Source organism: Chelon labrosus, assembly GCF_963514085.1.
Source record: "Chelon labrosus genome assembly, chromosome: 14".
Lineage (NCBI taxonomy): Eukaryota > Metazoa > Chordata > Actinopteri > Mugiliformes > Mugilidae > Chelon > Chelon labrosus.
In genome coordinates this window covers 28,665,735-28,809,913 of record NC_140347.1, presented here as the reverse complement: position 1 = coordinate 28,809,913, position 144,179 = coordinate 28,665,735, and the positions used below count along the sequence as shown (strand labels likewise).

The following is a 144,179-nucleotide window of genomic DNA, read 5'->3' as shown; positions in this document are numbered from 1 at the left end:
GAGCCAGTGCAGGCCTTGGACAGATTTAAAATCATTTCGCTTGGACGTCACACTTCTAGCTTAGACTACAAGCTCTGATAACTTCAAGTACACCGTGGCAGCAAGAAGATGCAAAATCTAAACACTGCAAAAGGATATGTCACACAAATGATAATTGATAGTGAATATGGGGGTCATAATTCATTTTAATGAACCCAGATGTGTTAAAAAATGTTGCTGTGTTTTAGAAGAATGTGGGATTTTATCTATATGTTTATAGGGAGACGTATGAATGCTGACGGGATGTTGGGCAATAAACCAATTAGGACAAGAAATGTCTAAAACAGATTTACAGTTGTAATGAAGCTAAACGAGTGTTTGAATAAAAAAAAACCCTCAGAATTGACCTAACACACTTCCAAGCGTTGTGCTGAAGACGCTGATGAAAAAGGCTCAGAATAAAAAGAGGTATGTTGATATTCATTTCACTCACATAAATTGTGCTATTTGTGTTTGTGAGTTTAGGTTATTGTACTTTTGATTACGATGAAAAAATCTTCTTGTTAAGGTGATAAAAAGTCAATGGCATGATGCTAAGGTTAGCTAGCTAATATTTTACAATGTTCAGGGAGAAGAATGCAGGAGAAAAGGAGACATCTGACGTTTCCAAAGATATATATAATAAAATAGAAAAAAATATCAAATTACGAAAATGTTTTACAAAAAACATGCAAAATATCTGAACAACATTGTTGCTTACTTGTACTAGCAAACATATGTTAGTAGCAATTAGCAATCTATTTAAAATAAGTCGTGTGAGAAATATGCTTATTTTTGGTGGCAAACCTCATGTTTGTAACTGTTTATTTGTAACTGTGAAGATAGTGTCAGTAGCCAATTACCTTAGCTTAGCTTTGCTTAGCTTAGTTTATTTTAGCTCAGTATATAGTCTTGTTTGTTTGTATGGACATACGTTAATTAGGGAGCTTATAGTTATGGTGGAACAGAACAGCTAGCTTAGCTGTCCTACCTGTTTTCAGAGTTTGTGCTAAGCTAAGCTTGTTTCTTACCTATAGTACAGATATGAAAGTGGTGTTGATCGAAATTAACAACAATTAATTCTTTACAATAAAACTAAAACTGTCAAATCTACTATGTTTAGAAGGGACAAAAAAGGGGAAGGGACTTTTAAAAATGAAAAGCACTGTCCACTCTCTGAACTCTGAATAAAATCCAATTAAGTAAATATTAATATATAGTTAGATCTACTAAAAACTGTGGAAGGACTCAACACACTCAGTTGAAAATGAATCAACAGTTTATTAGGTGGATTTACAATCAATGGTCCAACACAATCCAGGTCAGAGGAACCTGTGGATGACTTTAGGAGCAGAAATCTTGTAATGCTTCTAAAATATGTGTGACTTATTACAAGCTGTAATAGTTTAGATGTCATGAAGAAACTCATCACTCCCTTGGTGGTCTAGGAAAGTCCAGACCGACTCAAAGACCCCCAGTGAGGTTAATGACCTCTACTCACACACACACTTTGGCCACTTTCACAAGCCAGTCAACAAAGACAGAGAGGGGAATGAAAGTGATGGAGACGTGGCCTGAAATACTGTATACCATCCAGTGCCACTACACCTACTGTCAATCTGCCAAGTCAACTGAGGCACTGCAGCCATGACCTTTGATCTGGGAACTGAACAGCAGGGAGAAAAGGTTATCAATGTCAGGGTTTTGGTTCTTAATGCCAACTATCCAGACAGTGCAGGAGCCACACCTCCAGCAAAGCAGCGTAAATGACCGAAACCCGAAGAAAAGATGGGCATGAGCAGAATATTACCCTCTCAAACACACGCCCTATCATTAGACTTTTCTGATCATGTGACCGCGGCAGGGGAGCAAACAGTGCATGGTTGTTTACCCTGCTTATCAGTGGTGTTGTAACAAGTAGAGGAACACACAGGCTGACCTCAACATATGCACACACATGCAAGAAACCTCACCTCGATGCAGAAAATAGCTCTGAAAGCCCTAACAGATAATATGCTCGTTTTCCAAATCACTCCGGATTTCTTTGGACACCCTCACATGACATATTGCAGTTCGTGTATATCCTCTAACATTTAGGGAAACCACAATAATGAGAACAGATCATGAGCTATTAGCTAACATAACTAATAAATCTCCCTGAGCACTCCTTAACTCTTCTCTGATCTCATCTGCCATAAAAAAGAGACTTGTCCTAAACCTTAACGATCACTTTTGGGATGAAAAACTCCTGTCTCTGCTGAACTCATAGGTGAGCCCCAGTAAACACAGGCCAATAAATAACAGCTGTAAATTCTCATATGAATTATGACAGCGTCAGCCCATTTGTGACAAAGAGGTAAGTCAACTTTTCATCCACTGTAAAGCTAAGATTCCTTTGAGAGGTAAAACATATAGGGTAACGCGAGTGTGTGCTCACCACATCTGAGTGCGTGTACGCCTTTTGATGTGTGCACTCGAGTGTGTGTGCGCTCATACGTGCACCTCCCACTCTCACACTCAGACCCTGGTTAGTCCAAGCCAGCGCCACATCAGTCCATCATCACAGATATGGCTTGCGGTCAGATAGCAGGTCTGGCGGTGCACAAGACATTTTGTCCACTCTGTCATGTTTACTTATAATGATAAGCTTTGATGGATTCTCCACAAGCTATAGACGCCACATTGCACACACACACACACACACACACACACACACACATAAACACACCATTTAATTCAAGTAAGAGCCGTATTTGATGAGGCACACTCATCCATGTAAATTCCAAATGGTAGCAAGAAAAAAAAAAGGATTTATCTTTGACAGAGACATACATATGTAGGAAAAGTCAAAACAAACTCCCCATAAGTTAAAAGGTTAAACTTAAAGGTTGCACTGTCTTTTTTTAAAAAACTCTTTTGAACCTGTAAGTGTTTTAAATGATTTAGCACTAAGTATACAGTTAACGTTTTACGGGAATAAGGCCAGCAAGCTGTCAAGTCAAGGGAGTAGAAGTGTTTAGAAGTGGATTCCTTATGTGATTTTTTTTTTTTTTAATGTAACAAATTCTGCAGATGAAGTTTAAAATAAAAAGGCAAGATTTTTCAAATGCAAATGTTTGAAATATAGTGTGGCCAAACTATAGGGACAAAGAAACTATTGATTTAGTCTAAGTCAGATACCTCCTGTGTTAGTCTCTGTGGTGTACTCTGTGATCTGTTGGCCAGCCTTGTGCAGTGCTTCCACTGGGTCGGTTTATTTTAGCCTGGCACGCAGCCAGATTACAGGCCAGCCTACTGCAACTGTGAGGACTAATTAAAAAAGGCTAATGAGGCCTTATCATGTCACCCACAGGGCAGAGAAGGGGGGCACTCACTGAGTGAGGCTGTACGGCAGAGAGAGAGGAGAAAGCACAGGTGGTCATAAGTTGTCATACAGATACAGTAGAATACATACATATCCGCTATCTTGACACTTTTCTTGGGGGAGAAAAAAAAAATGTAGCCTAGGTGGACCTGAATGGGGATGAAAGGAATAAAAGCCGATATAGATAGATAGATTTTTATTTGTCACATGCACAGTTATACATAGTACAATGTACAGTGAAATGTGTCGTTGTACCTGCAGCCTGTAGTAAAAAGAAATAAAAAGAAAGAAATATAGTACTACAGTAAACAGTAGTATGCACACAAGGTAAGCAATATAAGTGTAATGTACACCAATCGAGAATTAAATATAAGAATAAAAAATAAAAATAAAAATACAATAATAATATAGACTGAATAAAAATAAAAATATAGACTGGTAAACTTGGGGGGGGGGGTTGTATATGTACATCAATTTACAGTGTTAGCAGCTTCATGAATAAAGTGCAGTGATATTTAAGTCCAGTTAAGGCTCAGAGTTGAGCAGGCGGATGGCATGGGGATAGAAACTCTTCTTCAGCCTCTCAGTCTTTGTCCTCAGGCATCGGAAACGCCGGCCTGATGGCAGTAGAGAGAAGAGAGAGTGTCCGGGGTGACTGGGCTGTTTCAGGATCTTTGTGGCCCTTAACCTGCAACGCTTGGTGTAAATGTCCTGCAGGTTGGGGAGGGGAGTTCTGATGGTCCGCTCCGCTGAACGGACCACCCTCTTGAGGGCCAGGAAGTCCTGCCTGGTACAGTTTCCCATCCAGGTGGTGATGCTCCCACACAAGATGCTCTCGATTGTGCGGGTGTAAAAGTTTCTGAGCACCTTGAGAGGGAGCTTGAAGTCTCTGAGGCGTCTGAGGAGGTAGAGACGCTGTCTGGCCTTCCTCACGATGGTGTTCAGATGGTGGGTCCATGACAGGTCCTGTGAGATGGTCACTCCCAGGTATCTGAAAGTGTCCACTCTTTCCACCTCAGAGCCACAGATAGTGAGTGGATGGAAGTCCCTCTGCTGTTTCCTGCTGAAGTCCACTATCAGTTCCTTTGTTTTGCTGACGTTCAGCAGGAGGTGGTTCTCCCGGCACCAGTCCTCCAGGTGGGACACCTCCCTCCTGTAGGCTGTCTCGTCGTTGTGGGAGATTAGTCCTACAACAGCGGTGTCGTCAGCAAACTTAATGATGATGTTGGAATCTGAAGTGGCCTCGCAGTCGTGTGTGTACAGCGAGTACAGCAAAGGGCTGAGCACACAGCCCTGGGGGGATCCAGTGTTGAGAGTCAGGGGGGCTGAAGTGTGGTGACCCACTCGGACCACCTGTGGTCTGCCGGTCAGGAAGCTGTAGATCCACCTGCACAGGGAGGAGTCCAGACCCAGGTCATGCAGCTTAGCAGCCAGTCTGGAGGGGACTATGGTATTGAATGCTGAGCTGTAGTCAACAAACAGCACTCTCACATAGTTTCCCTTACCAGTGTCCACGTGGGAGAGGGTCTTGTGGAGGAGGAGGTTTATGGCGTCATCTGTAGATCTGTCCGGCCTGTATGCAAACTGTAGTGGATCCAGGGTGGTGGGCAGTGTGGAGGTGATGAATGTCTTGATCAGTCTCTCAAAACATTTCATCACCACAGATGTGAGGGCTACGGGCCTGAAGTCGTTGGAACTGCTGGGGTGTGGTTTCTTTGGGACAGGGACTATTGTGGACTTCTTAAAGCAGGTTGGGATCACACACTGTCTGAGTGAGAGGTTGAATATCACTGTGAACAGAGGTGCCAGCTGATCAGCGCAGGTTTTGAGGACACGCCCACTAATCCCGTCTGGACCAGCCGCTTTCCTGGTGTTCACACTTTTAAACACCCTCCTCACGTCGCGCTCTGTCACAGTTCTCTGGGGTTTAAATGACTGGGAGATCTATCAGTGAAGAAAATATGTCTGTGTGTGTGTGTATATATATATATATATATATATATATATATACATATATATATATATATACACACACACAGTATATATATAAAAACATGAATGCTAATATCTTCTTAATGCAAATATCTAACAAAGACAAGATCATGAGAAGTTATCCATATTGTTACGTTCCTTTTCAGATCACAATCTTTCATTTCATTTACTTGTTATTTCAGGACATACAGGTGTAAGCAACACTATAGGAAACATGTCTCTCTTTATAGACATAAATCTAAAACAAATGTTGGCACCTCTTTGATGTTTTTTTTTTTATATAAAAACAAAATTCCAAGATAAAATATAAAGATAGAGCTGATCTATTCTCTGATTGACCAGGGTAAGGGTCAATCCGGGTAAGGACTTAAAACACAAGTCTGATAACAGATCAGCAATAGATAGACTAACAGTCAATGGTCCAACACTGTTAGTGTGAGTCATCTGTGTGATTTTTGAAAGAGGAAAATAGATCTTCCCACATATACGTTGGTGCACCTTCTACTGGTGAAGACAGAGCTGATCTGACCATAAGTTCCTGACCGTAAGTAATTGACTGACAATCAGTAATCAAGTTATTTGTTGCAAAAAAAGAAGAGGAATACAGCTTTTAAAAAAATAACTTTCCACTGTCTGAAATTGCAGTGTGCTGCACAGAAAGTAAAAACTGAACAACTCTGAAGTGTTGATGCAGGGAAAGTAACTAGGTGGCAAATATGTGGAGCCATCAGAAAGAAACCTTACCATCTAATGTGGAACAGCATTTGATGAAAAGGAAACTTGCTAAGTGCTTTCTGGGTTTGGTTGTTTGTGGCCTCCAGTGGTGCAGGGAACATTGCAGTGTTAAACAGGAATAAAGAAGAGTTCACTAAGTATCAGTTCTGGATGCAAATGTCAAGCAGTCAGTCAAAAGTTTGACATGTACTATTAGAAAATGATCTAAGGCCATCCTCAAACATGATGTCTGGCCTACATAGTGAGTGGCCGTCATCACAACTTGGACATTGTCACCTGCAAGATTCCTAAAACAACAATAGAAATACTCTCAACTTGCAAACACAAAAAGTTAATGGCCAAAGGGGTTGCTACATGAGGACCCTACATGAGTTTGAAAGAACGTTACTCAGAAAGGAAAATTCATCACTGCAAGTGTTGGTGCAATCTTAAAAAGAAAAAGAAAGTAGCATCAAAGCATTTTACAGTAAGAGTGCACGCCCAGTTCCTGATTCATTCCTTACTGCTGTGTCTCTCAATTATTCTGCAGTGCTCCGAAACAAAAGAGCCACTGGTGAAACTTAGGGAGTGTGTGTGTGAAAGAAAAATGACAGCAAGAGGTGGAGGAGCAGATGCAAGCAACTCAGAAACAACAGTTTCCTTCTTTCGCGGATTCTTATTTTGCATCTCATCCCTCCTCTCACTCTGTCAAGGCCACTCTTTTCTTCCTCCTACTAGCTCGGCCGAGAAGAGGTCAGCGTAAGAAAGAAAGAGAAAGACACACACACACACACACACATCCAGAACTGACCGACCGCAACGTCTTCTCTGCCTTATCGAGGACAACACACTGATAAGTGTGTCTCCACTCCCCATCCGACAGATCCATCTCTGAAAACATCTGTGACACATGTAAAAAAATGTGGAAATATATGGTCCTGCTCACTCCCATGACTGTAAATGAGTCAAACCTGAGTTTAATAGTGTTTGGAAGTCTCAGCGTGTACTACGATGCTGACGTTGAGGGGTGAAAATTAGGTTTAGATGACATGAGATGTGTGTGTGCGTGTTTGTGTGTGTTTGCATGCTTTGGGAGTGCTGCACCTGCAGCTAATGATGTGAAACTTGTTAACTTCATCTGCTGTAGCCATCCATGCTGCACTCACTCCCCACACATTTTGCACCTGTTGACCTGTACCAACACACACTCTTCTCTCTCTCTCCCTTACATACACACACACACACGCGCACACCCCACCCACCCACAGACACACACACACACACACATTTTTACAAATTCTGGCATGACAATAGCCACTAGTCGAGACTACGTGCCTCCTTAACCTAATCTGAGAATGTGAATTCCCTGATTTCTTTTTTTTTCTCTTTTTGATTCATGTCTCATAGACTTTAACCAACCCTGAGATAAAAATCTTTCAGCTGTAATGTCTTTTATGGAGATTAATGGGCTGACAAATGTATCTAAAAGGTATTGCGTCATGTAACTGGTGATATAGAGTTTTTATCAGACAGAACAGTGGATACGAAGGGAGACAACAAATTACAGTTATACTGAAACTTTTAAGGTAAAGTCAGTGTTGGTGTATGTGGAGATGTTGGAAGGAGGAATCCTTCCTACATCCAACGTTCGAGAGTGTCGATAAGAAACTGCTCATAAAAGACAGAATTTATATACAACATCAATGAGCTCCTTTTGTTTATTTTACAGAACGTTTTTTTTTTTTCATAGGTACATGGATGAGTACACGGGACCACCAAGGTCATGAGTCAACACATGGAGTTAAATTTATACTTACACATTTTTAAAATATTTCAACAAAAATCTCTCTATTATAACTGACTTAAATCTTCCTGTTACGAAGTAGAAATGTACAAATTCTTATCTTTAATAGTCACAATTTAATTGTCAAAATTCACCTTATGTTGTTAAAACTTTCCGTAATTCACAAAAGCTTTGTGTGCTTTCATGAACTAGCTGCGTATCCTCACCTCTGTGTGCTTTTGTGGTGGACGTGCAGGGCCACCGGGTTGAGGTGGGCTGGGTCCGCGGTTCCCACAGCCTGTGTGGAGGCAGCCTCTGCTGCGCTATCAGCCTCCGTCTCCGGCCCCCCAGCACCAGCGGGCCCCCTGACGTCAGCCCCGGCCTGATAACGGGGTCCACGGCTTGCAGTGGAGGATTGGGGGGGGGGGGGGGGGATGGAGGGATGAGGTGGAAGGAGAGCGGCCGGGAGGGAAGGAGGGAGGGAAGGGGTTACACTAACAGAGCCAGTGGAGGATAAGACCCTCAGACAGATAAGATGGAACAGAGTGTGGAGCCTCTTTTGTTTTCCAGTGCTCCTCCTGTCTCATGCCTTCTCTCACATTCCCTCTCTCTTTCTCTGTCGACTTTCAACTCCTTTGTTTCAGACATAACCAATTTGTTAAGATTTTCTCCTCCACCGCCCGTCCTCTCAAAATTTTTCCCGCCGTTATCAGACATGTGCGCTATGGCAGCCTATGGATTGAGGCACCTTTTCTCCTCTGGCTTCCTTATTGTGTTGTCTCTCATTATGGTATTTTGAGAGACTGACAGGTTTTCCTTCTCTCTCCGTCACACGCAGCTTATTTTTACGCCATTTTAGCCACGCCGATGACTTTTTAAATGGCCTGAACTCTGAATGAACCCTTCGTCCACACCAGAATCCATTGTTTCAGTGACATCATCCCACCTTTACCTAACCTGAATCTTACCCCCAACTTGCCCCTCACGTACAAACAAACAGTTTTCCCAGCCTGCAACATCACACTGCAGCTAAGCCCCATGTATGAGCATATTAAACACCGACTCTATGTGTGTGTGTGTGTGTGTGTGTGTGTGTGTATTCCCTATTTACTCTTTAGGCCTTCGCTAGCCAGCGGACTTTGGCCACTTCTTATCACAGGGAGAGGTCCTGGGATCCCTTAGTCCTCACGGCTAAAAATACACTCACTTATGCTCTACTCACAGACTCACGGAGCACCCCATTATGACTGGTAATAACTGGCTGCCAGTCAAATATCCTGCCAATACGATTGGCCAGTGATGGACTTTCCACGTGTAAAGGAAGTCGAACACTTGATTAGTCACTCACACAACTCCATTAAGATTTTTCTCAATCTTATAGCTGGCATTTGAGCAAGCGACACCCAGGCGGGGAATTTCAAATATTAGCATTCAAGCATCAAAGAAATATCCAAACATTTGTGTGAATGAGTTGGTTAAGTAGTTTCCCAAACACCGGAGACCATCAGGAACAAAAGAGGTTTTAATAATTGAATCCTTATCACCCGTAATTGAATGTTGTGCGACGTGTTTGCGTTGCTCTTCAAACTGTGTGAATCAAGAGTCCGATTCAGCACTCGAGCCTGTCACATATGAGAACCTGCACCTGAGGAGTTAATAATTTATTCAAAAACACACTCCAAGTTAATGCTGTGTGTGTATGTGTTGGTCTGGGAGAGGGATGATTGGTGTTGCTGAAGCCCAGGTGTCTTGCTGAGAAAAGCCTTGTCTCCCCGGTGTGACTGTCTGACCTCCCCTGGGCAAACACGCTTAATCCACAAGCATAACATACAAACACCTTAGATTAACATGCAAATCCAGACAAGTGTTGCACATTTACATGAACATACAAGCGTGATTCAACAGGAAAACTGCACCAATATACATAACAATTATTTCATTTTAAACCATTTTTTCCCTTTAACTATTAGAAACCCAGACAAAAGCTTAAAGTTAAGTCAATACTATTACTAAAACTTAAACCACCAAAAGTGAAAGTGAAATTTGCTTTTGCACAAGACACTGATCAGCCACAACATTAAAACCACTGACAGGAGAAGTGAATAATATTGACCATCTTGTGACAATTCAATATTCTGCTGAGAAACATTTGGACCTGGCATTTGTGTGGCTGTTACTTAAACACGTACCACCCACCTAGACCAGACCAGGCACCCCTACCCCATAGCAGTGACACTCCTTGAAAAACAGTTTTGGAACAACTCAAAAAACATGAAAAACAGGCCTACAAATTCACTAGATCCCAAACTGATCAAGTTTCTTTGGGAAGATCCACAGAGGCCCCTCCCCTCAACCCACAGGACTCAAACGCTCCCACTAATAACATTCTGTTGCCAGACACCACAGGACACCCTCAGAAAGCCCATTTTCATTCTCTCATGAGTCACAACTGTTTTGGAGGCACAAGGGTCTTGGTCATATTAGGAGGATGGTCATAATGATATGCCTGATCGGTGTATATGTGGTTTTTTGAAGTGAAATTAAGTAAGTGAACAAGAAAATGACGTAAACAAAAAAATCAAAAAAATTAAATTTAAATTTTATTTATATTGGAATGGGAGCGAAAGTAAAAATAGAATTATATTAAAAAAAAGTACAGTTATAAATAAAAATTGAGAAACAAAGATGGGCAGCAATCAAGTAGGTAGAGTGTAAAAATCTGTTTCATTCCTAGCTGATAACAGGCCAGATTATATTCCTTAAACTAAGACTATTTGAATCTTCTCTTTTTTAATGTAACAAATAAGATCACTTTTTACGTGCAGCCCCAGAGGCATGTGCAGATTTATTTACTGGAAGTATTTGAAAAATGAAAGGTCAGGTGATGACTATGAAATAATTGTCACATAGCCAACGTGGATATGTCAAACAGACAAATTTTAAAGTCATCAGATGAAATCTGAGGTCTTCATGAGCCCATTTGAGTTATTATTGATTTGCACTGTTTCACCTTTATCATTATCTCATGAGCTGCACATCAATCTGATGAGATACAAGGAGACAAACAGGTGATGTCAGCAAGAACAGATGCAGAAAAGATGAAAGGCCCCACCAATGAATACTTTCTGCTTACTTTGCAAAGCAAAAAGCCTATGAGGAATACCGAGGACTACAAGTGAGTGACGTGTGTGTGTGTATGTGAGTGTGTGCCGGCCCCATATCATTCCTCCTTCAGGGTTTTCCTGCTGCTCCATTTGAAGTGCTCTTCCTGGAGCCAGGAGTCTCCTGGCTTCTGTGTGTGTGTGTTTGTGTGTCTGTGTGTGTGAGGAAGAAGGGCCAAAGTAAGTCACCGACCCCAAATGATTGAATCTTTGCCCCAGCCAAGACGGGGACAGTTTTCCTGGTGCCTGGTTAACACACACACATACACACACACACCTTCCTCAGCAACCGTCTGCTGTCCAACACATACCAGCATCTCTATCTAGTCCCTCACCCAGCACCTCCTCATTCATACACACTGACAGCAAACACACACTGACGCTCACACACACACACAGGTCGCACAGCATCATTGCTGTAAAGACACACACATACACACAGTTTACATGGGCTCTGGCCTCTGTCACTGTCAGTGCTACAGCCTGGCATGTACAAACATACATACACAAAACCCACACTGCACAATAACAGAAAAACTCTGAACTCTGCTTGTTTTTTGCTTTATTTTTGTAAACTTTTCACCCCAGTCAGATTGCAGCCAACCGTCTCCGTCATTTTCTATACGGTCAAACGAACACAAAGCCCACGTGAACGTCTGTGAATTGACTGGAGCCATAAAAACATTAATCATATCCAACTTTGATGCGATGCTTCGTTCCTGCTCAGGCTAACACACCTTGATATTATTAGCCAGCAATTGGTGGCCACGTTATCAGCCTGAAGTTACACATTGATGACAGTTCCCCTTTTCCACCGAGGCAATATTGTTTGTCTTCACTTCTGCAAGAGTGGGTGGGAGATGAGAATGAAGACCGAAATAAAAATATGTTTATAGAATATCATTGACGTTTCATAGATAGATATAGATAGATTCATCCACATTAATCTGTCTTTGCAGTGACCTTCTTGACCCATCTTTTGCCGTCCATGACTCCAAGCCTTATCTGTTGATATGATTCTTGTAACTGTTTTTACTTTATTGCAGTGTATATGTATTCTGTCCATTTGGCTATGTCAGCTCTAGGATACTGAATAGACCAGAATCAAGGTCAGTGTTACTGGTGATTTTTTTTTTATTATTATTTATTTTTTTAATATATCACCATAAGTATCTATTGTGGCAGAGAACAGCTTTCCCAAACTACAAAATGTCTCAATTTGTAGTAGGCATGAAGAGAAATATTGCTTTGTTTGGTCTAATAAACATCAGTTTAAATTACATTCCACTATATTTAGTGCAAACTGGATACATAAACAAACTATTTTTGTGCATTTTGTCACAAATTTGAGTTGTTTTTTGGTTCATCGCTTGGTAAAATAAATGCATGGTCATAAAATCATTATCTGTGCTCATGCACAATTAAAGCAGTTTCGTTTAATAGAAGTCTACTGTATATTATTAAATGCCGTACCTCTATGTACTCGCGTATACACACACACACACACGCATACACACACACACACTGCTTTAGGCTTCATTGGCCTGCGTGGAGCTACATAATTCAATGCTGTCAGTGGGAAGTGGCGGCACAATGAAGTGGCCTCGTGTGTTTACGTCCACTGGTGTCGATGACAGGTATAAATCTGTCCTCATGAGGACAACAGCCGCCGGACACTTCCGACGAAAGCAGCGCCATTTTTCATTTTGTCAATAACAAAAAACAAAAAAACAAAAAAACAAAAACAGTATGAACGTCAAAAAGCAATGTGACAAAAAAAATTTAACAAACCAATGAACTGTTTAACCCTCCTCAGAGTCACAACCTATATGGAGGCATCATTCTTATAACGTGGCTACATATAACAGCTGTTTATCCAGTGCATTGGCTTTGATTGTGCGCAACAGTAAAAAAAATGTCCGTAATATCTTTTTTAACACTTTTAACACAATATCACTATCTTTGGTTTTCAGTTTTATTTTAACTCAGCTTAAATACCACAAATATTTAGAAAACTCGTTTTGCACAAATTGAGAAGGGTTAAATTTAAAATTTAAAATCCGATGGGGAAAAAAGATCACTACACAAGAACACAACACAATTTAATTGCATATGATCACGTTTTTTTTTTTTTGTTGATGATGTTTTTTTTACGCAGAAAGTGAAACAAACATTTTAGTCCCATTGCTTTTCGTTGACACTGTTTCAGATTAACAAAAACATTTTTTTTAAAAAAAATCAGAAGCGTTGTTTTTAATTAACTGGTGATTTAAAAAGACTCTTACGCGCTTCAACCTTGAGAAAACTACTTCAATGTTCACCGTTCAAAAGCATTTTATACAAATATCCCAAACTGGATAAAGACAGAGAAAATCACATGCTGTTATTTTGTTGGTCTAAACTTAGTTCGTAATTAATAGCCTAAATCTCCTCAAAAAGTTTTAACTTATTGTGTAGGCTATATTTTATGCAGTAGTAATTATTTTCAGATGAAAATAAAAAACTCTGTAAGCATGAAAAGAAAAATATTGTGTATTGCGACTAATAATCATAATAAGTAAGAAAAGAAAGACTTTGGTCAGATTTGCAATAATAAAATCCATGTCTTCAAAAAAATTATATGAAAATATATTATTAACCTTCGTTAAAATGTTCACACTTTTTTTTCCCTGACATTGGGGGAGAGAGAGAGAGGGACAGAGAGAGAGAGAGAGAGAGAGAGCGAGAGAGAGAGCGAGAGAGCGAGAGAGAGAGAGAGAGAGAGAGATGATAACAGCTGGATCTTGATCACACGGAATAGTTTCTCACTCCTCCTCCTCTCTCATGTGTCCTCTCTCTTTGCTTGTTTTTAATTTTCTGAATGTTGTGGTCGCTTTGTTCGACTTAGCAGCAGATTCTTAGGAGAGGGTTTACTGGGTTGTTTTAAACTGCATGTCTCTGCGGTAAACACGCAGTAACCTTGTGCGTAACTGCATCCACGCGTTCATTTACCCCTCCGATCAACGCGGATGTCCAGCGTCAAGGTGAGGATATGTACCAGGGCATAATGACTACCAACCACGGACCCCCTTCCTATGAGGCCGGATTTCTCCACAACGGCTCGGCGGGCACCTCTCCGGTTTACGTGCCCACCACCCGGGTCGTCACCCCCATGATTCCGGCGCTGCCTTACCTGCAGACGCCCGGCGCGTCGCAGCAGAGCAGCCCCGTGTCGAGCCACTCTGCCTGGGTGCAGGCGGGCGCCGATTCGGTGCCCTCATACAACCACTCCCCGGTGTCTCCTCGCTTCACCTTCTCCACCAGCCCGCCTCTGTCTTCCGGGGTGGCCACGGTCCGGGAGACGGCAGTTTCATACACCAGCCCGCTGAACATCTCTGCTAACGGGAGGGACCACTACGGCGCCAGGGGCCTCAGCGGGTCGTATCATAGCCCCTATCCGGCCTACATGAGCCCAAACGTGGGTGGAACGTGGCCGGCGCCCCCCTTCGATAGTCCGGTTCTCCACGGTCTCCAAACAGGAGCTCCTCCGTGCGCAACACGGCACCCAAACATAGGTGAGCACCAGAAAGATAAATTAATATACTTTGAAATGTTCCATTTATAAATGATGTGCTGGACTCACGTTGAAAATATTTTCTCCAAAGAAATTTTTTTTTTTTTTTCTGTCATCCAGACTATCAGCTTCACTGTCACCAAAAAGAGAAAACGCACAAATGACTTTGATAGAGAAAACGTATTTGATTTATTCACAGGCGACTGGGCATTGATACCTATGTACTATGTACCTATGTTATTGCAAATAAATTCTTAAGCATATTTTCTCTGCTGCTGGAGAAATCTTAAATTATAAACCTGAATGACAGGATGATCTTCAACACAACGTTTCTGTCTGTACATAAAAATAAGGTTTTAATAAAAAACAAATCTTAAATATTATCTTATCCTGTTAGTAAATTGAACTCTAGCAAAAGGCCTAAATGTGACAGACAAACTTTTATAATAATAATAATAATAATAATAATAACAATAATAATAATAATCATAATAATAGCATTTAACTGGTGATTCGTAATTCAAACAGTATGAGAAATATTCCTACAAAAACGAACCCATTAGACGCCTCAGATTTTACTTGTGAGTCGTGTTTTAAAGGTTTGTTTAAAATAAAATCCCTGCTGAGTGAGAATTAACGCCAAGCTGAAAACGAAACGAGATGTGTTGGTTTCACGTCTGATTATTATTATTATTTTTTTTAAATCTTTCAAAAATAACACTCCAATTAAAATCAGCCTCATATGTTGCTCAGTGTAGCATAAAATTTAAGATGCACCAGCCTAAACTGTCATAACGACTGGTGAAGACATTTTTTTATGTCTAGCTCAGTGATTTGATAAAACGAATAAGCCAGAAAAGCTGTAGTTTAAATAGCTGCCGTCTAAATGGGACAAAATAGTTAATATTTTACCCATATGATTATGTTTTTGTTAATAAAATCAATCAAAATGAAATAGACTGGATTATTATGTGTATACAAATATTTTAAGTGCGGCTGACAGTCACTGAGATGAGAGATGTTTTATCAAGCCAGACTTGCAACTGTTCGTCATATAATTAACACACAACAATTTGCATATATTATGAAGCCAAGAGATGGTTTCTTGGTGAGGCAGGAATTAATATTTAACAGAAATGATAAGACAGTTTATGGGGGGGATTGTGATTTATGAGCTGTGTTTGACTGTGGCCTCTTGGATCAGATCAGATTTATTTAATCTGAAGGGAATCTCATTCATACAGGCTTAAATGAATGGTCTTGTTGTTATTCAAAGTAAAGAGACGATTTGTTCTTTTCTGATTGATAATACGACACAAATATAACCTGAACAGCCTCCAGCTAAAGCTAAAATCAGACCGATGGGTCCTCTGTGCCTCTGTGCTGGATGTGAATTTGGCCTATAGGTGCCGGGCCACAGTGTACTCTGGACCATAAGGATGATAGAGGTTTCACAACACACTGGTTTTGCTTAGGTTGCCAGATTTTCAATGGGTGCCACATCCACCTTGTGTAGTCTACATTACTAATCAGCCTTGTGCTGGTTTGACCCGTGTTTCTCCTGTTATCTGTAATATCTGCTCTAGGGTGACGAGGGACCGAAAAGTCTTTTCATTCATGTTCTTTATGTGCTTGAGCACATTTTCCATTCAGTGTCACACAGCCCAGAACTTAATCAGCTGGTCTGGGTCACAGTTATTTCAAGTTGATTAACAGCTGATTACTTCCTCATTTTTTAAATATTAGCCACTCATGCTGCCTCCCAGTCAATAAACAGGCGACCCGTGTGGTTTCCATCTACGAGGTCATTCCCCTGAATGGTTTGATGAAGAAAGAACAAAAAAAAAGAAAAAAAAGATCAGCCATACAACAGAAGGAGAGATAACTGCATTGATCCAATCTGGCTTCTTTAGATCATTATAGCTGTTTCAAAAAGCATCTTGATCACTTTTGTTTGCAGTTGTTTTCAGTTACCGGCTGCACGTCATTGTTTTGCAATCACACCAAATTAAATCACATCTCGGTGTTTGATTAAGTGGCAATGAGTCATTCAGTGAAAACCTATTGTTCCTTGCGGAAAAGAGAACTGAATCTGTTCAACTGAAAGGAAAAGAGGAAACAATATTTAAATCATCACATCAAATATGATCAGTGCTAATTTTAGTAAGGAAGCCAAACGAAAATGTGTTTATTAAAAGGTGCTTAACATTTTAGTCTGAGCTTAAAATAACCCTTAAACTAATAAAAAAATGCTTTTACTTTGAAAAAACGAAGAAGTTATTTACAGCTGTTAGCATAATTTGTATATTCATTCAAACCTTAATCTAATCATTGTTTGCTCAGATTTAATTAGATTGTAAGATGATTAAGCAAAAGTACAATTTTCACAGTTTTAATTGTAAATTCTAAATAGATAAAAGCCTTTATTTTAGATTCTATAAACACAATATCTGTGTTATCATTCATATATGTCTCTGTAAAGCAAAATATGTGAGGGCATCTCGTTTCTGCCTGCTTTGCACTGTAGTATGGAATAAAAACTAAAAAAGATAAGACAAAATAATATTTGCAGTTTGCTTGGCAACTGCAAAACATTTGTGTTTTTTTATCTACGTGTAAAGCAATTGCTATTTTTTGTATTCTAATTGTTATTTAAGCATTAAATGTTTATCAATTGTATTCTTGTATTAGCAGCAAAAATTGTATTCCACTTTCAGATGGATCTAGTTCAAGTAATTTATACATTTATTCATCTGCAACATTACATGACATTTATAAAGTCCATGTTGTTTATTTATTTATTTTAAGTTTTTAATGTACAGCATTACCCTCTGGAATGTGGAGAAAAAAACTGAAAGAACTATGGATGCACTCTTGCCGAGTACATGAATTTAAAATTTCCAATTTTATATATTCATGTAAAATTAAAAAACAAACAAAAAAAAAAACATGTCAAGATGATGCACTAAAGTACTAAACCAAAAACTTTAAAATTAACTTTATAGTTTACTAGAGTACAGTTACTCAGTATAAGGCCTTAATTACTTTTGTCCACAAAAATATTCTCGCTATGCATTACAGTTGTAATAAGTAAGATAACGTCATTTCTGCATGTCAGTTTGCATGCATCGCATTCAGACATCTTTATCATTTGAAGTTTCTAAATGTCAAACAACTTGGCTAAATAAACAGAATGAAAGTTAAATATTAGTGTAAATATTACATGTAAAGTACAGTTCTTATTTTATTATTAACTCTTCCCCTGAGATGACTGAAAAACACTGTGTACAGACAGTAGTCCTGACATGTCACATCCGAATGAGCCTTTTATATCTGTTTTCACCTTTGTCCTCCTAAAGTGTTTGTGTTTTCAAACCCTGATAAAGACACACACTGACATTTGCACAGTGGAAAAAAATAAACCTCCATTTAGATAGAGGCCAAAAGGGTTCTCTTTTGTGTATTGTCTTGTGTTGCTGCGTTGTGTTGGCTACAACTGCTGCCGAGCTCAAGGTTAACGTGCCCTGCCATCTCTGTTTGGCTCCCAGCCTTGAGGAGGCCTGCGCACATAGGAGTGCTCGGCATGGCGATGGAGGAACAGATGCAGGCCAGATTTGTACTATCAGGAGAAGAGTAATTAAGTGTGTGATTAAAAACACATTATGATGTCATTTAGGTATTCTCTGTTCAGATAACTGTTGCAAACTGTGCTGGTGGTACGGCTGCTACGCGAAGCCAAGCTGTCTCATCCACTCTGCAGATTGATGCCTCCTGCCTTGAATGGCTAAGTGGTTTTTGGGCCATACTCTGTTATGTGCCAAATGAGAGAGCGAAGATTACATTTATCAGATGCTATCTGAGAGGGAGAAAGAGATGTGATAGACACGGAGTCGTATTTGAAAATGATCTATTCCATCTCTATTTCCAGCCGACTTTTATCTCAAGAATAGCTGTGAGATAAGGAGGGATTCCAGGCTGCTGGTGCGTGGCTGCAGCCTGCGCCTCCTGCTGTTGTCTGAATGCATGATCACTGACTTTGACTGTGCAGCAAACAGTTTAATAACAGAGTATTTTTGAGGCTGATTTCTCTAAGAATTGCAGAACTGTTCCAAAAAGAGCTGACGATAAAGTAAGAAAAATTTTTTGGCTCATCATGCTTCCTGTCTCTCATCTCTTCTTCTCAGATTTGTTTGATGACTTTGCTGAGGGCCGGGAATGTGTGAACTGCGGGGCGATGTCGACCCCCCTGTGGAGGCGGGATGGTACTGGCCACTACCTGTGCAACGCCTGTGGACTGTACCACAAGATGAATGGCATCAACAGACCTCTTATTAAACCCCAAAGGCGGCTGGTGGGTGGCGACTAAACACTTCATTATCTCCTTCTTTTACTCTTATTAAAGAAAAAATATTATTCTTTATCAAATGAAATATGGTTTCCCTTGTCTTGTCCTTTCACTGATTAACTGATGCGTTTTATCTGCTGCAGTCTGCCTCGAGGAGGGTGGGCCTGTCCTGCACCAACTGTCACACCACCACCACCACCTTGTGGCGACGAAATGCAGAGGGAGAGCCGGTCTGCAATGCATGTGGGCTCTACATGAAGCTCCATGGGGTAAGATATGAGTGTTTTGCCAAATCTATCACAGCCCGGAGCAAATGTTTTGCAGCCCTGTGCTGGTCCAGGGAATGATATTTGAGAACCTATGATGTAAGGGAATGTACACTGAGAAAGCATGTCCACATTTAACCTCATACTGGTGATCAAGCGAAAGAAATCTAGATGTTACAAAAACACCAATGGTCGTTTGTTTGTCTTGGTGTCTCAACAGGTCCCTCGGCCTCTGGCTATGAAGAAAGAGGGCATTCAGACCCGCAAACGCAAACCCAAGAACCTCAACAAGTCCCAAACCGGTGAGCCTCAAACACACATGTGATTATCTGCACATCTACAAAAGCATGTCATAACAAGGGGGATAACCCATGGCCCTTTGTTTCTCACAGACATTTGTGAGTCTTTGAGTCATTTTTGTGTCAAGGCCCATCCACATGTGCATACTGCAAAGTTAGTCTAGACCAGGGATGGGCAACCTAAATGATGGAGGGGGCCACAATTTTTCATCGACACTACCAGAGGGCCACATAGGACCACGCACTTAACCAGATATGATAAAACTGCCATTTTAAATATGTTTGCGTGTGTACAATTAGAATATATTTATAATTATATATATATATATATATATGTGTGTTTATTGAAGCAAACAAAAAATAACCACTTACTGTGATTTTATTTTTTTTTTAATTCATTTGTGCATTTCTTCACCAAGAAACAGTTTCCCCTGTATACCCACTCTACCTCACCACTATCAGCAGTGGGCACTGGTAAAAAGCCGCCTTTGTTTGCGTAGCCTACTTTTGATTTAAGGTCAGCTACGATAGCAGCCCTTGCAGCTTCAGTATACTTCTCGTATTTAGCTTTGTGCAACGTGTTGTAGCAGCAACTTTACCAGAAATCTTTCACGGCAGATAACGTCTCTAAGCAGACTAAGCACATAGCTTTGCCTTTACATTCTGTGAACAGATAACCTTCTTTCACCTGAAAGACACGAAGTCTTCTCTTTCCTCCGCTCTTAGCCACGGCGCAACGTCTCTTCTTCACTGGTAGAGAAGACCCGGTGGAAGCGTGTGCGAGGCGGCGTCTGCATTAGAGGCGCCATCTAGTGGCCAACTGTGTCATTACAACTGATTCAGTGCCGCAGAGGATACAGTTTTATAATTTTCAAAAATGAATCTAAGGGCCACGTCGAGTGAGGTCGGCCCGCGGGCCGCCAGTTGCCCATCCCTGGTCTAGATCACTAAATCTACACTATGTGTAGAAAATATTTTTGTTAATTAAAGGAAAAAATACACAATAAGTTTTACACTTTTTTTGTCTCAGATTTACACAACAAGTATGAGGCATTGGCAGAGATGTTGGTGAGACTTGGATGTATACACTGATCAGGCATAACATGACCACTGACAGGAGAGCTAAATAATATTGATCATCTTGACATCGTGACAATTCAATGTTCTGCTGGGAAATGTCTGGACCTGGCATTTGTGTGGATGTTATTTAGACATGTAGCACCCACCTAGACCAGACCCCCATAGCAATGACACTCCTTGATGGCAGCAGCCATCCCCAGCAGGATGCAGCCTGACACAGACACACACACAAAAATGGTTTAGGAACAACTCAAAAAAACATGAAGAACAGCACAAGGTGTTGACCTGGCCTCCAAATTCACTAGATCCCAAACTGATCAAGTATCTGTGGGATGATCCACAGAGGCCCCTCCCCTCAACCCATGGGACCCAAAGGCCCCCACTCACAACATTCTGTTGTCAGACACAACAGGACACCCTCAGAAGGCCCATGTCCATTTTCCGATGAGTCACCACAAGGGAGACCTACACAGTATTAGGAAGGTGGTCATAATGGTATGCCTGATCGTGGAACATTAAGTCAATTATATTCAAAAAGAAACTAAAATACATTAAATACTGTGTTTTAATAATTAAATACAACTACTAAATAATAAAAATGAAGTACAAACAAGTAAACCAACTCTGCAAGACAACCTGAAACTAAACGTATGGTCAAGCAAAAATGAAAAACACAAAACCTTCATAACTCTGGTTTACTGTCTGTACATGTCCAGTAACCTGAGCTGTGCTTTAACACCGCAGGGACTCCAGGCAGTGAGGGGACTCCACTTACACCCAGCAGCACTCCTCGGGCCTCCACCACCACCACAGAGGAGCCTCGCCAGATAAAGACAGAGCCAGAAAATCACAGCTTGTACACACACCACAGCGCGCACACGCAGGTGAGGGACGCTTTGATCGAGGAATTCCAGAGCGTATTCACATTCAGTGATTTATGAGGAGCCCTGGTTGCGTTGACAGAAGAGGTAGATACTCATAAAACAACGCAATCACCTCCCACATATGTCTCAGACCGTAAAAGAGCGACGAGGCTTTTCTTTTATGAGACGAATGTAGGTTCCATAAACTGAAATAAAGATTCCCTTACTCATCACCCTTCTTCTGCATCTCCAGATTTCATCCCTACCAGCTTACATGACAGCTCAGGGAGGTGCCCTTCCCCACAAGATGTCCCCTGGGGGCCACAGCGGGTCCTCTGGCTCCAAAGCTGAGCCCTGGAACAACCTAATCCTGGCTTAGATGACACCACAGCCCAACATCTCAGAAAAACTACCTACCTGCTACTCAAAACTCTCCTGAGAGACCAAGTTTCTATAGCTGACTGCTGCTCAGAGATCTGGGACAGAAATGTGGGAGCCACTACAGATAAAACGAGATCTGGACTGTGAGTACAGTCACAGCCACCAAGGACTGAATGACGATTGTGTTAGGTATCTGAAATTCAGGACAGCGATTAGATTCACACAGTAAGTCCGGAAATAAAGGACGACTCCTGTCATTCTCTTCTACAATGACAGCGCAGAGCCATTAACTGTAACACAGTGACTTCATTGTGATGATTTGCATACAATTGTTGACATTTTGCCAAAGATTTGCCAGATTAAGAATATATATACTTAAAAAAGGAGACTTTATATGAAGGAAAGTGTATTTCAAAGGTCAGTTCACTTAAAAATGAAAGATACATTTTACCGCCAGCGGCATCTACTTTACTCTAAAAAGAAAATAGTTTTTTTTTGTTTGTGGTGCTAAAAGCTTTACAATTGGGTTCTTAAAAACTCCAGTTATATTTCTCCATGAGATATTTCTTTTCCCCAGAGAAGATGCTTCTGGTGTCATTTTCTTTAAAATTATTTCAGCCCCCGGTTGTCAGAGTGGCAGCAGGGGTTGAAGCTGCACCATTTGGGATTTAACAGATTTAAATGTAATCTAAAATTTAGCTGTGAACCTAATTTAATTGCCAGTGTCCACAGCAGCATGGATCCACTAAATCGAACGCAGCCCTTTTAATGTTGTTGTGTTATTAAGGTGAGACACTACAGGTCAATAAGGGAAAATGTGGCCATTAAACTTCCCCTGCCAAATAATTACATCACTGTAACATGATTATTTTAAGACAAATAAGATGCATGTTAATAATAAAAAAATAAAAAGAGGTATTTTATTTTATTCCATGTATTTGAAATTTAATGTTTAAATATCTAAATGAGGTATTATCCTATAGACAAAGTAAAATAAGCACCTACTGCATTTTGGATGTTCTCTTTTCCCTTAGTCCGATAGAAGACATGCTACGGGTGTAGAATGACCCAAAATCTCCAAACTGACCTTGCCTCTGGTGTCTCTCCTTGATTCCACCTGCACTTTTCCTGCCACGACAAACTTTTATATATTTAACAGTGAATCTTATTCTAAAAATGAATCATAAACATTTATATTACAGTAAACCTTCTGTGACAAGACACTCGTCTGATAAATCCTCTTTACAGTACATAAAGGTGACCTTCGGTAAATACAATCTTCTGGCTGCTGCAACTAGAACAGCTACCTGTTGTCTCTTGATCCGTTTATCTGTTTGCATTTAGATTTAATATCATGTATGAAAACATATGTGTCAGTATTGCAATCTCTTACATTGTACAACACGTAATAAACTACCTATGTTGCAGAAGTGTTGCGCTTGATGAATGTGACGTGGATGAAGTTTAGCGCCCTCTGTTGCACACAAGCACAGACATACATCCACTAGACTTATTTTAAAAAACTTAAAAAAAAGAAATCCTTCTAGTATTTATTATTAAATGCCCGATTCCCGACAACGTTATCATGTAATTATCATCTATTGTGTGAGGGCTGTTTGATAAGCTGTATAGTATGGTAGCAGTGTTTTAATTTGCTGGTAGCGAGCATAGAGGCGACCAGTGTAAATGTGGGATACTGCCACGTGTAATTACAAAAACCAATAACTATATGAGCTTATATGTAAAAAGTCCACTCCAGTATAATTGTGTTATATGTCATTTGTGTTGTATTGCAGGTAAAGACTAATAAAGACATTTTGACATATGTAAATAATATACAAAGGTGGTGTCTTTCAGTTTCTTTCAAATGCAGGCCAAATGATGTCTCACACAGACTTTACTAATGTCACAGTGTTTTTTCATCTTTTTCTGGGAAGTGCAGTTTCCCAATTTGCAGATATTCTTCAGAGAACTTCTGAATATCACTGATAAACAGGTGAACGGTGCACTGGTTGAAGTCTTCGTTTAGTTTCTCCCTGATGAACTCCGCATACTTGTCCTGCACCATCTCCCTCCAGCACTGCTGAAATGTGAGTCTGATCTGCTCCTGATCTGCCTCGCATACTTGTGAGCCGAGGGGGTGTGCAAATGCGAGTCCGCTTTGCAAATATTCCTCATAGCTTTCAGTTTTGCCCGAAAGCAGAACCTCTGCGGCTTCGATCACCGCGCTCACTTCCTTTGTCAGGATCTTTTTCTCGTCTTCAGGTCTGCTTTCAAAAGCAGTGTGCATACATTTGAAGTGGCTCTTCCAGTCCTGCCTCTGCACACTGAATGGGATGTCTCCTTTTACAGATCTCAAGAGGCGCTTAGCAACACAAAACACAGCTTCACACAAAGTGCTCTCTTCAGCTGCTTTAACATAGCTCTCATAGTCCAGACTTTGATTTATGCATAGCAACTGTCTGTAGTTGACATCCTTGAAGAGTGTTTCTTTGCTTCCTTTAAAGCCCCAAGGTCTCACATAGCCAATGTGAGTAGTAGCTCCAAACACTCTCCACCACTCATGAGCCTTGTGAACCAGGTTTAACATGCATGGGTGTGTGATCCTCGCCAAACACGGGCTGTTCACGGTGAAAACATACACCTTGCAGACCCCACAGACACCTCCTGTCTCCAGGAGCTCCTGGGTTTGTCTAATGATGACGTCCTCGCTGTGTTCTCCATTGTTGTAGTTAGGATAATAAGGTCCATACATGATGATCTCCTCCTGTGTCTCGATAACTGCCCATGAATGTTGCCTGTCGTCTTCGCCGCATTCGTCACTGATGTCCCGGTGGAAGCCCAAAAACTTCTTGCTCACAGAGTCGTTGAGGAAGAAGTCATCGGGGGCTTGTTTGAGTTTGAGACGCTCTAAAACTTTCTTCACAGAGTGCTGTGTGTCAGCCCAGGATGACGTCTGCTCACAGAGGCTCGTAAAGTCGTTCAGGTGTCTGGTCCCCCCGTTTGGAAATGCTTCATATGTGCAGGAATGACCACAGCTTCTCCTATGAGGCAGAAATATCCCATGTAAACAAAATCCGCCTACTAGTGAGTGCATTTTAGAACTGAAGTAACAACAACTGAAGTACATCTATTTGGGTGAGATCAATAAATTATTGGACTGGTATTGTCACTATGAAGTATATTTTATTACCTTTATGCAGGTATTTCTAAAAACTTTTAGTGTAAATCGAACTAAGAAACCTTCTAAGCATAATGTAAACTTGGTTATGTCACATTATTGTATTCAGTTGTTCTTTGTGTGGCTGCTTTCTGTGTCATTTTGAGGGAGGTATCACTTCCCCATGAGCTTAGTTTTCACTTCACTTCAAGTCCAGGCCTGCTCCTTGTTACTTGTCAGTTGAAGACCTTTGAGTCAGTTGGTTACACTTCACCGTGTTTACTGTACTTTTGTCAGCCTTCGGCTCTTCATCGTGTTCTGAGTCTCTTTGAAGATAAGCTCGTTAAAAATCAGTTTCATTAATTGCAAAAAAATGTGGAGAACAAATTAAAAACATCATGGCTGGCAGTAAATTTAGAGGAAAAATACTTTTGTGAAACATGATGATCCAAAAAGCTCATTACAGTAATACTGTTGCCATATCATTTTTTAAACCTGAAAGTTGCTTCAAATACCCATACTCTGAAACAACCCAGACACATAACTACATTTGTGGTCTTTTTATTTGAGGTACAATTTCATACCACGCAGAATAAATATAATGCTGTGGAAAAACTATTTGACACATTCTCTGTGTTTCTTTCTGTTTCTTTCTAAAAGGCTATTTAACACCTAAATCATAAAACGTCAAAATGAAATCACCCCCTGGAGCAAAGAGCTAGTCTCGCAACCTCTAGCAGCAACAGCGTAAACCAGATGCTACCGTTAACTATCAAGCAATCTCTGGTCCTGTTCCAGTCCATGCAAGCATGTCTCATATCAGAAAGAATTTTCAATCAGATCGAAATTTCAATCAGCTCTCCCTGAACCAATAAAGCATTACCCATGCTTGACCATCAGTATAATGTTCTTTTGCACCAATCTGTGTTTACATTACACCAAATGTTACAGGATCTATCAACCCATCCGCAGAATATTCCCCATCCGGGGTTAGCAGTTGTTTTCACCTTGCCACTCTCCAATGGAAGCCACGCCCACTGTCTTTCTTTCATGAATGCTTTTGATAACTTGTGATTTCTTTGGCAGTATTCAATGCAATGTGAAGCAAAGAGTATTCAAATGAGAAGTGGTCGTTGCCTCATGACTCTCCCATGAATGTCATTGCCTTTCAGGGAGCTATGAACAAAATTAACAATGTGGTTCACTGAATTAAAGAAAGGGAGAGGTGCACTTTCTTGTTTTCTGTGGACCTTTTGTGACTTCCTGGCTCAGCTTTGCTCATGGAGGAATTTTGTCAACGTCACGCTTTGCAAAATGGTATATTTAAATTGGTTTTTGTTTTTGACATAATCTTAACATGCGATTACATTTTGCTTAAAAATAACCAATTATCATTTGAAACTTCTATTTTGTATTCACTTGGGCTGTGTATGTGTTATGATCAATTTAGATTTATGATTTGCCACAGTTGTTCTTCAGTCTGTACTTACTTGAGCCAGGTATGTTGTGTAGCTGTGCTGTGTGGCCAGTCGCTCGGGTGTCTGTCCAGCACAGTTGTGACGCTGGTCAGAAATTTCTTCGTAGGAGGCTGGTGTTCATATGCATCAAACAGATGCCACTTACAGCTAAACCTGGAAAAAAAAAAGACAGGCTGATTTACGCAGAAAACAGCGTGCACAGAGCCTGCTAAGTCATGCTGTCCACCAGAAGACATCTCAGGAAAGGACATGGCTAAAGGGTTGAAAGAATTTATTAGCCTGTGCAAGAAAAACACAGACACAGCTGGATACTTAGAAGTAAAATCGACTTTACTCACATGTGAAAATCCATCCAGTCTCCTCTAAACTACAATATTACTCCTGCTTTGTCGTGGTCTTTGCAATCACAGACAACAACTGAACTCCTGGATTTGCAGTGAGTTTAATGAGATGCTTTCTTGAGAGTGTGAGAATTTCTGCACTTAGCTCCTCCTCTCTGCAATGCCAGAGGCCATGCACATATTATCCAGCCTGTATGTAACTGATGTTTTACCCGAGAGCCAATCCTCAACTTTCTTATATGAAATGAAAGTCTTGCGGTGATTAATGAAGATTCATGGTGGAGGTTGACTGCAGTTCACAGCTGCCACCAGAGAAGAGATTAAACTAAATATTAACTTAGAATGTTTCAGAAAGTGATCCACCCAAACAGATTAAGTTCTGTACAAGTGCAAACATCAGTCGGTCAAGTGATTGTTTTTTTTTTTTTTTGTTCTCTGTCCAAACCTGCCTGAAGAAAACAAACCAATCAAAAAACAATCATCATCCCAGAGACAAATATGACAGCATCTGCCAATATATTGAAACACTTCAGAACCCTCAGAACTCCTAAGGAAGTCTGGAACCTTTGGCTGTTTATTTTCCATTTTCTACTCTCTGCAAACTTGCAGAAACATTGGCATGAGAACACTCATGAGGCAGAGACATGCAGAGCAACATGCTAGACAGGATCTGGGACGTCACTGGGTTTGGTCAGTGTAAAATGAAATGTGACTCCTTGTGACTTTCCTCCTCCTCCTTCTTTTTTTATTTTTTTTTTTTGCATTTTTGCCCTAAAGCGGCAGTCACAGTAGACAGACAGGAATGGTGGGGAAAGAGAGCCGCCCTGACCACTATTGGTTTTCAGTTTTTCAACTTTGCTGGAAGAAATTTCTTTATAAAAATGACCGAAAACAAATGTGTGAGAAGCAGGCGCAAGAAAGCCAGGGAGGGAGAGGGAGAGAGGGACAAAGGCTTCTTTTTGTTTTTCTTGAACTGTACTGATAAGACTGGTACGCACAGAGCTGCCAGGCTGAAGCTTTTTCTGCTTCCTCTAAACTTTAGAGCGGTTTATCTTAATCTAGGTTCTTCATTAAAGCCCAACACATGATATATTTGAAACCTTCATGTACATTCACCTAATTGGTTATTACACATCCTATCCTGTGCAGTACAATTAGAATGTGACATCAATATGAGTATAATAGTCTGTTGTAGAGGTGGTCAGTTTGCTGCTGGAGGGGTATTGGCTGTGTCCGACTGTTAAGTGGTCATCAGAGTGATGGCTTGAAGGAAGACACCGTACCTGTGTCTGGTTGTTTTTCTGTAGTGCCCACCAGAGGGCAGGAGCTAGAACAGGTGTCCAGGGTGTGATGAATCTACAGTGACGTTTCCTGCCCATTTCCTGACTCTGAATGTGTATAAGTCTTGGATGGAGGGCGGGCTGGGACCAAGAATCTTTTCGGCAGTCTCGACAGTCCGCTGCAGTCTGCTCTTGGCCTGTTTGGTGGCTGATCCAAACCAGACGGTGATGGAAACGCAGAGAACAGACTGGATTATTGCCATTATCATTCTCACTGGCCCATACTGCTTTGTGTCATCGCATAGAGTGCTGCTCAAAACGTTTTGTGTCCCTCAAAATTTTCTACATTTCTGCATAAAAATGACTCAAAACTTCAGCAGAAGTTCTGAAATTAGGCAAGGCAAGGCAAGGCATTTTTATTTATATAGCGCATTTCATACCAAGAGGCAACTCAATGTGCTTTACATAAAAACAGAACAAATTAGAACACACAGTTAAAAGCAAGAACAAAGAAAAAGAAAAAAAAGAAAAAGAAAAGTGTATTATATATATACATATATTAAAACGATTAAGAGGACTTACAGTGTAAATCCAAGATTACGATTTAAAATGATTTAAAAGGGCTCAGCCATATGCACATGAAAAAAGAAATGTTTTTAACCTAGATTTAAAAGTGCTTACAGTTGGGGCTGATTTCAGCTCTGCTGGTAGTTTGTTCCATTTGTGTGCAGCGTAACAGCTAAATGCTGCTTCACCGTGTTTGGTTTTAACTCTGTGCTCCACTATCTGACCTGAGTCAGTCGATCTCAGAGCTCGACTGGGTTTATACATTGCTAACATGTCATTCATGTATTCTGGACCTAAACCATTCAGTGATTTGTAAACCAGTAGCAGAACTTTAAAATCTATTCTGTAGCTGACTGGGAGCCAATGTAAAGACTTAAGAACTGGGGTGATATGCTCTGATTTCTTTGTTCTGGTTAAAACTCGAGCTGCAGCGTTTTGGATGAGCTGCAGCTGTTTGATACTTTTTTGGGGGAGTCCAGTCAGAAGACCGTTACAGTAGTCAAGTCTATTGGAAATGAAAGCATGAATCAGCTTCTCCTGATCTGTTTGCGACATGAAGCCCTTAATTCTGGATATGTTCTTAAGTTGATAAAAGGCTGTTTTGGTGATTGATTTGATATGACTGTTGAAGGTCAGATCTGAGTCTATCAGCACGCCAAGGTTTCGGACCTGGTCTTTAGTTTCTAGAGACAGTGACTCAAGGTGTTTACTGACAGTAACCCTCTTCTCTTTATTGCCAAAAACAATGACCTCAGTTCTTTCTTGATTTAACTGCAGGAAGTTTTGGTTCATCCAATTTTTGACTTTCTCTAAACAGTGACACAATGACTCTATTTGACTGCAGTCATCTGGAGACAATGCAAGATATATCTGTGTGTCATCTGCATAACTATGATAGTTGACATTTGAATTCTGGAGAATTTGACCCAAAGGCAACATATATAGGCTGAACAGAAGGGGTCCAAGAACTGACCCCTGAGGAACTCCATATGTCATAGCCACTGGATCGGATTGATAGCTTCCAATGGTCACAAAATAACTCCGCTCCTCCAAGTAGGACCTGAACCAATCTAGTACTGTTCCGCTGAGTCCTGCCCAGGTTTCCAACCTGTTCAGCAGTATACTGTGGTCTACAGTGTCGAAAGCAGCACTGAGATCCAACAGGACCAGAACTGACACCTTGCCTGAGTCAGTGTTCAACCTTATATCATTCAAGACTCTAATGAGAGCTGTTTCTGTACTGTGGTGAGGTCGAAAGCCTGATTGAAATTTATCAAAGAGTCCACTGGAGTTTAAAAAGTTGCTAAGTTGATTAAAAACCACTTTCTCAATGATCTTGGCTATAAAAGGGAGATTTGAGATAGGTCTGTAGTTGGTTAACATGGAAGCATCCAGCGTTCTCTTTTTTAAGAGTGGTTTGATGGCAGCTACTTTTAGGGCTTTAGGAAACGCGCCTGATTGAAGTGAGCAATTTATTATTTGCTGCAGATCTGTTTGGACAGAGCTTACAATAGTTTTAAAAAAGTCAGATGGCATTGTGTCAAGACAGTATGTCGATGGTTTAAGATGCTGAACTGTGTGCTCTATGGTTTTTTGGTCAATTGTATTAAATTCTGACATAGCTGATTTATTCCTAGGTGGTTTTAAGGATGGTGTCATTTTATTATTTCGACGATTTGTGTCGATATTTTGTCTTATAGATGTGATTTTTTCATTGAAAAAGCAAGCAAATTCATTGCATTTTTCTGTGGAAGAAAGTTCTGAAACTATCTCTTTTGGGGGAGTTGTAAGCTTATCAACCAAAGCAAACAGAGTGCGAGTGTTGTTGATATTCTTATTAATCATTTCAGATAAGTGTTGCTGTCTAGCCTTGAGTAACCCGTGGTTAAAATTAAAAATACTTTGTTTGTAGAGGTCATGGTGAATTTGAAGTTTAGTTTTTCTCCATTTACGCTCAGCTTTCCTGCATTCTGTTTTCAAAGCCTTCACCATCATAGTGTTCCTCCATGGTGTTCTCTGTCTGCTCAAGATCATCCTAGTTTTAATAGGTGCAACAGTATCCATGACATTTGAGATTTTCAAGTTGAAATTATCCAAGAGTTCATCAACTGTCTCTTCACTCACGGCTGGTGACATAGCTATAGCCTCCATAAACTTAGCACTGGTATTCTCATTTATGCACCTTTTTCTAACAGACACAGAGGTTAACTGAGTGTTTGGAGTTATCTGTAAGTCAAAGAACACACAGAAATGATCTGAAAGAGCCAAGTCCTTAATATCAACAGAAGAAATGTCAACACCTTTGGAGATAACCAGATCCAGAGTGTGGCCTCGAGTGTGTGTGGGCCCTTTCACATGTTGGGAGAGGCCAAAAGTGTCCAGTAGAGAACAAAGTTCTTTGGCATTTGTGTCCATGTTATTGTCTATGTGAATATTAAAATCCCCCGTTATGATAAAAAAGTTGTAGTCCGTGCAGATAACTGACAGCAGTTCAGCAAACTCATCAAAGAATTTTCCTGGGTATTTTGGTGGTCTATAAATGATTAGAAAAATAACTTTTTCTACAGAAAAATAGGAGCTATGAATGCTCTCTAGGCTTGGACAGTGGAACAATTATGTCCTCTACTGACCTGTTGATGGGTTACTTGGCAATGAGGCAGCTCAGCTAAGCTCAGACACAACAAGATTTACTCCACACGTTGTTCACACCTACTGCAACCTTATTTGACTTACCAGTAAAATGCATATTGAACAAGTGATTTTGTATTCCATCTTTATTGTACTTAAATCGTGATGATTTTCTTAATTTTCTTCTTATGTACATATTATTTTTGCTGATGTATTTCTACCTTTTTTCTTATTGGTATGCAGTAAGTGTGCAAAAGTTCGTTAATTTAGAAACTGACCACTACTGTCATAAACTATTCATATAATTTGGAAAAAATAAAAATAAAAATAACCCTTATTTTACTTCAAAATGCTTTCTATTGACAATATTATGGGTTAATTCTACTTATTTTTCTAACATATTATATAAACTGCTTTAGAAGACGGCAGGTAACAGTCCTAGCTGGGGTTATTATAATTATATTGAGCAAGTATGTCTAACTAACGGACCAATCAGAAGCCGCGCTCAGCTGACAGCCTGTTTGGGCGGGGCATCACACCAGACGCTCTGATCGCTCATTGGACGCTGCGCTCTAAGCCCATGATACGCCAACCAATCAGGGATGTTCAGTCGATCTGACGAGGTTGTGACTGAAAACAGTCTTCTCTTCATGGAGCTGCTGCTTCTCAGCGACGGTATGCATTGATGGAGAGCAGTTCTACACGTTTACACACCTGTTTGTCAGAATAACAGCCCGACACCTGCAGCAACATGGACATCCTGAAGTCGCTGGGACATCCGGAGGAGATATTCAACCTGTTTAAGTTTAAGATGGGGGGATGTAAAGCCGTCATGCCAAAGTTGGATTATGTGAGTAAAGTATATCTCTGAGAATACTGACCATAAACTCAGGCTTTTCAACAAACACAAGAATGCTGCGTGGATGCGTTTTATCTCATCAGATATTCACACATGGTATTCCCCTTTTTCAGAGCATCTGATTTGTTTCAATGTAGCAACGCGGAAAACATACACACACATGCACACAGCACTGCATTGCAATGGACTGACCTGTATGCTGCACTGTTTTGCTGCTTAATGATGCGGTGGAAACATAGCTGATTAGACACTGTCAAATTAGATCTGTGCTGCTCTCAACCTGAGTTGGCTCACGTACATGACCATTGACTCGGGATTTAGGTTACGTAATGAGCTTGGAGGGTTCACCGGTGGAGAGAGATGCTGTGCGCATGTTTGACGGCTAATCCCACTGTTTTAACACCAGTGTGACCCGGAGAGAGAGAGAGAGAGAGAGAGTCTGCACAGGCTGCACCATGGCCTGGTCATGTAGTCTCCTCCAGGGCTTTATTTTGACAGGCAGTAGCATTCAACGGTCGTCTTGATGTAATGTTGCATGGAAAGACATGCTGCTGTCATTCTCTCTGTCTACCACCAGGGGTCAGAAAAATGCACAACTGTCACACACTTCCTTACACAACTTGGTTTACTTCTGCATTTTGACAACTATAATTTGATGTTCTGTATTAATCTACAAGGAGACCATAAATAGCATTGTTCAAGATGCATGCACTCGCAGGTGTTTGAAACACACCCCATGAAGGGGGTTGTGAGAGTGAGCTAATCCCCAAGAGACAACATTAGCGAGTTGCATACGCAGATTCAGTATTTTAGTATTGTGCACTCTACTGTGTAATGACACTTCTGAGGGGCAGTTGTGTATGTATAAGTATGCTTGGCCGTTTAATGGCTAAACTCGAAGGGCCAATGTGGGGCTTTACAGGCAAGAAACACTGGGAAAGTGCAGCTGGCGTTGTTTTGGTTGGAGGTGGGAGGAGTGTTGAGTGTTCGGTAACAGCAGATCTACAAACGCTGTGCACTCGCCCGTCTGACATAAACACCGAGGTTAGGTTGTTTAAAGGTCAGCGGGGCGCCTGTTTTAACTCTCCTCGACGTCCTCCATAAAGATTTTTCACCTCGCGTGTCCTCTACATGGACTTAGCGTTTCAAAATTCTCCACCAGCCGTGGCGTCGACATGGACACAGTCACTTTGTAGCTGCAGGCTCAGGTTATCGCATGGCCGGAGCTTGCTGCAAGTGTCCAGTCCCTCTTTCCGTGTTCAAGCGCTCCCTCTCGGTGGCCGCGCCGCGGGGCTGCGGGTTCGCTCCTCGGTCCTTCCTGCAGGGCTGGAGGCTCGGGGAGCGGGGCCTGCATGAGGCCGCCCGACCCTCCAGCGCCCTCAGACCCGCAGGCTTCCACCGACCGACAGTCTTCTTCTGTCTTTCCTGCCAGGAGTCCATGAGCGTGAGTCTGCGGACCTGCTACCTGTACCTGAACCAGACCAGCCGCAGCTTCGCAGCCGTAATCCAGGCTCTGGACGGAGAGCTGAGGTGAGTAAAGCTGAGATCTGAGCACATCTGGCTCAGGTGAGGAGGGGTGTGTCTGCAGTCTGCAGGCATGTTTTCTCTGCTGAAGAACGGAAATAAGGGGCGTTGGTTTTCATCCAGTGGAATATGGAAAAAGCACATACTCAAAAAAACAATGTCAGCAGCTTGGATTCTGTCCATACTTTTTGAGGCATTTGCGTGTCACATCAGATTCGGCTATAGCTACTCTCAGAAATAATTGCTTCAAGCACTCTAAAATGAGGACACAGTGGCCTTTATTCAAGATAACCTTTTGCACAAATAAACATAGTCAGCAGAAGTTTGTTTATTTGGGACTGAATGATAATGAAAGTCATCTAAATGACACAAATTAAAATGGAAATCAGCAGCTACAGCTTCACTGTGTTAGTTAGCATTATATTAAGCGTTTTAAGATTTATTTTCAGAGCATTGCATCAGTAAATATCAGTATAAACAAGGTGTGCAGTAAAACATATCAGGGCTATAATGAAACATCAACCTTTAATGAGATTTAGAACATTTATAAACAGGCAAATTATGTGCTCCAAAAGGGACATTTCCATGTTACCAGATTTGTCCCCAGGCAGGACTCATTAAAACATAAATTAACAGTGACAAAAACAGAGTAGCACCAGGAAATGTTTTTTGGCTTTATCAGTGACTTGTTGCACGTTGCACACTGATGTTTGTGTTTATCTACTCTTAAATAATTAACTAATGGATGGAATGTTGCCTGCTATTAAGAAGCATGCATGTAGGAGGATGTTGTGTTGTGTCAGTGAGGTGATGATGTGCAGCAGGAATCCAAATTAAACCATTAATGTTACCGTGACAACGGTCTGCTGCTGCTGTCAAATTTCGACGCAATATTCAGGTCAGAACTGTAAGCAAAGACATGGCAGCTCTTTGTAAACATACATCTTTAGATATCATCTGTCAAATGGAACCTGATCTGCTTAATATGTGAATCAGTGACAACTTTTCATTCATCTTTTATACATCTTCTTCAGTCGTCTCATCTCCTTATTGCTGTCTTTGTGATTCAGACATGCAGTTTGTATTTTCTACCTGGTGCTCCGCGCGCTGGACACAGTGGAGGACGACATGAGCATCTCCCTGGACAAGAAGGTGCCCATGCTGAACAATTTCCACACCTACCTTTACCAGGATGACTGGTGCTTCACCGAGAGTCAGGAAAAAGATCGTCAGGTTCTGGAGGATTTCCCCACGGTGAGTAGTGCCACATGGCGATACCTGATGAACCAGTGCGTCGTCGGATTAAGGCCGTGATAAATTAGTTTCTATACTTTGAATCCAGATATCACTGGAATTCAGAAACCTCGCTCAGGAATACAGAGACGTCATCTCGGATATCTGCCACCGGATGGGAGTGGGGATGGCTGAGTTTCTGGAGAAGAAAGTGGGGTCCATGAAGGAGTGGGACAAGGTAAATGTTACCCTCGTGGTTCGGTTATTGTAGGAGCATAACAACAAAATAAAATACATAAATGTTAAACAGCTCTACACAACTGTAACACTCTACTATAGCCCTTGAAGTATAAAACAATCAATTAGACTAAAGAAAGAGATCCTAGAATCTCCTAGCGCTCCCAGCCCCTGCACAACTAACTAACATTTTATCGTGTGTGTCTTTGACTTTGAAGGAAATATGTCATCATTTACATGACAGCACAGTGTAGTGAATTTGAATTCAGAGATATGATTTTTGTTTTTCAAAAAATATGTGCTCATTGACTTTAGAGTCAGCCGTACATTTTAAAATTGGGGCAGGTGCAACAAAAGACTGGCAAAGTTTTGTAATGCTAAATAAATAATAATGTAGCCTAGAAACACACTCAACTAAATTCTTTTCAAGCCATCCTGTAGACTGTAGATGTCTCAGAGAGTACTGAGCAAATGTTTAATCAATGGAAGTCTATTGACAAATCAACAGCCAGCCCCTCAGGATATCACAGGAGCTGTGTGTGTTTGATGGTGAACCAGTATTTTGTCACACACGTAACCGCTGCCTTCCTCTGTGCAGTACTGCCACTTTGTTGCCGGTCTGGTCGGCATCGGCCTGTCTCAGCTCTTCTCTGCGTCCCAGTTGGAGGATCCTGAAGTGGGCCGGGACACTGAGCTGGCAAACTCCATGGGCCTGTTCCTCCAGAAGACCAACATCATCCGAGATTATCTAGAGGACACGCAGGAGGGACGTGCCTTCTGGCCAGAAGAGGTAGAAACTCAATTTTTTTGTGTGTGTGTTTGTGTGCCTGACCTCTGATCAGAGTTTTGCAGTGCTATAGGACTCATTAGGGCCCGAGCACGAAGTGCAAGGACCCTATTGTTTTCGTACTGTTTATTATTAGGGCCCGAGCACGAAGTGCAAGGACCCTATTGTTTTCGTACTGTTTATTATTAGGGCCCGAGCACGAAGTGCAAGGACCCTATTGTTTTCGTACTGTTTATTATTATTATTATTATTATTATTATTCTTTGGATTTTTAAAAAATCGTTTCGGTGTCTAAACATGCACGAAAAGTCCTGACAATTGGCGGAAAGATTCGTTCGCCCGAAAACTTAAATGTATCAGGGCCTCGAGCATGGGCGTGGCAAAATGGCTCTATAGCGCCACCTACGGATTTTCTACGGACCAGCCCCCGAAGCCCGTTGCGTCTAAAAATCTGGAAACATGTCACGTATATGTAACATCCCGGGACGCACAAAAAAGTCTCTTGGAGCCATATTCTAAACCCAACAGGAAGTCTGCTATTTTGATTAAAAGTGTGAAAATTGGAGAAAATTGGAGAAAATTGGAATTAATCATCATTTTTTTTTAAGGCATTAAACCTATCAGATAGACTTCAAAAACTATGGAATTAGGTAGCTGAACCCTTGATGAACATGAGCATATTTTCTTTTTGACTTTTCGTCTATGTGGCGTGGGTCTGCTGGCCCCTCAAAGTTTTTTTGACGCGCCATGAAACAGGAAGTTGCATTAAACGTGCTTAAACGTGCTGTAAACATGCTTCAATTCAGTCCAAAGTGCATGAAACTTTACAGTATTGTTACTGGTCCCTAACTGAACACATCCATATGTCAATATTCATGCAATTGTTGTAGCGCCACCTATTGTGGGCTGATTTAAATAGAGTCTGTTGTATGAGCTGCCATTCCTGTCGGGATGATTTTTATTGTCTTCTGATGTTATCACGACATACTTATGATCTTCATGGTCACTCCCTGCGAAGATTGTGAGTTTTCGTTAAACTTTAGGGCCTTTTATGGTCGTGAAAGTGAAAAGTTGCTCTTTCTCCCTCATTTCATCATCAGTGCACACGTAGTTCGCTACTTTGTCCAGCAGATGGAGCCAAATCATTTCTCTCTGCTGGCTGAATGTCAGAGTGTGTGTGTGTGTTGGTTAAACTTCTAATGATTGGTGAGGCTGTTTTAACATACTTTGATGACACAGAGAGAATAATTATACATCTGTTTGTTGATGCCACAGAGAGAATACATTCAAAAGAGTTTGGTGTTGCCGCCGCTATGGCGATGCTAGTTCCGTTAGCCTGTCTATGGTGTTTCGCATTGTACGTTAGCATTAAGCTAGCGGAGTTTATTCATCGTTGTTATAGATAGAGATAGATAGATAGAGAGAGAGATAGATAGATGTATGTGTAGGTAGATAGATAAATAGATAGATGTATAGGTAGGTAGATAGATAGATAGATAGATAGATAGGTTTTATTTATCACATGCACAGTTATACATAGTACAATGCACAGTGAAATGTATTGTTGTACCTGCAGCCAGTAGTAAAAAATATATAAAATGTATAAGTACTACAGTAAACAGTAGTTTGCACACAATGTAAGCAATACTTATAAGCATACTTATAAGAAGGTCGCCGTTGTTCGATGTTGCCGCCGCTATGGCGATGCTAGTTCCGTTAGCCTGTCTATGGTGTTTCGCATTGTACATTAGCATTAAGCTAGCGAAGTTTATTCTTCGTTGTTATAGATAGATAGATAGGTTTTATTTGTCCCATGCACAGTTATACATAGTGCAATGCACAGTGTAATGTATTGTTGTACCTGCAGCCAGTAGTAAAAAAAATATATAAGTACTACATTAAACAGTAGTTTGCACACAAGGTAAGCAATAGCCTATAAGTGTAACTGGTAGAGAAATAAAATAAAATAAAAATAAAAATATAGACTAGTAAACTTAAAGGGGGAGTGGTTGTATATGTATACATTTACAGTAGGCCTATTTGTCAGTCTTTACTAGATGTAAAGAGAAGTAAGAGATACTTAGAGATACTTAAGATATATTCTTAATTTTATATTTAATCATCTTTTGTTGTATGTATTTTAGTTTTACGGAAAACTTCAATTGGGAGTGACAAAATGAATCCTTGACGCAAGAAGACTTTGCCTGTCATTGGAGAACTGTTAGCTATCGTGCCACGGTGCACTGTTACTCCACTGTTTCCCCTGAGATCTGCGGTGACCCCGTCCTTGCCGGACGCCGACTGGCGTGGATTGCGAGGGCCCGTTCAACGCTGCTTGCAGCTTTAATTATTATTATTATTATTATTCTTTGGATTTTTAAAAAATCGTTTCGGTGTCTAAACATGCACGAAAAGTCCTGACAATTGGCGGAAAGATTCGTTCGCCCGAAAACTTAAATGTATCAGGGCCTCGAGCATGGGCGTGGCAAAATGGCTCTATAGCGCCACCTACGGATTTTCTACGGACCAGCCCCCGAAGCCCGTTGCGTCTAAAAATCTGGAAACATGTCACGTATATGTAACATCCCGGGACGCACAAAAAAGTCTCTTGGAGCCATATTCTAAACCCAACAGGAAGTCTGCTATTTTGATTAAAAGTGTGAAAATTGGAGAAAATTGGAGAAAATTGGAATTAATCATCATTTTTTTTTAAGGCATTAAACCTATCAGATAGACTTCAAAAACTATGGAATTAGGTAGCTGAACCCTTGATGAACATGAGCATATTTTCTTTTTGACTTTTCGTCTATGTGGCGTGGGTCTGCTGGCCCCTCAAAGTTTTTTTGACGCGCCATGAAACAGGAAGTTGCATTAAACGTGCTTAAACGTGCTGTAAACATGCTTCAATTCAGTCCAAAGTGCATGAAACTTTACAGTATTGTTACTGGTCCCTAACTGAACACATCCATATGTCAATATTCATGCAATTGTTGTAGCGCCACCTATTGTGGGCTGATTTAAATAGAGTCTGTTGTATGAGCTGCCATTCCTGTCGGGATGATTTTTATTGTCTTCTGATGTTATCACGACATACTTATGATCTTCATGGTCACTCCCTGCGAAGATTGTGAGTTTTCGTTAAACTTTAGGGCCTTTTATGGTCGTGAAAGTGAAAAGTTGCTCTTTCTCCCTCATTTCATCATCAGTGCACACGTAGTTCGCTACTTTGTCCAGCAGATGGAGCCAAATCATTTCTCTCTGCTGGCTGAATGTCAGAGTGTGTGTGTGTGTTGGTTAAACTTCTAATGATTGGTGAGGCTGTTTTAACATACTTTGATGACACAGAGAGAATAATTATACATCTGTTTGTTGATGCCACAGAGAGAATACATTCAAAAGAGTTTGGTGTTGCCGCCGCTATGGCGATGCTAGTTCCGTTAGCCTGTCTATGGTGTTTCGCATTGTACGTTAGCATTAAGCTAGCGGAGTTTATTCATCGTTGTTATAGATAGAGATAGATAGATAGAGAGAGAGATAGATAGATGTATGTGTAGGTAGATAGATAAATAGATAGATGTATAGGTAGGTAGATAGATAGATAGATAGATAGATAGGTTTTATTTATCACATGCACAGTTATACATAGTACAATGCACAGTGAAATGTATTGTTGTACCTGCAGCCAGTAGTAAAAAATATATAAAATGTATAAGTACTACAGTAAACAGTAGTTTGCACACAATGTAAGCAATACTTATAAGCATACTTATAAGAAGGTCGCCGTTGTTCGATGTTGCCGCCGCTATGGCGATGCTAGTTCCGTTAGCCTGTCTATGGTGTTTCGCATTGTACATTAGCATTAAGCTAGCGAAGTTTATTCTTCGTTGTTATAGATAGATAGATAGGTTTTATTTGTCCCATGCACAGTTATACATAGTGCAATGCACAGTGTAATGTATTGTTGTACCTGCAGCCAGTAGTAAAAAAAATATATAAGTACTACATTAAACAGTAGTTTGCACACAAGGTAAGCAATAGCCTATAAGTGTAACTGGTAGAGAAATAAAATAAAATAAAAATAAAAATATAGACTAGTAAACTTAAAGGGGGAGTGGTTGTATATGTATACATTTACAGTAGGCCTATTTGTCAGTCTTTACTAGATGTAAAGAGAAGTAAGAGATACTTAGAGATACTTAAGATATATTCTTAATTTTATATTTAATCATCTTTTGTTGTATGTATTTTAGTTTTACGGAAAACTTCAATTGGGAGTGACAAAATGAATCCTTGACGCAAGAAGACTTTGCCTGTCATTGGAGAACTGTTAGCTATCGTGCCACGGTGCACTGTTACTCCACTGTTTCCCCTGAGATCTGCGGTGACCCCGTCCTTGCCGGACGCCGACTGGCGTGGATTGCGAGGGCCCGTTCAACGCTGCTTGCAGCTTTAATTAGGGCCCGAGCACGAAGTGCAAGGACCCTATTGTTTTCGTACTGTTTATTATTATTATTATTATTATTATTTGGATTTTTAAAAAATCCTAAAGGTGTCTAAACATGCACAAAAAGTCCTGAAAATTGGCAGAAAGATTCGTTCGCCCCAAAACTTAAATGTATCAGGGCCTCGAGCATGGGCGTGGCAAAATGGCTCTATAGCGCCACCTACGGACCAGCCCCTGAAGCCCGTTGCGTCTAAAAATCTGGAAATATGTCACATATATGTAACATCCCAGGACGCACAAAAAAGTCTCTTGGAGCCATATTCTAAACCCAACAGGAAGTCTGCTATTTTGATTAAAGTGTGAAAATTGGACAAAAACAGCGTTTCTTGGAGTCTGTAAATGAGGTATTAAATCTTATCAGATTGACTTCAAAACTATGGAATTAGGTAGTTGGAATCTCGATGAACAAAAACTAAAATAGGCGCATATACTTTTCGTCGAAGTGGCGTGGGTCTGCTGGCCCCTGACAGTTTTTTTGACGCGCCATGAAACAGGAAGTTGCATTAAACGTGCTTTAATTCAGTCCAAAGTGCATGAAACTTTACAGTATTGTTACTGGTCCCTAACTGAACACATCCATATGTCAATATTCATGCAATTATTGTAGCGCCACCTATTGTGGGCAGGAAATGTCTGATTTAAAATAGAGTCTGTTGTATGAGCTGCCATTCCTGTCGGGATGATTTTTATTGTTTTCAGATGTTATCACGACATACTTATGATCTTCATGGTCACTCCCTGCGAAGATTGTGAGTTTTCGTTAAACTTTAGGGCCTTTTATGGTAGTGAAAGTGAAAAGTTGCTCTTTCTCCCTCATTTCATCATCAGTGCACACGTAGTTCGCTACTTTGTCCAGCAGATGGAGCCAAATCATTTCTCTCTGCTGGCTGAATGTCAGTGTGTGTGTGTGTGTTGGTTTAACTTCTAATGATTGGTGAGGCTGTTTTAACATACTTTGATGACACAGAGAGAATAAGTATACAACTGTTTGTTGATGCCACAGAGAGAATACATTCAAAAGAGTTTGGTGTTGCCGCCGCTATGGCGATGCTAGTTCCGTTAGCCTGTCTATATGGTGTTTCGCATTGTACGTTAGCATTAAGCTAGCGGAGTTTATTCTTCGTTGTTATAGATAGATAGATAGATAGATAGATAGATAGGTTTTATTTGTCCCATGCACAGTTATACATAGTACAATGCACAGTGAAATGTATTGTTGTGCCTGCAGTCAGTACTAAAAAAAATATATATAACTACTACAGTAAACAGTAGTTTGCACACAAGGTAAGCAATATAAGTGTAATGTACACCGATAGAGAAATAAAATGAAATAAAAATAAAAATTTAGACTGGTAAAATTAAAGGGGGGGATAGTTGTATATGTACATAAATTTACAGTATTTGTCAGTCTTTACTAGATGTAAAGGGAAGTAAGAGACACTTAGAGATACTTAAGATGTATTCTTAATTTTATATTTCATCATCTTTTGTTGTATGCATTTCAGTTTTACGGTAAACTTCAATTGGGAGTGACAAAATAAATCCTTGAAGCAAGAAGACTTAGCCTCTCATTGGAGAACTGTTAGCTATCGTGCCACGGTGCACTGTTACTCCTCTGTTTCCCCTGAGACCTGCGGTGACCCCGTCCTTGCCGGACGCCGACTGGCGTGGATTGCGAGGGCCCGTTCAACGCTGCTTGCAGCTTTAATTATTATTATTATTATTATTTGGATTTTTAAAAAATCCTAAAGGTGTCTAAACATGCACAAAAAGTCCTGAAAATTGGCAGAAAGATTTGTTCGCCCCAAAACTTAAATGTATCAGGGCCTCGAGCATGGGCGTGGCAAAATGGCTCTATAGCGCCACCTACGGACCAGCCCCTGAAGCCCGTTGCGTCTAAAAATCTGGAAATATGTCACATATATGTAACATCCCAGGACGCACAAAAAAGTCTCTTGGAGCCATATTCTAAACCCAACAGGAAGTCTGCTATTTTGATTAAAGTGTGAAAATTGGACAAAAACAGCGTTTCTTGGAGTCTGTAAATGAGGTATTAAATCTTATCAGATTGACTTCAAAACTATGGAATTAGGTAGTTGGAATCTCGATGAACAAAAACTAAAATAGGCGCATATACTTTTCGTCGAAGTGGCGTGGGTCTGCTGGCCCCTGACAGTTTTTTTGACGCGCCATGAAACAGGAAGTTGCATTAAACGTGCTTTAATTCAGTCCAAAGTGCATGAAACTTTACAGTATTGTTACTGGTCCCTAACTGAACACATCCATATGTCAATATTCATGCAATTATTGTAGCGCCACCTATTGTGGGCAGGAAATGTCTGATTTTAAATAGAGTCTGTTGTATGAGCTGCCATTCCTGTCGGGCTGATTTTTATTGTCTTCAGATGTTATCACGACATACTTATGATCTTCATGATCACTCCCTGCGAAGATTGTGAGTTTTCGTTAAACTTTAGGGCCTTTTATGGTAGTGAAAGTGAAAAGTTGCTCTTTCTCCCTCATTTCATCATCAGTGCACACGTAGTTCGCTACTTTGTCCAGCAGATGGAGCCAAAGTATTTCTCTCTGCTGGCTGAATGTCAGAGTGTGTGTGTGTGTTGCTTAAACTTCTAATGATTGGTGAGGCTGTTTTAACATACTTTGATGGCACAGAGAGAATAATTATACAACTGTTTGTTGATGCCACGGAGAGAATACAGTCAAAAGAGTTTGGTGTTGCCGCCGATATGGCGATGCTAGTTCCGTTAGCCTGTCTATGGTGTTTCCCATTGTACGTTAGCATTAAGCTAGCGGAGTTTATTCATCGTTGTTATAGATAGATAGATAGATAGATAGATGTGTAGGTAGGTAGGTAGGTAGGTAGATAGATAGATGTATAGGTAGGTAGATAGATAGATGGATGGATGGATAGATAGATAGATAGATAGATAGATAGATAGACAGATAGATGGGTTTTATTTAACACATGCACAGTTATACATAGTACAATGCACAGTGAAATGTATTGTTGTACCTGCAGCCAGTAGTAAAAAATGTATATGAGTACTACAGTAAACAGTAGTTTGCACAAAAGGTAAGCAATATAAGTGTAATGTACACCGTTACAGAAATAAAATGAAATAAAAATAAAAATATAGACTGGTAAACTTAAAAGGGGGTTAGTTGTATATGTACATAAATTTACAGTATTTGTCAGTCTTTACTAGATGTTAAGACAAGAGATACTTAGATATACTTAAGATATATTCTTAATTTTATATTTAATCATCTTTTGTTGTATGTATTTCAGTTTTACGGTAAACTTCAATTGGGAGTGACAAAATAAATCCTTGAAGTCAGAAGACTTTGCCTGTCATTGGAGAACTGTTAGCTATCGTGCCACGGTGCGCTGTTACTCCTCTGTTTCCCCTGAGATCTGCGGTGACCCCGTCCTTGCCGGACGCCGACTGGCGTGGATTGCGAGGGCCCGTCCAACGCTGCTTGCAGCTTTAATTAGGGCCCGAGCACGAAGTGCAAGGACCCTATTGTTTTCGTACTGTTTATTATTAGGGCCCGAGCACGAAGTGCAAGGACCCTATTGTTTTCGTACTGTTTATTATTATTATTATTATTATTATTATTATTATTATTATTATTATTCTTATTTGGATTTTTAAAAAATCCTTTCGGTGTCTAAACATGCACGAAAAGTCCTGAAAATTTGCAGAAAGATTCGTTCGCCCGAAAACTTTAATGTATCAGGGACTCGAGCATGGGCGTGGCAAAATGGCTCTCTAGCGCCACCTACGGATTTTCTACGGACCAGCCCCTGAAGCCCGTTGCGTCTAAAAATCTGGAAATATGTCACGTATATGTAACATCCCAGGACGCACAAAAAAGTCTTTTGGAGCCATATTCTAAACCCAACAGGAAGTCTGCTATTTTGATTAAAAGTGTGAAAATTGGACAAAAACGTGGTGTTTTTAGAGTTTGTAAAAGCAGGTATTAAACCTTATCAGATTGACTTCAAAACTATGGAATTAGGTAGTTGGAGGCTAGATGAACAAAAACTAAAAAGGCGCATATACTTTTCGTCGAAGTGGCGTGGGTCTGCTGGCCCCTCAAAGTTTTCTTGACGCGCCATGAAACAGGAAGTTGCATTAAACGTGCTTTAAACATGCTTTAATTCAGTCCAAAGTGCATGAAACTTTACAGTATTGTTACTGGTCCCTAACTGAACACATGTGTATGTCAATATTCATGCAATTATTGTAGCGCCACCTATTGTGTACAAAAAATGTCTGATTTTTTCAGGTGTCTGTTGTATGAGCTGCTGTTCCTGTCAGGATGTTTGGATTGTGTCATGTCATACTTGTGTCTTTAATGATCACTCCCTGCGAAAACTGGGACTTTTCGTTAAACTTTAGTGCCTTTTATTTTTACTCAAAGTGAAGAGTGTCACCATCTCCCTCATTCCATAATGATTGCACGTAGTTCGCTACTTTGTCCAGCAGATGGAGCCAAAGTATTTCATTCTGGTGGCTGGCTTTCAGTGTGTGTGTGTGTGTGTTGTTTAAACGTGTAATGATGATTTTAGCTGTTTTAACATACTTTGATGACACAGAGAGAATAATTATACAACTGTTTGTTGATGCCACAGAGAGAATACAGTCAAAAGAGCCGAGACTATCTGTGCTGCCGCTTCTGGCATGCATGTCTCCACCTGAGGGTGGCAGTGTGGCGATTGCGATTGTAGTAGTTTCAAGAGAAGAAGTCGTTTTGCAGCTAAACTTCAGCCTTAATGATCGTTCAGGAGTTAAGAGAACATTTGTCTGTGAGTATTATAAATGCGTAGTCATGTGTGTTGCTGTAACCTGCGTATATAAGGTCGCGGTCGGTTGATGTTGCCGCCGCTACGGCGATGCTAGTTCCGTTAGCCTGTCTATGGTGTTTCCCATTGTACATTAGCATTAAGCTAGCGGAGTTTATTCTTCGTTCTTATAGGTAGATAGATAGGTAGATAGATAGATGGATGGATAGGTTTTATTTGTCCCATGCATAGTTATACATAGTACAATGCACAGTGTAATGTATTGTTGTCCCTGCAGCCAGTAGTAAAAAAAAAATATATATAAGTACTACATTAAACAGCAGTTTGCACACAAGGTAAGCAATATAAGTGTAATGTACACCGATAGAGAAATAAAAAAAAATAAAAATAAAAATATAGACTGAATAAAAATACAGACTTAGAGGGAGGGTAGTTGTATATGTACATAAATTAACAGTATTTGTCAGTCTTTACTAGATGTAAAGAGAAGAGATACTTAGATATACTTAAGATATATTCTTAATTTTATATTTAATCATCTTTTGTTGTATGTATTTCAGTTTTACGGTAAACTTCAATTGGGAGTGACAAAATGAATCCTTGACGCAAAAAGACTTAGCCTCTCATTGGAGAACTGTTAGCTATCGTGCCACGGTGCATTGTTACTCCTCTGTTTCCCCTGAGATCTGCGGTGACCCCGTCCTTGCCGGACGCCGACTGGCGTGGATTGCGAGGGCCCGTTCAACGCTGCTTGCAGCTTTAATTATTATTATTATTAGGGCCCGAGCACGAAGTGCAAGGACCCTATTGTTTTCGTACTGTTTATTATTATTATTATTATTATTATTATTCTTTGGATTTTTAAAAAATCGTTTCGGTGTCTAAACATGCACGAAAAGTCCTGACAATTGGCGGAAAGATTCGTTCGCCCGAAAACTTAAATGTATCAGGGCCTCGAGCATGGGCGTGGCAAAATGGCTCTATAGCGCCACCTACGGATTTTCTACGGACCAGCCCCCGAAGCCCGTTGCGTCTAAAAATCTGGAAACATGTCACGTATATGTAACATCCCGGGACGCACAAAAAAGTCTCTTGGAGCCATATTCTAAACCCAACAGGAAGTCTGCTATTTTGATTAAAAGTGTGAAAATTGGAGAAAATTGGAGAAAATTGGAATTAATCATCATTTTTTTTTAAGGCATTAAACCTATCAGATAGACTTCAAAAACTATGGAATTAGGTAGCTGAACCCTTGATGAACATGAGCATATTTTCTTTTTGACTTTTCGTCTATGTGGCGTGGGTCTGCTGGCCCCTCAAAGTTTTTTTGACGCGCCATGAAACAGGAAGTTGCATTAAACGTGCTTAAACGTGCTGTAAACATGCTTCAATTCAGTCCAAAGTGCATGAAACTTTACAGTATTGTTACTGGTCCCTAACTGAACACATCCATATGTCAATATTCATGCAATTGTTGTAGCGCCACCTATTGTGGGCTGATTTAAATAGAGTCTGTTGTATGAGCTGCCATTCCTGTCGGGATGATTTTTATTGTCTTCTGATGTTATCACGACATACTTATGATCTTCATGGTCACTCCCTGCGAAGATTGTGAGTTTTCGTTAAACTTTAGGGCCTTTTATGGTCGTGAAAGTGAAAAGTTGCTCTTTCTCCCTCATTTCATCATCAGTGCACACGTAGTTCGCTACTTTGTCCAGCAGATGGAGCCAAATCATTTCTCTCTGCTGGCTGAATGTCAGAGTGTGTGTGTGTGTTGGTTAAACTTCTAATGATTGGTGAGGCTGTTTTAACATACTTTGATGACACAGAGAGAATAATTATACATCTGTTTGTTGATGCCACAGAGAGAATACATTCAAAAGAGTTTGGTGTTGCCGCCGCTATGGCGATGCTAGTTCCGTTAGCCTGTCTATGGTGTTTCGCATTGTACGTTAGCATTAAGCTAGCGGAGTTTATTCATCGTTGTTATAGATAGAGATAGATAGATAGAGAGAGAGATAGATAGATGTATGTGTAGGTAGATAGATAAATAGATAGATGTATAGGTAGGTAGATAGATAGATAGATAGATAGATAGGTTTTATTTATCACATGCACAGTTATACATAGTACAATGCACAGTGAAATGTATTGTTGTACCTGCAGCCAGTAGTAAAAAATATATAAAATGTATAAGTACTACAGTAAACAGTAGTTTGCACACAATGTAAGCAATACTTATAAGCATACTTATAAGAAGGTCGCCGTTGTTCGATGTTGCCGCCGCTATGGCGATGCTAGTTCCGTTAGCCTGTCTATGGTGTTTCGCATTGTACATTAGCATTAAGCTAGCGAAGTTTATTCTTCGTTGTTATAGATAGATAGATAGGTTTTATTTGTCCCATGCACAGTTATACATAGTGCAATGCACAGTGTAATGTATTGTTGTACCTGCAGCCAGTAGTAAAAAAAATATATAAGTACTACATTAAACAGTAGTTTGCACACAAGGTAAGCAATAGCCTATAAGTGTAACTGGTAGAGAAATAAAATAAAATAAAAATAAAAATATAGACTAGTAAACTTAAAGGGGGAGTGGTTGTATATGTATACATTTACAGTAGGCCTATTTGTCAGTCTTTACTAGATGTAAAGAGAAGTAAGAGATACTTAGAGATACTTAAGATATATTCTTAATTTTATATTTAATCATCTTTTGTTGTATGTATTTTAGTTTTACGGAAAACTTCAATTGGGAGTGACAAAATGAATCCTTGACGCAAGAAGACTTTGCCTGTCATTGGAGAACTGTTAGCTATCGTGCCACGGTGCACTGTTACTCCACTGTTTCCCCTGAGATCTGCGGTGACCCCGTCCTTGCCGGACGCCGACTGGCGTGGATTGCGAGGGCCCGTTCAACGCTGCTTGCAGCTTTAATTATTATTATTATTATTATTATTATTCTTTGGATTTTTAAAAAATCCTTTCGGTGTCTAAACATGCACGAAAAGTCCTGAAAATTTGCAGAAAGATTCGTTCGCCCGAAAACTTTAATGTATCAGGGACTCGAGCATGGGCGTGGCAAAATGGCTCTCTAGCGCCACCTACGGATTTTCTACGGACCAGCCCCTGAAGCCCGTTGCGTCTAAAAATCTGGAAATATGTCACGTATATGTAACATCCCAGGACGCACAAAAAAGTCTTTTGGAGCCATATTCTAAACCCAACAGGAAGTCTGCTATTTTGATTAAAAGTGTGAAAATTGGACAAAAACGTGGTGTTTTTAGAGTTTGTAAAAGCAGGTATTAAACCTTATCAGATTGACTTCAAAACTATGGAATTAGGTAGTTGGAGGCTAGATGAACAAAAACTAAAAAGGCGCATATACTTTTCGTCGAAGTGGCGTGGGTGTAATGGCCCCTCAAAGTTTTCTTGACGCGCCATGAAACAGGAAGTTGCATTAAACGTGCTTTAAACGTGCTTTAATTCAGTCCAAAGTGCATAAAACTTTACAGTATTGTTACTGGTCCCTAACTGAACACATCTGTATGTCAATATTTATGCAATTATTGTAGCGCCACCTATTGTGTACAGAAAATGTCTGATTTTTTCAGGTGTCTGTTGTATGAGCTGCTGTTCCTGTCAGGATGTTTGGATTGTGTCATGTCATACTTGTGTCTTTCGTGATCACTCCCTGCGAAAACTGGGACTTTTCGTTAAACTTTAGGGCCTTTTATTTTACTCAAAGTGAAGGGTGTCACCATCTCCCTCATTCCATAATGATTGCACGTAGTTCGCTACTTTGTCCAGCAGATGGAGCCAAAGTATTTCATTCTGGTGGCTGGCTTTCAGTGTGTGTGTGTGTGTTGTTTAAACGTGTAATAATGATTTTAGCTGTTTTAACATACTTTGATGACACAGAGACAATAATTATACAACTGTTTGTTGATGCCACAGAGAGAATACAGTCAAAAGAGCCGAGACTGTCTGTGCTGCCGCTTCTGGCATGCACGTCTCCACCTGAGGGTGGCAGTGTGGCGATTCCGATTGTAGTAGTTTCAAGAGAAGAAGTCGTTTTGCAGCTAAACTTCAGTCTTACCTCTCGTTCAGGAGTTAAGAGAACATTTGTCTGTGAGTATTATAAATGTGTAGTCATGTGTGTTGCTGTAACCTCTTAGTATAAGGTCGCCGTCGTTCGATGTTACCGCCGCTATGGCGATGCTAGTTCCGTTAGCCTGTCTATGGTGTTTCGCATTGTACGTTAGCATTAAGCTAGCGGAGTTTATTCTTCGTTGTCATAGATAGAGAGATAGATAGATAGATAGATAGATAGATGTATGTGTAGGTAGATAGATAAATAGATAGATGTATAGGGAGATAGATAGATAGATAGATAGATAGATAGGTTTTATTTATCACATGCACAGTTATACATAGTACAATGCACAGTGAAATGTATTGTTGTACCTGCAGCCAGTAGTAAAAAAAAAAATATATAAGTACTACAGTAAACAGTAGTTTGCACACAAGGTAAGCAATATAAGTGTAATGTACACCGATAGAGAAATAAAATGAAATAAAAATAAAAATATAGACTGGTAAACTTAAAGGGGGGATAGTTGTATATGTACATAAATTTATAGTATTTGTCAGTCTTTACTAGATGTAAAGGGAAGTAAGAGATACTTGGAGATACTTAAGATGTATTCTTAATTTTATATTTCATCATCTTTTGTTGTATGTATTTCAGTTTTACGGTAAACTTCAATTGGGAGTGACAAAATAAATCCTTGACGCAAGAAGACTTAGCCTCTCATTGGACAACTGTTAGCTATCGTGCCACGGTGCATTGTTACTCCTCTGTTTCCCCTGAGATCTGCGGTGACCCCGTCCTTGCCGGACGCCGACTGGCGTGGATTGCGAGGGCCCGTCCAACGCTGCTTGCAGCTTTAATTATTATTATTATTATTATTAGGGCCCGAGCACGAAGTGCAAGGACCCTATTGTTTTCGTACTGTTTATTATTATTATTATTATTATTATTATTATTATTATTTGTCAGGAACTTTGGAAAATCGTACGCATGCCTAAACATGCACATAAACTCCTGAAAATTGGCAGAAACATTCGTTTGCCCCAAAATTGCAATGTATCAGGGCCTCGAGCATGGGCGTGGCAAAATGGCTCAGTAGCGCCACCTACGGACCTTGTACGGACCAGCCCCTGAAGCCCGTTGCGTCTAAAAATCTGGAAATATGTCACGTATATGTAACATCCCAGGACGCACAAAAAAGTCTCTTGGAGCGATATTCTAAACCCAACAGGAAGTCTGCTATTTTGATTAAAAGTGTGAAAATTGGAGAAAATTGGAGAAAATTGGAATTAATCATCATTTTTTTTTAAGGCATTAAACCTATCAGATAGACTTCAAAAACTATGGAATTAGGTAGTTGAACCCTTGATGAACATGAGCATATTTTCTTTTTGACTTTTCGTCTATGTGGCGTGGCTCTGCTGGCCCCTCAAAGTTTTTTTGATGCGCCATGAAACAGGAAGTTGCATTAAACGTGCTTAAACGTGCTGTAAACATGCGTCAATTCAGTCCAAAGTGCATGAAACTTTACAGTATTGTTACTGGTCCCTAACTGAACACATCCATATGTCAATATTCATGCAATTATTGTAGCGCCACCTATTGTGGGCAGGAAATGTCTGATTTTAAATAGAGTCTGTTGTATGAGCTGCCATTCCTGTCGGGCTGATTTTTATTGTCTTCAGATGTTATCACGACATACTTATGATCTTCATGAATACTCCCTGCGAAGATTGTGAGTTTTCGTTAAACTTTAGGGCCTTTTATGGTAGTGAAAGTGAAAAGTTGCTCTTTCTCCCTCATTTCATCATCAGTGCACACGTAGTTCGCTACTTTGTCCAGCAGATGGAGCCAAATCATTTCTCTCTGCTGGCTGAATGTCAGTGTGTGTGTGTGTGTGTTGATTAAACTTCTAATGATTGGTGAGGCTGTTTTAACATACTTTGATGACACAGAGAGAATAATTATACAACTGTTTGTTGATTCAACAGAGAGAATACAGTCAAAAGAGTTTGATGTTGCCGCCGATATGGCGATGCTAGTTCCGTTAGCCTGTCTATGGTGTTTCGCATTGTACGTTAGCATTAAGCTAGCGGAGTTTATTCATCGTTGTTATAGATAGATAGATAGATAGATAGATACATAGATAGATGTATAGGTAGGTAGATAGATAGATAGATAGATGTATAGGTAGGGAGGTAGGTAGATAGATAGATAGGTAGGTAGGTAGGTAGGTAGGTAGTTAGATAGATAGATAGATGTGTAGGTAGGTAGATAGATAGATAGATAGATAGATGGATAGATGGGTTTTATTTATATTAAACTTAAATTAGGAGTGACAAAATAAATCCTTGAAGCAAGAAGACTTTGCCTCTCATTGGAGAACTGTTAGCTATCGTGCCACGCTGCATTGTTACTCCTCTGTTTCCCCTGAGATCTGCGGTGACCCCGTCCTTGCCGGACGCCGACTGGCGTGGATTGCGAGGGCCCGTTCAACGCTGCTTGCAGCTTTAATTATTATTATTATTATTATTTGGATTTTTAAAAAATCCTTTCGGTGTCTAAACATGCACAAAAAGTCCTGAAAGTTTGCAGAAAGATTTGTTCGCCCAAAAACTTAAATGTATCAGGACCTCGAGCATGGGCGTGGCAAAATGGCTCTATAGCGCCACCTACGGACCAGCCCCTGAAGCCCGTTGCGTCTAAAAATCTGGAAATATGTCACATATATGTAACATCCCAGGACGCACAAAAAAGTCTCTTGGAGCCATATTCTAAACCCAACAGGAAGTCTGCTATTTTGATTAAAGTGTGAAAATTTGACAAAAATAGCGTTTCTTGGAGTTTGTAAATGAGGTATTAAATCTTATCAGATTGACTTCAAAACTATGGAATTAGGTAGTTGGAATCTCGATGAACAAAAACTAAAATAGGCGCATATACTTTTCGTCGAAGTGGCGTGGGTCTGCTGGCCCCTCACAGTTTTTTTGACGCGCCATGAAACAGGAAGTTGCATTAAACGTGCTTTAATTCAGTCCAAAGTGCATGAAACTTTACAGTATTGTTACTGGTCCCTAACTGAACACATCCATATGTCAATATTCATGCAATTATTGTAGCGCCACCTATTGTGGGCAGGAAATGTCTGATTTTAAATAGAGTCTGTTGTATGAGCTGCCATTCCTGTCGGGCTGATTTTTATTGTTTTCAGATGTTATCACGACATACTTATGATCTTCACGGTCACTCCCTGCGAAGATTGTGAGTTTTCGTTAAATTTTAGGGCCTTTTATGGTAGTGAAAGTGAAAAGTTGCTCTTTCTCCCTCATTTCATCATCAGTGCACACGTAGTTCGCTACTTTGTCCAGCAGATGGAGCCAAATCATTTCTCTCTGCTGGCTGAATGTCAGTGTGTGTGTGTGTTGGTTTAACTTCTAATGATTGGTGAGGCTGTTTTAACATACTTTGATGACACAGAGAGAATAATTATACAACTGTTTGTTGATGCCACAGAGAGAATACAGTCAAAAGAGCCGAGACTATCTGTGCTGCCGCTTCTGGCATGCATGTCTCCACCTGAGGGTGGCAGTGTGGCGATTGCAATAGTAGTAGTTTCAAGAGAAGAAGTCGTTTTGCAGCTAAACTTCAGTCTACCTATCGTTCAGGAGTTAAGAGAACATTTGTCTGTGAGTATTATAAATGCGTAGTCATGTGTGTTGCTGTAACCTGCTTATATAAGGTCGCGGTCGTTTGATGTTGCCGCCGCTATGGCGATGCTAGTTCCGTTAGCCTGTCCATGGTGTTTCGCATTGTACGTTAGCATTAAGCTAGCGGAGATTATTTTTCGTTCTTATCGATAGATAGGTAGATAGACAGGTTGCATTTGTCTCATGCACAGTTATACATAGTACAATGCACAGTGAAATGTATTGTTGTACCTGCAGCCACATACTTTGATGACACAGAGAGAATAATTATACAACTGTTTGTTGATGCCACGGAGACAATACATTCAAAAGAGTTTGGTGTAGCCGCCGCTATGGCGATGCTAGTTCCGTTAGCCTGTCTATGGTGTTTCGCATTGTACGTTAGCATTAAGCTAGCGGAGATTGTCCGTCGTTGTTGTAGATAGATAGATAGATAGATAGGTTTTATTTGTCCCATGCACAGTTATACATAGTACAATGCACAGTGTAATGTATTGTTGTACCTGCAGCCAGTAGTAAAAAAAATATATAGACTAAGTTCTACATTAAACAGTAGTTTGCACACAAGGTAAGCAATAGCCTATAAGTGTAACTGGTAGAGAAATAAAATAAAATAAAAATAAAAATATAGACTAGTAAACTTAAAGGGGGAGTAGTTGTATATGTATACATTTACAGTAGGCCTATTTGTCAGTCGTTACTAGATGTAAAGAGAAGTAAGAGATACTTGGAGATACTTAAGATATATTCTTAATTTTATATTTAATCATCTTTTGTTGTATGTGTTTTAGTTTTACGGAAAACTTCAATTGGGAGTGACAAAATAAATCCTTGACGCAAGAAGACTTTGCCTCTCATTGGAGAACTGTTCGCTATCGTGCCACGGTGCATTGTTACTCCTTTGTTTCCCCTGAGATCTGCGGTGACCCCGTCCTTGCCGGACGCCGACTGGCGTGGATTGCGAGGGCCCGTTCAACGCTGCTTGCAGCTTTAATTATCCTTGTTTCCAGTGTGCGTTGTGCAATTCATGTTTGTACAAATGGTGTGTTTCCTGCAAAATGAACTCACTGAAACTTAAATATTAGTTTATTTGATAAAATATTAACACATCTTATCAGAAGAATGTACTGCTTTTGTAGATTCTATTTATTATATTATGTGCCTCTGTAGAAAGTGAGGAGTTGTCAAAAAAATGTTTTTAAAAATGTAATGCATCCCTTGATGAGCGACACAGCAGATCTACAGTAAAAAGAGAAACCAACATGACTTTGTGCATGTGTTGCCAGAGGTCTGACTAAGAAACACTGTCCTACATGTGATGATGTTTTACTATATAGTGTTTGATATGTCCATGTGCAGGCCTGGAGTAAGTTTGCGGGTCGTCTGGAGGATTTGGCCCAGCCCGAGAAGCTGGAGTGTGCTCTGTCCTGTCTCAACCTGCTGGTCACTGATGCTCTGAGACACGTCCCAGATGTGATCACCTACCTGTCTCGCCTGCGCAACCAGAGTGTCTTCAATTTCTGTGCAATTCCACAGGTGAGAAATGTTCCATTAGTTCTTCCAAAGATACGGTGGTTCGATTTAATTTGTAATGTATGATGTGATATTTGAACAGTGCTGCAAGTACCTCCAGTTAAAACTTAGCCTCATGGTTACAACATGGTTCTGCGTCAGCACTGCAGAGATCTTTGCTGCATGTTGTAGCTGTCTGCTGCCACTTAGTGGTACTGATATAAAATATGTGGAACAGCTGGAAAATGTAGACTGTTCTTGTCTTTATTTGTTCTATTGTAGATTTTACCCCTACGTGGAAAATACTGGACAAAGAAGTTCTTTGTATTAGAGTGAAAGCCAGTTTTAATATGTAGCTATTAGCTGTGCCTCTATGCTCTCATGCTTCTTTTTTCATTTAGTGAGCACTTCTTTCTTCTTGTGGTGTTGTTGTTTCAACAAATTAGCGCTTGACCTCCATGTAGCGTCATCACCCTGGGGTGATGGTTAACGCTGTTGGCTTGATGGAGAACTTTCTCCATAGCCTGAACATTTGGTTAAATTCCTATTATCCTTCACCCTGTGTAGACAGAGACAGATGCCAACTTGGAACCGTAAATCGGCTTCACTAAGTCTTTATTAAATATTATTACATCTAGATCTGCAACTTGCAATTATATTAAATGTAGATTAATGTGTCGAATATGTTCTATTTTAATTATTTGTGTAAAATGGTGAAAAATGCCACGGTGACGTCTCTAAATTTTTCAGCTCTTTCATCAGAAGTCCAAAGATATTCCATGCACAAGTATATGCATACGCCGATCAGGCATAAAATTATGACCACTGACAGGAGAATTAAAATAACATTGATCATCTTGTGACAATTCAATGTTCTGCTGGGAAACTTTTGAACCTGGCATTCATTAGTGTGGATATTAATTAGACATGTAGCACCCACCTAGAACCAGACCAGGCACCCCCACCCCATAGCAATGACACTCCTTGATGGCAGCAGCCATCCCCAGCAGGATGCAGCCTGACACAGACACACACACAAAAACGGTTTAGGAACAACTCAAAAAACATGAAGAACAGCACAAGGTGTTGACCTGGCCTCCAAATTCACTAGATCCCAAACTGATCAAGTATCTGTGGGATGATCCACAATAGAGGGTGACACGGGAATCAGTTGTCGCTCCCATCCCATCCCGAGCTCACAAAAGTACTCCCGTCATATCCCGATCACGTGACTGCCCCCCCAAAAAAAATCCTGTCCCGCAAAATCCCGAGAGAAAGACTTCTAAATCCCGTCCCGCTCCCTATGTTGTTGTCTAAAGTTGGGCGCGCTCACCGCATTGCAGCGTCATTTTTTTATTTAATCTCCGGCTCTGTCCCGTTCCTGCCCGCTCCCGTTGATTATTTGCTCTATCCCGTCCCCATCACGTTACCAACAGTGAAATTGACTCCTATACCGCGGGACTCCCGCGGGAATACCGTGAAAAATTGTCACCCTCTAATCCACAGAGGCCCCTCCCCTCAACCCATAGGACCCAAAGGCCCCCACTAACAACATTCTGTTACCAGACACCACAGGACATCCTCAGAAGGCCCATGTCTATTCTCTGATGAGTCATAATTGTTTGAGGCAAAAGGGAGACCTACACAATACTAGGAAGGTGGTCATAATGTTATGCCTGATTGGTGTAAGATAATATATCAGATGTTTTGCATTTTTTGCTTTAGAAATGATTAAACTGTGAACATTTCTGAGACATTGATATAGTTTCAGCACATCTCTTTTATTCCCTCCTCTTGACAAGATGTCATTCTTCTGTTGACCAGGTGATGGCAATAGCTACACTCTCTGCGTGCTACAACAACCCCATGGTGTTTCAGAGAGTTGTGAAGATCAGAAAGGGGCAGGCTGTCACTCTCATGATGGAAGCCACCAACATGGGAGCTGTGCAGACCATTATCACCCAGTACAGCCAGGAGGTGGGTGTATATTCTGAGAGAAACTTTATCTTGTGATACTATCCTACTGGTGCACTGAGCTATCTGTCTTTCTCTCTCTCTCTGCAGATTTTACAGAAGGTCACCCTCACTGACCCGTCACGGGACAAGACCCTGCACATCCTGACTATAATCCTAGAGAAGTCCGCCCTGTCAAAGTCCAGCCTCCCCACCAGGACGCACCACCTGTCTCCCATGTACCTGTCTGCTGCCATGCTGCTCGCCGCTCTCAGCTGGCAGTACCTCAGCACTACAGCGGCACAGGCACAAGGAACCGGCGAGGGACAGTGAACCCATTTGCCATCACCTTTCCCAGGATATATAGACTAAAGACGCCCCTGTGTACGCTCTGGAGTTCCAGTTCTCCTGTGACTTTGGGAATCTGAAGCATTTTCTCCCCACTTTGCTGTTTCATTGTGGCCGTTTCACAGGACCACAGACACGCTTAGACTATGGTGGGGTTCTGGTAGCACACTGTCATTTAGCTTATTTTGTGGTAGGCCATCCTATGTCCGGGTAAACTGTTTACACACAGTGTTGTGTGGTTATATTCACCAGCGTAAATGGTAAACCGAAGTAATTCAGGTTTTTTTTCTTCTTCTTTTCGTTTGATTAGTTTAAAACTATTTGAGCTATTACTTGGATTGATTTCAGTTACTCACCATATTTAGACATTTTTGTTTCTTTTTGTTTAAGTTGGGTGAAATGTTGAAAGGCATAACACACGACGATGCCCGTTTTTAGGATTTTGGGGAACACAGTAACTGAACTTCTTTAAGCTTTTGTTTGTTTCAGATCTTAGATTTCTTATTTCTTATTTCTATTGCTATGTCTCTAAGGGAGAAATACTTAAAGGGGTAGTCTGGTTTATTTGAAGTGGTGTTGTATGAGGTCCACAGTCAGTGTATTATCTACCACAGATGGTGGTCTGCACACCCCAGGTTTGGAGATGCAGGGAGGAGCCCAGCAGTGAAACATAGTTTATTAAATTAAAACAAGGCCCAGCTCAAAAATTATAATTTTAAGAATAATATATGTTATAGTATGGTATATATCATATTAGAATATTATTAGTGCTTCACTGCCAGACAGACTATTCCAGTGTTTACATCGACGTACATCAGATCCACCAAACTCTGTTGGCAATGACAATAATCTTACCCTGCAGAACACAGATGTTGCTGCTATAGATAGATAGATAGATAGATAGATAGATAGATAGATAGATAGATAGATAGATGGATGGATGGATGGATTTATTGCTCCTGTGGGAGGTTCAGTATCCAGTAGCGTCATTACACAGATGAGATAATCACAAGTCAATAAAAAGGTACAAATAAACATTATAAAGAGGTACAAATGTATAAAAAGTATACATAAATATAAAATGACATGCAGTATGTACATTTATAATATATGAGAATTAATATATATGCAATATATGAGGATATGAAAATATGGGGTATATGAATTTGGTGTTTAAAATTGTTAATTTATGTGCGAATGTAAAGAAGTGGAACTTGGTGGCTTTGAAGAGAGTGGTATAGCTGGTGGACTAATTCATACAACCCCACTGCAAAACAAAACAAAACAAAACCTGCCCGTTTAAAAGTTACATCAGTGCACTGTACGGCATTGATGCTGTATGTCAACACAGACGATGAAAACAGCTTCAACTCACAGTAGAGCTTTGTGTCTGCACTTCTAAGTTTGAATTTCAATCTGATGATGTGCAGTACCAATGTAGATTTATTAGACACAAACTCTTTACACGAATAAGGGGAGAACACAAATATATTGGAAGAACATTCAATATATCTTTGTATTTTCCATTTGGAATCAGCGTTTTTGGGTATTGCTAGCTAAGTGTCCTTATCACAGCTTTGGTGAGTAGAAAGGCTAGCGCAGAGTAACCTTGTACAGAGCCAAAGGAGAGCTACAAACATTGCTATGTAATGTGACATTGATTTGTACATATTTGAACTAATAAAGAGGTGAAAGAATCGAATTGGTGTGAAAGAGTGTGCAGCTCAATGGCGTTTTGGCTCCCAGTATTTTAACAGTGAATGATTTAATAGAGTTTTGCAACACAAGGTCATTGTTCATATATAAGTGCTGTGCTTTGGCTTTTATTTCATGGAAAGTTCAAGCTTACTAAAATGGAGAAGAGCACCTGTCAACCTTGCTCGTCACATGAGACAATACTTTTATTACTCAGACATGTGATTCTATGACCGCAGTCTTGTAAAAAAAGGGCAGTGAGACGTTCAGTGAAAGAAAGAATTGCCCCAAAGAAGAGCATCTACTGAACCAGCAACACAGGTAAAGGTCAACACTTGTTGTTATAATGTATTTAATGTCTGGAATACAATAATGTCTTTATGTCTGAGTTGATGGTCAAAAACAAGAGTTTAATGTCAATGTAAATTTATGATGGTTCCATCTTTTTAAAAGCCAGTGTTGAAAGACTCAGATCATCTGAATTATGACAGTTAGTTGCTAGTAAATAAAGTGCACTCCATCGATGCCACGATCTTGCTTTCTCTAGCTGCTGTGCACTTGATCTGTCGAATTGCAACATTATTGTGCTTATTGTAAGTTATTAAACCAAAGTCAAAAATAATCCCATTGAGCATGTGCTGCTCAGTGGGATTATAGTTAACATACTGAGGAAAATGCTGACTTGAATCACACTTTCATTGGCGTGTGAAATGAAACAAAGTTCTTTTTTTTAGTCAGTGCTCATATTTCATAGCCTATGCTCACTGACTGTTTTGCAGGATGCGTGCGCTGTTCCTCCTCTGTGTAGTGGTGGCGGTCTCTGTCACCTCGGGATACCGTCACTACTCTGTCATCTCCTCAGAGATGGTCAATCTTGTCAACAAGGCTAACACCACCTGGACGGTGAGACCATTTATTGTGCTTTTTGGGCCGTTTCCATATTTGGACAGATAGAAATCCTAATTATAACTCTGCGACCTTTGCTCCAGGCCACGCAGAACTTCCATGATGTTGATTTGAGCTACCTGAAAGGATTGTGTGGGACCATACTGAATGGACCCAAGCTGCCAGAGGTGTAAGTTTGTGTGTGTGTGTGTGTGTGTGCGCGCGTGTGGGTGTGTGCGCGTGTGTGTGTGTTCCGCTCACATGTCCGAACAGGTGACAGTCAGCAGGCTCTTCTTATCTGCAGCATTTCATTGACCGTCCTCTCTGTTTTAGGGCCCATGACGTTGAAGGCATAAATCTTCCAGACAGCTTCGACCCACGTCAGCAATGGCCCAACTGTCCCACAATCCACCAGATCAGAGACCAGGGCTCCTGTGGATCCTGCTGGGTAAAACAAACTAAACAGACAAGACTCTGTCAAGATGAATCAGAAGATTCAAGTGTCCCTTTTGTGATCTGACACAGGCCTTTGGGGCAGCTGAGGCAATATCGGACAGGTTGTGCATCCACACTGGCGGTAAGATCTCCTTGGAGATCTCCGCTGAAGATCTACTCTCCTGCTGCGATGAATGTGGGATGGGGTGAGTTTCATCAAAACATCAAAAGAAGACTTCTTCATCTGGAAAACAGTTTGTAATATCCAAAGCCTGAAAAATGAATTTTAACAAGACAGCATTATTTTGTTTAGAAGTGGATATTAATAAGACAAAAAGGTCACTACTGAAAGGAACTACTTTGTGAAATTGTTGAATGCTGCATTTCAGCTGCTTAAACCATACTTTGGAAAACTTTTGGAAAAGATTTTAAACATTCTTCTTAATCCGTCTCTTGCAAGTCCCCCACATTTTTGCCAATAAAACCTTAAAGGAAGTAGTATTCCTTTAAACACTGTTAAACTGTTTATACATTATGTGTGTCGATGTAGCTGTTTTGGTGGTTATCCCTCTGCTGCCTGGGAATTCTGGGCAAAGAAAGGAGTTGTGACAGGCGGCTTGCATGGCTCTAAAGTTGGTAAGTTCATCACACACTTGAGGAGCATTCAGCTTTGCTCCGATGGCTCAGTGGTGACTGTGTGTTCCAGGCTGCAGGCCCTATACCATCGCCCCCTGTGAGCATCATGTGAATGGAACTCGTCCTCCTTGCCAGGGTGAACAGGACACTCCTAAGTGTGTGGAGCAGTGCATTGATGGATACTCGCTATCATATCCGAAGGACAAACGCTTGGGTACGGACATGCGATACAGCCTTTTTGTTTCTGCTTGCCTTGTTTCTATTGCTGATGTGTCCTGCATCCCCTCCTCCTCAGGCAAACACACCTACAGCGTACCAACCCAGCAGGAGCAGATCATGACCGAGCTGTACAAGAACGGACCTGTGGAGGCTGCTTTCTCTGTCTATGAGGATTTTCTGCTGTATAAGACCGGTGAGACTTTCACTCAAAGCTCTCCTCTACTTATACAAATGTGCAAACACAAACCTGCATTGTGTGTTATTGTTAAAATGTTGTCACAGCACATACTTTGCATTAGTGCTGACCTATTTCCTAGTATTAGTATATGTTCTTAGATTGTTTGCATTGAAGGATTTGGACAAGCCTGATGAAGTAAGTATTCAGTATTTCACAAGAAAACTATTTTATTTTTTAGTTTTCTAACTTCCTCTCAGGGTCTCCATATAAAAGCAATAGTTTCTGGCAGCTGACTGTCAAATACTGGATGCTAGAATTAAATGACACTACACGGCCAATCTAATGGCTCAGTTTATGCTTTAAAATATCTGCTATAAATTAGTTAAATAAGAAAAACGCCGCTATTGTCCGCTAATTTATCGAGCCCTGTCTCAATGCACTAGGGGTGTATCAGCATGTGACAGGGGAGATGCTGGGCGGCCATGCCATCAAGATCCTGGGCTGGGGGGAGGAGAACGGGACGCCATACTGGCTGGCTGCAAACTCCTGGAACACTGACTGGGGAGACAAAGGTACGGCATAACCAGAGGTCAAAAGTCGAGAACATAGAGTTTCTAGGTCACATATGCCGTGTCGAATGCACAGAATAGGCTAGCTTTGCATAGTATTTATGCTAATTTGGTTACTTAATAATTGGAAATGTTGTCCATGAACGACACCTGCCTCTTTTGTCTTCTAATTTCAGGCTTCTTCAAGATCAAGCGTGGAAATAATGAATGTGGTATTGAGTCAGAGGTGGTTGCAGGAATTCCACTCAACTAGATGAAATGAATCCTGGCTGCATACAACTAATCAAGAATTAAAATTTGCAACCTTTATTCCAAATCAATCAACAAAGTAAGCTTTCATGCAGAAAACAAATAGTTGTTTCTTGGTGACTATTCTAAATAAATCTTGCTGATCTCCATGTTTGTTTGTTTGTTTTAAGTCAACTATTCATTATATTGACAGCTTCATTAGTCAGTTACTTTATTTAAGAAAGTAAAATGTTTTCAAAATAAGGCTGTATTTTGTTTTGTATATATACAATATATAACATCAAAATGTTAATATATGATAATAGGGTTTACTGTTGTGTAAATGTTATTTTCCGTAAGGGTTTATTGTGATAAATGAAAATATTTAGTATATAGTGGGCCAAAGTGCTGCACACAGACATCGGAATAAATAAAACGCATTAAAGAATTAAAACACATGAAATAGTTACAATAATTGATAAAGTGGTTCATGCCTGCAGTTTCAAGCAGGAGCCACTAAGCAGATGGCGCTAATGCACACAATAAGCGCGTTTTTAATAAGCATAAAGGAAGGAAAAGACGTGCGCATGCGTATCTGTTAGCCTCCATATTTGTAGTTAACAATAAGCGTCCGTCAACTAGGAAGCAGAGAAGGCTCCTGGAGAAAACACCGGTGAATTAAAGCCGACAAGAGGATACCGGCCTCTGACCACCATCGTTGAAGCCGATGGGCCGTAAGACGTCTTGAACGTTAGGTGTTGGTAATGAAGGCGGGTTGTCGGGTAAACTAATTCACGTCTTTCTATCACTTTGGTGTGTCGGTTAAGTCGTCCGTGTACCGTCGGCTACCAGGTTAGCTCTCGGCTGTAAGATAGATAGGTTTGCGCGATGTTTTTAACGTATGTGGAGCTATGGAGAGCATACTGGGAGTGTGTTTCCAGACCTTACACGGTGTTCATCTGCTCCCTCTCGGCTGCTTTGTACTATCTGTGGGGCCGCAAGTGTCAGGTCAGTCACCGCAGTCAAGGTTATGGGCAATGACTGCACTCTGTCTGCTTTTAACACACTCTTTTAATTTATTCTTCTTCTCATTTTATTTAATCCTTCTGCTCAATAATCCACCTTTAATGCATTTATTTATTTTATTTTCTCATTTTATTTAATTATTTTTCTCAGCGGTAATGGCTGTCTAGTATCCGCCTTTTATATCTTTCATTTATTTTCTCGTTTTATTTAATTCTTCTTCTTCTCAACTCTATTGTAACGCCTTTCAATACATACATTTTTTAAAATTATTTTGTCAGTTCTTCTTATATTTTTCTTCTATTTATTTACTGTGATTTTTAACTTTTTAAAAAATTTAATAATAATTTTTTTGTTATTCTACACTTTTTAAATAGTATTTTGCTTTATTTATTTATGCATTATACTTAAGATTTTATTATTAAATATATTTGTTTTTATTAAATTGTATTATTATTTTCTTAACTTTTTTAAATTTAGTTTAGTGAATACAGACAGTACGTAAACTTAAATAATTTTTTTTATTACTTTTATTTTGCATACAAATAAAAATATGACCTTTAAACATTTATAGAAATAATATTATTTACATTTTGACATCTAATACTTACTTAATCTATGAGACAATTTGGTTAGGATTTCACAAGTATATTAACGATTGGCACAGTACTGCATCAGCTGTACAAACAGGTAAGGAGTGCTTGATAAGGAATAATGGTATGTCTTTGAGTTCTGAATATCTATTACGTTTTATTTGAATATCAAAACTGTTAGCAAGATAGATTTTCTCAGTGAGTACATGTTACCTCGATCCCAAAATTTTCGCCCCTCAAATATTTTCTATGATGTGAGTTTTGTAAAGTACAGCACACACCCACACTTTGTCCACTCTCCCGTCTGCCACAGCTCTGACTCACCCATCTTGTTTTACATTCCTCTGTGTCACAGGTATTCATTTGTGTGTTTCTCTTTTCAGACACCAGCCCTTATTTGTAATGAGGGTTTCAGTGCATTCCTCCACAAGCACTGTCCTGCGGTATCTGAGACATTCAGTCCCACTCCCTGGTGCTGGGGAGGCCGGCTTCAGACCCTGGTCTGTGCCCTCATCAAGTCTAGACCACCTGTCACTTATCGCAAGTAGGAAGAAACTCCTTTCTCCAGCTGGTCATCTTGTGTATACATAAGAATATTTTCTTTTTTTTCTTCTTCTTGTAAATCAGCACTCCCAGGCTTATATTAAATTGCTATAATTCTTAAAATAGTGACTGAGGCCTTAATTTACCTCAGCCACAGAAGGTGACACCTCTATTTAAAGAAGGCTTGTATTAGAGGCAGGGCTTCATTTCTATTTCTATCCATTTGATGAGCATAGTTCGTCATATTTTAGCAGTTGCCCAGTTGAATGTACTACAAACTTTTAACCCTTTCAGATTAAAAGCCCTCTAGTGTTTCAGTGGACATGAAGTAGGGCTGCTCGATTATGGCAAAAATCCTAATCACGATTATTTTGATTGATATTGTAATCACGATTATTAAAGACAATTATTCACTGATTTGAGGACAAGCATTTATTGAACTTTTAACTCTGGTATTTCTTTTAACACGATAAGTTTAAACTGAAAAACAAGAAAATTACAAATAAATAAGAGAAAAATATATTAATACTATCCCAGACTTGAAGAATTATACGCTGAAACAGAATTACTCCTCTTTACCATAAAAAATCCAACTCCAACTATGGTGTAATACACTTGCTACAACAACCTTACCTAGTACTGCAAAAAACCGTAGTAATAATTAGTATATCAGGAGCTTTTCATTTTTGAGGTTTTTTTTGTTCCTTCACTGCTTGGTCATGTATTACTCTGTGTGTGGACTTTAAATGGTTAAATAAATTGGTCCTGTTCCCTTGAGGTGCAGACACGGTCTCGTGACATATCTTGCACAATATCTTAGTTTGTTCCAAGCAGTGTTGGGCACGTTACTTTTAAAAATTAATTAGTTATAGTTACTAGTCACTTCTCCCAAAAAGTAACTGAGTTAGTAACTGAATTACTCCACTGTAGAAGTAACTAGTTACCAGGGAAAGTAACTATTGTGTTACTTTTTTTTGAAGTTTAAATATGTCTAAGAATTGGATTTTTTTTGCAGCTCTTGCTTGTGGCTGGCTGTAGTCTGAAAGGCAAGCCGGATGTCTTCAATAGAGCTTCACGTTACTTTTTTGTTGACACTGCCTTATTATATAAATCTGAGGAGGTAATTAGCCTCCTGTGCTTTGGGAGTGCGCTTTCCTGCCAATATGGCGGTGTTGTGATTGTGCAGGGTGACCTCAGTTACCGGAGCTCTATTAGTTACTTCACTTCGCACTTCGTAACGCACCACATTGTGCTAAGACTATCTTGTTGTTGATTATCTTCTTTTCATGATCGAGGGAAGCTGAAATCGAAATCGAAATTCAATTAATCACCCAGCCCTAACATAAAGCCTTAATTTTTTAACAGCTTTCATTGTGAAACATTTGCGTGCAAACCATATCCAACAATAGCAGTTTAAAGGATGACAAAGAACACAGTTACACCCAGTGTGAATGCAATAATACTTTGGAATAGCTTCGTTATAAATTAGAGCTTTAGAAGTGTACAGTATGCTTTACTGACATGCACAGTATGTGACAAGCACCAAAGGGGTTATCAACCCTTGCCCCCCCCCCCCATTTTGTAATGTATCATTATGTGAGACCTGGCTTTTAATGGACTATTTGAGGAAATAATCTAAACAACTCTTTGATCTAAACCTGCGATAAAAATTATAATTTTTGTTTTACTAACATACAAATTTTTCTGTCCTTTCCATGTATCTCCTAGTGAGCTGATCCGTACAGTTGATGGTGGTCAGATCTCTCTGGACTGGGTGGACAATCAAGCCAGTGTTACCTACCCAGAGTCCTCCACTCGGCCCACAGTACTGATCCTCCCAGGCCTGACGGGGAACAGCCAGCAGTCCTATGTGCTACATGCCATTAGCCAAGCCACGCGCCGCGGGTACAGGTCAGTGGTGCTCCTCCTAAATTTCATTGTTATTTATCCTGAAGTTGAAACGGGGAAGTCTGAATTAAAGTCAGCAGAAAACATGTGTCCAGTTGTCGCTGAAGATGTTTTCATAGATATTTGTTTTCCTAGATGCGTGGTCTTTAACAACAGAGGTCTTGGAGGAGAGGAGCTGTTGGTCAGTACAATAACCATCTAATAAATTCATTTTAAAAATTTCCTTTCCTCCATCATTTCAGTAAACTTTGAACACATTTGTTTCAGCAGATTTGCCATTTTTTCAAAGTGTAAATATGTATGAAGTAGAGGTATTCTCGAAGTTGATCAGGTGGACTTTTAAATGTAATTTTTTTGTGAAAACTTTAAGGACCAGTGTCTAACAATTTAGTGAGATCAAATAACTGAAACAGTTATAGTATTCAAAATTATGTCATTCCTATGTAATCATTTGTATCTGTGTGGGGAGAGAGTCCCTGGAATACACCATGTTGTAATGTCATGTTTCTACAGTAGCGCCGAACAGAGAAGCTGAACACTGACTCCTGACAGAGTCGTTTGGCTTTTTACATTAAAGTGGTGGTTCTCCTGCACACCTGGAGATTGAAGAGCATTCAGTTGCTTGAAATATACAGTCTCACCACTAGATGTCGCTAAATTCTGCACACTAGTCCTTTAAATATCTATTAAAAAGTGTTTATAAATGTGGAAAAAGTAAACATTTATGATCAATGTGGGATAAAACCAACAATTAAATGATCCTATTAACAAGCATTGTCTGTGTAACTTATGTCAAATTTAGCTTATTCATTTGATACGGTGATTCATTGTTGTCCAAAATGTGTCAGAACATATTACTGTACTGGGTACCATGTGTTTTCATCTGCAGCTGAAAATAGTCCCAAACAAATGCATTATTTAGTTCTGTTTGAGTAACTGCCACAACTTTAGAGAAGGGAAAATATGCATTTGGATGTATTTTCTTAAGATTCACCTTGATAGAAGGAACACACTGGGTAAGTTAGAAACGCAATGAGTCCAACAAAGCCTTTGCCAGGTTTGGGTTTTGTTTCTGACAGCATATATCAGTATGGAATTACATCCACTGTAATATAGTAGCACTTTAGCACTGCATGTAATGGTCCTCCTCTGTCCCTCTGCTTACCTGAGACGCCGGTCACCTACTGCGCAGCCAATACCTCAGATCTTGAGCGTGTGGTGCATCATGTCAAAGGACTCTACCCTCATGCTCCTGTGCTTGGTGCTGGTGTATCTATGGGAGGGTGAGTTGGTGTAGAGGGTTTCCCCTTGCATGCACTTGAGAAATTCGGCCAAATGTGTTGTTCTCTTTCTTTCTGTTTCCTTTAAGTATCCTTCTTGTCCGACATCTTTTTGTGCTTCTTTGCTACTCTGCAGCATGATATTGTTAAACTACCTGGGCCGTAAGCGCAAAGAGTCAGGGCTGGTGGCAGGCATCACCATCTCTACCGCCTGGGATGCAATGAAGTCCTCTGACTCACTGGAAGAACCTCTCAACTGGTTGCTCTTCAACAAATACCTAACGAGTGGCCTGTGTCGATCTGTGACCAGGTCAGATCACATGGGGTTCAATAAGTTCCTGAATTGACTTTAACAAATTTGGTTTGTTGACACAGTTTTAAAAAAAAAAAAAAAAAAAAATGTGTTTCTCACAGGCACAGGAAGATTCTGGAAAAAGTGGTGGATGTTGACTATGTCCTGAAGGTATGGCGCATAATGACCCTTATGCTGTGTTTACACTACCCTTGACAGGGCAACAACCTACAACAAACGGCAATATGAAGCTGATTCCTGACACTTGTCGATATGTGATGGGTGTGACGCGCTACACATCAATGATGTGGTGATGTGTTAACCAGATGGGTTTAATTCATCAGTCACCAATAATTTTGAGAAGTGCTTGAGCAACACTTCAACTGCAACTCACTGACATCTGGCCATGCTTGGGCGTTCTGTAACCTTTGTCACTCGTAGTGTGAACACAGTTTTAATTTCCCTACATCATGCAAATTTACCTTTCCACTGCATTGTCATCTTATTTCAACCTCTCCTCTAGGCACAGACTGTCCGTGAGTTTGACGAACGCTTCACGTATCTGCTGTTCGGTTATAAATCTTGTGTAGATTACTACCGTGATGCCAGCCCGGCCAAAAAACTCCCCACTACAGCAGTACCCATCTTGTGTCTCAATGCCACTGATGATCCCTTCTCTCCCCAAAGAGGTAAATATATTATTTTAGGCTTTTATTTGCATTTGTGGCAGTCGGTGTATGCAGCAGATCATCCACGTTAGTTGAGACATAAATGTGACGTTAAATGTCTGATTTCATGAGGGAAGCATTTATTTACTTGGAATTTAATGAGAAAAGTTGAAGATTTTGAGTTATTGCTTAGCAAACAGTCTATGAATGGAAATCCAATCTAAAGAAATGAATATCTTAAGGATTAAAGAGCCCAGGTATAATGTGTCAGAAAAAGGTTTCAATGATGATACAGACATAGTGACAGAGTTGATCTTTGGGTATCTTTTCATTCATTGTCCTTTATATTTTGCTATTATTTTTTGTTGAAGTTTGACATTGAATATTTGACATATTTTATGACTATAAGAATTATGTAAATGGTGCAAAACTTGCCTTCTATATTATTGTTTAGATTTTCTGTCTAATGAGTTGTTTGTTCACATTAAATTAGATTATTTGGTAATATATTTTCTGTTCTCACAGCCATCCCTGTGACCACAGTCCAGGGTCTGCCAAATGTAGCCCTGCTGCTGACAGCCCATGGGGGACACATTGCCTTCCTGCAGGGTTTGTTTCCACGAGATGAGGGCTACATGGAGCGCCTGTTGGGCCAGTTTGTTGAAGCAGTCTTTGAACATCCGACGGATGTCAAGGAGGCCTGTGGCCTCAACGATGATGAGCAGAGGAGTAAATAACAGAAAGACTACCAGATGCAAAGAACACGCCGCCACAGTCATTATAGCAAAATAGCTACAGCTCACATGAGTGCATTGGCTAGATCCGCATGCCGTTACACTATCACACAAATGTTGTGTCTTCTTCATGTTTGCAGAGGGGTGACCAGCAGTATTGTATAATATGACTTTAGTGCAACTCTGTTAATCTACCTCCTCGTCACCTCAGATTCAGGAACAACAAGCATTCAGACTAGATTTAAAAAGAAAAAGGAAAAAAAAGAAAAGAAAATCAAGCTGTGGAAACCGCTTTTTAAGTACCAACATTTTGGAGCATTTGATAAGTTTAGAATTAGCTTAGAATTAACTTAAACACACTATAACAGTTCTCTAACACAAGTTGTGGAACGTTAACTACTTTCAATCAAGTTGTTTTTCCTCAATTTAGTCAGAGAAATTCCGTCCAGTCTGCACAGCAATTATGCTACAGAGCACTGTACTGGTGTACAGTGCTGAAACTCAAATTCAGACAGAGTGGAGTTCAAATTCTTTTTCCTTTTCAGTGATGCTATTTAATGAAGTAATGAATAGAATGTAAAATTAGAGGTGAAGTGTTGTAAATATCCTTTTGATAAAGATGTACTCTTTGTTTTGCTCTATTTACTGCTTTAGTTTTAGAAGACTTGTTTTCTGTGAGGTGAAATATTTGTACCTATGTTCAAACTGTACTGGCGTCTGCAGTAATGGTTTGTTTTCAAGACCTATTACCAGTTTGTTAGAAGTAAATGAGCTCTAGGTGTAAAAACCAGTGAAGTCCACAGTTGCACTTGAGATATTCTTCTTCTTCTCATTATTATTATTTAATTTACATTATATAATCTGTTTGTCATTAGTGCACATTGTTAACTGAATAGGTGACACAGGAAAGACATTTAATTATGTCAAGATTTTAGCTGCCTTTGCTCTTTCAGTCATGTGATAATTATTTAATAATTATTTGTGTTTGTAGGATTTTTTTCTTGAAGTTAATTACTGATTGTTCTACAAAGACCAGGTCAGTGTGTGTACTGAATGTCTTTTTTAAGATCACTTGAGAATATACAGGTTTTGTGTTTGTATTGCCACACACCTTGCTTGATAGTGCTAATACCAATGTATTAATGAAGTTAATTCACATAATTTTACTGTTTTACTTGACTCTTAATGGGAAGTTAAGATGTTTCACAAACATGAAGATGTTAGGATTATAACCACTAATGCTGCCGATTGTTTTTTTTTTTTTCTTTTTTCTTTTTTTTTGGTAGAATGACTCATTAGTCTGTCTTCCCCTGCCGTAGTCATTCTCATCATCTAGGTGATATAGAGTTGACTTTGTTAACCAATTAAATGGATCCGATTGATTGTAGGACTATCCAGTTGCTTGGTGTTTTTCTTTTCTGTGTTGGTGGAAAAACATCATGTACTAAAATCCCAATGCCATGTTACCAGACTGAACTAGGATCCTACTAGGTTTTTATTTATTTTTTTTTTTTTCAATTTCAGGAGGAAATATGTCTTTTCATAAATTGAATTAGTGAATTAATCTGTCATTTGCACATGTTTACCACTTTCACTTGCCTTTAATCTGTATTTTTTCAGTTGTTGTTTATTTAATCACTAGAATTAAATAATTCCAATAATACAAGTTTCAATTTCAGCTGTTGTTTTATATATATACAGTATATACAGTTGAAACCAGATGTTTACATACACTGTGTTATAAGACACATAAACCTTTTTTCCTCACTGTCTGAAGTTAAATCAGACTAAACCTCTCGTGTTTTAGGTCAGTTAGGATTACCAAAATTGTTTCTATTTGTCAAATGCCACAATATTGAGAGAGAGAATTTGTTAGAGATTTTGTTATTACTTTCTTCAAAGTCAGAAGTTTACATACATTTCCTTAGTACTTGGTAGCATTGCCTTTAAACTGTATGACTTTGGGTATCCTTTCACAAGCTTCATGCAATAGTGGAATTCTGGTCCATTCCTCCTGACAGAACTTGTGTAACTGAGTCAGGGTTGTAGGCCATGGGATTGAGATCAGGGCTTTGTGATGGCCACTCCAAAACATTGATTTTGTTGTCCTTAAGCCACTTTGTAACTACTTTGGCAGAACTTAGGGTCATTGTCCATTTGGAAGACCCATTTGCGCCCAAGCTTTAACTTCCTGGCTGATGTCTTGAGATGTTGCTTCAGTATTTCCACATAATGTTCTTTCCTCATGATGCCGTCTATTTTATGAAGTGCGCCAGTTCCTCCTGCAGCAAAACAGCCCCACAACATGATGCTACCACCCCCATACTTCACAGTTGGGATGGTGGTCTCAGGCTTACAAGCTTCCCCCTTTTTTCCTCCAAATGTAACGATGGTCATCATGACCAAAGTTTAATAAGATCACAGGACATGTTTCCAAAAATTAAGGTCTTTGTCCCTGTGTGTATTTGCAAACTGTAATCTGGCTTTTTTATGTTGCTTTTGGAGTAATGGCTTCTTCCTCGCTGAGTGGCCTTTTAGTCCATGTCGGTACAGGACTCGTTTCACTGTGGAGAACGACACTCTCTTACCAGCTTCAGCCATCATCTTGACAAGGTCTTTAGCTTTTGTTTTGGGGTTGATTCGCACATTTCAGACCAAAACACATTCATCTCTGGGACATAGAACCCGTCTTCCTGAGCGGTATGATGGCTGGACATTCCCATGGTGTCTATACTTGCGTATAATTGTTTGAACAGATGAACGTGGCACCTTCAAGCATCTGGAAATTTACCCCAAGGATGAACCAGTCTTGTGGAGCACCACAATTCTCTTCCTGATATCTTGGCTGATTTCTTTTGATTTTCCCATGATGTCAAACAAGGAAGCAGTGTGTTTGAGGTGTAGCCTTAAAATACATCCACAGGTGTGCCTCCAATTAACTCAAATGTTGTCTTGTTAACCTATCAGAAGCTTCCAAAGCCATGACATCATCATCAGGGCTTTCCTTCATTGTTTAAAGACATAGTAATCTTTATGTATGTAAACTTCTGACTATGAAGAAAGTAATAGAAGTAGAAAATAATTTTAGTAATCCTAACTGACCTAAAACAGGAGATTTAGTCTGATTTAACTTCAGACAGTGAGGAAAAAAGGTTTATGTGTCTTTTAACACAGTGTATGTAAACATCTGGTTTCAACTGTGTATATATACTATATATATATATATATACGGCTTTTTAATATTATTTCTAGATGAGTGCCTTGGTATTTTTTCCTTTTGTTACCTATGGACACAGCCCTTAACCAAAGAGCACCATCGTTTAGAAAAGAAATAGATAAGAAATAAGAAAAACAGTTCCAGGCAGCACTCCTACCTTCTGTTTTTTCATATATATATATATATTGACTTTACCGAAGTGTCTGGAAGGTTAAAACACCAATAGTATGAACTCATCTGTGATGGGTAGTGTTTGTTTTGATTAATAGATATTGCCGGATTCTTTCATTGGAAAAGTGTCACAACACATGCACATTGCCTGTCAACTACTTCCCTCTGGTTGCAGCACTGAAATCCGTGGCCTTTTATCTCTGAGCCATGCGGTCATTAATGTCGTTGATTAACCAGAAAGATATCAATAATTAACTGTGAACAATAAAGGCCCACACCCTTTGTCACAACGTTAACCCTCCAACCTAATTTAGATTCATTCGCAGCATGGAAAAAACATCCAGTGACATTTACTCATGGAAAAACAGAAACCTCGTAAAGTAGACACTTTCCGACTCTGGCAGATATAATCTGTGACTTTTCCCCCGGCTTCGATGATTCCCTATGACTTCAACTGTTAAGTGAATGCAGCTCTCAGAGGAGAGGCAACAGACTGAAGATATGTTCATTAGTTTGCAAAAATGCGAAAGTAGAAAGAAGAAAGCATTATGGAGAAGATATAAAATTCATCCACATGTCGTGTTCACTTCCCCTTTCTATCAGCTTTTACAATGACTTTTTTACTGCTTGTTTATGCCCATACTTTTTTTTTCTCCTGTATGAGTTATCTACATCAGCACGATACACTGCAATACATCACTATTAAATGTCACAGAAATGACAAATACACACTTATTAAATGTGTAAATGTTATTCCACTGGAACAATTAATATTTTTAGTTAAATAAAATGCCACTACATGACACTGAGCTCAACTTCTGCTTTCTCTCTTGTTCATCCTCCTCTTCCTCCTCCTTCCTGTATTCCCCTACCTGGTGTGATGGGAGGGGCCTGGGGTTATAGTTAATGATTCGACACCAGAGCTGCTGAGATTGACAGATACAGAAAAAGAAGGAAAGAGGAAAGATTGAGAGAGAGGGAGAGAGAGAGAGAAAAGGGGAGAGAGCTGGAGAGAAGTAAAAATAGTAAAGCTGAAGTACAGACGTAGCAATGTAAGCCGAGAAAGTGTGCATCGGAGGAAAAAGAAGAAGTAGTAATGCTAGAGGGATTGCATGTTTTGTGTCCTCTCAGGTGTGTCCAGTCTGTAGACTGTCCTTGGGTCAAGCAGGTCACAGAAATTGCACAAAGTGAAAACTTCTCTACAGCTGAGAGTGGATTTTGTGAGCAGTCCAGGGTGATCATTTGGCTCCTATGATTCATGCGGCCTGTGTAGTCTGGACAGAGACCCATCTTCTCTCCTGATCGCACATTGCCTGCAGGTGAGTGTGACTCCCATCTTTGTCTACATATATGTTATCTAGAAAAACCTCATATTTCCATGATGTTAGGCTTTGCAGGTTATTTTTCATTTTCTACAGGTATTACAGTAACATTACAGCGCTGTTGGAGGGCCAAAACAGCAATAATAATAGGGAGAGAGTCCATCTTAAACAGACCAGTCTAGACACGTGTTCGCTCCAGGTTTCTATTACAGTGTGTCTTATGAGATTTCAGCTGTAGTTACACATGGCCATGAATTAATAATGAAGCAGTACGAAGTGTACAGTGTGCCGACTGTGACTATAATGGCAGCTAGAATCGTGTTCCCGTTGTGCAGCTGAAAAGCAGACCTCTATTATTATTGGTTGTCTCTCCTTTTTACCTGTGTTCTGGGCCTCTCCCAGGATCATTCGCTGGATAGATCACTGCTCGACTTCCCTTGACCATTTAGTGCTTTATAATGTTTGTCCACCTCAGTCTTTAGGAGTTATGCTTTATATATATATCTAATGTCTTTTGTAAGCCACTGCAGGACATAGGTGGCAAAACGAATGAATACACAACAGCATCTGCTTTGAGTCGCCCCAGGCAAACGCACAGAGTTTTTCCTTTCATTAAATGTTGACCAGGAGGCGCCAAAGGTTATCACACCATCTTGACCCAGTTGCCTTTCTTTATAGCTGCAAGTTCCTAGAAAGCTTACCAATTGGGTATGTGTGCAGCATTGTCTGTGTTTGCTTCGGTTACAGGTTAATAAAACGCCCCAAGGTAAATCTGACTTCTCAGTAAGTTGCAACATGTGGGGACACATTTTTTTTCTGCTACAATTATGTCCCCTGTAAACTTTTAATGGTTGCGGCACAGGATTTATAAATACTTGGCACAGCAGTTGCATGGTTTTCTGTACTGCCTTATCACATTCACATCCCCTTGGATGGTGAATCACTGTTCTAATGGAAAGAAAATCTCATTTAGGTGGCTGGGAATGCTATGAAGGGGTTTATCCAACTTCTTGTCACCTTTCATGCAGACTTGCATTGAAGCTATAATCTTCTTGTAGAGCAGGAGCCTTTTTTTATTTGCCTCTCAGTATGCTGATATATTGCTCACTGACTTTATGATTTACTTTAACATCTCGTCTAATCTCAGAGCTGTCCAATGTTCAGGGTGAGGCGGCAGTAACTTGGGGTCACGTGACGTGCACAGTGATCGCGGGCAAACAACTCGTCCATCTCAGGTTTTACTGAACCGAACGTGTGTTTAGTGAATTGGCTGGGTAACCAATGGCCTTGTGTTTGTATTGATTGTAATGTTTAGCCTGTCAACAGAGGCATAAACAGTTGTCCAATGAGAACAAAACTCAAATAGGGAACAAAACCCTTTGTAAACACATGAGTGACATTGAATCAGACATGTGGTTAAACACAGTGAGAATCAGTAGTGCTAAAGAATCCGTGTCAGTAAACTCATAGCAGAGGTTGGTAATGTATTGTAATTGTCTTGTTGCAGCAGTACTTGAGCAGAAACTGTAAAATAAAGAAAAACAGTCCATTTGCAAAAAGCCAAATATAAAAGAAGGTTTCTTTTATGCTACAGTTATTTTTTCTCCATTATCAGTCATAGGAGCAGTAATAGATCTTCAGCAGAAGCCAGCAGGGTGTGACAGTATTCAGAAAGACCCCTGTTGACTGTCCATCATTAGTCTGCATTATTCAGCAGGACTCCTGCTGCTTGCAGGCTGTGGAGTTCTCATGAAAAAGGCACCAGCACAGTTACAGTTTAAATATCAGTTTACATATCTAGGCCCTTTTTCGTCTTCACACATATCCACATGTTTGGTACCATAATTTAAACCTGACACATTATTCTCCTAAATATCCTATCCCGTAGCTAATATCAAGCCATGGAGAAGCAACTAGAGGATCTGAAGCAGCAGCTGGAAAAGCAATGTCTGATCAACGAGGAGCTGCAGAGGCAAAATAAGGACCTGGGTGAGTATTACCTTTAAAGAGCAACTCCATACCACATGTTGACTGGGCGAAAGTTACAATTCCAAACATCCATGGTGGAACCACTGACTTAACTCCATGTGTTGATTACAGCAATAAACTATATAGGAATAACTGTACCTGCACAATATAATGCATGTTAATATACTTCTGAAAATTGCTCTGGGTGCATGGAAAGATTGTGGAGTGGCTCAACTAATTTGATGAGATACAAATTACGATTACGTTTTGTGTTGAGGGCGCATACGTGGGCAAAGACATAACAGGGAATAACAACAATGAACAAATGCTGTCTGGATATCTAAACATCTGAGGATTGGCAGTTGAAATGCTTAGTATAACATTAGATAAAGGGTGAATGTGATAAAAATAATTAAAAATTGATAAAAGATTTAGTTGAACTAGGAAATTAAAAACCTGTTGAAATAATGTGCTTATAGTGGTTGAATTACATCAAGCAACCACAAAGGAGTTACATCTGACAAAAAGGTTGGTGAAAAGCTAGATCAGTGTTGCACAATAAGTGTTACATTTCCTTCACTTAATCTTTAATTCCTGTTGCCACAGAGTTATTAGCGTGACACCAGATGGAAAAAAATGTATTGCTATTTAAAGCATTAATGCAAGCCAGAGGTTGTTTGGAAACAGTGTCTATAGACATATCAGTGAACTTGATCTTTTTTTAATTATTTTGTAAAACACCGTTTATGCACACCTTGGCCACATTTTTAACAACAGACAAATGTCAGGGTTACTGTAATGATGTCAGGGTACTAAATTATGTGTTCCTTGTGATGTTTTGTACATTAAATACAGTATGTGTCTCTGCTTTTACCTCAACAGAACAACGACTGCAGGAGAAAGAAAAACTTCTGCAAGAGCTGCATGGTCAATATCATGATCTGGGTATGAGGTCAACGTGGGGCCATAGGGGCAGGGACTCACCCACATACCTACACATTGGTTCAGGTGATCTTTGACACAGATCTCTAACCCTCTGGTTTTGACTGCTTTCTCCTCCCAGAGTTTTCTGCCGAGAGCGGTATTGAGTCTGATCTGGAGGTCAGGAAGAGCCGTGCGGCTGTCATAGCTCCTGAACCACTCCCAGAGAACCTGGAGATTACACGCAACAGGGTCAAGAAAACTGTCAGGTTAGTAGTCAGGGCATTAAATAAAGCATTAAGGCTTTGTGTGTTCCCTGGGAGCTCCCCTAGATTTCAGTGACCTTACTTTTTTCACCTTCCATCACCAGCGAGACGAGTCTGATCGTCAAAGCTATTCAGAGGAATGACTTCCTGAGCCGCCTCGACGATGAGCAAATAGCCATGATGGTGGATCTCTTAATGGTATCTCACTTCAAACCTGGGGAGGAAGTCATTAAAGAGGGCTCTGAAGGAGACAGCATGTACATAGTAGCAGGTAGGGACATGCCTCTGTGTGTGTGTCTTGTCTGTCTGCTGTTGGCTCATGAGTACAGTGTGGATTGTTATAAAACTGTTTAGATGCCATCATTTCAAAAATCAGCCTTTATGGAAACATGTCTTTCTTTAACAGTAAGTGTTTCCTTTCTTAGCTGGAGAGCTCATTGTCACCCAGGCATCCCGGAACCTCCGAACTCTAACCAGTGGGGATGTTTTTGGAGAGTTGGCCATTCTGTACAACTGTAAACGGACAGCAACTGTGAAAGGTCTGATATAGGGATTTAGTTCTCCCTCCAATATATGGTTTATGTGGTGATTTAAGGGCTTCCATCTGTGCTATAATGGGTGGCACATACAATCATATCAAAGGAGATATTTTGTCTCATCACAGAAACTACTTTTCATACATGTTTCCGCCCAATGTTCATTGCTAACACTTATTCATTCTTACATAAATGTTATGCATAATTCTCCAGCCTGCTTCATGCCTGCCAACTCACTAATGTAACTACCATTGTGAATGATATACTTTTAGGCAACTGTGCTCTTAACTTTGTGAGCACAATGTGTACCACTCCATACCCATCCATTATCAGTTTCCCATATATCATGGATGGCCTAGTATCATGTATATAAGCTACATGTATGCTTTAACCATATGAATATATGAATTTATAAGTTTGCTTCTTCTGCTTCTTTCTTCACCTCCTTTGTTTTCTTCTGTCCCACAATCTCAATCTCTACCTTGCTAGCCTCAAGCAGATGGATTTCAAGCTCCGGGTTCTGCAAAGAAAAGCATTCATTAATGAAGCATCTTTATGTAAATTACCTGAGCCACACTGTTCTGCTGGCTATTGCTAATTTATAGTAGTTAAATTAATGTCGCCTTTAAAATGCCGCAAGGTTTATTACGTGTTACTCAATGATCAGAGCTCAGTCACTGCGGTCCATTATCTTACTGACGACCAAACTCAACAGCCGAACTTTCAGCTTTTTATCTCTTTCACTCGCGTTGCAGCAAAGACAGTGGTGCATCTGTGGTGCATGGAGCGACAGACCTACAGGACAATCATAACCAACAAGTCCAAGAAGAAACGGGAGCAGCTCATGGGCTTCCTGAAGACGTGAGTTCAGGAGAAACTCAGTATTTTGAAAACTTCTGATCAGTTCTCAGATCTATGTAGTCATGTAGTCTATGTGTTTTTCAGCCTCTGATTACAATGATGACACATTTATTGCACTAAGAACCCTTATTTCTTACTCCGTTCCTGAATGTAAATTTGCTGTTACAGGTCTCGAACTCTGAAGGACCTGAATGATGTCCAGTTGTCTAAAATCATTGACTCCATGGAGGAGGTGTGTGCCCCAATATTCTGAATGTTATTAATAAAATTTAATCCTGAGAAAACACTGTTTAAGTCAGATTTTTCTTACCAGCCAAATTCAATTTTGATGGATGTAATAGCTTTTCTTAAAAAAATACAGATGATATTTTCAAGAAAAATATATTACAATTTAATGGGAATTCATAGAAATCACTAGTAATTTTGTAGTATTTTTTTGTTTTGTGTTTTCCAGGTGAAGTACCAGGACAAAGATGTTATAGTTCGAGAGGGAGCAGAAGCAAACAGCTTCTACATCATCCTCAAAGGAGAGGTATAGCGTGATATAAATAAAATAATAAAGCATTTACATGGACCCACATTTAAATGTGGTGTTGATGTGCGTGTGCATTTATCCTCTCTTCCTTGCTCTCATGTGAGTGTGTCCCCCCCCTCTCAGGTCCTGGTGAGTAAGAACGTGAACGGCCACCAGAAGCAGATTCGCAGGATGGGGAAGGGAGAGCATTTCGGGGAACAGGCCCTCATACGGTAACCATGGAAACATACCACATGCCTGAGGACATTTGTTGAGACTCTTGTGCAACATTCACTCCTCTGTACACCTTCCACAGGCTGCTGTCATATTCAAACATGCTGAACTCTAAATGTTGAACCGTGTGTTGCGGTCAAAGGGAAAATTAAAATCTCCAGTATTTTCTTGAACATTAATGTTGGAATGCAAATAAATAAATGTTAATTTGGAAACTTAGTGCAGGTGTCTGCACAAATACAAGGATGCAAATACACCCTTTTACAATACAGTGATTGTAAAAGAGTGATGATGGCTTTTCAGTAAAAGCTTGTGTTGCGTGCATGAGGCAGCTTTGTTGTTTTATTGGCAAGTTTTTCAGTTGCAGAGATGTTCAGTCGAGTATTTTTTTCTTTGTTTACAACTGAGCATTGCCCAGTGTTGTGGATCTTTTTATAGGTTGTATTCCTGTTGCAGCCTAACTATGTATTGCAGATAACTTAATTTGGGGGCTAAAAATCGATGGTTTCTGCTAAATTCATACTTTCAGTAATGACATATGGTATATTACAGGGTTAAAAATGTGATTTTGCACTGGTTATTTTGTTGCAGCGAAGTTTTGAGAACTGCCACCTGCACAGCTGATGGCCCTGTTACCTGCTTCTCCATTGACAAGGAGTAAGTCTGACTCGACATTGGATTTTGACTGTAATAGAAGGAGATGGCCGTGCTCAGCCAGGATCTGCAAAAACAATCCCCCTGTGTATTAATTTTCTGTCATTGCCTTTTATTGTGTCTGCTGACCGATGCACAGGTAGACTAACGATGTCTTTAACATAGGGTATTTGAAGAGACGATTCCTATAGAGCACCTGGAGCTGTTTGACGAGTAAGTATTGCAAAACACCTTTCACTTCATAACCATGAATGTTTTGAGGAAATGAAATGCACTGCTCCATTTACATTTTCTGCTCACTTTTTTTTGTTTGTTTTTCACTTCCAGCTCCAAAGTGATGCAGGAGGCGCAAGCTCCAGAAAAGTCAAGGTGAGCGGATGCACAACAAAATATGTAACACCGTCATACAAAAATAATGCAAATGACCTCCTTAAAATGAAATGCTTATCAATAAAATGTCCTCTGTCTTTCTCAGTCCCGGCTCCACTCTGAGGTTTAAGGATCTGGTTCCCGTTTTATATCAGGAGGGTCGCTATCATGGAGATCCCGTCACACTTGGAGTTGGAGGATTTGGCCGTGTGGAGCTGGTAAGTTGTGTGTGTTTACTGCTTCAATATTTGCTAGAATTCAAAAAGCCTTTGTTCTGTTGTTCAGGACTGATTGGTATACACAGATCAGGCATAACATTATGACCATCTTCCTAATATTGTGTAGTTCTCCCTTATGCCTCCAACAGTTATGATTCATCAGAGAATGGACATGGGCCTTCTGAGGGTGTCCTGTGGTGTCTGGCAACAGAATGTCGTTAGTGGGGGCCTTTGGGTCCTGTGGGTTGAGGGGAGGGGCCTCTGTGGATCATCCCACAGATACTTGATCAGTTTAGGATCTAGTGAATTTGGAGACCAGGTCAACACCTTATGCTGTTCTTCATGTTTTTTGACTTGTTCCTAAACCGTTTTTGTGTGTGTGTGTGTGTCTGTGTCAGTCTGTATCCTGCTGGGGATGGCTGCTGCCATCAAGGAGTGTCATTGCTATGGTGTGGGGGTGCTTGGTCTGGTCTAAGTGGCTGCTACATGTCTAAGCAACATCCACATGAATGCTAGGCCCAAAAGTTTCCCAGCAGAACATTGTATTGTCCCATCTCCTGTCAGTGGTCATAATGTTATGCCTGGTCAGTGTATATAAGTATTCTTCCACGCAAGTTTAAAAAAAAATCAAGTCCCCTTTAAACCCTAACGGTTTTCCTACCGTCCCTAATAGAGTTATATTATGCAGATAACCATACGAAGCTGGTAGGCTTGTTGATAGTTTTGGTATAATACCAACCCACAGTAAACACATGATACGAGACACTTACAACTGTGTTCATAAAATAATAAACATGTCTTTCTCTCGAGTTTATCAATACTCGGTGATGGAGTTAATCCATTAAAGCCTGAACTGTATAAATCCAGAACATTTAGCACAAATTATTTCCCAGTGATTGCTGTTTTTGTCATTCTAAGATGACCACAATCAATCATGGGAAATATTATGCCATGAAGCGAGTCAGCAAGAAGCACATAGTTGCCAAAAGACAAGAGGAGCACATGCTGTTTGAAAAGAAGATCCTGAAAGCCACCCAGTGTGACTTCATCGTCAGGTATCTGCAGTCTTTTAATCTTTTGACAGTGTTGTGTAATGCACTGAGAGTTTGACAATGTTTTCCACTCTCACCGTTTCTTCCAGACTTCATGCAGCTTTCAAAGACACACGATACATCTACATGGTCATGGAGTTCTGTAGTGGTGGGGAGATCTGGACCAAACTCAAAGAAGTGTGAGAAAAAAGTGCTCATTGGATGTCCTTATTTAGATGTCTTTCTATTTTTATTGGTTCTAGCAGAATATTGTGGTGTGCTGTTACAAAAGTGAAATTATTCCACGGTGTGAGGGGATAAAGATTTTATTTGAGCTTTGCTGCAAGATATGTGATAGTTTCATTTGTTGGGAAGATATTTTATAGTTCCTGGTACATCTTATCATCATCACTAGTTTTCAAACAGTAAAACTGTTCAGTTTCGAAAAGCAATATAGCTGTTCCACAATAACATAGTTTTGAGGAGCTGCTTGCGCACATTTAAAGAAAAGCAGCAAAATAAATACATAAGGTAATACGTTTGTTTGGAAGATTTTAAAGCTGGAAGCAATAGTTCAGACCTCTTATGTCTCTCTTATGTTGTTGTTGTTGTTAGCGGTCGTTTTGATGAGAACATCGCTGTGTTCTGCACTGCCTGTGTGGTGGAGGCCTATGCCTACCTCCACAAGAAGAACATTATGTACAGAGACCTGAAGCCTGAGAACCTGATGCTGGATGTGAAGGGCTACGTCAAACTGGTGAGTTCTTATGGGAAGAGATACTTTCCCATTTCTAGTACGGGATATATATTTAGCAAATACTGTTACGTTTTTTGGAATTTCCATTAATGGAGACTTTGTCAGCAGGGTTTCCATAAATATGGCGTGTATATGATGTACATATGATTGTGTGGGTGTCTGTCTTCATGTAGGTTGACTTTGGTTTTGCCAAGGAGTTGGTGCGCGGTGAGAAGACCTACTCTTTTGTTGGTACTCCTGAGTACATGGCCCCGGAAATCATCAAGAACCAGGGACATGACTTTGCAGTTGACTTTTGGTCCCTTGGCATCCTGATCTTTGAACTACTAGTGGGAAGGTAATACTAATACTAATACTAATAATAATGTTAACCAGTAGATGGCAGCAGGGAAGTATGACTCTCAACTGCAGAGCTCAGTGTCATGCTGACCGACTGCTTCATTTCTGAGTTGACTAAGGCTTTAATACCTACACTCTCTTGTCTTTTCAATTCATCAGCCCCCCCTTTTCAAGCTCGGAGCCCCAGAAAATTTATGCCAAAATTTTGGATGGGGTGCTCAAGTACCCTCCTTACTTGAGTGAGGCATCCAAATCCATCATCAGTAAACTCTGCAGGTAAAAAGAACAGTCCATTGCTGGCCATGTTATCCATTTTTTCTTTTTTTCTTTTTTTTTCTTGAACTCTTGAAGTTGCATCAATATGCAGAACAGATTTAACTCAGCGTGTAGCCTGATAGACTATTCAGTTTCTATAACAGCTAGGAAATCAGCATGTGTAAATATCTAAATCATTTAAATCTAATATTTAATTGAACATAAAGACAACAAAATCAAAAGTAGAGACTGAGAAATCCCATTGTTTATTGAAAATACACGCCAGCAAAACACAAGAACAATTGGTACAGGGGCAACAAAAGATTTGAAAAGATGCCAGAAAACATCTGGTAGAACATTTCACAGCAAGTATGTTTGTTGGCAACAGATCAGTAACAAGATTAGGAGTAAAAATAGAATCCCAGAGAGGCTGAGCATTTTCGGAAATAAAGAAGGGGAGGAGTGCAGCTACAGCTAAAGAATAATGTTTCTCAATGTGAAATTGCAAAGGGTTTTATGTATTTCATTATACAGGGTGCCGAATATTGTTAAAACTTTCAAAGAAATTTGTATACGCAAGGCTGGAAACAAATATTGCATGACCTTCAGGACCTCAGGCAACGCTGCATGGGTGCATCAAAAACACACACAATTATTTAGTGGATATCACTGTGTGGGCAAGAACACTTCCAAAAACACAGTTCAAGGCCAGTGAAAGTCCGAGCAAAAGAATTCCTCAAACAAACTCACAAAAACAACAATGAAAATAGAAACAAGTTTCCAACATGGTGCTGCCTGAGCCTGGTCCTCCATTTAAGATGCTGATCTAACCAATCCAAACTTTCTGAAAATCATGGACACCTCTTTCTCCAGGCTAAAGAGCAGAGGGATCATGAGTTTTTTTTTTGTTTTTTTTTTAGCTCACTGTTCAAAAGCCAGCATTAGTAATGATATTGGGGTGCATTAGAGCACAGTGCATGGGTAACTTACACATCTGTGAAGAAACCATTAATGCGGAAAGATATGAAGTTCTGGGGCCATTAAGAAGACGTCTTTTTTCACATTCTGCATATGTTACAACAGCACGTCTCCATAGAAAAACAGTCTGGGGGCAAAACCTCTTAGTGTAGATAATAAATAACTGAACGTGTCTGCAAATCATTATCTGAAAAATAGAATCTCATTAAAAGATTGAAAGGTTGAACTGTGCTCTGTCTGAATGATGTTGCGTTTGCAGACCTCGGCCAGGTCAGAGGTTAGGAAACACCAAGAATGGGATCAAAGATGTCCGGCACCACAGGTAACCATGGCAACGTGCCGTCCATACTACTATAAATGCTCTGATATGGACACATTTATATTTTGTTAGTGGTCGTGTTTTCTTGTCTGTTAGCAGAAAAATAGTATTTGTTATTTCTCACTCACTGCAGTTTGACCTTTAGCCTCCCTCCTCTTGTCCCCCCAGGTGGTTCGGCAGCATGAATTGGCACAAGCTGCGTATGTGTCAGCTGGAAGCTCCTACAGTACGGCTCATCCGCAAGGCAAGTCAAAAGTTTTTAATATTGCATGCAGAAATGTGTCTTTTGGAATCTCTGGTATATTTTAAAATTGCATAAATATTCATTAAATGCGGAATAATCAAACTTAAATACTTAATTATAGGGAATCTGAGACTACAGTTCACAGAAATATCTCATCAAATAAGTATAATCGTTCAAACTTTGCTAGATTTCGTAACTTTAAAGAATTAAATATTTATACATTAAATGGGAATTTCCATTTTTTACAACCTGGACCTTATTTCTGGCATAAAATACGAGATATTTAGATCCGCGTATATCCATATAGTGGGAGTGACTGGGGCACCGAAACGCAGCCTCTAAATAATGAATTATCTGAAACTCGTTCATTTCACCAATATTTTGTTATGATATGCTAGTTCTATTTCCAGTTGAGTCCGGAGTTACCTGTTATCATTATCTGGGGTCTGTAGATTGACGTACTAACCTCTGACATGGACGATGTCATCTCTAAGCGACATGCGCACCCCGCGCGGCTTGTTGACCTGTGATTTGCTACTGCTAGTTTTTTGCAACATGGCTGAATATTTTTCCGATTCTGAGGTTGTGGATGACGACTTTGTTTATGATGGACGTCCTTACCATTTTGAGCCAGAGTATACGGATGAGGAGCTCATTGAAAGGAGGATGTGGAGGCAGTGACAGGAACAGCTGGCCAAAGAACAACAACTGCTGCAAGTCCGTGAATAGATAACAGGTAACTCCGGACTCAACGGGGAATAGCACTAGCGTATCATAACAAAATATTGGTGAAATGAACGAGTTTCGCGGCAGATAATGCATTATTTGGAGGCTGCGTTGCGGTGCCCCAGTCACTCCCACTATATGGTTATACGCAGATCTAAATATCGTCCGAAAGACTCCAAATGACACCAAAGTTATATGGGTGAGTAAACAATCGTATTTTATGCCAGAAATAAGGTCCAGGTTGTAAAAAAACAGTAATTCCCCTTTAAGAACAGACTGAAGGAATTAATGCAAAATCACTATCTGCTCAACTTTGTCCCACTTCAGGGCCCCTGCTACATCAACTTCGATCGTTTCCCTCTGGACCAGACGAAAGCAGAAGAGGAGTTTTCTGGTTGGGACCGTGACTTCTGAATCTGACGTCCGTGTTAAAAGGATCAAAGGCCAAAAAGGTTGCTGATATCACCCAAATATGGAGCCAGATCAGAATAATCACAGCTGGCCTCCGCAGCCTCAGCTGGGTCCAAAACAGAGTTAATGCCACATGATGATGGTAGGAGGAAAAAAAAATAAACATTTCATACAAATTTGATGACCAAATCTAACTGGAACTGCCTCTTTTGCAATCAAGAAACACTCTATGGACGGATAAAGGCCAGAAATATTATGTAGAGGTGTTCAGACAACACGTTAGGACATTCTGTTTCCAATTTCAGCACAAGGAGATTTGATGCCTGAGAAGAAGCATTAATAACGTCATCCATATAAGACTCTTCACTGATGATAGCAACAGCTATCCAAGTGTTCACCTGACAACTGTGGTATCCAGTTTCTGCCAGTGTTATGAAAAAAAATAATATTCAGCAATCACTTGGTGACTCAAAATAATGAGAAAGTTTTGCAAAATAATCAGGAAGTTTCCCTCCCACAATAGATTTTGCTCTCAAAATAAAGAGAAACATTCCTCAGAAATATGAGACGCTTTCTCAGAATACTGTTTTAGTATCTCAAAATAATGAGAAACCTGAAAATATTGAGAAACATGAATTAGTATCTCCAGATAAGGAGAGACTTAGAGTAACTGCAACAGCTGATGCAAGATTATGAAATGGTTTTACATTATTTTGAGATTCTAACTCTTTATTTTGAGAAGCCAAATGATTATTAGAAGAAGGTTTCTCTTAAAAAATAATCCTTTTCATCACTTTGGCAGAAATAGTCATCCAGTTATCCAGCTCTAACCAAACCTGAAAATAATATCAACACAGATTCCATGTAATGTACATTCGTGTTTATTGTTCTTGTAGCCCTGTAGTTTTAGATAAAATATCCTCATCTGCTTATAGTGAACCCGTCTAATGCTTTAATATTGATAAAGTTGTTTACTATAAACTGCCCATGTCTTTCTTGTGGAGTTATTTCTGGATAAAAAGCTCATCTTGATTGAAAGTGTTCATACGATTTGAGTTTAATAAACAGAAATGCTGCTGAAGGCTTGTAGAAGTAGAATGTGTTTCCTCCATCACAGTACAATCACATCCCAAGTGTGAAACGTTGCACATTTTGTTGCTGCTGCAGTCAGAGCAGTAACCAATGAAAGTATTTCAAGATTAGATCTGTAATACGGAACAATACGTAAGGGAAATATTGAGCTTATAGTGATGTTATCAGGGAGGAAAATAGCCTACTATGGAGTAAGGGGTTTATGGGCTTATCTCACATGCCCAGCAATGGTTGCAGCTGATTGTTTAGCTCTGAATGGGTACAGCTGTTTGACATGACAGCAGGTTTTAAGGCAGGAGGAAGGAGTCATCCTGTTCCCTCCTGTTGATGCGTCTTATGTGCCTGCTGAGACTTCAGCTTTCCACGTCAAAGAGCAAACTTCACATGAAAGTAGCTGTTAATTTCCATTTGGAAAAGATACACAGGCAGATGTTTCCTTCCTGCAGAAGAACAACAAAGAGTTTAATACACTGACAGCAATGACAGCAGTGGCCCAGAGGATGTACAGTATCGTGTAAATGTTCACAGCAGTGAGCTGTGATTTCCTGTTCTCCTGAGTGTTTGTCCAGATTTATATGTGGACAACATACTACAATGTTTTCTTGTTGTCACCAAAATCAAAGAACACAAAAGAAATGTTGACTAAGTCCAAACCACTTAAAATATTATACTGCTTTCTGACACAGGTTATAACGAAATTGGCTGCTTCTGGGTTATCATAGTAGCAGGATATTGTATGTGGCATTTTCTAAAATAAAGTGCCCGTGTTCGTCTTGTCAATGTTAGTAGAAGAGGCGAGATGTTGAGTGAAGACAGCTTGGCAGAGAGCAAGGAACATGCCAAGTTAGTATTTCTTCAAACTGATTCATTCTTATTAGAGATTCCAACTTAACTGGTTTCATGAAGTTTAAATGAAATGATCTGGTAAGATACAGGCTGATAAATGACTGTTTACATGCCCCAAAACATCACTCAGAATCTAACCTTTTGACATGTGCTTTTTGTATGGTGTGGCCAGTGTTCCAAGAATAGACTGAGTTTTTGTTTAGTACTTTAATCACCCAGATTGCTTACCCTAGTGTATCCTAACATGAAGTGTGGTTTACGTACGTCACTCTGGCTTGCTCTTTTTTGGCCGCCAGATTAATTTTTGATTCTACTTCCTGCTTCATGTTCAACAATGGCGACTGGAACTAACTTTTGCTGAAATTTTGCCAAAGACAAGTCATACAAATGTTTGTATCGATGAACCTGTCAGTTAACCTTTCCTTGATGTGTTCCATCTTTATTGATCTACAACAATCAATTTGAAAATTGCAGAGATGCAGAAGCAGCAGAAAATGTTAAGCTCTTGCCGTCTGTGTTTGGGTCTGTGCAGGGTCTGAGCTGACGCCGTAGCTAGTAGTCGAAACATGGAAACCATAACGCAACAAATCACAGCAGCCAACTGCACACCCGCACACACACTTAGCATCTGCCACAAATTATGCCAGAAGAAGAAAAAGTTATTCCCCAAACTTTACAGACAAGACTGAATTTATTTAATAAAAAATTATAGCCAAGGTCCGAGACGTCCCGCAGGATTGGGACGGCAGTGCTCACATTGGTCCTACTGTTTTTTATTGTCATGTTTCTGCATTTATTCAACCCAGACAAAAGAGAAATGATTGGATCAAGCTTTTACGTGGTTATTATGTAAAATCTTTAATGTCAAAATGTTTACAACACCCATCTTAATTCAAAAGGAAATTCCATTTCTTTTCCCCATCCAGTCAAAGGGCATTTTATCCTGATTGAGTTACCATTCTGATTGCCTTAGGACTGGGTTTTAAAAATCACTTTTTGGATAAAAAAGGTCTCACAAGACTGGCTTTGCATGCATGTATGGTGCATTGATGAACCAACCCATTTAGGAAAAAGAAAGTATGACAATAGAACTTTACAAATGCAAGATCAGGAGTAAAATACTATGGAAATACCACTGATCTTTTGTGAATCTCTGTCAAAACAAAGCAAGCAAATTGTTTCAGGAAATCAGTACCCAGCCCAAGATTATTTGCGGAATACTACTGGTGAAAGACAGTCATTAAAAACAGCATTTGTATTCAATTTTGGGTTCCCATCTCACTGAGGAGTCTTAAAACTGTTGCCTTTATTAACAAGTTAACAGTCCTGACTTCTGCCTGTAAATCTCGCAGGGCTTTCTCTTTGTAGGAAATACTGAATGCGATACTATTTTAAAACACCAGGAAAAGGCGATCGCTCGTGTCACAGCAGGGCTTTTTCTGCTCTCTCTTAGTCCCTCAATGTTCTTTCTCACCGAGTTTCACTCTGCTGAGCAGCCTTCAGTTAATTAGACTCAGTGCTAACACCTGCGTTGATTAATTATAGTTTGCACCTGTGTTCAGTCTACTTGAGCGGCTGCGTTCGCCTGCCTGCTTCTGTTTGGTCACTTATGCTTGAGAGGTCTGAGTGGGCAGCCGTCTCTGTATAAGGTGCCTTGGTGAATGATTAGCTACCCCGCAGATCTCAGTGTTTATCCTTGACCTTGCTTTTTTGAGAAAGACGACATCACTGACAAATCGATTTTACTCCCGCTCTTGCTTCTTACAACCTTCTCAAAGGTCTCGTTTTAGTCAGACGATAGAATTTATCGGTCAGTCTCCAGCTCTGCGTCTCATTTCTTATTCAATGCCATTTATTATATAAACTGCAGTGAAGCTGATGCTCAAGTGTGAGTGCTTATCTAACCACTTCAACAAACGGTCAGAATATGAATTCACCACGTAGGCATTACACCGTTTATATTTTCTCTTCAAGTGGTGGCAGACTGCAAACACTGGGACAATGTTGCATCAATACAGCACAAGTCAAATATGTACGCTCCTTTTTATTCATAGTTTTGGTCTCTTGAAACAGATGTCTGACTCTTAAGTTGCTACAGATCGTAGCATTGCTGCTAACTTTGTCTCCCTCCCACTTGGTGCTGTACAGAAAGCATACAGTGGATTTACATCTTACAGAAAGTGAAATTATGCTAATAAGAGCTGTGAAACCCAGCTTTGACATCAATGTTTCAAGCAGCTAAAATTAGGATTGTTAAAAAGCCACTAAGGCCAGAGATAGAATTGTTTTTACATATGTGTTTGCATATGCAGTAAGACTTCCTTGTGCATTGTGTGTCTAGAGTACATGTCCTGAAAAGTGAATGCTTTGGGCCCATCAGAAACAACAACCTATATGATCACTATGGACAATATGGGGATGAGATACGGAGCTTACAGACCAAGTCTGCAATCACTGCAGTTGGTGTTATTGTTGCTGCAGAATAACAAATGTGCTTGCCAAAATAGCTGACGACCAATCAACATCCGGTTTGGAAGTCCATGTGGAAGCTTTCAAAAAGAAAACATGTAAACAGTCTTGAAGGTTACGTGGAGATGGTGTGAGCTTGTTGGCAATTTTGTCAATCACTGGTCCACGGATATAACAATTGCCCATAAATTAATATAATAAGTGGATAACACAAAAGTTATATGTGGTCTGCGTTTTCTGGGGTGCCCTTTAGTGGAATCCCGCACTATACGATCTGTGTAGGTTGTCAAATATGTGAACAAATACGTACATTGTCTTTGCGAACTTGTGGTTAAAAGCATGTATAACTCCTGTCAGAAACGGTAGTCAGTTTTCCTTTACTCAGCTTTCTAAATAACAACAAATCTTTTGATCAGTCATTAATTTATGTATAACGCTGACATTTGTTGCTTTAATGTAAAATAAAATGAGAAAACCAAACCTTCATTAACAATGTGCGGCAAGTCCTCGTTTAAAGGAAAAAGACAATAGAATAAAAATAGAACTTGAAAGCTAAAATTTGATTTGATAGTGCATATGGAAGTCTTATTTCTCTCCTGTGTTTCACTGCGACAGGACACTCGTTCCTGTTTACAGAGTACAGACTCTCGTTTCATGTCAATTCGTGTGTGAGATTTCCTGTGAGATTTCCAGGTGTTTCCCAGTAGATTTTCAGTTGGTGTATTGAACCATAGTTGCTGGCTATAATTTACATGCAAAGGGTACATGCATACGCAAATATATTCAATGCCGGGCCTGTATTCATTTCCTGCCAGCAGTAATTGTGTAACTGTTGTTATATAACGTTCTAATTGAGGAAGTCAGTCTAGAATTAATTGTAGCCTTAAATTATATGATTTTGTTTGTGTCCTCTGAAGAAATTAAAGCTCTTTAGACACAGATCACAACAGCTGAAAAATTGACCCTTTGTGAAGGTCTCTCATGGAAGCTCTGCTCATTCACAACAAAGAGAATGGTGATGACCATAATTTAGTTGTTGAAAATGATTTGAGTTGTGTAACAGATTATATCACACCTTCCTTCAAGAACCTTCAAACCCGCTTTTTGCCATCTCTTACTGCATGGAAAATCCCTTGAAAATTCAGCATGGTAGAGAGAGCTCAGCATTGATTTAGCTAAAAAGCTCTGTATGTTGCTGTTCCCAACAGTCGTGCCAAATTTCCCAACAGACCAAACCTTGAAAGCACAGCAATCAAAGTTTGAGTTCGGTCATGCTTGAATTCTCTGTGTAGATGAATTTACAGCTGCTTCTTCATTTGGCCTCAGTGATGGATTTTTCTTGTGCATGAATGCACTTCACTCCCTCTGGAGCAGCTGCACTTTACAGGTACCTGCAATGTCTCATTTCTATTCCCTCGGCATAAACTGGTTAGAAATACAGGGATGAGTAGGTGTAAATGTGGTCGCTGCATATTTCTGCAGTGAGGAGAGGGTAAAGGTAAAAGAGCAGAATACAAGGAGTTTTTCAATCAAGCTGCACCTTGTCGCATGCACAACATGATCACAGTCTGTTCGTAATACGATTTGACACGTAATCTCCGGAAAGCCCAGGCGTAATTAACATTAACAATGCAAGGGCTAATGTATTGTGCTTGCATTGTGCTTGCACTGGCCATGGCATTCAAGGCTGGGAAAAATACCTCTTTTTGTTTCGGCAAATCAAGAAATCAAACAAATCAATCTTATAAAATGACAGTTAGACTACATGAACTTATTCATATATTCATCTTTCTGCCAGATCATCTGGTAATGGAACCATTGATGTCATTGGAATTTTGAATGACAACATCAGTGCTTTTGAAATTGCAACTGAGAGAGACAAGCTTTGACATTTTAGTCACTGAAGTCAATGTCGGCTAGCATACTACGGTAGACGGCTATTAAAATGGACAGTGAAAGTCTCACCTCAAGTTATCGCAGAAGAACTGCTACCCATAACATTTAGTCATCCCCTTCCTTCATTCATTCATTCATCTTCTGTACCCACTTATTCCTGTTAAGGGTCGCGATGGTCATCCCCTTCCCTGTGAGATAATTTAAGATGGTACATTCAGTGCTCCTTGATCTGGTTCAATAATCAATAATGAGTAATATCCTGTAGTGTTGATCTGTTATCTCTTCAAATCATGTAGAGGCTGCATGTCTGAAAGTGGAGAGAAGCGTATCTGTGAAATTTCTCTTTAACCCCATTTCTGAATTTATTTTAAATGTCTTACAGACTCCCTAAAGAGTCCAGCTTCAGGTAGCAGGTCTGGGTGGATGGACAACAAAACATTATTTGTTTCTCTATATACATAGTTAACACATTGTATCTCAATTTTATCTTGCTCTTCTCAAATAATGGCCAGGAAAGTTCTCCTCACTGCTGTGAGGTCACCAGATTTACTTTGGATTTAACAAAGCATATTTCCCAAATATAACAAAAGCTTCATCATAGAAGAAGAAGAAGCTTTATTGTTATTATACAAAATACAATGAAATTCTGTTTGGCGGCATCTCTTGTAGCCGCTACATGTCACAGGCATAGAAAACAATAAAGGTAATATAAGTAGTAAATTTTAAGGTGCAATATTATATATAAATAGTCTGTATTTACACTAGTGCAAAGAACAGTTGTAAAAACGTAGTGGTCCGTTTTTTTGGTGTGGGATGTAGTCTGTGTGTTTGGTTGGAGTGCAGGGTCATGGTTCCTGCAGCAGTCTTTTCACAGCCATGGGGAAGAAGCTGTGTTTAAGTCTGTTTGTGCGGGCTCGTGTGACCCTGAGTCTGCCAGAGGGAAGGCTGGAGAAAAGAGAGTCCTGGGTGGGCGGGGTCGTCCTGGATCTTCGTGGCCCGTCGGAGGAGTCAGCTGGAGTAGATCTCCTCTAGGCATGGGAGTGGAGAGCCAATGATCCACTGAGCAGTCTTGATGACCTGCGGCAGTTGTTTCTTTTCAGATGTAGTGCAGCTGGCATACCACACTGTACATCCATACGTCAGGACACTCTCTATTGTGCAGTGATAAAAGTTTTTCAACAGAGGTGGAGGGAGTTTGTTCCTCCTCAGCGTTCTCAGGAAAAAGAGACGCTGCTGGGCCTTTTTGATAATGTGGGTGGTGTTCACAGTCCAGCCCAGGTCCTCTGAAATGTACAGTCCAAGAAACCTGAAGCTTGTGGCCCGCTCAACTTCTTCCCCATTGATGCTCAGGCCTGAGTGCAGTGTGGTCCTCGACTTCCGGAAGTCGATGATGAGTTCTTTTGTTTTCTTGGTGTTGAGGTGGTTGTCGCTGCACCAGGCCGCCAGTGCTTGGACCTCCTCTCTGTATGGTGCCTCGTCATCGTTGTTAATCAGCCCCACAATGGTTGTATCATCTGCAAATTTGATGAGGGTGTTGGAGCTATGGGTGGCGACTCAGTCATGGGTGTATAGTGTGTACAAGACTGGACTCAGAACACAGCCCAAAGGAACACCGGTATTAAGGACGATAGTGGAGGATGTGGAGGTGCCCATCCTGACATGCTGGAGTCTGTTAGTCAGGAAGTCCTTGATCCACAGACAGGGAGGTTCCAAGTTGTAGCTGGTGCAGTTTGTTGATGAGTCGGCTGGGGCTGATGGAGTTAAATGCCGAGCTGAAGTCAACAAATAGCATCCTGATGTATGTTTGGGGGCTTTCAATATGGCTGAGAGCGGTGTGGAGGGCGATGGAGATAACATCGTCTGTGGATCTGTTGGACCTGAAGGCAAACTGGTGTTGGTCAAAACCGGGTAGGATGTGGGCCTTGACATGCTGTAACACCAGTCTCTCCATGCATTTCACAGGCCAGTTCATCATTGAACCCTGTGATGGCAGAGGATTTGGGCATGGGGATTATGGTGGCAGTTTTCAGGCAGGTGGGGACTGCAGCTTGCTGTAGCGAACGGTTAAAGATGTTAGTGAATACTGCAGCAAGCATAGCACTGTCATATCATAAAAGCTTATTTATTTTTAACTTTTATCTCCTGTTCCTTCTAAGTATTAGAAGGTAGGGCCTAACAATCTTTATGGTCATTTAATGTTTGGGTTCGTTTATGGGGAGTTATGTCCTGTAATTATGTTTTTCACTTTGAACTAAATCAAGTCAACTCTTTGTCTTTCACATGACGTCTTTGGTTGATCATGTTCCAGCTCTTTTTATTTCAAAAAGTATGTGTATGTGTTATGAGCTGTCTGGAAGCACTGGAATGTGGCTTGGCTGTTTTTATTGTCCAAAGTTCAACTATATGCCTGCTAGAATCTCCTATAATTAACACCACACACCTCATTTGTTTGTTTTCTGTGTTGCAACAATCTTGGCCAACTGGGGCCAGGCAAAGGTTCAGGATATTGCTGTGAGGTTGTCAGGCAACTCCAAAATAATGAGAACTTTTTACGCCTGCAGACGCTTTTGAGTTTGAATATCTTTGCGGTCGGGAGGAAAAGGAAACCAAAGTGCAGTAAATGAATACAGTAGATGCAGTGAGGGACTTTATTCTTCATTTTATTTCACTTTGCCAGGGGAAACGAGAATGTGCTGTGCAGTCACTGTAGCAGAACTACAGTCTGTTTTACCAAAGGGTCTCGCCCCATTCCTGACGAATGAACTATCATGTGGCCTTCTCTTCCAAATGTAATAAATTTCCTTTCATTTTCTTTCTCTTCATTGCCAATTGACAAATGATGCGGTTATAACCCAGTAGCAGGAACTAGCAGGTCAGTGGCAGAAATAGGGGCACAGAGAGAATAAAGAGAGCCAGAATCCGTGGACAAACTCAGGCATTAATACTTCGCCTTTCAGATAAAGAATATCCATTCAACTTTCACAGGTTGGCTGATGTAGAGGATTAAAGGCACTTAAAAAATATGAGCAGTGACATCCGTTGTGACTCCACACTGACCTCCACATCAGCCTTGACAGCTGTCTCCAGCTGTGAATAATGACTGAGCTAAACGTTTCGAGCCTGAAATTGTCTGACTTTAAGAAAAAACTAAAACACTTCAAAGGGAACAGCTTGGCATTACTTATGTCATATAGCTGATATCATTCATTTAATATTACTCATCAGCTCAGATTTGGCTGTGCTCTCCAGCATCTGTTTGGCAAGTATATAAAATAAGTTTTTCAGAGCGTGCTACTGAAAAATTAATTGTCTGCTGCTGCTGGGTATAACATTCATAAGAGACATTAGTATGAGTTATAAAGATGGGGTTGTTTAATCCAAATTAAGAATCCAAATTGAAACAATTTGTAGCTGAGAGGAGCTGCAAAGCAGGGGTGACTACCTGTGGGTTGCCAGCTACTGGCACCTTACGACCATATTTGAATACGAAAACATGTGCAAGGCAATATTGCAGAGTATTGCAGAATCTTTCAGTACCCTGACATCTGCACTGTGCTGTCAAATCAAAAATAAGTCTAATGGAGTAGAAGTCTGTTTTAGTGCCTTGGGCAAAGACTATCTGCTGCGCAGCCTCTCAGAGATGCTTCCACTTATCAGTATCATCTGCAGGATTTATTAATTTTTTTCTTAAATTATGAATCCTAAAGGCAGCTATAGAAAGTAAACTAACCATTTTCTTTTAAATTCCTGTTTTTGGATTACAATATTTTCCTGTAACTTGGAGCAGATCAGCTACACACTAAAGATCATTTTCATAGTACAATATGTTAAAAGCAATATTAGTGGGTTGCTGTCATTTCTATCTAAGGACATCTTCTCTAACTACATCTATTCATGTTCATGGGAGTATTGGAGCACTAAAGGTCAGGATGTCATTTATCCTCCCACCATGAGAGGATATCCTATCTGCAACAGCCTGGACACGACAGGAAAATGCAGGGAAAGGTCAGAGTTTAAATAGTGCCCTGTCCACCTTAAAGAGCTGGACTTTATTGTCAGTTGGACTTTTAGAAAATATTTTGTCACTGCGTGATTGAAAAGGTGAATCAAGGACTGGAAGTTTTGTTCTTTTTATTAACCTATTATCTTTTAATTCAAATGATTTTCCTAACCCCACAGAGGACATGTTGCACTATCTATAGGGGATACACTCTTCTGCCAAAGGAAACTAGAGGAATTGTTCAATATTTTGGATTTTTTGGATAGTTGGATAAAAACACACTCTGTATATGCAAATTTAGTTTGAACAAAACAACATGTTGTGGCTTCAAGGATTAGAGAAATAGTGGCTCACAAGAGTCTGACTGAAGGATTGCCAGAGGAAGAGATGTGTAAGTGAGGGAGGATGAACTAAGCTCCCCCTCCCCAACATCCATAGTGCCCTTGAGAGAGGACACTAACCTTGCATCTACCCAGGCGCTACACTTGGTTACAAACCGCTCTGGTGTACGTGTACACCGTTTACGAATATGCCAAATGCAGAGCTTCAGTTTTTTCCGATGTGAAATGTATGTTACCTTTAAAGGGAACTTATGAGTTCAAGGTTACGATATGGGAAGTCGTGCACACAAAATGTAACTACGTGCCGTGGCAACGCACACCGCAAGAGCTGTGATTGGTCCGCTTGGTAGTAGCGTGTTTCCGCTTCCGTATTTCCGCAAATTTCGGATTGATTGTTTTAAGTCAATAAAGATGGAACTTATTGAGCCAAGATTAACCCAGGAGGTTCGAAGATACAAAGTGAAGCAGGAAGTAAAAACAAAAATTCATCCGACTAGCAAAAAATACACAGCACCAACTAGTGTTTGGTGTTTTTACAGAGCAAGCCAGACTGATGAGCACACAAGTATACATGGCTTGCATTGGGGTAGGCTATGTGTGTAGGTTACAGCGTCTAGGTGAGACCCAAGCGCAGGACACCAGGGGCTTCATGTACAAAGACTTGCGTGGATTTCCTACTAAAATGTGGCGCGAGCTCAGATCCAGAAGCACATTTCCTTTGTACATCCCAATCAACGTGGTATTAAGTGCGCATGTTGTACCCGACCCCTCCCTATCATGTCCCTTTTAAATATGCAAATTACATTTAAATTGACCCTGCACCTGAGATTCCCCTCTCAGCATGATCAGAAAATGAAAACATAAGAATGAGTAAGATGGGAAAAAAGAAGAACTTCACAGAAAGCGAATTAGAGACATTGCTTACTGGAGTGGAGACAAAAATGTCCTTTTTGGCAGCTGTCCTCCACATGCCACAATGTTGGTTAATTGCATTTGCGCATCACATATGATCTGTACAGTGATAGAATAAAAATGTTTCCTGTTGATATATACAAATTCATCATGTGATAGCGCTTTTATAGCAATGTGTGTGCAGTCGATCGCTCCAATTACATTTGGAAAACTGGACTTTGGAAAAACGTACGCCAGCCATGAGGTTGGCATGAGGCACGTACAAGTTGGTGGTCATTTTACTCTTGATACATCTGAACTTTTCCGTGAACAAGAACGTACGGAACGTTTTGCACCCTTCGTACATGAGGCCAATTAATGACAACAAAAATAGTAACAGAAGGCGCTGCAGGTATGGCAGGAAAATCCAAATACTGATAGAATACTGAAGAGCTACACCAAAAGGAGACCTTAGATCACAATGACAGAAGAAACATACGGGAAGGATAACGGACGATGCGACAGAGAACAAAGTGGAAGACTAGGGGCTATATACACACACACAAGTGAGCAGAGGGGTGACGAGACACAGGTGAAACTAATGAGGGCGGAGCACACAAGGAGAAATCAATGAACTAATCAAAGGGGAAACACAGGGAGTAACACAAGACAACACCAAGGCATCACTTTACAAAAACAAAACAGGAAACAGACAGAAAACCAAACAGGTTCACAGGAAAATTTTAACTCAGAACCATGACACTATGTCCTGCAGTACCTTAAATGAGCCTTCAGAAGCCTAAAAGCCTGAGACGCTAATGGTTTAATAAGCTAACAAGCAGGTAATTTAATACAGGAAATGCAAAGGGTAAATAAAAGGATGAGGTCCTTGGAATTATCCAAACATTGTGGAGAAAACTTTATATGACTAAATGTCAATGTATTAACTTACTGAGATCCTAAATACAACAAGACATGGTTTATTCTCGTGAACACAGTAAAAAAACAATTTGAAAACTATTTCTAAAAAATATTTGGACAACTAAGACTCTTCTTCGTCATATTCATTAGTGATTTATTGATATACTGGATATTTTGTTAAGATGGCAGTTGTTTAATACAGACTGCAGAATCGCAGTAGCTAATCAATGGACTGACTGGCATTTAATTTTGTACAGACAATCATGGTCCAAATGTGCGGTTCCTGAAATATTTAATCATACAGAGAAGACAGATATTGGCCCTAGTGGATATTGATGGACTTTCAGAGAAGCTCAGAGGACTTTTTCAGCTGAGATGGCTCAATACTCTCTTATGTTTGGTGTGTGATTTTGTAGTCAGTCGCTCAGCTCTCCTTGATCTGTGCATGAAAATTAAATTTGAAAAAATGAAGGGTAAAAAAAACATCACACGGTCAATTATAAGCTCAATAAAACTGTAGAATGGGACAGTCTGCAAAGGACCTGTCACATAAAGTCATTACTCACGCACAAGTCACTCACCCACAGCTCACTCTCTGTAAGTGCTTGGTAACCTCCCCTCTGCTCTCTGTGTACTTCTCCAACCTGAGACGGTCGTGGTCAGCGGCTGAGTCATCGTTTGTCTCTGATGTCACTGCAGACATCTGCTAATGAACCAAGCAATTTCCACCCAGGCTGGCTCTGTGGGCTCTTCTCAGTAGACCGTTAAGTTTACAGTTAAGTAAAGTATATCATGAGCAGCATTTTGAGTGCTTTGAGTGTCTGCAAGGATTCACATCTACTGTTAGAGAAAGCACGGTCAACTTTCCGCTCTGCGATCAGAGCAAATCAGAGAACGTCTAAAATCTGTGGACTGTGGTTGCTTAAACACTCAAAGAACAGCAAAGGGCTCAAATTAGCTTCTATATAAAGCAAGACTGCAATTTCAGAGCTGTGAATCATATTATAGTGGCCCTCATCTGAAGGGCACAGTCGTGAGCTGTGCCATCTTGGTGTAACACAGCATTTGAGGATGCGCTAATGGCCCGCTGACAGGAACGAGGCTGGAAGGTGACGCACAAAGTCACTCTCTGTCTTATAGTCATTAAGTAACCTGTCACTATTCATTAAGAGGAACCGCCGTGGGCTCCGATCAGAGTGCCTTCTCTCCATTTGTTGCAGATTGCTCAGTGTATTTCTGTACTTGTGCTAGAAAGTCGAGGACAGGCTAAGGGAAAGTTATCCTGTTGCACAAACTGAGAAAAGAGAAACTCTCTCTCTCAGTGCAACATGTGTGAGGTAAATTAAGGTGCAAATGCAGTGACTCATGAGTGGAAGCCTTCTCCGTCCACGCTGTGCCTGTGAGCCATGAAGAACATTTTGTAACTTGTGACTCAGATCGGTTCCCTAATCCATTATCAGGCAGTGTCTGTCATTGTGTTCATGAGATTACAGCACTGTGGTGTCCTTCATTGTTGGATCATTATGAAAAACATAGGAATGCATTATGCTACTAAAAACAACAGGAATCTTAATACAGTATGTGAGCCTGTTCTGTAGATGTAATTTACACTCTTCGGATTTTCTTTTTTTTTCTTTTTTTTTTAGGAGTAATTATTAATGAACAAGGCTAGTGATACTGTTAAGAAACCCAAACAACTAAACTATGTGGCTAAAACATGATATATATAATTTTTACAATAAAGGCTCATTTAGGGTTCTGCAGGACATAGACGCCGTAACCTACGCACGTGGCCAATGCCGGTGCGATCCATTTATACTTGTGCGCTCGTCAGTCTGGTTCGCTCTGTAAAAACACCACCCAAACACTAGTCGGCACTGTGTCTTTTGTTTCTACTTCCTGGTTCACTTTCAACAATGGTGACTGAAATTGTCTGCCAAAGACGAGTCATGCAAATGTTTGTATCTCCGAACCTCCTCCGGATGCTCTGCACTGTCATGTATGGTGTCAAATTGACGCAAAAGCTAAACTGCCTATAAGTGACATGTTCTGTAAACATGTCATTGAAAAGACTGCTTCATTTCAAGTTTAACATGTACAGTATAATACACCGTTTCTGCAAATGCTGTTAGTTCAACTCATAAGAAGAACTACCTGCTTGTTGAAATTACTAAACTTTTTTAGGGTTTGGTACCATTGTTCCTATACTGGGAACTTTTCTCCCTCAGGTTGGTTTGCTGGGGAGTGACTGGCGCGAGAATACACGTTACCCGTGGACCAATACAGCTTACTATTTATAAACTTATAATTATATAACCCGCCAGTTTACATCATGAGGAATAGGTCGTTGTATGCCTCCAGAGCATGTTTTCTCCTTCGAAGTGTCTGGCAGCAGTGCTCCTCCCCAGTATATACATAAAAACATTGTCTTCTATGCGTAGCCTAGATACTTGATGAACATGATGTTTATATACAGGACAACTAGTACACAAACCACAGAACAGCAGTAAATGCCAGTTCCCACACTTCCATTTTCAATTTGATGATTTTCTGATTCCTGAAATCCAGTTTCCCAGCAGAATTACGACCTATTACAGAACAGTTCGTAGTGTTGAGCCTGTGTCAGAACTTTGTCTTGATTGCTTTGTCTTGATTGCCTCAAATCAAATCAAGGTTAAATTGCTACAATCTTGCCATGCGTGTCCTCATTCAATATTTTGAGCTGTTTTTAAAGCTTAACATCCCCAGTAGAAACCACTGAGGGCCACACAAGCTGGGAAAACTACTGTAGAGAGCGCAGAGAAACAGACAACCTGCCTTTTTGTGATTTCTTTTTATGGGATTTGTTCTCAATAAAAGTGCTGGGGCTTAAAATTTACTAAACAACCGACGACAACAGTTTTTTTTTGCATATAAAATATTTTATTCTAAACTGTCAGAAAAGTGTGTCATGATTGGAAACAGACATACCAACATTAAGATACTAGAAACATATGATGATATATTATTTAAACCAAAGCAAAGCCAGGGTTAAAAAGACACATCTGACTTAGAAACACTTTTTAAAGTAGCATGCAACAGTCGCTGAAATCATGTTGTTTTTCAAAAAATGTGCACGTGTGTATGTGACCCCTCACATGTATACCGGCAAATCTTTACAGAGTAAACGGTAAAAGGCCAAATCCAGACCCAAAGGTTTATGAAAAATGGTTCTTGATGCCACTCATATTATAGTTATAATGTTCAGAAACCGTGTGATAACACTGTTATCTACTTTAATGATCATTATGATTACAAATGTTTTATGGCATCAAGTCCCTTTAAAAGCCTGTTTGGACACAATATGCTCCGAGCCATTTCAGCTCAAACATTTATCGCAACGTGAAATGATGAATGTGCTTACATTCATAATGAGGCTCATGTCTGCCTTCATGAATGAGTGGATACATTCAACATGCTTGAGTCGGGGTTTTGATGCGAGCCACAGACTTAATTAAAAACTGTCACCTTGGGAGAAGAAGAGAATGTGAAAATGCTCCTGTGGGTGGAAATGAAATGAGCTTCCTCAAACCCCCCCAGTTCACACGTGCAGTCGCACGTTCATTCATGTACGCACACCCTCTGTCACAATCATGCACGACTATCCTCGCATGTGGCCAATACGTATATAGTCTGACATATTACGCAACACTTCATTGACAAGACTCTCTGTTGCACTGACAGGCTGTCAATCACACGGCTGACTGGGAAGAAGCAATTCAGTGGCATTTAGGGGGCTTTGCTTCGAGAAGCTACACTAAGGCTGGGATGGCTTTTGTCAAGCAGCTCAGCATTATTGAATGTACAAGTGTATTTTTTTAAAAACAACAAACAGTAATTGTATAGATGATACTGATTGCTTTTTAACAGCACAAGAAGGTCATGAAACTTCTTATCCTTATTTTTAGCATATTTGCTTCATGATGGCTTAGTGACTCCTCCTTGACTTGATAACACATGACAGCTCGTGACCTTACAGTACAGTCTCACAGGCAGCCACGAACAAGCACGAATAAGTGCTCATGCTTATGACAACCTTTAAAAAAAAATGAGAGGCAGTGCAGAAAAATAGAGTAGTCACGAATTGTGTTGAACCAAGTAATGGTAAATCCACTATATTTTAACTGCTGGAGCTAGTTCCACACCTCAGGAATATGTTAACTTGTAAAGACTCAGTAATATGTTATTCATAAAGAAATATACATTCATTAATTTCCAATCTTTAGTAAATGTATTACTTTAAGTTTTGTTCAAAAATCAATACATGGAGAAACAAATTACAGAATTAGTAGTAATTTATTGGCTGGATAAAATAAATTTTCTCATCAGAATTGAATTTGGCTATGCCAGGCTAGTATATTGAAACAGTTTCAAAGTAATGAGAAAAACTGTAATTTATGCTAAACTAATCTGAGGTATGTTGACATTTTTGTGAAATGTAATATAAAGAGATGGTTCAGTTTTTTGAAAGTGGGATTTTAGTTACATGATAGCCTGCACGTCCCCTTTTTGGAGAAGCACAGAGGAGACAACTGCAGCTAAGTAAGAAACTGTTGTGGACATGGTCAGGATGCTAAAAGGTATTTCAGTTACCTAAAACAAGGATCAACTCCAAATTAGTTTAACTGTACATCATGTGGGTGGCACAGTGGAGTGGTGGTTAGCACTGATACCTCACAGCAAGAAGGTTCCGGGTTTGAATCCATGGGCCGACTGGGCCTTTCTGTGTGGAGTTTGCACACAGGCTGGAGCCTATCCCAGCTGTCATGTCTCTTGCTATTACATTGCCTTCTTCCAGACACAACTGACAAAAACACCTATTTTACCTCGTACAACATGGGAGTTTCTGGTCTACCATTGTGTGACTTGGGTTTTAACATGTTAATTTAGGTATTAAAAAACGTATTAAAGAGCAAAGTCACACAATGACCATTAACCAAGTGCAGCAACCCAAGTATTCTGCAAGGTAAAATTATGCTCTCAAATTATGTGCCAACCACCATCTACTCTACGTAACACACTACTCATACCTCACACCTCACCTAAAGTACCTCATACAAACCCACTTCAAAGAAACCTCTGCCTATAAAACCTCCAGATGGTGTTCGATTGGGTTATAAATTACTTTAATTACTTTAGTTGACTCAATAAATTACACCTGACAGTTTCTGGGTGTAACTATTCAGTAACAACTAATCTTTTGGTGCACCCTCTTTTGCCTTTTGTGATGTCAAAAAGTTTTAATAAGTACTTATGTTATAAATAAGCCAGGTTTCCAACTGGATGGTGCAAATGGCTTCAGCTATAAAGTTAAGGAATAAAATTTTACAGAAAGTTGTTGCCCTGAAACGCAAAAAACAAATGCATTTTAAACTCATAAATTAGTCATACGTATATTTGGCATAGCATGTGTATTGTAAGACACACTGTATTGTAAATGTGTTTTTTTTTTTTTTGTAGTGATGCTACAAAAATGAACATGGCACTATGAAATGTATTGAGAACATTACGGCATGTCTCAATGGATAAACTGCACTGAATCAAACCATAAGATGCACAGTCCAAGCCATTCAACTGGGAGACACCAAAGCCAAAAATATCCCTGCATGATTGCGTCGGATGCAATCCATCCTTGCAGAAATCCTACCATAAATAAAAAAAAAGGCTTCACTTAAAATGAGACACCAGCATTTTTACTCTGTATTGTGATGTAAGAGAGATATAAACTTTGCCTGAATGGCGCTCCAACCAGTTTCATCATTTTTAATCTACACCTCAGCAACCGTGAGAGGCATTTATTTAAATCAGTCCTATTTCTATGAGATGCAACTCCTCTAAACCCTCTATAACTGAGTCACTACAGCGATGCACAAAAAAAAAAAAAAAAAAAAAGTATTTCTAATGGTATACATTCAGTACTGGCAAGCGATAACAGGCTGCATCTTAATCAGCAGAGGAAATGGTTCAGTCATTAAAAGCAGTAAGGTAGAGATTCGTCTCATGGCTTCAGAAATTTCTCTGCTACAGTACCATACATGCCAAGAGTTCTTCAGAAAGAGACGCCACTCTGTTTCAGTTTCATGAAAAAAAAAAAAAAAGAACATGAAAGTTTGTTCAATTTCTTGAAACCCTGCAGGAAAGGATTGAGACACAACATGAAAGACTCCCGATCCTTTGATCAGACTGAACACCAATCTTATTCTTCTGTCAGAAAACAGCAGATCATTACTTTGGTATAGGGGGAGTGGGGTTTGATCAGCAAGCCTGGCACTATCTGGTTAATGGAACTATCTCAACACACTGAGCTGGACATTAAATACCTTAAACATTTTCAGCTTTTTCCACTAAATATTTTATGTTAAAGTGTTTTTTTCCACTCATTTACCATGCATACTATAGATTCCTCTTAAAATTAGTTAAACAATGTCCTGGTTTCCAACATACATCCTAAATGTATAACTGCTGTGCTCAAATATGATACGTATGAGTCTTTCTTGCTCATCATCCTCTGTGTAGATTTCAGTAAGGCACAATGTGGATTATTCCTTAGGATGAAGAGCTGACTGTCAGTCATGAAGCAACTAAAATGTCAACATTCGACTCGGCGATAATATGATCATACTTTAAGAAGTGTAAACCAGAAGAAAAAGCAACATTCCATTGTGTCCATTGAGGATCCTCTTTATCTGATGCAGATTTCAGGGCCTCTGGAAATTCAGCAAGAGATGAGCACAGATGCTATTGCTTCCTAAATTTGATGACTGAATATGTTCCCAGGGTGTACTGTTTGAGAAGATGATGTCCAGTGTGATGCTACCTCAGTAAGGGCTTTCATTTCCTTCCCGCTCATGAGAGAAGTTCTTTGAGCTCACGCCTCTGACACCAGTGTGTGTCTCATTCTGGATGGAGCATGCTTTTGATTCGGCTCAATCACTAGCACAGCGGTTGATCACGGCGGGGACTTAGCAGAAGTCTGACTCCTTTCAAAGAATAAATGCAAGCTGTGAGTTTTCCCTTGTTAGAGTTAAACACACATGTGAAGGGTACACAGCTCGGCGATCAATCGGTGTTTAAGTCCACATCAGGGCTGTCAATCAATGACTGGAACACAATCTAGTTAATGAATGCGGATGGGTACCTCATCAGTCAATGAGCACAAAAGTGTTTATTTGTAATCTAGGTCCACTTCCAGATGCGTTTTAGCTCAGTTGCTAAAATAGTATTTTAATGCTGCTCCTCATTTGAGGTTTTCGATGATGGCGATTTCCCGCCGGTCAGCGTAGTCCGGGCTGAGGCCGTTCAGATAGAGGCTGCCGTTTCTGGACAGGGCTCCTGGGACGGGACTGAGGGAGAGAGTCAAGCTGGGGTAAGCCTCTCTGTCTTCACACAGGTTGACCGACAGCGTCCTCTTGCCAGGGGTCATTTCTTGGCTGAGGGACGTGTTAATTCCCAGCTCAGATGACAGCTTGCGCTTGATGGATGCAGCACGCTGAAACTTGTCATAGATGTCGACGCTGAGCCGCCTGCGGGTCTCTTTGAACTCTGCGGACACATTCGCTGTCCACTCGGCTGCGTGTGCACGGAACTCTCCAACCTGCAGAAACAGAATGAAGATTGACGTCCGCAGGCGGTCACACACAACCCGGTCCTACCTACCCACATGTTGCTACACCTACTCCAAGGAAAATTCTGGCTTCTGTAGCTGATATTATCGAGTTTGTAACTGAATCCAAATCAGATGCTTAAAAGCCACATAAGCAGAAACTGTTTACACCTTATCACATGTTACAAAAACACTCTCCTCTGGATTTAATCTCTCTTTTTTTTTTCACAATTCTCCACATCTGCTGTTGGCCTTTACGATGGATGAACCTTTACTGCAAATAATAGATGAAGGTTATAAAGTTCTTTCATGTGCATCACTAATTGTAGCTAGGCACGTGGAGGAACGCTCGAGGGAAGAGCTGCTAAACAGCTGCGTGAAAGGATTAATGGAGATGGCATTTATTATCACAGGAGTGAACTCCATTCGTTGTTGGTCAGCTCTTCACATTTAGAAGGTCAATTCTATTAACCCGCTATCTGAAAATAAAAGCATGACTTTTATAGCTCATGATTTTCTTTTAATAAACCATGTTCCATGATGTATTTGTTGTATGTTTTAGTCAAATCACACATTTTAAATTAGATTTGAAAAGTCAGCACTGGAATTTGGCATGGTTTCTTAACACACATGCTAAGCAAGCACGAATAACACACATTATGAGACCATATAGTTTTAATACTTGGTGGGATGATGTAATGTAACTAAAAGCATTAAATATGGCTGAAGTAGAAGTGCTTTTAGAAGATTTTTGTTATAATTTCCATATCTGCTCAACCGCAAGGCAGCAATTGCTGTTGTACACATGTCAGAAGGTGCAGTCCACACAGCTCTTCCAGTTATCTCTTGCCCGTAGTGATTTTCTTTCTGGAGCACCAAGCAATAAATAAGAAATTAGATTTTTATGTCTGAGCCATGTGTCTGACCCAACAACACAGGCTTTTGGAGTATATATACTGTATCTAAAAGCAGAAAGGTGAAGCCAACACATCATTGATCCCGCCTTTACAATGCATTACACCATTTTCCCGAGGCTGTTCATTCATTTAGGTGCTGAGGTGCGCTTGTTTAAAGTACTTGGATTAAAACTGATGGAGCATGACTGTAAGTGTATGCACGGAAAAACAAGACGCCCTTTCCCCTCCGTGTTCTAATTTTTCCATCTTGCTCATCTTCCTCCCTCCCCCCTCCTCCCATCCCTTCCCTCAACCTCCCACCCAAACCTCAGTAATATAATTCTCTGCAGAGATCACATCCTCGACAGATGTTCTAATTATGCCTGTGGAAAATGTCTCATTGAAGACCTTTTATGATACGTAGAATATATAACAAGATAAGCGTGTTTGCTTGCATTTGTCTACATGTGGACGTGTTGCTCTCTCCTGCTCGAAAATAATGAGCCTGCCGGTACAGCGAGGGGTCTTATTACTCAACACCAGCCTCTGCAAACACACCAAATATTTAATCCAACTCTTGTTCGAGATGGTATTTACTCCACAGGGCGAGGCCAGCATTGGAGATTTATCACTTCAGATTTATGTCGTGGAGAGCGAACTGGAAAACATACTGACGTATTACTCTGGTACTGTGTAGGCAGATGGATATGGGCAAAAGACAATGCTGCAAAAGTTATGTCGCATATTTCCTTTTAAACATGGATTATGAAAACTCTCCATCAGGCTTCTGTCTACTTTAAAGACCTTGCTTCTAAAAGCACTTTGATGGAACAGATCACAGACTTCATGCAGCTACTGAGTAGGTGCGAATGTAAGGCTGGATATGAATCTTTGTTCCTCCTCCTACCAACTGTAACTGCCACATGAGATCAGACAGTTCAAAAGTGGTAGGTGTTATTCCCACTTGTGTGTTGCATCAGGACAATAAAGTCCGAATTAGGATGGATTACAAGGGGGCAAACACCTCGAAGCGGACACACAAGTCTGCAGAAACTGCAGTGGTAGAGCTCGGTTGAGTTTGTTGTGAATGTGCACCGTAAAATATTGACTAGGGGGCGTTCTGCCTCGTTACATAAGTGTCTCACCATGTCTTTTAAAATTTAAATGTCTGATTTTATCACCTTTGGCTTGTGCAAAATGTAATGTTTGCTCTGAGCGTACATAGAAGAGAGACCGCGCATAGAGAGAGACCAGGGAGGCGGAGATGTGTATAATTTCAAGCACATTTTACTCCTTTAACATCTGTGTGTCAAGATTTAAAAAGGAAAATGTTCCGAATGGCTTCTCAGTATCACCTTTAGCATTATTGCAGTTAAATCAGTGCCAGCCATGAGATTGATGTGACTCAGTGTGAGAATACTGAAAAGACTCTATGTTCTGATCTTCATATTCACAAACTGTGACAAATGAGTGGGCTGGCAGGACTTGTTTCTTGACTTAAAGATCTGGATGTTTTAATTTAGCATTAAATGAACCGAGCTTGAAACTCAGCTCCTGCAGCTGGACTTAAAGCTTCAAGCAGCTTTTTGTGAAAAAGTATTTTTTTCTTATTTAGCCACTCATGCCATCCTATTGGTGTGACACATCTCTCGGCATGGCACCACTTACCTCTTCTTTTGTTTTCTTGGAGATAACTCGGAACCAGTCTCCTATCATACTGAGCACTGCGGCAAAGTATGCCAAGCCCACCAGGATCCAGAACCACACCACAGGTTTGTAATAGTCGAGGTACTCTGGACTCTCCAATCCACCTGCAGAACAAAACACACAATAATGTCTTCACAAATATCAGCTACATCCTGCATTAGTGCTTGCAAGTCTGGTGCAGTGAATTAAATGAAGCGTTTTTTCTAACTTTTATACCTGTATCATTTAATGAGCCTCATTATTTCTGTTCTAGACAGCGGTGTCTTTCTGCAGAAGCGTGACCTTTAATTGCCTCTGGGTTTTTGACTCAGTTATGACGAGGAGTCCTTAGCAAGAATTTATAGAATACAGAAAGGGAAAGTGAGACTAATAAGTAAGAATGAAATTTCTCAGTATCTCATACGGAAAAGAATATCCAAGAACTGTTATGGTTTCCTGTAAAACCATTTCTGTGAAACCATTTCTTCTGTGATCGAATAATATGCACTGCACATATACAGAACATGTGACAAATTGGGTTTGACAATTCATCTGTGACTCTGTTACTGTACATACATGGCAAACTGATCAAATGCCCTGTTACCATACAGTTAAATAATGGACAGTCCCTGATTTTTTACAGAATCAGGGATCCTGGATCTGGCATCAAAAATAGAGGACAATGTGAAGTAATTATACACAATTATACATTTGAAGAAAATAGGTGATCTGAACTGTGTATGAAAAGCTTCACTTCAAGTGAATGTGCATATGCATTAGCAGCAAAGTGAAGTTAAAGTATTCAAACAAAAGTTCTGATTTGGTCCTTCTAACTCATATGTTACTATACACTGATCAGCCACAACATTATGACCACTGACAGGAGCAGTAAATTAAAACAAAAGAAAACACGAAGAACAGCACAAGGTGTTGACCTGGCCTCCAACACCTGAGCCCAAACTGATCAAGTATCTGTGGGTCCACAGAGGTCCCTCCCCTCAACCCATAGGACCCAAAGGCCCCCACTAACAACATTCTGTTGCCAGACACCACAGGACACCCTTAGAAGGCCAATGTCCATTCTCTGATGAGTCACCACAAGGGAGACCTACACAATATTAGGAAGGTGGCCATAATGTTATGTCTGATCGGTGTAAATACAATATGTTTTAGGTGAAATCAAGTAAGCAAGGTTAAATAATCACATAAAGGGGTAAGACAGCAGTAACTATGTATTTGGATTAAGTGTCCCAGGATGAATAGGATGTTACAATAGATTGACATGTTGTCATATTGCATCAGCTGCCTCTACTTATTGTACCTTATCCTAAGATTATGTATTAAGTCCCGTTCACGTACAGATGCTGCAGTTTCATCTCACACCATCAGTCTGTACCGCTCAGTGACATCCTAAAATATCAGCTGGGATGAAGCAGTGTAGCCAGCCTGCTCGCTGTGCTGTTAGATAACCGCCCATTACGGCACCTGTTCTACTGACAGGGGTCCAGGCTGATTAGTTTACTGTAACTGCCGGGGTTGGCACAGGTGGTGTAATCTAATCTATAATCATTAGGCTTGCTCAGGAAAGTTTAATCTAGCAGCTAAGTGTTTGTGATTTTTCCCATCTGCTTCTCCCTTGTTATCTGCCAAGCAGGTCAAATCAAGCTAATACCACCTGCCACACACACACAAAATGCACACACGCCTGCTGTGTCCATTTCTGTCTTGTTTGCGTTTTCTCTCACACATGCACACACTGCTATAGTGAGTAGAAGTTAATTCTCTGTATTTAATTTATTATCTCTTGTTAAGGATTTTATATGACTTACAATAGTGTCAGACATGAAATTAATAGTTTGACATTTTGGAAATGATGCTGAATTGCTTTCTCGTGGAGAGTTAAATGTCATGATCAATACCTCACACATATTGATATGGAAATGCGTGGATTTACTGCCAAGCAGCCAGTCAGCTTTTATAGCAAGAGACGCCAACTCAGGACTGAACGGACACAACTGAATGAGTTTAGTATTTACACAAATAACAGTAAAATGACAGTTTTCAGTTTTATACAACATCCAGTGCTGAAAATTTGAGACGCTAGGGAAGTGTAAAAGGAAAACTACAGTTCCTTGAATGGCCACTAGAGGCTGGCTCTAAAAGTGAGTCAATTCCTATATATCTCCATGTTAAAATGTCCGACAGAAATAAATATGTTTACAGGCAGGTTTATTGTTTTGGTCTTTAAAGCTATTTTTCCCATCCATGATATCTGTATGGGAGAATCATTCATCTTGTTAAATTTGAAAAGTCATGCATAATCATGGCAGACTTTTTAGAGGAGTCTGGTACTGCTAAGATGGCGATTGATGAAAGATTTGATTGGCTTGGCAGAAATTCAACTGAGTTTTAGGGCTAACCCAAAAATTGTGGGAGGGAGAGCTTTGGGCTGGGTTTCAGGCCAGGGAGACGCTGTATTAACAAATCATTAGGGTAACATTAGATCTCTGAGAGAATAATGGCCACGACCTTAAGTCTAATTAACTCTGAACCATCGGGTGAACATCTTATTGTTCACTAATTAGATAACCATTCATTTTATTGCTCTCTCTTGTGCAGTTATCACTAAGGAACTAATTATAAATTCCACTAAATATCTACCACAGTCAGTTTTCTATGATGATTTTTAACTTAAGGCTGAACACAAAATTATGAGTTTTTTTACGAGTCACATTAGTCATTGTTCCCCCCGTTTACAATCATTATGCTACAAGCTAAGCTAACTGACTGCTAGCTTTAGGTACATATTTACCGCACAAAATCAATACAATGAAATCTCAGCAAGCTCTCGGTGAGAAAGCAAACAGGTGTATGTATGAATGTTAGAAATTTATTAAAATATAAAAGGAGGTATATGTCTATAATTGATAAATTTAGAATTTATTAGAATAGATAGACCTTGTCATTCAAAATACACACCACTGGTGCACACATGAACGAAATTTCGTTGCAAATGGCTCAGGTAGCAACGCTTAATCAATAATCAGTACAGACTCAATACAGGGTTAATTGCCTGGGGAAACTACTTAATGTTCATTATGTCCATTTAAAGTTTTTGTCTGATTAGAAAAACTATGACCTGTTTGAGTTTTCATTAACAGATGTCAGTGTTACACATATCTCTGGGATTCAAATGAAAACTGTCAGCACTCATGTATTGGGAAGTGAAACACACAACATAATAGCTGGTCAATGAGAGGTTCATCACTGCTGCGCACATCTTCCGAGTCAGGTCGGTTGAGGAATCATTCAGCTGCAAACACGCTCGCTCTAAAAAAAGGATGCCCGACATAAAAATGAAAAACAGCCTGTAAATAAGAAAGAAAATTGAGTGACCTTTCTCTCCGGCGACAAAATCTCCGAAGCCGATGGTGGTGAGGGTGATGACAACAAAGTAAATGGACTCGAGTGTGCTCCAGCCTTCGATGTGCTTGAAGATGACGGCCGGCAGGGCCACGAAGATGAGGCACCCGAACAGGATGAAGAGCAGCGTGGAGATGACTCGGATCTTCGTCTGGCTGACCTTCCACTTCTGGAAGAGGAATCATTTATACACAGAATAAATAATGTCCACATACTAAGAAAATGCACATATTAATCAGTGGGAGTGATAGGGGAGCACTTGAAAGAGATTACACTATTCTTATTGTAGCACAAACCCTATGCTAAAATGACTGTGGAGAAAATTAACTTTGAAATGAACTACAAAACAAGCTGCCTGATTTCCCCCAGGCTTTTTATTTTTTATTTTAATTTTTTGCTGTCTGTAACATTTAATGAGTCACTTCCTTCTACGTCCTTCAAGGAATACATTTTATGCTCTCTAACGTCTCAGATGTCACACTGCCAAGTTCATGTGACATAACATCCACTGTCAGATGGTACGCCCACCCAAAGGCGTGATGAGGCTGCACATGATTTGACACTCCTCACACGTGCTCTAATACCAAACACTCTAATACCGATACCAAACGCTTCGATCATAGTGGCGGACATCCTAATGGACTCATTACGGTCATAGCGTGCGCTGTCAGCCGTGACTTTTTACGAATTTCAATTTGATGGGAGCCCTGGAAGTCTCAGTTTCCCATCATCTTTACAGTACATTACAGTATATTCTGCACACTGCTGTTTTCTGTGCGGTCTTTCCACTTGAGGTGACGGCTTTCAGCTGCTACCCTGTGTATCATGCCCTTTTCCTTCCTAGTTATGTAAGCCCAGAGCACAGCACCTCTGAGGGGAGGTATAAAGAGCAGGAAGACCTCAGATCACTCTGTCTCTGATGTCTTATGTCCTTGTTGCACTGCGCAGAGCAGTGTACTGTACAATAATATAGAGTCTGAAGAGATCTACCAAATTAGCAGAACATTAACATAATTGCGGGCACATGAAGTTGAGGTTGTTTTTTAGAGCCAGCGATGAATCAAAATCATCAACCTGTTGCTGTAAAGTATCTGGACCTTGAAGAATTGTTGTTGTCAGTGTTTTTATACAGAGACAGCTTCAGGGGACTGTTATTATCATTTTTTGTGACTTATACCAAAGCGAATAAACCTATCTGCCATTTGCTGTGGCCTAGGTGAAGCATATCTCAGCTCTCAGCATCTCTTTGTATAGCCCTGTTTTCTGGAACTATTACTTTTTAGTAACAGGAAACAGTGTCCATTAAAATATATGACAAGTTGCACAATGGTGAATCTCTAAAGGATTGCATTTATTTTCCTAAAAAATGTTGCTCTGTCAAAACATTAGCCTGCCAAAGGTTTACCTCAAGGAAACATTGTCGACAACTAAATTTTCCATGCTGATAGCAGGCTTGTAGCGTTGGGTGAACCCAGATTGTTGGTGTTGTTTTCCTTTCAAATAGAGTAGGAACTAGAAGCTAAGTCTGTACGCTTGCAGTATTATGTTCTGCTCGTTTTACTCGGAAACGTTTATATATAAGACGGCTACCTTAGCAACCAGAGTCAAAGCAATGGCCGACAAGCGAATTGACCAACATGTGGACAGGGCATAATACAAAAATTGTCAACACTGACTTGAAGCAGGAGACGTTATGTGTTTACTTGATAACATTTATCCAAAATGTTATCAAGTAAACTAACCCTAACCCTAACCCTAAACTGAAGCACAGTTGTTGCCTCAAACTAACCCTTGTGGACCTTGGTTTTGTTATCACAGTGTTTCTAGAAGTAAAATCATAGTTTTATCTGTGAAAAAATAAACTAAATTCTTATGATGTCGGTATTGAAACTCCTCAGTAGATATTGTTCCTGTCATAACCCTTGTTGACTGAGCAGCTATTTGAATTGTAATGGTGGGCATTTCAGTTTCCAGGCAAACATTAATGACAAACAATTAATGAGACTGACATGCACAGTCCACTTATACTCTCCATGTCTGTGTACTGCTGCATGTGCTTGTATATAAGGACAGAAGTCAATGTGTGACTGGCGGTGTGGTAAACAGGTCTTCTATATTCATAGGCCCACCATCTGTGTGAGCGGCTGAAAGATTCATCTGCCTTAAACATGATGTAGGCAGTTCACTACAACAAAAACAATTCTCTTAAAAATAAAAAAAGAAAATTAATTCACTGAGTTCACCTTTCATTACTGAAACAAAGCGCATTTTAGATTGCTGTCCAGGAGTTTGTTGACATGGCAACCCCAAAAGTGTATTCACACACAGTGGCTGCTGAGGTCTGATGCAGAAACAAGTGCTACTGCAGTGCTCAGCGTTATAGCAACAGCAATATAATTTTACAGCTGCCTCCGTAGTACATTGGTAATTAAGTTGTGAAATGTTGTCAAGCAGCTTATTGCATGCAGGTAGATACACGACAAAAATACACAAATAGTTCAGACTGTGACTTCTCTCCATCAAAAAATGGCACCCAAAGCCTCCCAGGCGTTCACAAGCAAGGTTAATTAGGGTTTTTGTTTGCGTCTATCACACACTACACTCCTTAACACTCTACATTCCAGAGCGGCAGATTTTTTTTGTCACCAACAGAGAAAGTCTCATGCAGAAAGGACCTCACCACAATCATCTTCTCTACTTTGGCGATGCCCTTCCCAAAAATGGTCCCCAGCTGGTCCCCGACTCCGGCCAATAGGAATCCGAACAGAGGGATCCCCAGCAGAGCGTAGAGTATGCAGAAGATTCGCCCTCCTTCTGTGTGAGGAGAAATATTCCCAAATCCTGAGAGAAAGGAGACAACAGAGAAAAAAAACAGGGTGTTATATTCCTTTTTTAAATGTTAACATTTATGAGAGCAAATATGTTTTAATGTAGAACTTTAAGAGTTTGTCCTAAAATGCTAATGTTCTTCACTCTATGTACAGTGCCTGTAATAATAATAATAATAATACATTTTATTTGGGGCGCCTTTCATGGCACTCAAGGACACCTTACAGCAACAAACAATAACAACAACAAATAAAATAATAAAATACTAGATCACTAAAAGAATGTTAAAGGGAGTAAGCCTGTTTAAAAAGGTGGGTTTTCAGATGTGATTTGAAGGTGGAGAATGTGTCAATGTTCCTGATGCTTGGTGGGAGGGAATTCCAGAGACGGGGGGCAGAGCGGCTGAAGGCTCTGGCCCCCATGGTGGTCAGACGGGCAGGAGGCGCAATGAGGCTGATAGATGAGGCAGATCTGAGTGTCCGGGAAGGAGCGTTGATGTGGAGAAGGTCAGATATGTATGGGGGAGAGAGGTTATGAATGGCCTTGAAGGTGTGGAGCAGAATCTTAAAGTTCACACGAAATTTGACCGGAAGCCAGTGAAGCTGTTGCAGAACAGGTGTGATGTGATTGATGGTGAAGCTGTTGCAGAACAGGTGTGATGTGATTGATGGATGGGATCCTGGTGATGATGCAGGCAGCAGAATTCTGAACCAATTGGTTCAGAAAACAAAAACCTGTGTTTTTAGGTTGTCCATAAGTTGTCCAGAACATCCTTGAGAACATAATATCTCAGGAAATTGTCAAAATGTTATCATATTTAATTTATAAGTCTGACTTGGACTCAGAGATTAAATGATTAGAGTTTGGAGGTCAGAGGTCAAAGTTCAAGAACCTCAAAAAGCACATTTCTGGCCTTAATTCAACATGTCAAAATATTTTAGCATTTTTGAGCGGCAATTGTATACTTAAATTTGTTGCACTGTGTGTGTGCTGCTGTGTAGCTCCTATCTCCAGGGTGCAAAGCTGAGACCATTTAAGGCTCATTTAGAGTACTGTGGGACATCGCTCTGTAAAAATGCCACCGCTAGTCGGCACCGTGTGTTTTTGCCAGTCAAAGAATTTTTTCTTTCTACTTCCTGCTTTACTTCGCTTCACTGCTTCAACAATGGCAACTGAAACTTTTGCCGAAATTTCGCATTTTCAGTATTAAGTCCCGTCTATGTCTATATTGGTCAGTTTGCTCGTCAGCCTTAAAGCTGGTTGTCAAGGTAACCCTCGTGTCTATTTCACACCCTAAATGTTTAAAACAAGCAGAACATAATAATACTCCAAGTGTATTTAGAGTATTTGAAACGTCAATTTGACGCAGAAGTCTAAACTGCCTATTAGGCATCAGGAGGCATTTTATTTGAATAAATACTCGCTGTGACTGTGGCTGTAGCCATAGCTGGGCCTTGGTTGTCGTAATTAAGGCTGTGAGGCTTTTGTAACGGTAACTAAACCCCTGAGGCACATTGGTTATATCTCATATCAGACAGAGGAACCACTCGTTCCAAATATTGTGAGGGATTGTAAAGTTGTGAAGTACCAAAAGAGAATTTGAGAACAAAACAGCCCCCACTGTGTTCCTGCATTATACCCTCTATAAAACTAAAGTTAGTAGCTCACAAAGCCTGACTCTGCTATAATACGATTGCTGACAGGCACAAAAAAGACCAGATTTGAGATATTTCAGCACTGAGAGATGAAGCTGAATATAGACTTTGACTTAGAAGAGATATTATTCACACTGTTCCTCTGCTCTCAAGCAACACGGACTCCATCAACAACATGACTCCAACTCCGGTTCACTGCCTTTTATCTCATCTCCAAACCCTTCATCATGTGCAGTAAACAAAAAACCTCAGGCCTGTGCCATGAGTACAACCTTTCCATTCACCAGCATCTCATACGGCATCTGCATAATGAACTACATCCACTATACTTTATTAATGCAGTCGTCTGTCTCCAGATAGGAGCTCCTTCTAATGGCCTACACACCCAATGGTACAAACAAAAAATATTTTCCTGATTAGTCCACTGGGAGATGGGATGCCGAGTGACTTTTTAACTCTTCTGTGTGACCGTGCAGAACAGATGGATAGATAGATAAGCTTAAAATGGCTCAGCAAGGCTTTGTTCTAAAACCACTTTATATATATGTATATATTTATATATGTGTGTGTGTGTGTGTGTGTGTGTATATATATATATATATATATATATATATATATATATATTCCGCTTGACTTTTTCTTAAAGGAACCAGTTCACTTGCTTTCACTACAACACTACCTGCATCAATAATGCATTCAGCTCATTCGTGATACTATTGACTAGGTTGTGTAACGAACACGTGCCATAACATGCAGTGGACAATGAATGCTTTAAGACCTCCTTTTAAGCTCATTAAGCGATGCTAGGAGAGAGAACCTGCTGCGAAACATTCAACCATGCATGTGACATCATTAGCTCAGGTAAGGGTCACAGAGTGCTTCTTTCAATGTATTTGTTGTGTCGTTTGCAATGAAGCCTCGTCATGGGGGATTTAAGGCAGTATTAGGATAAGCTGGTATAGAAAACACAGTGCTTTTGTTGCCACTTTGGTATTCACAGATATTAATCTGTATAAGTGGATTTTTTTTTCATATTCTAGCTAAATTATGTCTTATTTTTTATTGCTACTCAACCAGACACAAGTGATATTTTCACTGCTTCATTGTTTTCATTCTTAAGAGGGTGTATTGATTTCCTTTGGGGTGATTAAAGTTTCACTGTGTTCCATAGACACTGCAAAATGTGACTTTCTGCAAGAGTGGAGACTTAACTAAAGAATCCCACAGAGAGGAAACACTGTGAGATCAATTATTCTTGGACTTCTTTTAATCCCAAGAGAGAGGAGGAAGGAGGCAAGAGAAGGAACAGATATTACAGTTATATCAGTTCATTACGTCAAAGGCTATAGCTGAAACCTAGAAGGCGAGAAGCTCCTCGTAATGTGCATCACTTTAAAACAAATCAGTCTGCTTGCATAAAATTTTGCTCAACAACCTCTTCCTTACTAAAACACAGCTGGAAGAATATACAAATTGTTTGCAGAACTGTTTTCCATCCTGGACTTTACTGTAGTTAATAAACAGGTCACTGAGCAAAAAAATAAATAAATAAATGACACAGTAGCTTCTCTGAAATATGATTTATTTGCTCAAAAGCTCCAGAACATTTTGTACCAATCAGGGAAAAATTATAATGATTGCCAACAGATAGCACAGCAATTACGTGCTGTTTACAAGAACGAGCGTTGAAGATAATACATACAAAACACCACCTGGGAGTGAGGTTTCTGCAGCAAAATCAAAACTTGAGCACCCTGCTATGTACCAACAAAACACCTAGGTTCATTTCAGACAAGATCTTTAAATTATTTCTCAACACCTCCACCTTGCAGCCTCAAACAAATCTGTGCACTCTAAATCGAAGCCATAGAGCTTTCCCGTTTGTGTGCATCACAAGTCAAACTGCTGCAGTTCACTGAATGGGAAAACCTCAGTATGTTCCAGCCAAATCTCAGTAAACTGACCATTTGTAAAAAAGTATGCTCGATGTCTTTAAATGACTGGAGGACAGGGATGAAAAAAACATAGAGTCAATCTCAGGTGAGCAGATGGAAAGCCTACGACGGCTTGTACTTTTTGTGCACACAGTACTACAGAAAGCAAACATATTTTACAACCAGAGGGACAAACACATTCATTGCAATGCAAAGCAATCGCAATGTAACATTTTTGCAGCTCTGGGAGCTCTGGCAGAATCCTGGAGACATGAAATAAAGCTCAGCAGCCTTTCTAACAGAAAAGCTTACATGTTTAAGGTCTGCTTGCATGAGCCAGATAAGACTAAGATATGTGTGTGTATGCTGTTGCCTGTATTTGTTGAGTAGAAGCAACACAAATCTAGAAATATGGAAACAATTTGATGCCACAATATTCATCAGGATCACACTCTGCCTACATATGATGGACAAAAATCAGAAAAGAAGCTTGTTAATTGTCTAACTACCTATTACAATTTATTATTATACTGATCAGAGGATAAGCTCTGACAGGGTGATAGAGAATTGGAAATGGAGCCCAACAGCGCACTGAACAGACGCAGCGATCTGTCATGGTCTACTTGTAAGAGCCAGATGAGCTGTCAGACTAGCTGTGTATGTGTGTGTGTCCTGATTAGTAAGCTCTTACAGCTGGAGGTGACATCGAGAGAGTGCAAATGGTGTAAAAGAGATGATGGAGAAGGGAAGAGTGTGAAAGTTTCAGGCTATAGCTTTTTGATACAGACTCGCAGACTTCTGTTCTTGTACAAAGGCCATAGACACAATGATTTATTAAGAATCTTTTTACTGAAGACATTATAGATTAAATTCTCAATAAAACTTACATATATTCAATTTATAAATTTATATATATATATATATACTGTCAGTAACAATCTAAATCGTCTCAAGATGCTTTTACAGGATCCAATGCCTCAAACCCCAGAGACTGCCAGACACCATGATGGGGCAGGACTATGTTTTAAACCAACTTTAACTTAAATTTTATTAATCATTTTAAAGTATGTCTGAGGAAAATGTTGACATTTCCAACAGCTTTATCTCATCTCATCTCATCCCAGTTTAGCTTAGCTTAGCTTAGCTTACCTTAGCTTTCTAACTGTTTGCCTCAGTGGATGCCAACACTTGCCTAGCAGTGGTGTTCTCTCAACTTTTGGCTGATGTTACCATATGAAAGCCAAGACTATCCATGACTTCCCATGGCTTAACCCACATAAGCCCTTTTCCGCAACTTTGAGTCGGCACACCTTAAGGCACTTTCATAATTCATTGGTGTTATTTCTGTTGAAGTAATGAGTGAAAATGTTGGGGTTTTTTTCCTATTGTTGATGATAAATAAACCAGCCTCTGTTTTAAAGTTGGGAAGTGCAATGGACAGCAACTTGAGTGGGACAGACCAATATTTGTAATTTTGCTATGAAATTCAACAAAAAAGTGTGCCCACATTTTGCTTGCCTTTTTAAAGCATTGCATGCAACCGGTGACTCAGAAGCAAGTAAGAAACCACTCTCCTTACCGATGGTGGTGATAACAGTCCCAGCAAAGAAAAAGGAGGAACTGAGGTCCCAGAGGCTCGTCTGATTGGATGAGTTTCCTGATGGGTTCACACCCGCTCGAACTGCTGCAACCACTTTCTGGAGCGAAAAAAAAAAAAGAAAAGTCCCTCAGTGGCTGTGGGGTGGGCTGAGAAACATAAGAAAATTAGTGGTGAGCAACAGCTTTTTGGGGGAATAGGTGACAGCCGAGGTAAACATTCAACCAAAACCAATTAAGAGTTGTGAGAATACACAAGGAGCATCTGTCACCTTCCTGGAACGCATTCACAGAAGAACAAAACCTGACAGTGTTACATTACATACAGTGTTCTAAAGATGTTCACAAATAAATTCTGCATAATGTTACATTGTGTGCACATGATTTACACATGTTTCTTCAACTCCACATCTGGATGTAAATTCCTATTCACACATTCACTTTCAAAGCAGAATTTCTTTAACAATTTCAAGCCAGCGGGTGTTGTATAGTCGCTTATACTGCAGTATGTTATTACTTTTGTTTGCCCTTCTGACTGAATAGACTGTTAGCTGGAAGTCACAATAGCTGTCTGAGTTTTGAAAGCATTTCAACAACAGGTTGATGGCGACAAAAAGCAGAGGAAATGAATCAGTCATGACGTTTCTTGTGAGAGTTATTTATAAAAACATCTGTATGTCCTCAGTTGTGGTGTTAAGAGCTTATGAGAGAACTCAATTATTCTGACACATGAAGGCACAAAGCCGTGCAAAAGTGGTAGTTGCTGGCCAGAAATAATGATAATAATAAAAAAAAAAGCCATTTGAACCTACTTCTGCAAAGTCAACCACGAATTTCAAATGATAAATGTGCTCCCTGTAATGATTTTAAACTGCTCACTCTGTGTGACGTTTCTGAATGAAAAACCTGACTGGAAGTGACCGCCAGCCAGCAAACGAACAGTTTCTCAGAATTGTAGATTAACCTGATCTCGGAACTGATGCTGGCCTCAATGGTACGATTTACTGCTGCAAGACAAAAAGCTTCTGGCCCATGTGGTGTCTCAAAATTTCAACAGAATCATTATTGAGACAAATGAAAGAGAAAAGCTTTGAGACACCAGGGGAGCAGCAGGCAGTGCTACAGAGCCGGTTCTAATAAATTGTGGAGATATAGTGTGTGTGTGTGTGTGTGTGTGTGTGTGTGTGTGTTTCAGTTCCAGCCTGATGAAAGAAATTTTGTTACTATGTGGCTCGCCTTAATAAATATAAGACTTGTATCAGTGGGCAGTAGCAGTTTTTGATGATCTCCATTATTTGTTAACCACCTGGAACCAAAATGTAATACTACAATAATGACGGTCATATATAACAGTCTGCACCTGCTCCCACACAGACACACACACACACACACACACACACACACACACACACAGACTTTAGGGTCACTGTAATGTCAGGGTGTTGTCTGACCGATTATTGAAACTTAAAGCGCTTTCATTAACCTACAAATGTTGAGCGTGATGAAGCAGCAAAGACTGAGTGTGTGAAAGCTGAAACTAATGAATGTCGGATTGTTAACTGAGCAAACAGGAGCTAATGTAACGGCACAAGTTAGAGTTTAACTAACAAGATAGGTCAGGAGCATTGTTGTAACACAATCTGAACCTTATAAGGAATTGTAATTTGCTCACCCAGAAAAAACTGCTTAAAGGATCTGTACACTCATAAATATTTTTATCAAATACCTTTAGCTCAGCAGTCATACCTCACAGTTGGCTACAGTTCAGTGCCAGTGCAGGACATAGTGTGCCCTTTGACTTTATGTCACTTTAGATTCCTCGAATCATTAAAAAAAAACAAAGTTTTGCAGAAAAGTCCCATGTAGATCATAATATATGCCTCGGTTTTGATCTTTATCCTCCACCCCAATACAATTTGTGTAAATGAGTATCATTTAGTTTGAAACAAAAGAGAAGATGGTAGCCATAGTTTTCATATGGACTACATTGATCAACATTAAAACCACCGACAGGAGAAGTAAATAACATTGATCATCTTGTGATAAATCTGTTCTGCTGGAACTTTTGGACCTGGTATTCATGTGAATGTTACTTAGACATGTAGCACCCACCTAGACTAGACTAGGCACCCCCACCCCATAGCAATGACACTCCTTGATGGCAACAGCCATCCCCAGCAGGATGCAGCCTGACACAGACACACACACAAAACGCTTTAGGAACAACTCAAAAAAACATGAAGAACAGTACAAGGTGTTTACCTGTCCTCCAAATTTACTAGATCCCAAACTGATCAAGTATCTGTGGGATGATCCACAGAGGCCCCTCCCCGGCTCAACCCATAGGAGCCAAAGGCCACCACTGACAACATTCTGTTATCAGACACCACAGGACACCCTCAGAAGGCCCATGTCCATTCTCTGATTAGTCACAACTGTTTTGGAGGCACAAAGGAGACCTACACAATATTAGGAAGGTGGTCATAATGTTATGCCAACAGAGTATTGGACCAACAGAGAACTGATTTGGATTTTGACCAAAAATAGGTTGATGCCACGACTGTCCCTGGACTAAACCAATGAAAACAAAAAGCAGCAGAGAGGTGAGGAAGTGTGCTGGCATAGGCCGGATTTATCTGTAGCCACCTACTGGGCTGGAGTGTGGAACTGGAGAATATGTTGGTTCACAAAGTGTGATTGTGTTTCACAAGCAGAACTGCGTGAACTGAAACTGAATTGGTTCTCTGTTGGTCGAAATGCGCCATCAGAGAGTAGTTTGGCGGTTCTCTTCAGCTCTGTGTGTTTTAGCGGAAGTTATTAATTTAACAGTACTCACTGTTTTATGAGTAAAAGAGTACGAGGTGGAAGACAGAACTTATTTACACACAGTCAAAGGATATAAATATATTCAGGATAAACCAATAATAATGTACAAAGGTGAAGCCATTAATAGTTCAGTGTTTTCATCTGCTCTATGCCTAACAATGTACAAATGAAACAAAGGAGCGGGTTCAAAATAAAGCCCTATGCTGGGCTTCTAAAATCATCATTTAACAAATCACACAATCAGATAGGGCTTGGCTCAGTCAGCCTCTTTGTTTCCCAGCCAAGTGGGCTTATTAATTCACTGCTCTGGCACTCAGCTATATGCAAACTAACATGAGATACGGAGGTTATAATACGAAGACCGCGCTGGCTGCCTCCGAGCTGAGCCACGCTGCCAGGAGAGATTGAATCGTCTGGGCTTTTTGACATCACTCACTTTTTTTAATTACTCCCAAAGAGAGTGCACCTCTCCTCAATCCTCTGCTGACTGGCTTTTGATCAGTGGGTGCCCGCAAAGGATCGCATCATGGGTGTGAGTGCCTGTGTGTGTCTGTATACATAATTAACTGAACGTGAGGGGTGGGGTGGGGTGGGGGGCACCTGTGTTGAAGCTGCGTATCAATAAATCATCATAAGAGAAATGCCTGCTTGGAAGCCTGCTGAACCCATTGAGGTATTCGTTGATGGACGAGGAGCAGAGCTGTTTTGTTGGACGAAGATGAACCACAAGATTTACGCTGATGGTCGATGCTGCTGATCTGCCTCGCAATTAGCCTGATAGCACTAAAGGAAAACATTAAAGTGATTTTAAATGCCTCCCAGAGGAAAGGTGCACAGTTTCCTTAAGCTTGAGTTCTTGAGCCAGTAATTATTCAGTTAATTTTCAGTTTTGTCCGGGATCCAGGATAATACCAACATTTAAATAGTTTGTTTTTGGAAACTGTAATGAGCACAAACCTTTGCTCGGTGGAAAGGTCAGTGACAGAAAGTGTACTTAATACAGATGTTAAGTGGGATTACAACACATTTCAGGACAGATAATATTTTTCCCTCAGCCCTTGAGAGGGAGTTTAAATCACTAAAGAATAAAGATCACACAGAACAGAAGAGGTAAGGAAATATCCTTAAGCCACTGCTACCTACCAGACTGGCATAGTATGATAAGAAGTGGATGGATCGAGATTTTATATTCTCTAAGGAGTGAAGCCGAATGACTTTATTGATCTGCGGGGCTAAGATTTTTTCTTTATCTGGACATATACACCAATCAGGCATAGCATTATGACCACTGACAGGCAAAGTAAATAACCTTGACAATCTTGTGACAGTATAATGTTCTGCTGGGAAACATCTGGACCTGGCATTTATGTGGATGTTACTTAGAACATGTAGCACCCACCTAGACAAGAACAGGTACCCCCACCCCATAGCAATGACACTCCTTGATGGCAGAAGCCATCCCCAGCAGGATGCAGCCTGACACAGACACACACACAAAAACACTTTAGGAACAACTAAAAAAAACAAAAAACATGAAGAACAGCACAAGGTGTATCTGTGGGATGATCCACAGACGCTTCCTCCCCTCAACCCAAAGGCCCCCACTAACAACATTTTGTTGTCAGACACCACAGGACACCCTCAGGAGGTCCATGTCCATCCTCTGATAAGTCATAACTGTTTTGGAGGCACAAGGGAGACCTACACAATATTAGGAAGGTGGTCATAATGTTATGCCTGATTGGTGTACATCAACGTCTACTACACAAGATGCCAAAACAAAAAAGTGAGTTTAAAAGCTTTGAAAATCACTGTGTTTGCACTAGATGAGATCAGTCTCTAATAAAGTCAGAGGTATGTTTACAAAAGAGGTTGCGCTTCAAGAATAAAACCTTCTGTGGAGTTTTAATAAGGACATCACCTATTGTTAAACTAAAGAATCTATGTGTAGTATGTCCTTTAGTATTAAGAGCCATGCAGTTAAGTAATAAGCTGCTGCTGGTGTTCACCGCTTTGCATGTATTTGAAGATTATTTCCAGTAAAGGAGCTTAATTGCATCATATATAAAACGTGTGCTTACGGTGTGAGATCATCATCTCACGGTCATTCAAAAAGAGTGATGGTCTCACAACGGAGACCACCATCATCACCTTTACAAATAAGCTCAGCATCTTAAAGACAGCCATCTGTCACCAGCCACTCCTCATCGAAAATAACCTCATTACATAGAGTAGGTGGAAGATGACATTATTCAGTTATAGATTCTTGACAGCAGAGGTCAGTTTTAATGCTATCAGAGCGTATATGTAAATCTGTGCTGTACATTTATTGAAACATGAACCACACGGACCACTGTTACAAAGGCTTCTGATAAGGATGACTATTTTATGTATTGGCAATCTGCTTCATATGCCCCTTGGAACATAGCTGAACATCAAACTCATTCATATTTTACAGACAGCCTCACCCACAAGTAAATACTGCTCTTTTACTCACTGATATCAAACCCATAAAATGGAAAGTTGACTCATAAATGTTATTCCATGAATCCAGGACAGCTGATCTGAATAAAACGTTATTGGAGGTTACAACATTTACACTCGATTCCACATAAATCTGAGTAGACTTTAAGAAACTGAGTCAGTATTTACCAGATTGCGTTATGAGATTTTTCTCCTTAAACCCATAAAGAATTGTCTAAAATAAGAAGCCTTGCTTGTTAAATTTAGTCTTTTTCATTGTGAATGTGTTTCTATTGGAAAGACATTTCTTTGTCAGACACTATATTGCTATATTGACAACAGCTGTTTAATTTGGAGTTTCTTGGGTTTATTTACATGTTCATCCCACTAACTGCATCCTTAAATTTGAGGTTGGTATTGCATGTTTTACGGTAAACACAAAATACAGATGTTACAGTGCACTTACAACAAGGAGGAGGATGGTTTTTAATACTATGGATTTCTTAAAAGATAGGGGAAAGAAAGTACATGATCATTAAACTGCTGTAATCATGTGTGTGCATGTAGATCATATAAAATATACATGAACAATAATCACCATATTTAAACATACTAACATACTGTGTAGCCTAATTCTAATATGTGTGTGTAAAAATATGCATGTGTTTAATCTCTTATTTATTTCCTTTTGTGTATCCCTCTTGTCTAATGGTGACATTTAAAAGCATTTTTATTTTTTGTTGTTTTCTTTTTTTTTTTAATTTCTTTTATTGACAGACTTGCAGCTGTGTGGGCCAAAACTGAAAGTGGTAGACAAATCAGTTATCCGCTGAGATTTAAAGACCTTTCTACTCTCGCACATTAGAGAAGTAATCATCATCCACGGGTGCAATATGCCAGCTAGATTCCCCAAGAGGAAACGCTTTCCATCAACCCTGACAAGTTTGACGCTGAGATGGACCAGTCCATAAAGAGTCGTGAAGCCAGTGGGTGTCTTTGACTAGAGGGATGTACAATCAATACGGGTACTTACAGTATATTGACATGGCGCATTTGCAATTGGAGATTAATGATTAACTTGTTTTAGCCTTAAATTTAGTTTGAGGTGGATGAATTGTCAACTTAAAAGCTGAGAGGACCAACACCAGAGCCTGGGCATGAAAACAATGTTATTAACTCATTTATCTTTAAATTAAACATAAAAATTAGCAATGTTTTTATGTGATGTCCATCCTTTAGTTTTTAGAGTCCAAACTGATTCAGTTGACATGCAGCAGTGTATACTCATTACAATATGACTGATGTTATATAAAGCACTGGAGTTAGTTTGAATCCCAGCAGCTTTTGGTTATTGTCATCTCTTCTGTTTGGAGCCAGGGCCCTCAAATCCTTTATTTTATTAATTTTTTTTTTTACATTGGCCATGACTTGTATGACGTACCAGCAGGTAGAAAGACAGATAAAAGTCTCATCTAATCATGTTTCATATTCAGTTGTTCTTTTCTGTTGTTGTTGATGTTTGTTCTTGGGGCTTTGGGTTGCTGCTTGGTTAGGTTCAGTCTAGCTACATTTCTTGTTTAAGTATCACAATGAAGCCCAAACGTTAAACGTACCTAAATATTGTGTGACAGCTTCCCATCACTTTGTGTCTGGAGTGAAAGCACTGGCTAAGGCTGGACGAGTTCAAGTACAGAGACAGCAGCAGATGAACCACCTGTCAATCAACCGTGCCATCGAAGCTTTCTATAAGCCTTAACAAAACTATCATTTCAAAATGACCACCTGACCACTCATCGGGCTATAATTTAATAAGTGAGACCAGAATGACTTACTGAAAAAAAGAGAATGAAGGGTTAGGTATGCATACAGAGAGGTTGATGCTTTCTGAATGGGAATCAGCATCCAACAAGCACTGGATGTAGTCTTGAACAGGCTTCAGGCTCAAGGAGTCAAGGAGGCTCGATAACACTGCTTTGGGTTTAGTCAGGGTTCTTTTTTCTGCTCCCCCTCTTTGTGTTTTCTCTGGCAGCTAATCCCTGGGCGGCACCCTCTCTCTCTCTATCCACCCCTCTCCCCCGGTTGATTGATCTCCCCTGCATCCATCCATCTACTCATCAAGCCTCCATAAAAGACCTGGTCTTTTGTCTGAGTCCAGCTTCGTCAGTTCATTGCATCTTGTTCAGTGGTAAATTTGCAACAGAAAATGTTTCTTGTCTTCACAGTTACTTAGCTTTTCTGACCCCTTGCTTTATTCTTTGTCCACAGTTGGTTTGGGTGAGCTTTACCAGTCGCTGCATTCAGTCCTGCTGTCTCTCGCCAGTCGACAGAACAACTACTGTCAGTCTACAGCCACCTAGGGATTCCTCCATTCCTCCATTCCTCCACTCCTTATCACTATGGATAAGCTGTTTAGGCTAAAAAATATCATGGTTTCATTTAGATATATATCAGATTAAATTCAATACTCCCCTGGATCTGGGCTATGCTTAAAAGAAAACGGGAGCAATGCTGTCTTTTGTCTGAAAACAAACGGTAACAAACTGCTGTCATTCATGTTGAATTTCAAGCTCTCATAATCCAGTAGGATGTAAGATGTATGGGAAATGTGTAAATTAGCTGAAATGAATCTAGTGGCTAAGGGGGTTAAAGCGTTCCCACTGCAAGATGCAAGCCTCCCCAGGGTGCAGATAAACAATAGCTGTCAAATAGCAGTATTAAGCTAAATATGTTGTGCTATTGTTTTCCGCTTTGTGCCCACCATTGTAGAAAATCTGTAGACGCAGCGTACGTTTCATCTGGTGCTGCAGCAAAGCAGAAGACTTGAATTATTAATACGATGCTGATGTTTCCACCTACCTTGACCAGATCTTCCAGATCAGAGGAATTCACACAGCCATGCGTGGCCAAGAAGTTCAGTTTTTCAACAAGAATGGCCAGTTTCTGGGAGCTCTCGTGAGGCTGCTCCAGAGCCCGGAACACGGTCGCCCCGATGATGAGGTACAGCACCACCAGGAAGAAGATGGCTGACACAGTTTTCCACCTCATGACTGTAGTCCGGGTGTCGCACTCATCCTCTGGGGTGTTCAGCACAACTGGTTTTGCCGAGAATGAAAGGCGAGGTTTAGAGTTGTGGGCGGCAGACTTAGGGTCAAGAAGGTCAGGTGCGGCCACTGCAAAGATGGAACTCATTAATGTGTGTGCAATCATCTGCCTGTCTGTCTAATCTGCCTAATAATTAGTAATACAATAACGATCTCAAGAAAAGATCGGCAGCAACTTTTCCTTTAAACTTTATTATTTAGCTTTATTAATCTCCATTCTTCACTATCCTGCCATTGGGTTATTGATATTAAACTCACAAAGTGTTCCAGGAAAGACCTAACTCTGAATACTGCTGCAGGACATTCTTCATTGTTTCCCCGTCCTTAAAATGCAAATGAATGCAAATAGTTTTCGGTCGTATGTGAAATATGTGACAGTTGGAAAGTACTGCTAACAGGCATTTCTGAAAGACACAGTCAGCACAACTGCAGTAAATGCGAACTAAACCATGGCCCATTCTTTATTTATGACGTGACAGGCATCCAGCCGCCATTTGATTCAAACTTTAAACTCTCAAAAACTCTATATTTTGTACATCAGACTTGATATATTCCGCTACATCTATCAAGAAATGAAAATAAGAAAGCAAGAGATCCTAAATGAGATGTGGCCTCTCTAAACATTTCATAAAATCTACTGTGGTCAGAAAGATGCTTACATTTACTGCCCACTTTAAGATAATGTTGCCTTTCCCTCCACTTAAGTGTCCATTCTTCAAACCTCTAGAGGAGTTTATTTCCTCACTGGGGTGCATAGTTTAAAACCAGCTACGAGATCTGAATGTCCACCTTGGACACAGAGAACGATGGATGCATGCAAAAAGATAGTTTCCCTGATGTACTGAGGAGAGGGCATAAGGTGATAATAAGAAGAACTGGCAAAACACTCTGCTGTACTGCTCTGCATTGCTATGCAATACGTTTAAAATATGTATGTATATAAGGAATATGAATAGTTGTGTTTTGCATTAGCTGAATTAAAGTTTTATTGTGTGCAGCTTTTTCTGATTTTCTGATCAGCCTGCACAATCCACCAACATCCTACAACCTACAGCCTTAAAAAATCAAATGACAGTGATACAGATTATTGTTCAGCCTGTTATTATTATTGCTATTGACATGCTGTAGCGTTTTGTAGAGTCGCTGTCCGGTCACAAACATTTTGTTACACGACTTGATGCTGAGGTGTGGAGTGTTTTGGTTGCATTTGAGCATGTTGGAATAAAAAGAGGAGCCATGCGAAGATCTCTGAAGACATGACTTCAGAACAAAGAAACCGTACGCCTTTATTATGTAGTCAGGTGATCTTATTATACTAGAATAGAAAGCAATAGAAAAGGGCCACAATTTTCCAACATCAACAATATCTGGACTACATGTATATACAGTGGTTCTACTTGGAGCTGGATCTCATCATGAGACTTCGACTTAATCATGTCATTAAAGCTCCTTCATAGTAGTAAAAGGTTTCAGTGTAATAAGAATAATTAAAGGACAGCATCCTGGTATATAACACCTACAACATACAGTGTATGCTCTGTAGCAGCCATGGAGCATGCTACACGTCCCCCTATAGGAGGTGAACTAACACACCGATTTATCGTTTTTTCCCCCCCACTGTAAAAATCCAGCGACTGAATGGAAGCTCATTAAAATTTAAACACTCTGTGTCACAATCCTCGTTTTCCTAACAGCTTGTTACAGTGAATGCAATTACATAACCACCCCGAGAGCTCCCATCGGCCAGTATTTTACAGTAAACAACTTATGGATAGGATTATTGCTCAGTAATAAGCCGAAAACAATCCGATAAAAATGTACATTCCTTTCTATAGCTTTCGAGATTATTGCATCTGCAGGGCAGCACAGCAGCACCTTTGTCATTTGAGCGCGCGTTTTAGATTACATTGGCTGGATTAAAACCTCATCTCCCTCACAATAAACACATCGCACTAGTATGGGCCAATGAAAGCTGTAATAGTAGAATGAGATGTGTTGCATGGAGGGTTTTGAGAAAGACAAATAAAAAAGATAATTTGACTCAAGCACCATTAGAAATTAAAAATCAAAACACTTCCAGTCCCTGAAGATCAAACTTAACAGCTGGTTAATTCATGAAGAATATTTCTAATTGTCACCACTTTAGACTTAGAGTGTTGGATTTGCAACTTGTTGTGCGCACTTACTTCTCTACCATCTCTTCTCTCGTTGTTTCCTCATGGACGGATCTGTTTTTTTAATTTGTTTATTCCCCCCCCCCCAAACAACGCTCTCCTATAAGAGTTGCCTTTTGCCTCCGGTGCTCCCTCCAAGGGACGTGTCCGCTCTCCACATGGTTTCAGCGAACTGCTCTTCCCTCCACTTTACAGTCTCCAGAAAAAATACATCCAGGACATCGCGTTCCCACCAAAAGGCGCGCTAAGACGGGGCGTAAAAGGGAAAAAGAGAGCAGATCGCTTCCATTGATTCCGTCCAGGTGTTTGGAGACATTGTGTGTCACGGCGGTGCTCTGAGCGGAGGGACGCGGGGGTTTGGACGGCGCAGGTCAGAGGAGGAGGCACTCTGTGGATGTGCTGCACTCTCACTGCGCTGGTGTGGACTGTGTGCGCTCTTGGTGAAAGAGAGAGAGAGAGAAGGGGGGGCTTCTTGATGCTCAGCACTTCAGAGGCTTTCTGTGCTGCAGTATACAGTATTTCACATGACAATGGGTAAACACGAATGTGCCTCCTTCCAGGCTGTGCAAAAAGGATGTAGCTCAGAATCAGGATCTCCATAAAACATCACCAAGCTCCCCAAAACCCTTTCCTCTTTGTCAACCAGTGGTTATATAGCATCTGAACAGTTTCTCCAATCAGGCATAACATTATGACCACCTTCCTAATATTGTGTAGGTCTCCCTTGTGCCTCCAAAACAGTTGTGACTCATCAGAGAATGGACATGGGCCTTGTGAGGGTGTCCTGTGGTGTCTGGCAACAGAATGCTGTTAGTGGGGGGGGGGGGGGGGGGGGGGTCCTATGGATTGAGGGGAGGGACCTCTGTGGATCATCCCACAGATACTTGATCAGTTTGGGATCTAGTGAATTTGGAGGCCAGGTCAACACCTTGTGCTTTCTTCAGATTTTTTGAGTGTTTCCTAAACCGTTTTTGTGTGTGTGCCTGTGTCAGGCTGCATCCTGCTGGGGATGGCTGCTGCCATCAAGGAGTGTCATTGCTATGGGGTGTGGATATGTTGTCTGATCTAGGCGGGTGCTACATGACTAAGTAACATCCACATGAATAAATGTCAGGTCCAAAAGTTTCCCAGCAGAACACTGTATTGTCACAAGATGGTCAATGATATTTACTTCTCCTGTCGGTGGTCTTAATGTTGTGGCTGATCGGTGTAGATAGTAAAGTACTTTTCTCAAGTGCACACTGGCAGAATCTGCTAGAGTTGCCTTTTTTTGCATCATTTGTTTTTACTCAAAATCACCTTGTACTTTTGTAATTAATCACAGGTTTGTGTACCCTTGCTTTCTCCGTGTTCAGTGTCTTTCTCAAGGACATTTTATTCCAGCTGAGGGAGGAAATAAAGAGCTTTTCCTTTGCTGAACCAGTGATTTACACTGGTGACACCAAAGTCACAAGCCCAACGTCTCACCTCCAGGCGACAGGCAGCTTATCAGTGAGAGGAAGCAGACCTCAGGTTTTTAATTAAATTCATCTGAATTAGTGAGGCTGTCAGTGAGGTTTACGTCTCTGGTGTTACTCGTTATTCACCTTGGCATGCATCTGTGACTTCTATGCAAACGTGCGAAACCAAAGGCTGACAAGGATTTTCAGTAATTTGATGGTCAGATGCTGTTCAGCTTCTTTTTCTGTCCTTGTGTGTGTGTGTGTTTGTGTAGGAGAGAGGAAGAGAATGTGTCCAGGTGTGGCCATAGTGTTGATCGCATTTGCATGATCCACTGCTGCTAACTGAATTGAGGGACTGGTGAAACAGTGCTGCTTTTCTTTGGTACTCTGACACACACTGAAGTTTGCTGTTGGTGCTGGATTGATTCATTAATTAAGGAGATTATCTTTGGAGCTGCAAAGTGATGGCTTTAATAATTGTTTCTCTAGTTTCCGCTCTGACACTTACTCTGTTTGTTTGTGGACAAAGCATGCACACTGTGTCAATGAAACAATACGGACAATGAGTCTCAGTTTTGATGACACTTCAGTCTTGCAGTAGCTGAGTTGGCTGAAAGAGAGAAAAGATTAAGCATCTTCTGCAAAAAAAATGCAAAATGGAAAAATGTAGACACTGAAGTTTGTATCTTGTCTCTTGAAAGGCTCTCAGCGCACTGTGTTCATATTTCAATAACCGCTTGTTCCATCATAAATGCTCTCAGACCACCCTTCCTCTTTTTCTTCCGACAATCTCTCCATTTCTGGTAGATGACATTTAAGTCAGTTCATCTTTCATCTCCCTCATCTGCTGCTGACAGTAAAGGTGTTTGATGGCTTCAGCCCATTAGTCAGAGAGTTGCCTCCATCAGTCAAGGGATTGTCTGTTGCTGCTTAAAATGGGATGACGTTTGGGGTTTGCGCTACCTGCCCTTTGATGCAATCGTTGTATAACAATACTAAATTATTTCTGTGCTCAGTTTTACTTGTTTCAAATTCTCTTTATTCTTTATAAGACTCCACAGTGTAAAGACAACAGGCTATGAAAGTTCATGCTGCTTTGATGAATCCATGGTTCTTTTAAGGTCTTTTTTTAAAACTCACATAGCAGCTTCTGTATTACAGGCAAGAAAATAATTTAAAAAAAAAAGTTTATTTGTCCAGTATTAACTTTAATCTCACCAAAGTATTCTGAGAGCTGGATTTACGCAGTAATTGTGGCAATGGCTGGACAAATCTTTTGAATCAAGCCTTCATCGGAATCTGCTTGTAAATTACGTGTATGAGGTTTGTCATAAATTTAGCAAAGCAATTTGCTAATTTAGGAGCGCAAGAAAAGGAAACTGGAAATATCTCTGATCTGTAGGAAGCGATACTAAACCAGGCACAGACCAGCTTTGCGTTTGTGCGGGGTCATTTATTTACAATACTAACCACGCGTTGTGAGTTTCTATTAATCCACTTCTTTCTGGCTTATGTTCTCATGAAGATCAAAGGTCAGGACAGCCTAATTTAGCACCCACAAAGGATATACAGCCCACTGCACACAGAATAATGTATGTGCTGCTGAAATGTACTGTAAAAAAAGTCTTTCTAAAATTAAAGCTGACAACAGAACTACTTGTGTCAACAGAAAGAGCTGGTGTCATGCGACTTTGACGGCCTGTAAATCTTAATGACTTTGCTTTAATGCTTTTTGTTCTGACTTTAGCTGTTGTTTACTTAGATTAAGTTCATTCATCTGTTTTCTGTCACTCTTGAGATGAAGTATAGTATCAGATATTCCATACCACACCATATTTGTGCTGTCTGATGTACAAAGATGCTTGAATTTAATTTTGCTCTTCTGATTATTTTAGACCTTCAAATCAAATAGTGCAGGCAAAGGGTTTAGAGCAGTGGGGCAAAGGGTCTAATCTGGCCTGTGGGATAAATTTGCAAAGTGAGAAACTTACACACAAGACATTAACTGCAATTTTTCAATGAAAGTAACTGCGATTCCTAATTTGGCCACTAGGGGTTGCATTGTTTTAGTAACATTTTTAGACATAACACGAAACTGTGGATAGCAGCTATGTCCCGAAACTTATTTTTCTTAACAAATTTGAAGTTGTTAATGAAATGTTTTGTAAAATGATTGTTAATTAAATGTAAAACATTGTCATAATGTATTTCTTCACACTAAAATAAAGGGAAAAACTTGGAGTTGCCGTTATTTATCGGTGATTATGCTATTATGTTACCTGTCCAACCCCCTCGACATCAAATTGGGCTGCATGTGGCCCCTTAACTAAAATTTGTTTGACACCCCTGATATAGAGTTATACGTGAAGTAATGTTCCCTGGTCATGGAAAGCATTAAGGAGATCTGTTTCTGAACAGAAAGTCTCCTGATTCAGCTCTTATTCAATCTTATTATGAGTCTCCTCATACCGTGTACCCTCATACACGGATGGCATGTCTTGTCCTAAATCGCTGACTGTTTCTCTCATACAGGACGGCACCTGTTGCAGGAACACATGGCTTTCGTTAGATGACACTAATCTTGACAGTAATCATATTACGGGTGACATTGTTGCATTAATGGACAATATTACCATAGTAATCTCTCCCAATGGCACAGCAGAAATGATACTGGTAAGCCATTTTAGAGTTACAAAAGGTACTTACAAATTGTTTTCTTAGTGCTCTTTTATGTTAATTGTAATTTTATTAATAGGTTTTTGCCGTTTGTGGACAAAATACCAAATGAATCCTTTACCTTAGGAACAAATATTTGAAGATAAGTTTAATATTTGATTCTATTCTTAATCTTATTCCCCTGCATGCTTATCATACAGAAATAGTGCACAATTCCAGGTCAGAATCTGACAGTAATAGTGTTAGAAAAAGGTCAGGAAACAGATGAGCCGCAACATCAGCAGATTAAAAATATGCTTTGAGCTTCACATATTAAATGTATATTAGGTACGTTATAGCCTCGACTGCAAGCTTGCATTGTAAAAACTCAGAGGAGTTAATGTTGAGCCAATGTACTGCATCTCCAGTCTCAGTCCTGCTGAATCCACCTGAAACATTCCTCCTGAGTTGCACTTTCCTCGTGCCGCAGTGAATTTTCAGCAGTTTATCATTAGCAGGGGTAGTTATTGAATATAAAACCATTGCTTTTCACAAAGACTCTTCTTTGTGAACAAGTCTGTATGTAGGGATCAAACAGTGATACAATTCTGCATCTTCTGTGTTATTAAAAGTCACAAAAAAAGTAAATATCTCTGTACAGCAGGTGAAAGAATACACAGACACTTATTGCATAAGTCCATATGCAAGACACTATGGAGGTGCACAGCCCAGGACAAGGTTTTAACATTTCCATCCTCCAGGCTACAACAAATTTATGAATCCAGTTAATTGCTGTGTTTTCTGGTTCCATATGAGTGACTCTGATTTGAGGTGAGGCGTGGGCAGATAATGCATACGTTGATGCACAAATAGCACTCGTGTGCTGATCTCAACACTGTGTTGAATGTTCATTGTCAGGTGTGGCTGCGACACCACTGGTACTTGATAAATGGCAGATCTCCAAAGAAATATTTCTGATTTCACAGTAGACTGGACTCTTTCATCTCCTGCTTTGTCAGCGGAGATCAATCATTATGGACATTTGAGCGAATTTAACCCACACGACATGCACGCTAAACACTTGCAAAATGCACACAGATGCTTGCACATACGCAGCCCATTGTATATGAACTCACTGCTTTTTTTTCTTTTTGAAAGAATAAAAGCGTGGAGAGCATGGGAGGAAAATGGAGGAAAAAGAATTACCTAACCTGAATAGGTATTTGGCAGAGAGTCGAGGGAACCCTTCTGAATGTGATAAAAATGTGAATGAAATGAATATGTAGTTAAAGTCAACAGTCTATTCCACGGTTCGGATGAATACATTTTGTTCTATTAGACTATAACCTCTGAACACAGGAAAATAATTAAACAGGACTCAAATACTGAGGTTTAATAGTAATTTGCTCAAATCAACTGTAACTAAAGCAAAACCAGAATTTTACTCACTGTTTCAACTTGTATACAAAAACAGCTCTTTCATCCCTGCATGTCAATGTGAAGAGTTACCACTTGGAAGAAAAGGAATTAAGGACAATCTGGTCTCTTCTGTTGCATAAAAGTCAAATAAATTCATGAACACAGACTCCTGCATTACTATTAAAAGAGGTCAAAACTGGAACCACACTTATAGAACAAAGTATAAAGGACTGTCTATCAGGCAAGACACTAAAACAAAAGGTGTAAAGATTTGTTGAATAAATTATTTGACACATTCAAGCTTGGTTTATAAATCTACACTGTAGCCGACGCCAGTATGAGTATTCATAATGGTGGGCTAATGTGTCGTTTTGTAATTTCACCGCTAAAGAGCTAGTTGGCTGCTAGTCAGCTGTGTTGAGATTTTTTTCTGTGTTTTTCCAACTGTGGGGTTTGGAACTAAGCTGTTCATGTTGGAAGTGGTGTTAAAAAAAATCTAGTGCTAAAATCACTGCAATGCAGGAAAGAGAGAAGATGTTTGAGTAGATTGTGTGTAGGAGGCAGAATGAAGGAGAATTTTCAGAACAGCCACAGCTGTATCTCTGCTGTCGATCCAATGCAGAAGCAGAAATGTAGCTTGAGGAAAAGTTGAACAAATACTTTATGCGAGGAGCCATTCCCAATCAGACCCCTTATCGACAGCTTGAGAGGGGAGTGATGCCATGCACTGTGCATGAATGACCCCCCCCCATATGGAGTCTAGACACTGGTGGTGGGATCAGAGGTGAAGAAATGATGCTGCCGATCTTGATGGATGTTACACGCAGCAGGAATACTGATGAGCTCAGTGGATAGAACACAGTCCTGATGAAAGCTGGTGGTGAAAAGAGTGCAAGAGGGTTGCATGCATCTGAAATTAAAGCATTTAATAGTATGAGCACAAGAGAAAAAAAGTCAAATGTAAAGAAATATATATATGTGAAAATATAACCATTACATACATCGATCATGCATAACATTATGACCACCTTCCTAATATTGTATATCTTGAGTTGGGTGGTACATGTCTAAATAACATCCACATGAATGCCAGGTCTAAAAGTGTCCCAGCAGAACTGAATTGTCACAAGGTGGTCAATGTTGAATAACTTGAATATGGCAGTCAGACATGGTAAATGGCAAATGGCCTTGTTTTTATATAGCACTTTTTTTTACCTATTAGTACTCAAAGCTCTTTACAGTCACACATCTGCCCATTTGCTCACACAAGCACACACACATTCACACGCACTGGGAGAAACTGGATTTTCAGTGTCTTGCTCAAGGACACTTCGGCATGTTCCACATTCTGGGGATCAAACCGCTAACCCTCTGGTTCCCGCTTTACCTACTGAGCCACAGCCGGATGAGTTTGATATTTGCTTGTGGGAGAGAAGCAAGTGGTGTACCTTATGATAAGTTGCAGCAATGGGGAAAAAGAAGTATTATTAATAATATCAGAAGTATTAAAATTCTTCCAGAGCTGCAGTAAAATGTAGTGAAAATAGAGAAAAATGGTCCCTATGACTTCATTCATTATCACATCAAGTGTTGTCAAAGTTGTACCTCTTTGGGCCATGAGAACTAAACAAAAACTAATAAAGGAAGAGGGTAAAGTGTCTTTAGTGGACCAACTCTCAGACATAAGAAATGTGGCAAGGAGTCCCTACTAGACTCTGAGTCACAACCCAAAAAAGCACACAGCCACAGGTTTAATCATGAGTATCATTGCTATTTGTAGTTTATATTGCCCTCAGCTACCCTCAAAAATTGTACACAAAGCACAGCATTTGCGTCTACATTCCTCCACTGCTAATGAGGGGTGTGGGTGAGCTGTTTACCCAATTAGAAAAGGTACATTACCTTTCCTGTGTTCACAGACACAAAGCACATAAATAGAAAGAGGTAAAAACATTTCCTTCGATAAACTGAACCCAAATAGTAGTAAAGAGGCAAAATTAAACGAAGAATGTCAATGATCTTTCCACATCCACAGTGACTACTTGTTCCATTGGGGTATTGTGTTTGTCCAGGATGCAGTTTGACTCAGACAGTAATTACTTAAGTCTCAGATAAAAACACAGCTGGAGACTCTAAGAATATCCATGGCTTTAGACTTGAGACAGAAAAGTTCTTCAGCTGAAAATGTCTTCCCACAGTACACAGACTCAGAGCTGAAAACTGCACAGATGTCATCTGTAATCACTCCTTGCTGTTTGATTTCTATTGTGTGGATCATGTTTGAGGGCTTTCAGATATTCTCTCCACTCCACTTTTGATATATCACACTTAAGACGTTAATGGAGAGAAAAGCTCATTTTCTTTCCGTGTGTCCTTCGCCACCCACTGACACGTCAGTTTCACCCATCCCGTAATGCGCTGTCACACCTGTACACCTCAGCAATGGGGGTTAATTAAGATTAATGTGGGGGTCGATGAGGGAATAGCTGACTGAGCTAGCAAACGCACACTTTACTTAGCAGATCTGGCGAGAGGAGATAACAGCTGGGTTGCTGATCCATGCAGATTTTAGATTCATGGGACTGTGATTCAGTATTATAGAACAAGGCTATGAATCTTCTCATGGGGCATCTCCAGTGTGACAGATCAGAGACTATAATTTCATCTGCTGAAAGAGATGAGTGTTCATTACAAAGAAAGCACATGACTTCTGAGTGAGCGACCTGTTCACGGATCACCCTCTGATTCTCGAGTGTTGTGTGACGTGTTACTGTGGCTGTGTTTTGATGCAAGTGCAAGTGGTGGCAAATATGGCATTTATTCTTTCTGCATGTTAAAGAATGTGAGAAAGTCTGGCACACAATGTCTGCCTTTCACGGTTCGATATCCCTAATTCAGCTCTCAACTTTAGATTTCTGCTCAGGCAAAACAACAAGCCCAGATTTCCTCCAACTACAGGACTTTTAGTCACATTTTTTAGTTAGTATTCGTATATCTTACCCTTGAATTCAGTAATGATGGGAATTTTGTATCATTAAAGCAATTTAGATATTTTGCCTCAGTTCCTTTCTGAGGGTCATTAAAAAGGGTCTTCTTTCTTTTTACATCTTGCAGGAAGATAGTTTGTTGACCCTGCCTTGAATAAAACTTTATATATTATATTATATTCTCCACTTTATTCATGTCTTTATTTATTTTTATACCTATTTTAGCTTTTGTATGAGGGGTTCAGGGGACTTGGGGTTACTACTCCACTAAACCACATGAGTTTTTCATACACATTGGTCACAGGTTGCACCACACCATTCATTATGACCACCTTCCTAATTGTGTAGGTCTCCCTTGTGCCTCCAAAACAGTTGTAACTCATCAGAGAATGGACATGGGCCTTCTGAGGGTGTCCTGTGATGTCTGTTAACAGAATGTTGTTAGTGGGGGCCTTTGGGTCCTATGGGTTGAGGGGAGGGGCCTCTGTGGATCATCCCATAGATACTTGATCAGTTTGGGATCTAGTGAATTCGGAGGCCAGGTCAACACCTTGTGCTGTTTTTTCACATTTTTGTGTGTGTGTCTGTGTCAGTATTATATTTATTAAAGTACAGTATATCACAGATAAAGTCTTTAAATTCACTTCCCTCCAAAAAAAAAAAAAAAAAAAAAAAAAAAGCCTTCACTAAAGTAACAGCCATGCTTGTATTTGCAGTCCTATTCATATTGATAATAGGCAGTAGAGGCGCATCCTATTTTTTAACAATGATGCTCTTTTTAGCCTTTTCTTCCTACTGCAGGATCCAAGATTATTATGGGATTGGTGTCACATCCTGTCATGAAGAAAATAAGGAACTTTTCCTCTAGGGTGGTTTGTTTGACAGGGTGAACTCGCTCTCTCTCTCTCACACACACACCCACACACACAGAAGCAGCAATGGCAAATAACACGAGGAGAGCTTGTGAAACAACAGTACTCTGTGTGGGAGGATAACATCCTTCTTTATCGGCTTGGATTTTGCTGTTGGCCATTGGATTGATTCATTAATTAAGGAGGTGTCTTTCGGAAAGCAATGGTTTTAATAATTGTTTGATTTCTCCTGGATTCAGTTGCTTCTCTCCTGCTGTATTTCTAGTAATCTGCCATTTATTGGGTGCGTGGACACACACACGTGAGCGCATGCATTCATACATACACAAGGAATCTGCTCTTTCTTTTTAGCGCGCCCGCTTGAGCAGCTGCCTCAGTCCTCACAGGCGAGTGACAGGCAGCGGTCGGAGATAATGAGAGCCCAGTCAATACACATCTGAGAGGGGGGAATTGAGGAAGGAATTGAGCATATTTAACTCCCACCTCTTCCTCCCCTGTTTATAGAACCACTGAACAACAACAAACCATAGACCGTTTCCATTTTTTAACGAACACAATGTTCCTGTAGATGCAAATATCAAACTTTTGCTGAACTTCTGTTCATGCTTTGAGACATTTGGGACATGTCTGAGTGTAAGTCTACCGGAGCATGGGTGAGTTGGGCTTTTGCACCTTGTATAATAAGCTCTTGCCCAAGGATATTATTATGTGGCGTTGCTTTGATAAGGAAGTCCTCCCTCTCTTCCTATAACAATGACTTTGTGGTTACCCAATTCCCTTTGGTGGCATCAACCCATAGCAGCCCAGCAGCTCATTATCTGTTGGATAACACAGTCCTCTAAGTGGCATATACTATACTTGGAAAGCTTATATATGCATCTTTGCAGCAGATTATACAAGCCATTTTTTAAGCCCCTACTTCAATATTGAACTGAAGGTTAGAAACTTTACGCACAAATATGAAAGTAGCCTTGCAGTACATCTGTAAAACTTTATTTCTGGTCAAATAATTGAAAACTGAATGGAGAGTGTTTTACATGCCCACTGCTAAGACATTTTTATAGATGTTTTTTAAAAAGACCCTCTTCAAGCGCTCACTGAGCCGCATATCAGATGGTGTCAGATCCCTGCCATGTAGGTCACAGCAGACGCCGCCGTCACTGACAGGAACACACACACTGAACAGCGAAATCAGATGTGTTTGCACTTCATCTCCAGGTGTCTCCACTAATCTCGCCATGCACACCAGGGAGCATGTGCCATCTGGGTGGAAATTCAACTGGCAGCAAACAGACGTGGTCTAACCAGATGTTAATCCATGGTTTACTGTTTACCTGCGACACTGGATGGCAAGTGAATCAACAATTATTTCCTCCCTGATTGTGTTGCCACAGGTGACTCGTGTAGCTGCTCGTCATATAAATTACAGCCTGGTTAATATTGTTGCTGACAACAAGCCCCAAGGAAATGAAGACTGGTTACAAAATATGGTTCAGGGATGCTTAACACCACCGTGGCCAGCTGTTTCTGGAAAGGTAGGAAAGACATTTTATCTAAGAAATGACACCCAAAGAAAACAATTCGCACAAGGGGCTTATGGTCTAATTGTTGTGTTTCATAAATTGCAATCGTGTGCCATACTACAGAAATACAGACCAGCAGCTTAGTATATCTCCTTCTGAAAGCACTAGAAAACTGTAAAGCATAAAAAAATATCTTAGCTAAGGTGTGATGCTTGGGAGTTCCACAGCATGTTTACCCTGAATTTACACTGAACAAAGAATAAGAAGAATAAGAAGAAGAATAAGAAAAACCTTTATTTGTCCCACAATGGGGAAATTGCAGTTTGCAACAGCATGCAGAAATTGCAGAGATAGAATAGATGATAGACATATTGCACATATTAGGAGTGCTCGTTGTGAAGCCTAACAGCAGCAGGAAGGAAAGACCTTCTGTATCTTTCCTTCACACATGGAGGGTGAAGCAGTCTGTCACTGAAGCTGCTCCTCAGTCCTGTCAGGTCACCATGCAGGGGGTGGGACTCATTGTCCAGCATGGTGTACAGTTTAGCCAGAACTCTCCTGTCACCCACCTCCCTCACTGAGTCCAAGGGGCAGCCCAGGACAGAGCTGGACTTCCTGATGATCTTATCCAGCTTCTTCCTCTCCCTCTCTGTGATGCCACTGTTCCAGCAGACCACTCCACACAGGATGGCCGACGCCACCACAGAGCCTGCAGAGTGCCGCCAGTTCGAACGTCTTATATGGCAGCCATCTCACGTTGCCCATGGTAACGGAGGGGAGAAGCGTCTCTTCTTTTCTCTGTGTTGTTTTCCTGCTCGGCATCCACGGCGGGACTTACGAAGTATCTCCGTGGGGATCTCATGTCTGTCGCTACGCAGGCCGATCAGCTGTTCCCTCCTCTCCTGTAAACAATGCGCAGTACTTCTAAGATATGATTTCCATATTTGCTTTCACGTTAGAAGCTGATTCAAAATACAGAGGAAATGGTATGTTTATACTCTGACTTAAGCCCTGGCCACACATAAAGGGATATGCTTGTCGCCCATCGCTTTTAGATTTGGACGCTAGAGGATGTTCCAGGATTGGAACTAGGTCAGCGGTTCCCAACCACCGGGACTCGGACCGGCGCCAGACTCACTGAAAGAATAAAATCTCTTTTATCTATTGTTTTATTCACTAAGTGAGACTTCAGGGTGTTTTATTCTACCCTTGACTTCCATCTGTGCCTCTTTTCTGACTTTGTCACAGTTTTCATGCCCGGTAGACGGAGCGGTCAAATGAGCAAAAAGCAAACGTCTCTGCAGCGCTTCTTTGAAAAGAGGGAAGGAACTAATGATGAGACAGCAGAAGACTCCAAGTGTGCCAACAAAAAAGCTGGATTTAAAAGAAAATACCAAGAGTTCTACTTGAACAGGTTTATCACAACAGGTGAATCACATGCTCCCAACCCGCTCTGTGTAATAACTGGCTACCGGCTTTCCAACGAGGCCATGAAGCCTTTAAAACGGCTTCCCCACATAGACAAAACACAATTCACTAAAAAGATAAGCGTTTAGCGTAACATAGTAGAGTAGTAGTAGTAGCTGTAGTGAATTTGGAGGTGGGAACCAAAGTAATGGACAGTGTTTCCTTGCAGCAAATATTTGGGGAACTCTGTGTTTGCTCCCATTGGTCTTCACATCAGTGGTGTCGCCTCAAAATTGAGAGTAGTTCAACTTGGTACATACCCATTTCACATCATCAAAAATGATTACAACTATCATCGGTACATCGCCACATCACTGCTAGTCTCTTACTGGTTGTACGCCCCTTTACTGATGTGTTCAGTGCCTGTAACGGCAGCGTCATGGCACAAAGAGTACAGTAACTGCAACATGCGTCCAGTAACCTGGGTGACTGAACTGTAAATCTCAACCTTTTTCCCTGTTATGGAATGAGCTCTCAGAAAGTGCTTCCTCTCTTTGACTCATGGTAATGTCAGAATAGCCAATAAGAAAACAGAAAGGGCCTTGCCGCTTTTCTAAAATAAGCTTTCAGTAGAACTGTCATGTCATAAATTGGTTTCACATTTTAAGGAGGTCACTCGATGGTGCACGAATATCCTTTCAAGTCATCAAAGCACTGAGACTCAAAATGCTGTAAAATTGCCTCAAAATAAAGCATGTCCCACATCCTCCTTGCTGAGCAGATCAGCCTTTACTGTTGACAACATCCTCCTGGGGCACCTTCCTCCTTCTCACTGCCACAATACAAAGAGGAAAAAGGCTTTTTTTTCTGAGCAAGCACCATTTGCAGCTATGACGGACAGCTTGCTCCCACGATCTCCTCGCACCGCTGTGAAACATAAGTGCTGTAGCCTGTTCATTCTTTCCAAGTGTAGCTGTCAACCTGCAGAACCGGATGGCTACAGCAATAGATATTATAGAGCCAGATCGACTTGGTAAATTCTCAGAAGAGTTTCTTCTTTGTACCTCAAGTGTTACACGATGAGGTGTTGAACAAGATGTTTTCTAGAGGAGACTCTGAGGTTGTTTACAACCCTGCAGCTAATGTATTAGTCTCAAAGTCAATTTACAGGGAACAGCTTTGGACTGTAATTGCAAATGTTTTTCTCGCAGACACTGATGGCTTGATCTTGAGCTGTATTAGATGAGTCCACGTGTAATGTGAGGTTGAACAGTAATGATACTGCGAGGGAGCTCCTGGCTCAAAATGACTACTTTACATACACATCAGCTGACGCCTATCAGCAGCCACTAAATACTGCTTATTTAAGTCATTACTTTCCTGTTTTAATGATGCAGATTATTTGATAATTAATTTAATTGGGTGTGAATAGGGTTTTGATTTGAGTGTTGCCATCTAAGATGTTGAATATCTTATTTTTGGCAGCTAATATGACAAGAGGACAAAAACCAACAAGGAACTGACGTAGTCAGTGTTATGGAAGTGTTGGCCATCCAGTCTCAGGAAACCATAGACTTCCTCATTGTCCAGCAGCTAATGAAAACACATTACTGAGCTCTGCATGAGACTGAGATCATGCAGGCCAAGATCTTCCCCTCCGTCTTTTTTTTTTTTTTTTTTTTTCAGAATAAACCAGGAGAACAGCGACATAATTTGAAACTCTGAAAAGAGTCCTGCTCTTGAAGAAATCAAGCTCAAATGTAAAATAATATCTACAGCGATATGAATTAGTTTCAGATTTACAAAAGTTTCAACATTTCAAAACATTTTTTGCAATTTCAAATTATGGCATAATCTTAATACCGTAAACCCTGAATTAGTCCTCTCTTTACCACAGTCCTTTGAGTCAATCCTACACACGCTGACCCTTTTCATGAATATTGACTACAGAACATGTGTATCCATTTTCTGCTGTAAATTTTCCCCAATTTTCTCGTTTCAGTATTTTTTGCAAAAGAACATATTGTCCTGCTGTTTGAAATTTATTTTAATTTCTTTTCTTTAATGACTCAATACTTTTGTACTGCATTTAAAAGTATATGCTTTACAAAAGTACAAATATACAGACTAACATG

The 144,179-nt window shown here is 40.2% G+C and overlaps 6 protein-coding genes across 9 annotated transcripts; 5 read left to right on the top strand and 1 right to left on the bottom strand.

The window, feature by feature from the left end:
• Positions 1-13,900: 13,900 nt before the first annotated feature.
• On the top strand, positions 13,901-21,825 carry gata4 (GATA binding protein 4). The gene is made up of 6 exons (XM_084561044.1): positions 13,901-14,586; positions 18,770-18,936; positions 19,074-19,199; positions 19,417-19,498; positions 21,320-21,459; positions 21,692-21,825. Exons 1-6 carry the CDS (start codon positions 14,064-14,066, stop codon positions 21,815-21,817), a joined length of 1,164 nt encoding a protein of 387 aa, XP_084417170.1. The 5' UTR covers positions 13,901-14,063; the 3' UTR covers positions 21,818-21,825.
• Positions 21,826-31,962: 10,137 nt separating this feature from the next.
• Positions 31,963-58,591, top strand: fdft1 (farnesyl-diphosphate farnesyltransferase 1). 2 transcript variants are annotated; one of them, XM_084560019.1, is made up of 8 exons: positions 31,963-32,123; positions 33,565-33,662; positions 34,727-34,910; positions 34,999-35,127; positions 35,725-35,916; positions 54,408-54,584; positions 56,385-56,537; positions 56,625-58,591. In XM_084560019.1, exons 1-8 carry the CDS (start codon positions 32,025-32,027, stop codon positions 56,844-56,846), a joined length of 1,254 nt encoding a protein of 417 aa, XP_084416145.1. In that variant the 5' UTR covers positions 31,963-32,024; the 3' UTR covers positions 56,847-58,591. The 2 variants fall into 2 exon arrangements, with proteins under 2 accessions (XP_084416145.1, XP_084416144.1); XM_084560018.1 differs by lacking the exon at positions 31,963-32,123 and having other exon boundaries at positions 32,185-33,662; positions 56,625-58,590.
• Positions 58,592-59,336: 745 nt separating this feature from the next.
• On the top strand, positions 59,337-61,906 carry ctsbb (cathepsin Bb; the record flags this gene model as incomplete). The annotated part of the gene is made up of 9 exons (XM_084560021.1): positions 59,337-59,459; positions 59,546-59,631; positions 59,775-59,889; positions 59,967-60,082; positions 60,427-60,512; positions 60,583-60,726; positions 60,808-60,924; positions 61,353-61,481; positions 61,655-61,906. 9 exons carry the CDS (start codon positions 59,337-59,339, stop codon positions 61,729-61,731), a joined length of 993 nt encoding a protein of 330 aa, XP_084416147.1. The 3' UTR covers positions 61,732-61,906.
• A 257-nt stretch (positions 61,907-62,163) lies between these two features.
• Positions 62,164-70,134, top strand: LOC311499597 (phospholipase ABHD3-like). 3 transcript variants are annotated; one of them, XM_084560640.1, is made up of 9 exons: positions 62,164-62,488; positions 63,706-63,866; positions 65,594-65,776; positions 65,909-65,954; positions 66,944-67,056; positions 67,190-67,363; positions 67,468-67,516; positions 67,869-68,034; positions 68,539-70,134. In XM_084560640.1, exons 1-9 carry the CDS (start codon positions 62,471-62,473, stop codon positions 68,748-68,750), a joined length of 1,122 nt encoding a protein of 373 aa, XP_084416766.1. In that variant the 5' UTR covers positions 62,164-62,470; the 3' UTR covers positions 68,751-70,134. The 3 variants fall into 3 exon arrangements, with proteins under 3 accessions (XP_084416766.1, XP_084416765.1, XP_084416764.1); XM_084560639.1 differs by having other exon boundaries at positions 62,164-62,714; XM_084560638.1 differs by lacking the exon at positions 62,164-62,488 and having other exon boundaries at positions 63,283-63,866.
• Positions 70,135-72,938: 2,804 nt separating this feature from the next.
• On the top strand, positions 72,939-85,412 carry prkg3 (protein kinase cGMP-dependent 3). The gene is made up of 21 exons (XM_084560297.1): positions 72,939-75,446; positions 76,308-76,370; positions 76,489-76,615; positions 76,717-76,883; positions 77,038-77,151; positions 77,904-78,009; positions 78,178-78,241; positions 78,464-78,541; positions 78,668-78,756; positions 79,349-79,414; positions 79,577-79,624; positions 79,739-79,780; positions 79,887-79,998; positions 80,917-81,053; positions 81,140-81,229; positions 81,645-81,786; positions 81,960-82,123; positions 82,285-82,401; positions 83,618-83,680; positions 83,846-83,921; positions 84,975-85,412. Exons 1-21 carry the CDS (start codon positions 75,359-75,361, stop codon positions 85,059-85,061), a joined length of 2,040 nt encoding a protein of 679 aa, XP_084416423.1. The 5' UTR covers positions 72,939-75,358; the 3' UTR covers positions 85,062-85,412.
• A 15,082-nt stretch (positions 85,413-100,494) lies between these two features.
• Positions 100,495-129,082, bottom strand: LOC311499552 (potassium channel subfamily K member 2-like). Its single transcript, XM_084560574.1, has 6 exons — positions 127,321-129,082; positions 119,159-119,276; positions 113,824-114,002; positions 111,135-111,330; positions 107,721-107,863; positions 100,495-105,147 (listed from the first exon to the last, which is right to left on the bottom strand). The coding sequence occupies exons 1-6, from the start codon at positions 127,669-127,671 to the stop codon at positions 104,791-104,793; spliced, it is 1,344 nt and encodes a 447-aa protein (XP_084416700.1). The 5' UTR covers positions 127,672-129,082; the 3' UTR covers positions 100,495-104,790.
• Positions 129,083-144,179: the final 15,097 nt, after the last annotated feature.

What these genes read in the sequence shown, in the direction of transcription:
- LOC311499552 (XM_084560574.1), bottom strand. Translation starts at nt 127,671, where the DNA reads ATGATTGCACACACATTAATGAGTTCCATCTTTGCAGTGGCCGCACCT. An exon ending in ATCTGGAAGATCTGGTCAAG is followed by an intron (nt 119,277 to 127,320) that starts GTAGGTGGAAAC and finishes TTTTCGCTCCAG; the next exon opens with AAAGTGGTTGCAGCAGTTCG. An exon ending in GACTGTTATCACCACCATCG is followed by an intron (nt 114,003 to 119,158) that starts GTAAGGAGAGTG and finishes CCTTTCTCTCAG; the next exon opens with GATTTGGGAATATTTCTCCT.
- LOC311499597 (XM_084560638.1), top strand. Translation starts at nt 63,529, where the DNA reads ATGTTACCTCGATCCCAAAATTTTCGCCCCTCAAATATTTTCTATGAT. An exon ending in CCACCTGTCACTTATCGCAA is followed by an intron (nt 63,867 to 65,593) that starts GTAGGAAGAAAC and finishes TGTATCTCCTAG; the next exon opens with TGAGCTGATCCGTACAGTTG. An exon ending in GCTGGTGTATCTATGGGAGG is followed by an intron (nt 67,057 to 67,189) that starts GTGAGTTGGTGT and finishes GCTACTCTGCAG; the next exon opens with CATGATATTGTTAAACTACC.
- gata4 (XM_084561044.1), top strand. Translation starts at nt 14,064, where the DNA reads ATGTACCAGGGCATAATGACTACCAACCACGGACCCCCTTCCTATGAG. An exon ending in AACACGGCACCCAAACATAG is followed by an intron (nt 14,587 to 18,769) that starts GTGAGCACCAGA and finishes TCTTCTTCTCAG; the next exon opens with ATTTGTTTGATGACTTTGCT. An exon ending in TCTACATGAAGCTCCATGGG is followed by an intron (nt 19,200 to 19,416) that starts GTAAGATATGAG and finishes GTGTCTCAACAG; the next exon opens with GTCCCTCGGCCTCTGGCTAT.
- prkg3 (XM_084560297.1), top strand. Translation starts at nt 75,359, where the DNA reads ATGGAGAAGCAACTAGAGGATCTGAAGCAGCAGCTGGAAAAGCAATGT. An exon ending in TGGTCAATATCATGATCTGG is followed by an intron (nt 76,371 to 76,488) that starts GTATGAGGTCAA and finishes TTCTCCTCCCAG; the next exon opens with AGTTTTCTGCCGAGAGCGGT. An exon ending in GATTTGGCCGTGTGGAGCTG is followed by an intron (nt 79,999 to 80,916) that starts GTAAGTTGTGTG and finishes TGTCATTCTAAG; the next exon opens with ATGACCACAATCAATCATGG.
- fdft1 (XM_084560018.1), top strand. Translation starts at nt 33,349, where the DNA reads ATGGCCGGAGCTTGCTGCAAGTGTCCAGTCCCTCTTTCCGTGTTCAAG. An exon ending in TTCTGGAGGATTTCCCCACG is followed by an intron (nt 34,911 to 34,998) that starts GTGAGTAGTGCC and finishes CTTTGAATCCAG; the next exon opens with ATATCACTGGAATTCAGAAA. An exon ending in TCACCCAGTACAGCCAGGAG is followed by an intron (nt 56,538 to 56,624) that starts GTGGGTGTATAT and finishes CTCTCTCTGCAG; the next exon opens with ATTTTACAGAAGGTCACCCT.